Source organism: Budorcas taxicolor, chromosome 6, assembly GCF_023091745.1.
Source record: "Budorcas taxicolor isolate Tak-1 chromosome 6, Takin1.1, whole genome shotgun sequence".
Classification (NCBI taxonomy): Eukaryota; Metazoa; Chordata; class Mammalia; order Artiodactyla; family Bovidae; genus Budorcas; species Budorcas taxicolor.
The window spans coordinates 111,200,372-111,344,550 of record NC_068915.1 but is presented as its reverse complement, the minus strand read 5'-3'; the positions used below and the strand labels follow the sequence as shown (position 1 = coordinate 111,344,550).

Here is a 144,179-nt window from a genome sequence, read left to right as displayed (position 1 = left end):
GACTTAGCGACTAAACAGCAACAACAAAAGAGATTAATTTAGGGCTTGAGTAGGAGGAAACTGAGACACTGGAAGATACCAGCCTGGCCTCCCTCCTCCTGAAGATAGGGACAAAGTCTCCAATTCACCATTCTGGCTCTAGTACCCAGGACATTTTGGCTCTCATCTAATGTTGCTGTTGCTCTGCAGTCCCTACGTCTTGTCCAGCTTTGTGATCCCATGGACTGCAGCATGCCAGTCTCCTCTGTCCTTCACTATCTCCCAAAATTTGCTCAAATTCATGTCCATTGAGTCGGTGATGCCATCCAACCATCTCATCCCCTGTCGTCCCCTTCTCCTCCTGCCCTCAATCTTTCCCAGCATCAGGGTCTTTTCCAATGAGTCGGCTCTTCACATCAGGTGGCCAAAGTATTAGAGCTTCAGCTTCAGCATCAGTCCTTCTGATGAACATTCAGGGCTGATTTCCTTTAGTATGGACTGGTTGGATGTCCCTGCTGACAAAGTGACTCATCCAATAGGAGCTGGATAAATACTTGTTCAGGAAGAGTTCTAAAAATGTCTTCAGTGGGAGACTACAGGAGATAGACGTTTTTCCTTCAGTCACACTCTGTCTACTTGTAAGTTGGAACACAGCCACAATCATGATCCTCCTTCCCTCTTATTTTCCTTCCATAATTTTTTTCTAATCTATTCACAGAGTTAATGTGTATAGTTAAAAATGAACCAAAATAGAAAAAGATTAGATGTTTAGTGACCTCCACTCAAAAGAAACCTTGTCAAGTTTAGAATTAAGCAGCAACATGTGGCCACAGTGATCTTTTATCTACCCTCAGGGTATCTAATCTAAAAAGGCCCATGTCCAACAAGACTCATTCCAAGCTTTTCCGTATGCCTGCTTATCCCCAGAGTAAAATCTGTCCCTATCTGAATCACCAAATCCCCAGTGCAGGGGATACAGGTTCGATCCCTGGTCTGCAAGGAGCCCGCATGCCACAGAGCAACCAGCGGAGCTCACAAGCTTAGAGCTGTGCAGTGTCGGACATGACTGAGCGACTGAACTGAACTGAACTGAAGCTTTCTCACCATTAGCAGAAATATACCCGTTTCTCCTTAAAATTCTTTCCGTGTTTTAGAATGTATTTTGCAAACCATGCTGTTAGGTGTAGATGAGTTCAGAACTGTTCAAGTTTCCTGGAGGGTTGTTTATGGTTACGATCGTCTTTATCTCTACCACTGATTTTACTGCTATGAAAAAGCTAGTACTAATTATTAACACAGCAAGTTATAATTAGATAGTTTTTGTTGCTGTTCAGTCACTCAGCCAAGTCCAACTCTTTTTGACCCCATGGACTGCAGCATGCCAGGCTCCTCTGTCTTCCACCATCTCCCAGAGTTTGCTCAGATTCATGTTCATTGAGTCGGTGACGCCATCCAACCACCTCATCCTCTGTCGCCCCCTTCTCCCCCTGCTCTTAATCTTGCCCAGCATCAGGGTCTTTTCCAATGAGTTGGCTCTTTGCCTCAGGTGGCCAAAGGACTGGAGGTTCAGCTTCAGCATCAGTCCTTCCAGTGAATGCTCAGCGTTGATCTCTTTCAGGATTGACTAGCTTGATCTCCTTGCAGTCCAAGGGACTCTCAAGAGTCTTCTTCCACGTCACAATTTGAAAGCATCAATTCTTCGGCGCTCAGCCCTCTTTATGGTCCAACTCTCAAATCTGTACATGACTATTGGGAAAACCATACTATACTAGTATACTAAATATTAACATGGAATTAAACTAATATAGGCAATTAACAATTACTAGTAATAATAAGTAGCTATATAATTTTTATAATTAATTGTGTGATATTAATAACTGATAACTAATGACTAGTAATAATATAAGGATATGGCTATAGCAGTTTTTCTTTTTCTTGGCTTATATAGAAAAAGGTGTTTGGAGAGTCAAAGAGGATGGTGCAGGCTCAACCCCATCAAGCCAGCTGCCAACTGTAGCTCAGCATCTCTCAGCTCCAGCCAGCACCTCTGAATAGGAAGGGTAGCTGCTGCTGCTGCTGCTAAGGCGCTTCAGTCATGTCTGACTCAGTGTGACCCCATAGACGGCAGCCCACCAGGCTCCTCTGTCCCTGGGATTCTTCAGGCAAGAATACTGGAGTGGGCAGCCATTTCCTTCTCCAATGCACGCATGCACGCTAAGTTGCTTCAGTCATGTCCGACTCTATGAGACCCTATGGACAGCAGCCCACCAGGCTCCTCTGTCCACAAGATTCTCTAGGCAAGAACGCTGGAATGGGTTGCCATTTTCTCCAAGGAAGGGCAGACGCACACCTTTTCCTTGCCCTGCATGACCTGAACAGATGCAGGGTGAGTCCCCACAGGCTGGGTGAAGAAGAGTTTGCTGATAAACACTTCGTCCTTGGCTGCAGACCACCCTAGTGCTCCAGAGCTGAGGTTCCCTCTCCTGACCAGGGTCCTCCTGCCCCTCTGATGGAGTGGCATCTCCTCCCCAGCCCAGCTTAGCCCCAGCAAGCTCTCTTATCAGGGCAAGGAGCACGTCCTGGTGTCCCGATGGCCATCAAGACACTTCAGCCTCATCCCAGCATTACTGTAAAGACGCCCTGAGATCAGAGAAAGCCACAGGGCCCATGTAGGTGATGCTTCTTCTCTAAAGAGAGAAAAGTACATGTTTTTAAAGTCTGAGGTCATTTCTAGCAGAGGAGATGCCATGAATCTATGAATGATTGCAATAGGTGACCTGCTTGTCACATATTGGAAACTTCAGATATAAAGTCCTCTGCTGAGAAATTAAAGTCCCAGAACTGGACACAAAATGGTGGGGAGACTGAGAATGGTGGGGGGAAGCAGGAACATAAGAATTTACTTACTAGGGTGCAGTCTGGTGCAGCAGGAACACTTTGCTTTAAAGAAACATTCAAAAGAATGATGACCTGTTTTCCCAGGAAATTTCTCCATTTTTGTGAACCTCCACATCTCTAAAAAATGAAACACAACAATTTTGAAAACAAAGCAAGCTATATGTAAGGCTAAAACATTACAAAGATACAATATGCCTTTGAATTTTTTTCAAGCTTTTGCTTTTTTTTTGTATTGGGGTAAAACTGATTAAGGATGAGGTAGTGTCAGGTAAATAGCCAAGGGACACAGCAATACATACACATGTATCCACTCTCCCCCAAGCTCCCCTCCCATCCAGGCTGCCACATAACACTGAGCAGAGTTCCCTGTGCTATGCGGTAGGTCCTTGTTCATTAGCTATTTTAAATATAGCAATGGGTACCTGACCTTCCCAGCCTCCCTAACTATCCCGTCCCCCTGGAAACCGTAAGTTCATTCTCTAAGTCTGTGAGTCTCTTTCTGTTTTCTAAGTAAGTTCATTTGCATCATTCCACCTATTCCACCTTAAATTCCACTTAGGTTCCACCTTAAATTCCACTTAGATTCCACCTATGAGGGATGTCATATGATATTTTTCCTTCTCTGACTTATTTCACTCAGTATGACACTCTATATCCATCCATGTTGCTGCAAATAACCTGCTTTTGAATTTTATTTTAGACCTCCAAGAATCTAACAAAGTAACTGCTGCTGCTGCTGCTAAGTCGCTTCAGTCATGTCCGACTCTGTGCGACCCTATAGACTGCAGCCCACCAGGCTCCTCCGACCCTGGGATTCTCCAGGCAAGAACACTGGAGTGGGATGCCATTTCCTTCTCCAGTGCTTTTTTAAAAAACTAAAAGCATTCATATTATATAGACCCTTCATTTTCTAGGGAATCTAGCCTATACCAATACTTTCACTCTAAGTGTGAAAGTGAAAGTCTCTCAGTCGAATCCAGCTCTGCGACACCATGGCCTGTAGTCCTCCAGACTCCTCTGTCCATGGGATTCTCCAGGCAAGAATACTGGAATGGGCAGACAGTCCCTTCTCCAGGGGACCTTCCTATCTCAGGGATTGAACCCCAGTCTCCAAGAATACTGGAGTGGGTTGCCATGCCCTCCTCCAGGGTATCTTCCCAACTAAGGATCAAACCCACGTCTTTTATGTCTCTTGCATTGCTAGGCAGGCTCTTTACCACAAGCGCCACTACATAATTTGGGAGAATCTCAATACTCACCAAAATTTAGATACAAAAAGCACAAAATTTGAACTCACCTGCACAGCCCTTCTGCTATTTCACTAGGTGGCAGCATGGAATAACAAATAATGATATCACACAGAAGTAAGTAATGAAACTGTGAAAAGCTACTCTAAGAACAATGTCAGCTTCTCAAAGATTTCTAAAACAACAGAAAGAACTTCAGTGCTTTTTCAGCTTAACTTGAAACTGGATTTATTAGAGGCATTATTGGAGCCCACACATTCACACATTCCATTTCAGGTAAAAATTCTTGAGACTGAAGTATGATGGAGAAAAAGGGTGGATTCTACGAGGTATCTTTTTTCTTCATTAATATTTAACCAAAGGAAATAACAATTCATCTCTAAGCAAAGAATCCGCCTGCAATACAGGAGACCTGGGTTCAATCTCTGGGTTGGGAAGATATCCTGGAGAAGTGAAAGGCTACCCACTCCAGTATTCTGGCCTAGAGAATTCCATGGAGTATACAGTCCACGGGGTCACAAAGAGTCAGACACAACTGAGAGACTTTCACTTTCACTTTCTAAGCAAAGAGAGCTGTTGATAGATACCAACACCAGTTATAACGAAATTTTCTCAAAGTCAGATCTTGGATTTTACTTGGCAATGAACGACCTACAAATGAAAATTGGAATTTTAACTCTAAGAAAACATACCAGCACAAATTAGAAATTTAAGACTGTTGGTAGCAAACTGTCATTCTAGAGTCAGGGCATGAAGGCGGTTTCTTGACTTCATGTGTGTATGTGTCTCTGTGTGTGTGTAGAATTTCCATGTTAAAATTCAAGCCATTTCATACAAAAATCCAGATTCTTGGCTTCTCTAGAGCCCACAGATCTGCAAACACTGAATCCATATTTTCTCTTTTTTATTTTTTAATTGCAGTATAATCGCTTTGTTTCTGCTGTACCACAACGTGAATCAGCTATAAGTATACTTATATCCCCTCCATATTTTCACATACAGCAGAAGGCTGGCATCAAGTGGCAGCCACCCCCTTTAACCAACTAGGAGCCCTCCAGAATCTTCCATCTGCTCTGACCCTGGTGTCTACTTCCTAGCTGTGTTAGTTTTCTATTGTTTTGTAACAATGACCACACAAACTTAGAGGCTTAAAACAGCACTCATGGGGCAGCTGACACCTCTGTGGTCAAAAGCCCTGTGGTCAGAAGCCCAGGAACAGCATGACTGCATTTCCTGCTCACAGTCTTATAAAGCTACCGTCTGTGTGCCAGCCAGCCTGCTTTCTCATCCCCTCCCAGACCATGTGGTGCAGGCAGGGACTGAGTCCTGTGTGGTCATATGCCTGTACTCCCCACTTGTCTCTTGGTTCTGAGCAGGAAGTCTCAAGTCCTGCTGGCTGCCAGCATTCCTTACTACGTGGCCTGCATATTCAAAGGCAGCAAGGGAGCACCCCACTCATGCTCCAGCTCTCCCTCCAGAAGGAGCTCAGTCCCCTTTGAGGCCTCACCTGAACAGGGCTGGCGCACCCAAGTTCCTCTCCTATCCTTAAAGCCAAGCTGTGTGACACAAGCTACTCCTGGGGGTGACGTCACATCACAGTGACAGTCCCATGGCTTTTGCAGGCCATGCACACAAACACGAGGCAGGACTCTTAGAATCCTGTCTGCCACATTTGGCTAAATAAGTTTATCATTCATTATCAAACTTGCACTGGTGTTTTTGTTGTTGTTCGTGTCTTAGAATCGTGTTCACACTGAGCTATTTCCATGACACATTTCCAGCAAAAATTGAGAAGATGAAAAAGTGAAGTCCATATAGTTTGAGAACAACAAGACAAATGTTCGTACATGTTTCATATCAAAATGACACGGACTTTTTTTAGACTCGGGCCCCATGACTCATCTTTGCTGCCCACCTGGGAGTTTCAGTCTGTGGCCCCTGGCTTCAACCGTACTCAACATCTGTCTCCACTGAAGACATTTGAAGAACCTCTCCAACGCCCCTCATATGACGTCTGGCTCCCTGATTCCACTGCCTCTCTGCTCTTGAGTTTAGGAGCTTCAATCTTCAGGGTTCCCCGAGATGAGAGACTGTGCGTTTTTTCTAGTGCTTCTCAAATTCTCTGTGATGAAGAAACTTCCTTCCCCAACCCATCACACATAGCTCATGACTCAATGGACATGAGTTAGCAAATTTCAGGGGATAGTGAAGGATAAAGAAGCCTGGTGTGTTGCAGTCCGTGTGGTCGAAAGGAGTCGGACACAACTACTTAGCGACTAAAAAACAACAACCCATCGCAGACTGATATTTTTTTTAAAAATACTATAGAAATAAAATGAGTTCACTGACGATGTTCTCAGATATTGGAGCAATGTAAAAAGTCGCTATGAAAAACTGTGCAAGTTCACTGCTCAGTCGCATCTGACTCTTTGTGACCCCATGTATTGTAGCCAGACAGGCTCCTCTGTCCATGGAATGCTTCAGGCAAGAATATTGGAATGGGTAGCCATTCCCTTCTCCAAGGGATCTTGCCAACCCAGGGATCAAACCTGGGTCTCCTGCATTGCAGGCAGATTCTTTAGTCTGTGCCACCAAAGAAGCAAAACAAAAAAATTGCTATAAAAGTTTCCAAATTTTACCTTGTTAGAGACTGTTAGCAGATTACTCACAGAGAGCTACTACCCTTGTTACCATAGAAGCTAATAATGACCATTCATGAAGCATGTTTTCAGTGTCAATGGAATTACATATCAGTTGAGTTCAGTCGCTCAGTCATGTCCGACTCTTTGCGACCCCATGAATCGCAGAACGCCAGGCCTCCCTGTCCATCACCAACTCCCGGAGTTCACTCAGACACACGTCCATCAAGTCAGTGATGCCATCCAGCCATCTCATCCTCTGTCGTCCCCTTCCCCTCCTGCCCCCAATCCCTCCCAGCATCACAGTCTTTTCCAATGAGTCAACTCTTCGCATGAGGTGGCCAAAGTACTGGAGTTTCAGCTTTAGCATCATTCCTTCCAAAGAAATCCCAGGGTTGATCTTCAGAATGGACTGGTTGGATCTCCCTGCAGTCCAAGGGACTCTCAAGAGTCTTCTCCAACACCACAGTTCAAACCCATCAATTCTTTGGGGCTCAGCCTTCTTTACAGTCTCTCACATCCATACATGACTACTGGAAAAACCATAGCCTTGACTAGATGGACCTTTGTTGGCAAAGTAATGTCTCTGCTTTTCAATATGCTATCTAGGTTGGTCATAACTTTCCTTCCAAGGAGTAAGCGTCTTTTAATTTCATGGCTGCAATCACCATCTGCAGTGATTTTGGAGCCCAAAAAATAAAGTCTGACACTGTTTCCACTGTTTCCCCATCTATTTCCCATGAAGTGATGGGACTGGATGCCATGATCTTCGTTTTCTGAATGTTGAGCTTTAAGCCAACTTTTTCACTCTCCTCTTTCACTTTCATCAAGAGGCTTTTTAGCTCCTCTTCACTTTCTGCCATAAGGGTGGTGTCGTCTGCATATCTGAGGTGATTGATATTTCTCCTGGCAATCTTGATTCCAGCTTGTGCTTCTTCCAGTCCAGCGTTTCTCATCATGTACTCTGCACAGAAGTTAAATAAGCAGGGTGACAATATACAGCCTTGATGTACTCCTTTTCCTATTTGGAACCAGTCTGTTGTTCCATGTCCAGTTCGAACTGTTGCTTCCTGACCTGCATATAGGTTTCTCAAGAGGCAGGTCAGGTGGTCTGGTATTCCCATCTCTTTCAGAATTTTCCACAGTTTCTTGTGATCCACACAGTCAAAAGCTTTGGCATAGTCAATAAAGCAGAAATCGATTTTTTTCTGGAACTCTCTTGCTTTTTCCATGATCCAGAGGATGCTGGCAATTTGATCTCTGTTTCCTCTACCTTTTCTAAAACCAGCTTGAACACCTGGAAGTTTGCAGTTCACGTATTGCTGAAGCCTGGCTTGGAGAATCAAATTACACATAGTGCGATAGTTGTGATAGCTAGATTTTCTGATGGAATTTTTGTGTCAATTATTGACTTGGTCAAAAAATTCATTCAGGTTTTTCTGCAATGTAACGGAAAACCCAAATGAACTTTTTGGCCGACTCAGCATTTTTCTAGTTCTTTACTTAAATTATCTCCTCTAGTCCTCAAAATCTACCTGTGAAATAGATTCTACTATTATTTCATAGGTATGAAAACCAGCCCCAGATCATGTAAATAAGTTTCCCCTTTCACACAGATAGTCCATGTTCTCAGACACCACACTCGGTGGTCATTTATGGGACCGACATTCATGTGGCCACAAGGAGAGCTGGGAATTGTATGTGATTTTGTGTCGGAGACCAGGGCTCAAACCACAGTCCCTCCATCTCCCAGGTACATGACACAGGTTAAATTATTTAGCCTGTCTGAGACTCATTGTCTTCATTGAATTTCAACATTGTAATATGCAACTCACTGGGACAAAGGGAGAGAGAGGGTTACATGATGTAATTTGTGTTAGTACTTTATAAATCATAAACTTCTCCTCAAGCATTAATTACACATACACTCAATTTTTAAACCAAGATATCCGTGCTCGGGCTTAGTTGTGTCTGACTCTTTGAGGCCTTTTGGAGAGTAGCATACTAGGCTTCTCTGTCCATGGGATTTTCCAGGCAAGAAGACTGGAGTGGGTTGCCATTTCCTTCTTCAGAGGATCTTCCTGGCCCAGGAATCAAACCCCCATCTCCTGTGCCTTCTGTATTGTTGGTAGATTCTTTACCCACTGAGCTGTGTAATATTGTTACAGGTGTACTAACAGTGATTCTCAATTTTCAAAGGTTATACTCCATTTATAGTTATTGAAAATATTGGCTATATTCCCTGTGTTGTACAATATGTCTTTGCAACTTAGTTATTTTATATGCAACAGTTTGTACCTCTTAAGTCCCTATCCCTGTATTGTCCTCCCCCCTTCCCTCTCCCCACTGGGAACCGCTAGTTTTTTCTCTATATCTGTGAGTCTGTATCCTTTTTGTTGTATTTATTTGTTTTGTTATTTTAAATTCCACATATAAATGATACCCCATAGCATTTGTCTTTTCCTGTCTGACTTATCTCACTTAGTTTAATACCCCTCAAATTCACCCATGTTGTTATAACTGGCATTATTTCATTCTTTTTATAGCTGAGTAATATTCCACCGTATGTATGTATATATATATATATACCACATCTTTTTTATCCATTCATCTGTTGATGAATGCTTACGTCCATTCTATATCTTGGCTATTATAAATAACGCTGCTATGAACACTGGAAAGTACGTATCTTTTCAAATTAGCATTTTCATTTTTTTTTTTTTTAGATTTATACCCAGGAATGGAATTATTGGGTCATATACTAATTCTGTTGTTGTTGTTGTTGTTTGAGAAACCACCCTACTATTTTTCCACAGTGGCTGCACCAATTTACATGCCCACCAACAATGCATAGGGGTTCCCTTTTCTCCACATTCTTGCCACCATTTGTAATCTGTGTTGTTTTGGATGATAGCCATTCTGACAGGTATGAGGTGATGTATTATTGTGGTTTTAATTTGCATTTCACTGATGTAGTGATGCTGAGCAACTTGTCATGCACCTGTTGGCCCTCTGTATGTCTTCTTTGGGAAACTGTCTATTCAGGTCTTCTTCCCATTTTTAAATTGAGTTGTTTGTTTTACTGGTATTGAGTTGTGTGAGCTCTATATATTTTGGAAATTAACCCCTTATCAGTCAAGTCATTAGCAAATATTTTCTCCTATTCAGAAGGCTGTCTGTTTTGTAGATGGTTTCCTTGGCTGTGCAAAAGCTTTTAAGCCTAATTAGGTACCATTTGTTTATTTTTCCTTTTATTTATCTTGCTTTAATAGACAAGATCCAAAAAATAATGCTACAATTTACATCAGAGAGTGCTCTACTTATATTTCCTTTCAGGAGTTATATGGTTTCTGGTCTTACATTTATATCTTTAATGAATTTATATTTGTGTAGGGTGTGATAAAACGTTCCATTTTTATTCTTTTCCTTGTAGCTGGCCAGTTTTCCCGGCACCACTTATTGAAGAGGCTGTCTTTTCTCCACTGTGTGTACATGCCTCCTTTGTCATTGATAAATTGATCACAATCACGTGGGTTTATTTCTGGGCTCTCTATGCTGTTCCACTGATCTATAACACACATGAATTTTTAAGGTAATGTTGGCATAGTCTGTAAACAATGTCCTTTGAAAAGTTTCTTTAAAATATACTGTGCCAGTGAGGGCTCACAGAGTAGAGAGATAACCTGGAGAGGACCTGCATCACTCAGGGCTCTGCCAGAGAAACAGAGCCAGCATATTAGACAGACAGATAGGTGGATAGATAGATATTACATACGTTACACATTGTGAGAGACTAGCTCAGGTCATTGGTGACTAGGCATCAGCTAGGCTGAAGCCATCAGCTAGGCTGCCAAAAAGCATTCCCTCGGGATGCTTGGGCAGATGGTGATGCTGCAATCCACAGGGCCACAGGCAAAATGTCTTCTTTCTCAAGGAAACCTCAGTTCTGCTCTAAAGACCTTTCAACTGAAGGACCTTGGATCAGGTGTACCCACATTATTGGTCATCATCTCCTGAAAATAAACTGATTGTAGCTGTTAATCACATCTATAAAATACCTTCACAGCAACACCTAGATCAGAGTATGATGGATAACTGGGTGCTGTAGTTGATACAGAAGACCGACCATCACTACTGATGGCGAGAATGCATACCAGCACTACAGCTGGGGGAACAGTGGGATGCTGAGGCATCCTGGAGTCCAGACGCTGGGGAAGCATGGTGGGAGCTGCCGGGTAAGAGCTGGAACCACAGAAGACACATCACAGGTGGCAGAGCTGCCAGGACCGGTGGGCGGAGCCAAAGAAAAGGGAGAGAAATGCCCATTCTCCCCTTCCCACCCATGTTTCTCGCTGGCCAAACTTTCAGGAAACCAGAAGGCAAAGGGGCCTGGGAAATGTAATTTTCTGTGATGCAAAACAGTCTGGAGGAGTGAAGGGCAATGGGATTGTTGACATTATGTACCTAAACAAGAAAAGAAAAAAAAAAAAAAGATAATGTGTCCCATCCTAGGGAAGGTTAAAATTCAGAAAACACTCATTGGCTTAAGATAACTTGAAAGACTGCCTCTTCAGAAAACAAAGACTAGCCGTGTCATTCTTACCTTTCATTCGTTTGGTAAATATCAGTTTTATGTGGTTGGAGATAAGGCCTCAGAAGAGGGACTTGGGTGCAATGCTTAAGAGCCTGGACTTTTTCCCTGTGGTCTACGTGCCTCCAAGTGTGATCCAAGTACCACTTGCATCCGGATGACCTGCGCACTTGTAAAATAAAGATTTCTGAGCCCCATCCCAAACTACTGAATCAGAACGTATGGAATGGAATACAGAACTATGCATGTTTATCAAGCTTCCCAGGTGATCCTGAGACAAACTGAAGTTTGAGAATTAGAGTTTTAGGCAAGATGGGGAGCCACAGAGGAGTGTCATGATAAGATTTAAGTTTCAGAAAATAAGAATACAAATAACCAACGCTTATTGACCAAAAGACCAAACAGTGTCTTATGTACTTCACATGTGGATTTATATAACTACTCCAGTGTCTCTGTGAATGACAGCTGGTTTTTTGGTTCTGGGTACCAAAATGGTGAGTAACAGCCAATGAGTGTTTTCCAATTTCAGATAATTAAAACAACATCTGAAGGGGCTAAATCAGAACTTCATTAAACAAACGCTATTTGCTCCTGATTTGGGGAAGACAGCTGAACATGCACTATCAATTGCAAATTTCATGTGGTTTATCTAACCACAAATTTGAGCATATTCAAATACATCTACAGATAATACCCAGTGGGTGTGTGTTCAGTCGTTCAGTCATATCTGACTCTCTGCAATCACATGGACTGCAGCTCACCAGGCTCCTCTGTCCATGGAATCTCCCATGCAAATATACTGGAGTGGGTTTCCATTTCCTCCTCCAGGAATCTTCGCAACAAAGGGACTAAACCCAAGTCTCCTGCATCTCCTGTGTTGGCAGGAGGGTTCTTTACTATTGAGCCCTCTGGGAAACCCAATACCTAGAGAGTTTCTGGCAGGGTAGTAGAGTCCTTTGGTCCCATTATTAACACCTTGCTGCACGCACACTCTCTGCCATGTGACTCCAAAGTGAGCAGGGTGCTCTGTTGTACCCCTTGGCCTTGAGCTTAATCATGTCACTTCACCAGCAGAAGTTAGCAGCCGTGACACAAGCAGAGGCTTGAGATGGGGTGCACGCCGGGCTTACTCACTCTTGCGCTGCTGCCATCACATGAGTGTGTGCCCTGCTTAGCCAGCTGGAAGATGAGAAGCACGTGGAGGGAGCTACACCCCACCAGCTGCACCAGCCATGGCCAGCTGAGGCCTGCCAGTTTACCTTAGACGCGTGGAAAACATATTCTTTAGTGTAGATTGCACTAAGGTTTTATAATTGCTTGTTACATAGTATAATTGGACCATACATGACTCTATCGGCACTACATTTCAATTCTACTTCATTGCACCATGGACCAGGAATGACGTCTGCAGCATCAGGGAACGAAGGATGTTGTAGCCATCAAGCTACCTCAGGGTGGAAACTGGATGCCCGCCGTCAAGCCCACAACTGCTGTAGGTACCCACCCCCAAGGATGCCCCCTTGGAAACTCAGGAATGTGAAAACAGGATACTGGCCCCAGAGAGCTGAGGTCCACGTCAAAGGAATAATTTCAATGAGTCCAGACTCTTGCATCTTCCCATGTACAGAAAAGCACTAAATTCATTAACTTGAGATATCTCATTTTCTTTGATTAACAGTCATCTTTTGATGTTCCAGCCACCTGGTTTTTGTTACAAAACTCCTATATATCCTGGCTCCTCCCTTATCTCTTCTGAGCGGTTTTCTCAGAGCCATCTGAGAGTCCTGTCTCCTGGGCCTGAAATCTGCCAAATAAAACACAACTCACAACTTTGATGTTGTGCATTTTTCTTTTCAGTCAATGCTATGCTGGTAAAATTCCTTGTAAATTGTGCTTGGTGAACAGTGCATGTCTCTCTAAAGTGATTGCTTTTTTCTTTAATTTTTCCAATTCTGTATCACCCTAAAACTTTACCCCATATTTCTACAGGTCATGATCCTAAGGAATGTGGAATGGCCTTCCATTCCAGACACATCTAGGAAGGAACTTAGGGTTCTTGAGGTTAGTGCTAGAGCTGGAGGCATTCCCACCAAGACAACAACAGGCTCCAAGACTGGAGTTGCTGGTGAGGTTAGAGTCTAAAACAAAAAGAGTGAAAGTCCAGACACAGAGGATGGGGAGAAACCATAGATTAGAAGAAATGATTCTAGTCCAGCTCTCCCAGGAAAACATTCAGGGATATGGAGCTGATTTTAAAGGGAATACATACATAGAGAACCCTAAGGAATCTAAAAAAATAACAAAACTGATAGAACTAATTAAATGGAGTTAGCAAGGTTTTAGATACAAGGTCAGAAACCAATTATATTAATATATATCAGCAACAGACATGAATACCAAAATTCCCAAAATAAGCCATTTTTAATAGCATCAAAAAACACAAACCAGTTAATAGCAAATTGAAATATATGTATATATAGGCTCTGTACCTTGAAAAATGCAAAATACTGATGGGAGAAAGTAAAGGAGCGCTAAATTAATGGAGAGCCATATGGAGTCAACAGACATGAGTTTGCGCGAACTCCAAGAGATCCTGAAGGACAGGGAGGCTGGCGCGCTGCAGTCCATGGGGTCACAGAGTGTCGGGCATGACTCAGCAGCTGAAAAACAGCAACAAAATTCACAGATTAGAAGACTCAATACTGTTAAGATGCCAACTCTACACAATCAGAATAGCAGCAGGCAGTGTTTTTTTTTAAAGACTTACATTCTAGTTTTTTGTAAATCTAAATGACTTAGAATTGCCAAAACTATTTTGAAACAGAAGAGTAAAGTTGGAGAACTTACATCACCTAATTTCAAAACTTACTGTAAAGCATCAGAAACCAAGACATGTGAGACTCATACAAAGAGAGACACATAAATAAATGGATCAGAAAAAAGGGTTGAGAAATAGATGCCAACAAACCCGGCCCATTGATTTTTGCTGAAAACGCCAAGATAAATCAATAGCAATAGTCTTTTCCATAAATGATGTTGAACAACTGACTATCCATTCACAAAAAATTAACCTCAACTCTTAGCTCACTGCACACATAAAAACTAGTTCAAAATAGATGAGAGGCAAACATAAAAGGGCAAACTATTAAACGTCTATTTAAAAAAAAAAAACATGAAAATCTTCCCAACATTGGGGGTTTCTTAGGTAGAATGCAGAAGCTTGCATTATGAAAGAAAAATAATAAATTTGAGTTTTATAAAATTAAAAACTTTTCTTCAAAAGATGCTGTTAAGAAAATGTAAGAACAAGCCACAGATGGGGAGAAAATATTTGCGATGAATGTATCTGACAAAGTACTTGAATTCAGAATATACCAAGAATTTACAATTGAATAATAGGAGGATAAACACCCAATAAAAATAAGCAAAGGCTTAAACAGATGCTTCACAGAAGAAGATGATATCTGAATACCCAAAAGACAAACAACATCATTAGTCATTAGGTAATGCAGAAAATTAAAAGCCAAAAATAAAATACAGCTATCCATCTATTAGAATGGATAAATTTTAAAATATTGCCAGGAAGAAATGAAGCAATATTGCTGGTAGAAAACAGTTTGGCACTTTCCTATAAAGCCAAACATACACTTACTTTCTTACTGCTGAGCATGTACCCCCTACCAAATATTCAAATTTATGTCCACACACACAAACATTTACAGTAGTTTTATTCATAAGAGCCAAACATAGGAAACAACTCAAATGTGTGATTTTGTTGGATAAACAGATTATGGTATATTTATACAATAAGACGGAGCCTCCCTTGTGGCTCAGTGGTGAAGAATCCACCTGCAATGCAGAAGAGGTGGGTTCAATCCCTGGGTCAAGAAGATCCCCTGGAGAAGGAAACGACAACCCACTCCAGTATTCTTGTCTGGAGAATCCCATGGACAGAGGAGCCTGGCGGGCTACAGTCCATGGGGTTGTAAAGAGTCGGATACAACTTAGGGATTACACCACCACCACCATATACAATAAAATAGCACTGAGGAATAAAAAGGAACAAACTACTGATACATATAATAACTTAGATGAATCTCAAACATATGATATTGAGGAAAAGAAATCAAGCATAAACAAGCTATATTGTCTGCCACCATTTATCTACACAGTCAAAACTAATATGTAATTCCACTCTAGAAAAGGCAACACTAGTCAATACTAAGTGTCTTAGTCAGCTCAAGTTGCTATAACAAAAGTACCATAGACTAGGTGGTTTAAATAACAAACATTTCTCATAGTTCTTGTGGTCGGATAATCCAGGATCAAGGTGCAGACAGATCTGGTGTCTGGTGAGAGCCTTCTTGCTGGTTTACAGAAGCACATCTTCTTCTTGTGTCTTCACATGGTAGAGACAGCAGACAGCTTGATAATAAGGGCACTAACCCCATGGACGGAGGAGCCTGGTGGGCTGCAGTCCATGGGGTCGCTAAGGGTCGGACACGACTGAGCGACTTCACTTTCACTTTTCACTTTCATGCATTGGAGAAGGAAATGGCAACCCACTCCAGTGTTCTTGCCTCGAGAATCCCAGGGACAGCAGAGCCTGGTGGGCTGCCGTCTCTGGGATCACACAGAGTCGGACATGACTGAAGTGACTTAGCAGCAGCAGCAGCAGCATGATTTGGGCCTAATTATTCATGACCTAACTATCTCCCAGAGGCCCCACCTATTGGGGATTAGACTTCCAACACATCCATCTTGGGGGGATACAAACATGCAGTTCAGGACACCAAGAGAAACCAGATCAGTGGTTTCCTAAAATTGTGAGTGGGGGGACATTTGAACGCAAAGGGACATGAGGGGACTTTGGGGGAATGATGGGATTGAAACTACGTCTTGATTGTGCTGGTGATTACATAACTGTATACATCTTTCAAAACTCATCCAACTGTGCACATAAATGGTGGAATTATTTTATGTCAATTATATACTAAGATAAACAAGACAGTGGGTGCAGCAGCGGGGATAGGGACACACGGAAGGGAGGGAGCCTAGTCACCGCATTCATGTTGCTACTGTCTGCAACTTGTCCTTCATGCACGGTAAGTGGGTGACTCTGGTCGCCATGCCCCACGCTTTCTCTGCTGCTGCTGCTGCTGCTAAGTCGCTTCAGTTGTGTCCGACTCTGTGCGACCCCATGGACTGTAGGCCACCAGGCTCCTCCATCCATGGGATTCTCCAGGCTTTCTCTGCTGGCATGTATTAAAACTCAGTACAAATAGCAAAGAACTCCCAGTCTCTCTGCCCATAAACACCTCACGCTTCATGGTTCTGTTTTTGTATGCCTGCTTTTCTTTTTGTTATCCTGACTCCCTACTTCCCTGGCTTTCCTCAGGAGGTGAAGTCTGCCTGCAGTGCAGGAGACCCACGTTCAATCCCTGGGTTGGGAAGATCCCCTGGAGAAGGAAATAACAACCTGCTTCAGCATTTTTGCCTGGAAAATCCCATGGATGGAGGACCCTGGCAGGCTACAGTCCATGGGGTTGCAAAGAGTTGGACACGACTGAACAACTTCACCTCACTTCACTTACCCCCACACTAGTCCAAACATACCCAGACAGATAGAAGCCAGATAGGTGAGAGATGGATAGATAGATAAATGTGTTACTCATCTGGTTTACATATAAATCCTGTCAGCCATAAGCTTAGCATAGCAGACAATGAGATGAAAAAGCTAACTGCTACAAAATATTAAGTGCAAAGAACACCTCATATTTGTTTCTAAAAAACTGTAGGTTCACCGAATGAGCAAGGACCTGGAGAAGGTGGAAAAGAGTGAGCCAAGCAAAGAAGCAAGTAACCTGGTCTTGGGGAAAATCCAGGAAATCTATCCATTCAGATAGAAAGAAAGAAGCTCTGAAAATAGAGGTGTTTAGGAAGGATGCTACAGAATTGGTGGCCTTTTGTCTCTGCGTTGAGGGAAATAAAGTGAATGGGAGGGGAGGGACTTGAGGGAAAGGGGGAAACTTTGCAACAGTCACTGCAAGCAATGGGCGATGAGGTCACCACAGCAGGGCAGGAGTGGCGCTGTGTAGGATCAGCTGTGGTCCGAAGTCATCATTGATTGATGGTTCCAACTCATCTTGAGTCAAAATCCATCTCCTCTGAAAGTCCTGGTTCTCCTCCTTGCCTTTCATATGCAAAGGCATTTGTGCATTTTGCAAATGCAGAAGATATGTAAGATAGATACATAAAATACATATATTCAAGATATATATATATCTATAAGATAGTATAAGACACAGAGAGATACAAGATAGTAACACCTTGATGTTCGCTCGGCCTAGCGATATACAGTGTGTGTGTGAGATATATACCTGGGTTGTGAGAACAGCAAGGTGTTCCTGTCTTTGCATTACGATAAGCCCCTAAGTTGTCTTCTTCGCAGTTGATTATCTCAACCTGCAGCTGTTCCTCAAAGAGCTGCTGTTTGGCCATTTTGGCAGCTCTCTCTTACAGACAGATAAATAACCGTAAAAATATTAGTCATACTTCATAGCAAATTCTGTTCAGTTCAGTTCAGTCACTCAGTCGTGTTGGACTCTTTGCGACCCCATGAATCGCAGCACGCCAGGCCTCCCTGTCCATCACCATCTCCCGGAGTTCACTCAGACTCACGTCCATCGAGTCAATGATGCCATCCAGCCATCTCATCCTCTGTCGTCCCCTTCCCCTCCTGCCCCCAATCCCTCCCAGCATCAAAGTCTTTTCCAATGAGTCAACTCTTCGCATGAGGTGGCCAAAGTACTGGAGCTTCAGCTTTAGCTTTAGAAATCCCAGGGTTGATCTCCTTCAGAATGGACTGGTTGGATCTCCTTGCAGTCCAAGGGACTCTCAAGAGTCTTCTCCAACATCACAGTTCAAAAGCATCAATTCTTCAGCGCTCAGCCTTCTTCACAGTCCAACTCTCACATCCATACATGACCACAGGAAGTGTGGTGGCTAATTTTATTTGTCAGCTTGGCTGGGCCATAATTCCCAGACAGTCGGTCAAGCATCGCTTCTGATGTTTCTCCAAAGGTATTTTTTGGAGGACAGTAACACTGAAGCTGGTAGACTTGGGGTCAAGCAGATTATCCTCCAGAATGTGGGTGGGCCTCATCCAATCAGTTGAAGGTCCTAATAGAAAAAGACTGACCTCACCCATGAAAGAAGGAATTCTACCAGCTGACTGCCTTTGGACTCAAACTACAATTCTTCCCAGGGTCTCCAGCCTGCTGGCCTACCCCATCAGAATTCGGACTCCCCAAGCCTCCACAACTGCATAAGCCAATTCCTTAAAATAAGTCTCATAGATTGATAGATAGATAGAAATAGAAAGAAAGAAAAATAAATATAAAGATTAGACATACAGCCAATTCCTTAAAATAAATCTCACAGATCAATAGATAGAAAAATAGATATTAGAAAGATTAGAAACAGAGATTAAGATAGAGGTAGAGACAAATTTTTGGTTCTATTTCCCTGGAGAATCCTGGCTAATACACTTTACAAAAAGTACTTTCACATAAGCTCTCCAGTAGGTGAATTATGGAAGTCATTTGTGCTAATCAGCTTACACAGCCTTTCCAAACATCTTTCACTTGGAAAAGAACATAAAGATTTGTGATCTCACTTCCAGCTCTCCTAACTATAATTTCCAGACTTCAAACCCCACAGAAGCCACTGACTTGTCAGGATATCTAGTATATCAATATAGATCTTAAATGATTTATACAGAGGAATATTAAATATCAATTCCTTAATAGCATTTTTATAATATAGTGACTAGAAGTTTGCTTATTCACCAACTTTCCCTCTGATCATCAAATAAGTTGCTGTTTTTCAAATAATGCAGGATTTCTAACATTCCAGTTATACATACTGTTACTCAAGTGGATTTGAAATTCAGCATCAAATCTACAGTTCATGATGAGGAATTTGTCAGAATAAAGATGACTAATAATGTATTATCAAGAGCAGCGAACAGCTATGGATGATGCAATTGGCAACTCACCCACGTGTTACCAAAAACAGACTGTATTTCACAGATCCCTAAAGGAACACTCACACGCTTCTCCTGATGCTGAGTTCTTGGGGGTCTTTTCTTTGACCTAGTTCTTTGACAGAACATTACTTAGAAGCAAGCAAAGCCTAGTTTAGGATGGAAAGTGAATGGGAGCACAGTATATATGGGATACATTCTCTCTTCTTTCAGCTCCAGTCCCCATAGGTTATAGTTCAGAGCTGCATCAGACATAGGCAGGCTCTCCGGGTTTTGCCAGTGGTAGAGAAGTTGCCTGCTGATGTAGAAGATGTAAGACACTCAGGTTCAGCCCCAGGGTTGGGAAGATCCCCTGGAGAAGGGCATGGCAACCCACTCCAGTCCTCTTGCCTAGAGAATCCCGTGGACAGAAGAGCCTGGAGGCTACAGTTCACAGGATTGAGAAGAATTGGACGCGACTAAATGACTGAGCAGGCACACACACGGAACACAGGCTCCAACACAGCTGACCCAGATGCTAAACCAGCAAAATGGCTTCCTATAGAGAAAGACAATTTGTTTACAATACTGTTTTCCGCTGTGCAGCACAGTGATTCAGTATTTTTATAGATCACGCTCCCTCTAAAGTTAATGCAAAACAATGGCTGTATTTCCCTATGCTGTACAATATAGCCTTGTTGCTCATCTATTTTATACACAGCAATTTGTGCCTCTTAATCCCCTACTCCTACCTTGCCCTGCCTCTTTCCCTCTTCCCCAGTGGTATCCAGGGGTTTATTCTCGATACCTGTGAGTCTGTTTCTGTTTGTCTTATTTTTGGATTCCACATATAAGTGACAAATACAGTATTTGCATTTCTCTGTTCAACTTATTTCACTAAGGATAATGCCCTCTAGGTCCATAGCAAAATTGGTTTGTATGTGTTAGAAAATGACTTCTATGCTCCACGAATGTCTCTACCCCAGACCTCTCTTCTTTTTCTCTGGTTCCTCCTTAGGGCTCCTCCAAGGCTTGCTCACAATCTTTAGCTAAAGGGATAATGCTGGGAAGGGTGGGAGGTCTTGGAACCCTACTCTCTGTAGCTCCTGCTGGCAGCCATTCTGACTGATCTACACACATGCCCTACCGATTGCTAAGTATTCTAAATATCATTCCTGGTTGGTTGGGAAAGTTTTGAGCATCTTTCTCTTTTTTTTTTGTCACACAAAGGCTTTTGATTCCTGGACCTATTTTTATTGAGACAATAAATAATAAAAAGCAGGAGCATTTTTATAACAATCTACACCTTGTAGATTTTCCAATACATTAGCTTATACAACCATTATTTATTGTCTTACCATGTTCTGCACTGTAATAGGTATTAAACACAGGTGCGTGCACACACACACAGCCACATACACACATCATTTACTCCTCATGACAACCCTGTGACTTGGGTGCTGCTATAATAATTTCCGCAAAAAATCCTGTTAATATTACCTAACATTTTCCCCTGTGCTAGGTGACTAGCTCTATACTAAGCACTGTGCATGTGTTTGCTCATTTAATCTACAACGATATCACAAGATGTGTGCTTTTTCTCATCCTCAATACATAGATGAGTCATCTGGGACCAGAAAAGATGAAGTAAATTCTTAAGGTACATGAGCTGGCAGGAACAAAGCAGCCACTCTCGTCCAGTTTCTCAGTTTCAACTTTTCCACTGCCTTCTCCACTGTTCCCTGTTCCCTTGCATTAAGAGTGGATATTGGCAGAAGTCTTGAATAACGGGGCTGGTGTAATTTCTAAATGGCTCAAAGTATCTTGAGCTCGAAGTTTCAGCTTTCGGATTGCCAACTTACAGCTTCCGCATCAGAGAAGGGCCGTGTTCACACCAACTGATCTCACTGATCTCTAGATGAAGTCCTGCTTCAGCTGCTCAGTGGTTCTTGTCTTTCAGGAGCGGGCATTTTGCTAGCCGGTGGAGACTCTTACTGTGTTTTTTCTTTTACATTGTATTTAAGATTCCCTGGCGGCTCAGAGAATAAAGAATCCACCCACAATGCAGGAGACCAGGGTTTGATCCCTGGGTCGGGAAGATTCTCTGGAGGAGGGCAAGACAACCCAATCCAGTATTCTTGCCTGGAGAATCCCATGGACAGAGGAGCCTGGAGGGCTACAGTCCATGGGGTCGCGAAGAGTCAGACCTGACTGAGCAATTAACACAAGGTTAAAATCCTGAGAGTGCCACTTCCTGCAGACATTAGAGACTTGCTCCATTACTGCCCCCTCCCCACTCTCCCCTGCTCTTTTCTGGTGGAGGATGCTGCACCAGAAGTGGGCAGGGACTGTGCCTGTCGTTTTATCCTTGGCCACTAACCCAGTGCTTCGGACATGAGAACACGATAAGCACTGTTTGAACACAGGATTAAGTATGAGTGAGCGGTGGTGCTTTTTCAGTGTCTCTAGAAGAGACAATTGTCCTAATCATGACGACCACGTGCTTTTGCTCCCCCAGCAAACCTCCACTCCCATCAGGTCAAAACTTGACCATGTCCAGTATATGGCCTCTGATACATGGTGCTCGCTCTTAAAAAAAAAAAAAAAGAAAGTTTTTGGCTGTGCTGGGTCTTTGTTGCTCTGGGTGGGCTTTCTCTAGTTGCAGTGTGCAGGCTGCTCGTTGTGGTGGCCTCTCTTGTGTGGAGTGCAGTCTCTAGGGCACATGCGCTTCAGCAGTTGTGATGTGTGGGCCCAGCAGTTGTGGCTGGAGGGATTCAGAGGACAGGCTCATGAGTTGTGGCTCACAGGCTCAGCTGCCCCGAGGTCTGTGGGATCTTCCCAGACCTGGAATGGAACCAATGTTCCTTGCATTGCAAGGCAAATTCTCAACCACTGGACCACCAGGGAAGCCCATATGGTGCTCTTTATACAACAAATGTTTAGTGAAATTTCCATTCACTTACTTTACTGGTGTTTGTGCACACATGTTCCACACAAAGTAATACACTAGATTCTGGGAATACAGTGATGAAGAAGAAGGTAAGCAAGGCCCCGTCTTCAGGGTGCTCACCTTCTTGTTGAGGGGAGGAGATTGAAATGAATACTTCCAAAAACTAACACACAAAAAAAGAAGGCAGAGGATAATTACCAATTGTATGAAGGGCTATGAAAAAAATAAACAGGAAAGAGAGATGGAGTCACCAGGAATAGCAATGAGAAGGTGACCTATGAGCTGAAATGACCTAAAGATGAAAAGGATCTTGTTGTTTAGTCGCTCAGTGGTGTCCGACTCTTTGCCACCCCCTGGACTGCAGCACGCCAGGCTTCCTTGTCCTTCACCATCTCCTGGAGCTTGCTCAAACTCACGTCCACCGAAGATGACCTATCCATGCAAAATGATGGGATGAGAGCCTCCCAGGCAGAGAGGAGACACGGGCAAGTGCCCAGGCTCCCGGGGAACAGAGCAGAGTGGGTGCTGCTGGTCCAGTGGGAAATGGGAGAGCAGGAGAAGCCAGCCTCCCCGGGCTCCAGAGCACACAGTGGGGCTTTTGTTTGGAGAGAAATGCAAGACCAGTGAAGGGAGTGTCTTCTGCAGTCTGAAGAGGAAAAAGTAAAGACAGGAGGTGATGGGGCTTGGACTAAAAAGAGAACAGTAGACAGGGAAAGAAGTGGATGGATTTTAGTTCTACATGAACAAAGTATATTTGACAAGAGAGGGGAACAAAAAAGGACTGGCTTAAGCAACTGAGATGGGGAAAAGTGAGACCGGAACAGGGTTTCCATCAAGAGTTTTCATTTTGTATATATTATTTTTCCATTGCCTATTAAATACACAAATGGGGCTATCATGTAAGGAGGTGGATATACAAGCCTTGAGTTCAGGGAGAGAGAAAAGTGCAGGAGAGAGAGAGGAGCTGGGAATATTCGAGTATCAAGAACAGATGGCAGTGGCCGTTTAGCCGCAAAGTCGTATCCAACTCTTGTGATCCCATGGGCTGTAACCTTCCAGGCTCCTCTGTCCATGGGATTCTCCAGGCAAGAATACTGGAGTGGGTATACTCCTCCAGGGGATCTTCCTGACCCAGGAATCGAACCCAGGTGTCCTGCATTGCAGGCAGATTCTTTACCGACTGAGCTATGAGGGAACTCTGAGAACAGGTAGAAGGTATCAAAATCAAGCCAAGGATCTGCTCTTCAACACTGGTCAGCTCCAGGCTAATTCTATGACCCTGAGTAAATAACTTCTTCGTGTCTCTATTTTCTCATCTATAAAATGAGAACAAAAGTACCACTCCCTAGGTTTGCATTGAGGATTAATAAAATAATCCATACCTTGTCAACGCCCTCTTTGCAGTCACTCAGACATGCACCTTTGTCACACTCCTGAAGCCCTGGACGGTCGTTCCTGCCCTCAGTGCTCAGCTGCCCTCTCAGACAGCTCCAATTAGCCTCCCACCCTCAGGACCCCAGGCAATGGAAAGGCCCCAGTCTCATGGTTGGGGGATGTCAATGTCCTCTCCTGGCAGACTTTCCTCTTTTCTAGCTTTGCTTGAGGACCACTCTAACTTGGCTTAAAGGGACAACTCTCCTTTCTCACCCCAGAGAGAAGACCAGAAAAATACTGTGATGCTCTTATACCTAAGAAGCCCACCTAAAGCATCGTCCAGCTTTCTCTTATATAGTTGAAGGTGGTTGATGGAGTTGATGGAGCTGACAAAGAACTGGTTTCTTCACCTCTCAGTAAATCCTGCAGAAATGTGTCTAGCACTGATCTTTATAACACAGGGAATTTGTCATACATCTTAAGTAGCTTTGAATTTCAGCCAGAATTTCTACAGGAAACTTCCCATTACTCATCATACGTATTTTATTTGTAATTTTGTTTCTTAGTGTCAGCTTTACTTGCCTATTACGACCTCCATGACAAGAAATCCTGGCCCATGAACCTGAAGTCTAAAGAGATTCAGGAAGAATAACAGTATAAAACACTGCCTCTCTTTTCTATATGCCTCTGATCTTAGGTTACAAATCCTGAATAAGATACTATAAATTCTGTGCTATAGGAGAGTACATTAAAAAAGATCATCTGGATGATGTTTGAGTTTAAAGGAGGGTGATAGTTAATTGCTCTTCCTCCTCAGAGTCCAGAAACAGTTAAGAAATAGAGCCCAATGCATGGAGGCCAAAGCATTAAATTTACAATTCAGGAAGGCTAGGTTGGAGCATGGAGCTCATCTTGTAGCAAAAGTAGGCTCCTCCTACTCAGAAAAGCAGGCCACTACACCCAGCAAAATGAAAACCCGTCTTCAAAGTCTATCATAGAGAGGTGGGAGCCATGAATGCAAGCTGGTTGTCTAAAGGCAGATCCCAGAGAGACAGTTACACGGCCTGTTCGGAAGATGGGGAGAAGCAATCAGAGAAGCTTGGACAAAAGGATGTCCAACTTTCTCTACCCCCTCAATCAAGATGGAGAGAGAAGAGAGAGATGCAAAAATTATTCCTTGCCTCCTTTTCCTACCTTCCTCCTTTAAGGAAAGGCTGGATGGGAGATAAGTGCTCCCTCAAAAGGAAGAACTAAATGCCATTAACATTCACCTGGAAGTGGAAAATCCTGGGAGGATAGCATTGTCGTGAGGTCATTTGCTCTGAACCTACTAGGTGTGAATTTTTCAGGCAAGGGGTGCAGGAAGCGTTCCTGCCAGAGAGAGACCATGAGTGAAGGGGAGGGCGAAAGGCAGCTGTCCTCAGGGACAACTGAGTGGTCTAGATGGACTTGAACATCAAGAGCTTCAGTGGGTAACAGAGGGAGACCCTGGAAAGGCCATCTGAACTTGGGTTGGGGAAAATCTTGGTTACAAGCCAAGGATTTGTATATATTCTTTGGTCGGAAATTGGAAGACAGGCAAAGTTTTTGAGTAGGAGAGGAACATAATTATAGTAATGCTTTAAGAAAATTAAGTCAGCCGCAGAATTTGGAATATATTATCTGGGGAGAGTTTGGAAGCAGGAAGGTAAGTGATAGGCTCAAGTGGAAGCAATGTTAATTAGTATCATCTAGGGGTGGGTGGGGGTGCTGGAAGGCAAATGATGTGTGTGCGGTGCTTTAGAGTTTACAAAGTTCTTACCCCATCACTTATTTCTGTTGATACAGCAATTGTGAGAAGTAAATTGCTCAACGGTAGACACACTGCAAGTTAATCAATTTGCATCAGTAAATCTTAATTGAATTAACACCAGGAAAACGCTAAAGGACTTGGTGACTCGACACAGGAAGGAAGACGAGTGAAGAGGCAAAAATGATTCACAGCCTTCAAGCGAGAAGAAGTCATTCATCTGTCAAATATTTATTGAGCTCTTACTATAATGCCAGGAACTGTTCCAGATTCTGGGCTGCAGCGAAGAATCTGGTGAACAAAGACCTTACCCTCGGGGAGCGTCTGTACCAGGGATAAGATTTCATCAGCAGATGTACAAAGAAATATAAAATGTCATGGGATTAAAGAGACAAAAGTCAGGGGGAGAGTATGGAGGGCGAGAGCATCAGGGAGGTACTTTTTAAGATGTATGATCAGAGTCCTTTCTGTGGAAGTGACAGAGATCTGGAGGCTAAAAGGGAAGTGAAAGACCAGGCTAAGGACTTCTGGTCATTTTGCAAAAGAATGATTCGTAGAGGAGCAACAGTGGAAATACAAAGACAAGCAAGAAGGTACTACAATACATGGGTCCAGGCAAGAGATGATGATAGCTTGAACTAAAGTGGTATTTTCAGAGAAGACAAAGACCAGCCAGATTCCCCCAATATATGTTTAGATAAGGTTTACAGGATCTCTTTTATTCTATGTGATGTAGTATGGAAGAAAAGGAGAGAAGTTAGGATGCTTCTGAAATTTTCACTGTGAGAGGTTGGGTAAATAGTTGTGCCCTTCTCAGATGGAGACTAGTGGGCCAAGGAATCAAGGGCTTTGCTTTGAACCTGTTACCTTTGATTAACTTGCTGAAAATTCAAGTGGACAGACTGCAAAGGAAGGACATGATTCTGGACTTGCAGGAGATGTCAGGGTTAGAGATCTAAATGTCAGATGGCTTTTCCATCACCCAGGAGGGAGACGCTGATTCTTATACTCATCCAGCATTTATTAAGTACTTACTGTATGTGAAATACTTCTCTAGGCCTTGGGAGTGCAGAGATCAAAGACATTTTCCTTCCCTTCAAAGGGCACACAGCTTGTCAGGAACACAAATGAGGAAACAGCCAATCAGACTGTAACATGATAAGTTTCATAACAGGAGTTTCCAGGGGTAATACAGGAAACCTCAGAAGGGCAGGGGATCCAGGGATACAAGGAAGCCTTCCTTGAAAAGGTGATGCTCAAGGGAAGTTGTGAGGATTGAAGAAGGGTTGTCTGGGAGAAGAGAAATCCAGGCTCAGAAAGAAGGGTTATTCAGGTGGAAGGAACACAGTTAAGAGCATTGAAGCACAAGATTGCATGGCATGGTCATGCATCTGTGTTTATTTAGACATGACTGGGAAACCGGGTGTTTCTGTGAGGGCAGCAAGAGAAGAGATTGGACAGAGGTGGGTGAGGACAGATCATGAAGACCCCGCTAGGCCATGCTGAGAAGTCTGCCAGGAGAAGAGGGCAGCCCTAGTCTTAGAAGTACTGAGCCTGAGATATACACGGGACATGTCTAGAGGGCAACGGAAAATGGAAGATCAGACCCCAGAGAAGTTTGGGGCCAGACTCTTGCTTGCATTTCTAGCTATGTCTGTAATATTTCAGCATCTCCCTCACAGAGATCATTGTGAAGACATTTTTGTTGTTTGTGTCGTTCAGTCGCTAAGTCTTGTCCAACTCTTTGTGACCCCGTGGACTGCAGCACACCAGGCTCCTATCCTTCACCATCTCCCGGAGTTCACTCAGACTCACGTCCATCGAGTCAGTGATGCCATCCAGCCATCTCATCCTCTGTCATCCCCTTTTCCTCCTGCCCTCAAGACCCAGCATCAGGGTCTTTTCCAGTGAGTTGGCTCTTCGAATCAAGTGGTCAAAGTACTGGAGCTTCAGCTTCAGCATCAGTCCTTCCAATGAATATTCAGGACTGATTTCTTTTAGGACGGACTGGTTGGATCTCCTTGCTGTCAAAGGGACTCTCAAGAGTCTTCTCCAACACCACAGTTCAAAAGCATTAATTCTTTGGTCAAGCTAAAGAAGCTCAACCTTCTTTAGGGTCCAACTGTCACATCCACACATGACTACTGGAAAAACCATAGCTTTAACTATATGGACCTTTGTCGGCAAAGTAATGTCTTTGATTTTTAATATGCCGTCTAGGTGGGTCATAACCTTTCTTTCGCAGAGCAAGCATCTTTTAATTTCATGGCTGCAACCACTGTCTGCAGTGATTTTGGAGCCCAAGAAAATAAAGCCTATCACTGTTTCCATCTTTTCCCCATCTATTTGCCATGAAGTGATGGGACAAGATACCATGATCTTCATTTTTTGAATGTTGAGTTTTAAGCCAGCTTTTCACTCTCCTCTTTCACCTTCATCAAGAGGCTCTTTAAGACACAGATGTGAATTAAATGTTCAAGAGACAGGGAATGCAGAGAAAAGAGGAGCAGGAAAGGGACCGGTTTGTAGGCAATGTCCACAGCTTGAGGGCTGGGAGAGAAACAGAGTCAGGATGGAAATCAGGGCCAGAAAGGTCAGGGATGGTCAAGAACTGAAAGGGTACATCATCAATGGCGCCAAGGACAGGGGAAGATGTGTGAGGAGGATGGTGGTTGGAAACACCGTCTACTGAGCAAGGTTAAAGAAGGTGACATTTGAGGGCATGTCATTCTGTGTGCTGACCAAATGTCCCTTTGTGACCTTTGGGAGAATAATTTAGAGCAGCCAGGCATTAGAGGGACTAGGACTGGGGTGAGAAAGTGAAGGCAGAGAAGGGAGACTTCCAAGCCTCTGATCCTGAGCTCGTCCTAGTTTCCTGCCTGGCAGCGGCCATTTGTATTCAACCTTCACTTGACCCTTTTTCCCTGGCTTCCTGTCCTGTCTCTCTGTCTGCTGTCCCAACAGCACAGCATCTCCTGCCAACAGCAATCCCAGCGTCCAGCCAACCAGCAAGCTATGAACTGAGTCATCAAGTGGACTTTATCCGATAACAAAATAGGTCAAGGATTACCTCGATAACACGCATGCCGTCCTCGATCCTGCAAAACGATTGGGATCTCTTTGCGGACGCCTTCGACCTGGAAGAGTCCACAGGAATCTGTGACGAGTGGTGACTAACTGGGTCCAGAAAGTAGGGCATTGTGGAGGGTGGAGATATTTTTTCATTCCTACTCTATACCCCATTTTATCATTTTAGGTTATTGTCGTTGTTGTTGTCATTGTTTTACAACAAAAATGTGTTAGTTTTATCATTTTAAACACTTTGGGTAAAAAAAAAAAAAAAAAAAGGAAAAACAGCTGATGTCACCCCTCTCCCCTCTCCCCATGCTTCTAAGCTGCAGAGACACCATTTGGCCAAGATCGTCTGCATCTCTTCCCTTTGTGTTCTCCTCTCATCAATCTTTGGCAGCTGGAATTAACTCAATGGAAACGTTGGCACACCCACCAGTCAGACATTTATTCCCTTTAACATCATGGCCATATCAAGATAATTGTTCTTCTGTATCGACTGATATCTAGCGTTTAATTAATCGGCTTTGCATATCCAAAAGCCACTTATGCAAATTAAAACGATGACTCTGCTTAAGAAACTGGGAATGATAACCACGGTCATTATGAAAACGAGTGAAGCTAATCAAAGCCCCATTGTCATAATTTTCTTTTTAGAGACCAACAGCTGAGACAAGTGGAATCAGGAAAAGAATAATTGGCCACTTATTCCAAATGCCCACCATTTATAATAACGAACAGCACAAATAGCAAACAAATTAAGAACTGCACCCATTGGATTCATCAGTTACCAACATGACGGCTTTTCCTCTCACTACTTGAACTTCTCCCTTCTACCTCTGGCCCCATCCCTCTCCCTGGACCACAACAACCACCTCCCAGACACCACTCTTGCTCCTCTTAGGTGTAGTCTCCACACTGGCCACTGGAATGAACTCCTTAATACCAAAATCAGGCCATTGCCTTGATGAGAACTCTTCAACCCGGAATTAAGCTCTTTGTCAACCATCCAAGATGGCTGGTCTCCTGGATCTTCCGAACTCAGGCTCGCGGTGGATCAGCGGAAGCTGCTCACCTTGACTTGGGATGTCCTGTGGCACTCAGATCACTGGCAGACTCCGCTCTGTCTTGTGGTGACCTTCCCTTTGGGGAATTCAAGTGTCCTCTTCTGTCCCAGCACCTTGGTCAGGACCACCACCATCCACTGTAGCAGTTTCCCTTAAGATTTAGGGAACTTTGCTGACAAAAGTCCATATAGTCAAAGCTATGGTGCTTCCAATATCCATGAATGGATGTGAGAGTTGGACAATAAAGAAGGCTGAGCACTGAAGAACTGATGCTTTTAAACTGTGGTGTTGAAGAAGACTCTTGAGAGTCCCTTGGACTGCAAGGAGATCCAACCAGTCAATCTTAAAGGAAATCAACCCTGAATATTCATGCTGTTCAGGACCAATGCTGAAGCTGAAGCTCCAACACTTTGGCCACCTGATATGAAGAGCTGACTCACTGGAGAAGACCGTGATACTGAGAAAAACTGAAGATAAAAGGAGAAGGAAACAACAGAGGATGAGATGGTTGGATGGCATCACTGACTCAATGGACAGGAATTTGAGCAAACTCAGGGAGATGGCTCAGACAGTAAAGCATCTGCCCGCAATGCGGGAGACCTGGGTTTGATTCCTGGGTCGGGAAGATCCCCTGGAGAAGGAAATGGCAATCCACTCCAGCACACTTGCCTGGAAAATCCCATGGACGGAGGAGCCTGGTAGGCTACAGTATATGGGGTCACAAAGAGTCGGACACAACTGAGCAACTTCAGTTCAATTCAAAATTCCGGGAGATGGTGATGGACAGGGAAGCCTGGCGTGTTGCAGTCCATGGGGTCACAAAGAGTCGGTCATGACTTAGAAACTGAACAGCAACCTGGTAGCCCAGTGGCTAAGGCTCCACACTCCCAGTGCTGGAGGCCTGGGTTTGATCCCTGGTCAGGGAACTAGAGCCCACATGCTGTATCTGAAGATCCCTCATGCTGAAATGAAGATCAAAGATACTGCATGCCACAACTAAGACCTGGCCCAGCAAAAAAAAAAAAAAAACAGTTTTGGTGGAAGGGGTACCTTACCTCTTCTCTTTTCATAAGTCTTTTGGGATCTTTAGGCAAATACATCTACTTCCTCCTCTGCAAAATGAGGAAAAGTTTGGCTAAATCACAGGATTTTTTTTTTAAAGCTACTTAGTATGCCATTTTCCAAAGTCAAGATATGCCTCAATTGTTACATTTATATAAAGGATGCCACTCCTATGTGACTTTCTATGTTCACCTTTAACTAAAAACTTCCAGCACACCAGGTACTCTTCATAGATATAAGCACACACATACATCTTAAGTCTTATTATCTCTGCTTAGAAAATGACTTTTCTGAAAACATCCTTTAATAATATCATTGCAGTTTTGTAAGTAGTCTGATACATCATTTCCTGGAGTCAATAGCACTAATATTAGAGCCTTCTTGACATTAACCAGAAACAAAATGAATGGACTGTCTCAATCAACTGTTAATTACTTATTCTGCCCTAGACTTCTGAAAGAAAGAAGGAAAGAAGCTAGCAATTGGATTTCTCAGGCCATTAATAGGTTGAAACAGCATCTGCCTCTATAGCTCTCAATCACATGTACACACAGGAAAGGGCAATAGCCACAGTTCTAGGATCAGGAGACTCTTTGGAAGGCAAAATTTTCAAACTCAGTTTTCAAACGGTTCAAGCTCTTTCACCAAGAATAACCTTGCCTCTTGGAAGACATTACTCGGGCATCTAGAAAATGGTGACTGCAGAGACAGGACTGTCCACTGAAAATTTAATGGGAAAAATTTTAGAGATATGATGCTGGACTGTCTGATATCAGTAAAAATTTCAGCAGGACCCAGAGACATACAGTCAACTAGCAAGCTGCGATCGTTTTAAAGACCCTTCAATACACAAAAATACAGAGTTGGCCATAATTATGTCTTCAAGTCCACCAGCTTTCTGAGTTCATTTATTCTTACAAGGACAAATTGAAGCAGCAAGGAAGTTATTTCAGGACACTGGGAGCGCTAGAATCTCTGGGAGTCATGTTTGGAGCCATCTGAGGTAACTAACCAGGAACAAGGCTGCCCAAGTTGGGCACACGTTCCACCCATTCAGTTTGAGATTATCGGAAGAGGTTAATAAAGCTTTGTGTCTTTCTTCATATTATAGTTTCCTTTTACTCCAAATAATACACTCTTATCCCATTTTTGTCTTAAGTCTCAGAGGTCAATTTAGAGCCTCCTGCGGTAACTCCCTAACCAAAGGTTTGGGCAGTGATTGTCAGGAGAAATATCAATAACCTCCAGATATGCACATGACTCCACTCTAATGGCAGAAAGTGAAGAGGAACTAAAGAGCCTCGTGATGAAAGGGAAAGAGGAGAGTGAAAAAGCTGGCTTAAAACTCAACAGTCAAAAAAGGAAGATCATGGCATCCGGTCCCATCACTTCATGGCAAATAGATGGGGAAACAATGGAAACAGTGACAGACTATTTTCTTGGGCTTCAGAATCACTGCAGATGGTGACTGCAGCCATGAAATTAAGAGACACTTACTCCTTGGAAGGAAACTTATGACCAACCTAGATAGCATATTCAAAAGCAGAGACATTACTTTGCCAAGAACGGTCGGTCTAGTCAAGGCTACTGTTTTTCCAGTAGTCGTGTATGGATGTGAGAGTTGGACTGTGAAGAAAGCTGAGCACCAAAGAACTGATGCTTTTGAATTGTGGTGTTGGAGAACACTCGAGAGTTCCTTGGACTGCCCTGAGAGCAAACCAGTCCATCCTAAAGAAGATCAGTCCTGAATATTCATTGGAAGGACTGATGCTAAAGTGGAGGCTCCAATACTTTGGCTACCTGATATGACGAACTGACTCATTGGAAACTGATATTTCTCCTGACAATGAGAACTGACTCATTGGAACTGATGCTGGGAAAGACTGAAGAAAGGAGGAGAAGGGGACGACAGAGGATGAAGTGGTTGGATGGCTTCACGGACTCAATGGACATGAGTTATGAAGTGTTTGGATGGCTTCACAGACTCAATGGACATGAGTTTGACTGAACTCCGGGAGTTGGTGCTGGACAGGGAGGCCTGGTGTGCTGCAGTCCATGGGGTCGCAAAGATTTGGACACAACTGAGAGACTGAACTGAATTGAACTTGTCTTTTGGAGCAGCCTCATTTATATGAGTTAAAGTCTACAAAGTCAGGTAAAATTTCTAAATAAATTAGGTAAACTAAGTAGAAAGCATAACACACTGCCATAGTCAATTGCTTCTAGACCTAGACACAGACATGGCACAGCTCTGGTCTTTTAAACAGACTCTGGATTATCAAAAAATGAATGTCTGGTATTTCCCTTATGCTAAGTTCTCTATCTTCTAAGATCATCATCCTTTCATTATCCTAATGGAACTGCCTGGGCCCCATACCACAAAGTGATGCTTTCAAATTGTGGTTGCTGGAGAAGACTCTAGAGAATCCCTTGGACAGCAAGGAAATCAAATTAGTCCATCCCAAGGGAAATCAGTCCTGAATATTCATTGCAATGACTGATGCTGCAATGAATCTGCAATACTTTGGCCACCTAATGTGAAGAGCTGACCCATTGGAAAAGACCCTGATGTTGGGAAAGATTGAGGGCAGGAGGAGAAGGGTGTGGCAGAGGATGAGATGGTTAGATAGCATTATCAACTCAATGGACGTGGGTCTGAGCAAACTCTGGGAGATGATAAAGGACAGGGGAGCCTGGTGTGTTGCAGTCCAGGAGGTCACAAAGTGTTAGACACGACTGAACAACAGCAAACATACCAGGTGCCTTGGGAAACCCCGACACTGGCATACACATGGAGGTGCCATTTGCACCCACTTTGGAGAAGGAAATGGCAACCCACTCCAGTTTCTTGCCTAGAGAATCCCAGAGATGGGGGAGCCTGGTGGGCTGCCGTCTATGGGGTCGCACAGAGTCGGACACGACTGAAGCGACTTAGCAGCAGCACATCCCATGTCAGCATCTCCAAGGTGCCTGCGAGGTTACATTTCTAGTCATCAGTATGCCCTCTTAGCTTCCTTCTTCCACTTTGTTGCTCCAGGATTGTGGGTAAAATCTGTAGGCATCCAACCAAAAAGAGCTACATCATCCAGGAGGTTCAGCTTCCACCATCCCTTCTTCAGAGAAGACAGGGACAATGACTGACCAACACAAGGGTCTGAAACACCGCCCCTTTGCCTGAAGAGGGACCCAGCTCTGTGATGCAGCGCGTGCTCTGAAGCTCCCTACGAGGTCAGGTCCAAGTCAGCCCCCAGGCCACATCCATGCGGCGTCCCCTCCTCTTTCCCCACTCTTGTCCTCTTACGCCCCTTCTGTGGGGAGCACTCCCTCAAAATATCACAGTCACAACTCCCCCTGCCTCAGGCTCTGCTTCTAAGGACCCAGCCTAACCCAGCTAGGTTTAGCAAATGTTTTCCAGAAGGGGACTGAGAACCCAACACAGACCCGCAGGGACTCAGATCTGTGTGTTCCTTGCTGTGTTGCTAAACCAAGGATCCCCAGAGAGAAGAGGCGCAGAGTAGAGAACCTTCTTCTTTCTGCAGGATGAAGAGACAAAACCATGACTACTTTCATGGCTTCAGAGATTTTTGTTTTCTCTTAACTGCCTCCAAGGAAGCAGATGAGCTCAGGAAGCAGAGGCCAGCAAAATCCTCAGTGTAGGAACCTCCCAGAATTTGACACTCATATTAAGGAGTTTCGAGGACCTCTCTGGTGGTCCAGTGATGTCTAAGACTCTGCATTCCAAAAGCCGGGGGCCCGGGTTCGGCCGCTAGTCAGGGAATCAGATGCCATATTGTCACAACTAAAGATCCTGCTTCCAGTTCAGTTCAATTCAGTTCAGTTCAGTCACTCAGTCATGTCCGACTCTTTGCGACCCCACGAATCGCAGCATGCCAGTCCTCCCTGACCATCACCAACTCCCGGAGTTCACTCAGACTCACATCCATCGAGTCAGTGATGCCATCCAGCCATCTCATCCTCAGTCATCCCCTTCTCCTCCTGCCCCCAATCCCTCCCAGCATCAGAGTCTTTTCCAATAAGTCAATTCTTCGCATGAGGTGGCCAAAGTACTGGAGTTTCAGCTTTAGCATCATTCCTTCCAAAGAAATCCCAGGGCTGATCTCCTTCAGAATGGACCGGTTGGATCTCCTTGCAGTCTAAGGGACTCTCAAGAGACTTCTCCAACACCACAGTTCAAAAGCATCAATTCTTCGGCACTCAGCTTTCTTCACAGTCCAACTCTCACATCCATACATGACCACTAGAAAAACCATAGCCATGACTAGATGGATCTTTGCTGGCAAAGTAATATCTCTGCTTTTGAATATACTATCTAGGTTGATCATAGCTTTTCTTCCAAGGAGTAAGCGTCTTTTAATTTCATGGCTGCAATCACCATCTGCAGTGATTTTGGAGCCCAGAAAAATAAAGTCAGCCACTGTTTCCACTGTGTCCCCATCTATTTCCCATGAAGTGATGGAACCAGATGCCATGATCTTAGTTTTCTGAGTGTTGAGCTTTAAGCCAACTTTTTCACTCTCCTCTTTCACTTTCATCAAGGGGCTTTTTAGTTCTTCTTCACTTTCTGCCATAAGGGTGGTGTCGTCTGCATATCTGAGGTTATTGATATTTCTTCCAGCAATCTTGATTCCAGCTTGTGCTTCTTCCAGTCCAGTGTTTCTCATGATGTACTCTGCATAGAAGTTAAATAAGCAGGGTGACAATATACAGCCTTGATGTACTTCTTTTCCTATTTGGAACCAGTCTGTTGTTCCATGTCCAGTTCTAACTGTTGCTTCCTGACCTGCGTACAGATTTCTCAAGAGGCAGGTCAGGTGGTCTGGAATTCCCATCTCTTTCAGAATTGTCCACAGTTTATTGTGATCCACACAGTCAAAGGCTTTGGCATAGTCAATAAAGCAGAAACAGATGTTTTTCTGGAACTCTCTTGCTTTTTCCATGATCCAGCAGATGTTGGCAATTTGACCTCTGGTTCCTCTGCCTTTTCTAAAACCAGCTTGAACATCAGGAAGTTCACGGTTCATGTATTGCTGAAGCCTGGCTTGGAGAATTTTGAGCATTACTTTACTAGCGTGTGAGATGAGTGCAATTGTGTGGTAGTTTGAGCATTCTTTGGCATTGCCTTTCTTTGGGATTGGAATGAAAACTGACCTTTTCCAGTCCTGTGGCCACTGCTGAGTTTTCCAAATTTGCTGGCATATTGACTGCAGCACTTTCACAGCATCATCTTTCAGGATTTGAAACTGCTTAACTGGAATTCCATCACCTCCACTAGCTTTGTTCGTAGTGATGCTTTCTAAGGCCCACTTGATTTCACATTCCAGGATGTCTGGCTCTAGGTGAGTGATCACACCATCATGATTATCTGGGTCATGAAGATCTTTTTTGTACAGTTCTTCTGTGTATTCTTGCCACCTCTTCTTAATATCTTCTGCTTCTATTAGGTCCAGACCATTTCTGTCCTTTATCAAGCCCATGTTTGCATGAAATGTTCCCTTGGTATCTCTAATTTTCTTGAAGAGATCTCTAGTCTTTCCCATTCTCTTCTTTCCCTCTATTTCTTTGCATGGATCGCTGAAGAAGGCTTTCTTATCTCTTCTTGCTATTCTCTGGGACTCTGCATTCAGGTGCTTATATTTTTCCATTTCTCCTTTGCTTTTCGCCTCTCTCCTTTTCACAGCTATTTGTAAGGCCTCCCCAGACAGCCATTTTGCTTTTTTGCATTTCTTTTCCATGGGCATGGTCTTCATCCCTGTCTCCTGTACAATGTCACGAACCTCATTCCATAGTTCATCAGGCACTCTATCTATCAGATCTAGGCCCTTAAATCTATTTCTCACTTCCACTGTATAATCAAAAGGGATTTGATTTAGGTCATACCTGAATGGTCCTGCGGTTTTCCTTACTTTCTTCAATTTGAGTCTGAATTTGGCAATAAGGAGTTCATGATCTGAGCCACAGTCAGCTCCTGGTCTTGTTTTTGTTGCCAGTATAGAGCTTCTCCATCTTTGGCTGCAAAGAATATAATCAATCTGATTTCAGTGTTGACCATCTGGTGATGTCCATGTGTAGAGTCTTCTCTTGTGTTGTTGGAAGAGGGTGTTTGCTATGACCAGTGCATTTTCTTGGCAAAACTCTATTAGTCTTTGCCCTGCTTCATTCTGCACTCCAAGGCCAAATTTGCCTGGTACTCCAGGTGTTTCTTGACTTCCTACTTTTGCATTCCAGCCCCCTATAATGAAAAGGACATTGTTCGGGGTGTTAGTTCTAAAAGGTCTTCTAGGTCTTCATAAAACCGTTCAACTTCAGCTTCTTCAGCATTACCGGTTGGGGCATAGACTTGGATAACTGTGATATTGAATGGTTTGCCTTGGAAATGAACAGAGATCATTCTGTCATTTTTGAGATTGCATCCAAGTACTGCATTTCGGACTCTTTTGTTGACCATGATGGCTACTCCATTTCTTCTGAGGGATTCCTGGCCGCAGTAGTAGATATAATGGTCATCTGAGTTAAATTCACCCATTCCAGTCCATTTTAGTTTGCTGATTCCTAGAATGTCAACGTTCACTCTTGCCATCGCTTGTTTGACCACTTCCAATTTGCCTTGATTCATGGACCTGACATTCCAGGTTCCTATGCAATAGTGCTCTTTACAGCATTGGACCTTGCTTCTATCACCAGTCACATCCACAGCTGGGTATTGTTTTTGCTTTGGCTCCATCCCTTTATTTTTTCTGGAGTTATTTCTCCACTGAACTCCAGTAGCATATTGGGCATCTACTGACCTGGGGAGTTCCTCTTTCAGTATCCTATCATTTTCCCTTTTCATACTGTTCATGGGGTTCTCAAGGCAAGAATACTGAAGTGGTTTGCCATTCCCTTGTCCAGTGGACCACATTCTGTCAGACCGCTCCACCATGACCTGCCCGGCTTGGCTTGCCCTGCGGGCATGGCTTGGTTTCACTGAGTTAGACAAGGCTGTGGTCCTAGTGTGATTTTGACTAGTTTTCTGTGAGTATGGTTTCAGTGTGTCCGCCCTCTGATGCCCTCTTGCAACACCTACCATCTTACTTGGGTTTCTCTTACCTTGGGCGTGGGGTATCTTTTCACGGCTGCTCCAGCAAAGCACAGCTGCTGCTCCTTACCTTGGACGAGGGGTATCTCCTTACCGCTGCCTTTCCTGACCTTCAATGTGGGATAGCTCCTCTAGGCCCTCCTGTGCCTGCACAGTCACCACTTCTCCCAGCCGCCACCTCTGGCCTCGGACACAAGGTAGCCCCTCTCGGCCGTTCCTGCGCGTCACAGCCTGGCACTCTCGGCCGCTGCCCCTGACCTCTGGATATGGGGTAACTCCTCTCGGCCGCACTCAGTGCGCCGGGACGCAGCCGCCCGCGCTCAGTGCGCCCCACGTGTCACAACAAAGATCGAAGATCCAGCGTGTGGCAACCAAGACCCAGCACAGCCAAATTAACAGATAAACACATCCTTGAAAAAGAAAAGTGCTGGAGAAGCATAAAGATGGTGTGGCCGCCATATTATTTAGCTCCTATAAATCTGCCCTTCACCAGGCTCATTCTTCTCGTTGTCTTTGGCAACCAGTTTTTTGCACAGAATAAAGCACACTCACCTCCATTCCGGTAGGGACTGTGACTACTGCTGGGAAGAGGAATGCGGGATGGTGTGAGTGAAGGTGGAAGGTGGTCTGATCCCAGGAAATCCTGTGGGCACCGAGATGCACAGGAAGGGCACGGCTTTCTCCTCCATTGGGTCAGGTAACCTGGAGTGCACACGTATTCTCCCTGCCGCAGCCACATCAGAGGGACTGACAAATTGCCAGGAGACTGCAGGAAAGACAGCAGTCCACGTGATACAGTGATGAGGAGGGATAAGTCGGCAAAGGGTTCACGGAGCTCAGGACATCTGATCTGTGCCTGAAGGTTGAGGCGCGGATATTAACTAAGGGACGAAAGGTGAAAGAAGGCAAGCGCAGCTGAGAGCCCCGGGGGGCAGAGAGGTGACTGCAGGTTGCAGGGGAAGGTCCAGAGAGTCCTGCAGGGCTGCGGCAGGAGATGAGGCCGGGAAGAGGCCTTGGAAGCCGCTTGAGAAGGTCCACAGGATTGTGCAAGCAGTTGCCACAGGAAGCAGTCTGCCCAGCCTGAGGGGAATGGATTAGAGAGAAACAGAGAAGGCAGAGAAACCTGTCAGGAGGCTCTTGAAGTGATCTCTAGTGCTCACTGTGTACTTAAGACATGCCAGGTGCTGGCCAAGCATTTTCCACATTTTATTTCACTTAATCCGCACAAGGGTTGAATGTGACAAACCCTGTTGTGCATCTCAAACGGCAGGAGGAAACTGGGACGTGAACGCCTAGGTAAGTGGTCCAGGGAGTCAAGGCTGCTAAGCACGGAGCAGTGCCGTCAGCCTGCAAGTCAGGACCTCCCTGGTGTCCAGTGGTCAAGACTCCGAGCTTCCCATGCAGGGGGCGTGGGTTTGATCCCTGCTTAGGGAACTAAAATACCACATGATGCTCTGCAGAGCCAAAGCAAACAGAAAACCTGGGATTCCGGCTCCAGAGTCAGCAGGCTTTTCTGCTCGATTCTGGGGGAGAAACGTTGAGGTTCTGTCCAGGGAAGTAAGAACTGGAAGAGAGAAGTGTGGAAGTGTTAGTTGCTCAGTCGTGTCCAGCTCTTTGCAACCCCAAGGACTGTAGCCCACCAGGCTCCCCTGTCCATGGGATTCTCCAGGCAAGAATACTGCAGGGGGTTGCCATTCCCTTCTGCAGGGGATCTTCCCAATCCAAGCATCAAACCCAGGTCTCCTGTACTGCAGGCAGATTTTTTACCATCTAAGCCACCAGGGAACAGAGAAGGGACAAAGCAAATGACATTTGCAGGGTGAAGAAGTGAGACAGAGATCAGCACAGATTACTGAGGTTTCCAGTGAACCAAGGCAAGGGTATTCAAATTAATAAGATGGGAAATAGCAGCGTGAGGGGTTAAAGTCTACCTGTGTGTGAGATGTGAAGGTTGCAGGGACTGTGGGTCTTGAGATGTGAAGGTTGCAGGGACTATGGGTCTTACCCCTCTCCCCAACTCCCATCTTCCCACCTGGCACAGTCACGCTTGCTTTGACCTTTGCTCTATTGAAACGTCTTGTCAAGGAAGTGCCTGGGACACTGGGACAGATGCCATCAACACACTGAGGCCAGTAAGTGCTCTCTGGCTGGACAGCTCTGATCGTAAATGTCAGGCTTATTCCTGTAGAAGGAGTCAGGAAAAATCAGGGAATGTGCTGGAGAGGAGGTTTCCCAGCACCACGGAAACCCTGACCTGCTTAAGTAGATGACTGTCAGTCCACTCTCAAGGACAAATTCAAACTTCAAACAGCAGTTGTTCTTGTTGTTGTTGTTCAGCGACTAAGTCAAGTCCAGCTCTTGGCCACCCCATGGACTGCCAGGCCCTTCCGTCCTTCACTATCTCCTAGAGCTTGCTCAAATTCATGTCCACTGAGTCGGTGATAACATCCACCCATCTCATCCTCTGTCATCCCCTTCTCCTCCTGTCTTCAATCCTTCCCAGCATCAGGGTCTTTTCCAATGAGTTAGTTCTTCGTATCAGGTGACCAAATTATTGGAGCTTCAACTTCAGCATCAGTCCTTCCAATGAATATTCGGGATTGACTTCCTTTAGGATGGACTGGTTGGATCTCCTTGCTGTCCAAGGAACATATTGGACCCCTTCAGACCTGGTGGGGCTCATCTTCCAGTGTCCTATCTTTTTGCCTTTTCATACTGTTCATGGGGTTCTCCCGGCAAGAATCCTGGAGTGGTTTGCCATTCCCTCCTCCAGTGGAACACATTTTGTCAGAACTCCACCATGACCCTTCCGTCGCGGGTGGCCCTGCACGGAATGGCTCCTAGCTTCATTGAGTTACACAAGCCCTCTGATCCCAACAAGGCTGTGATCCATGAAGGGGAAACAAATCGGGGTCCCCCATTAATTCGTTGCCTATGGACAGATTGGGGTAGTTCTCAGGGTTCTCTCACAAGACACAAAAGCCACTGGGAAGAGAAAATGCTTTGGAATGCCAGGTGATTCCCAAGGGCATATGGGGCTTCTTGCAAAAGTGTTCTAGTTCTAAGCACCATCTTTTAAAACAATCAAGCATCTCTCTCTCTACCTCTCCATCTATTCCTCCCTCCTGCCCTACTATCCACACTCCTAGTGGTTTTACCTAAAGGAAGTCACTGACAAAGGGAGAAGGCTATTTATCCGTTGTGTCATAATTTATACCAGCAGAGCACTGGACACAATGCAAACCTCCATCCATAGAGGACTTAGAAACTACGACGCTGTTACTGCTGCTGTTGTTCAGTCGCTCAGCTGTGTCTGACTCTTTGTGACTCTAAAGACTATAGCCTGCCAGGCTCCTCTGTCCATGAGATTTCCCAGGCAAGAGTACTGGAGTGGTTTGCCATTTCCTCCTCCAGGGGATCTTCCCATCCCAGGGACGGAACTCACGTGTCCTCTGTCTCCTGCATTGCAGGAGCCCTCTGTTTACCACTGAGCCACCTGGGAAGCCCATAAACTATGATACAGTCTCGTAATCCTGTATATTCAGCCTTGAAGAAAAACAAGGTTCAACGGCATATGTACCAATATGGAAGCTGAGATAAATGATGTGCAAAAAAGCAAGGTGCAACCCAGCAAGTCATATGCCGTGTTTCCTATATATATTCTTATATTCGCAGAAACAGTAGAAGGCTATTTGCAGTCACAGCCTGAGTTACCTGCAGACTGCAGAGGCAAGAGGGGTACAGAGCACAGGAGGGAGGCAATGGGGCCCTGAGGATGACTCTCTCCTCTTGACTTTGGAATCACACAAATTGTGTGTTCCAAGAGTAAAACTTAATTAAAAGAAAAAAATCTCCTGCAGAAATTAAAAGGAGATATTTTACGAAAGTAAACCCTAAGGAGAAGTCAAAACGTGGCATATGGCCTGCTAGACAAACCCCCCCAAAGTGGGGGTCTGACTGAGGTCCGCCGGTCCTCTCCAAAGGGCTTTCCGAGGATGTCTATAGGACGGGGGGAGGACACAGACGAGGAAAGACGGGGCTGTATGGAGCACGGGGCCACGGGGCTCAGGAGGAGGGGGCCCAGAGGAAGTGGCAGGAGAGCCGGAAGAGCAGAGCAGCATGGCGAGACAGCACCCCCACCCCGCCCCTCCGCCGGCCGCAGGGACGTCCCCCTCTGTCACGCCAGGAGTCTGTCATTCCCCCAGATTGTTTTTACATCAGAAACAGTTTTTTTCTAAATATTTAGGAGAGAACCTCTTTGCCGTGAGCGTTTGGGGCTTGAGGGACAGGATCTTAATTGAAGACAGTAAACTGTGCCCATGAGTGTCCCACCCTTTGTCTCTGCTCCCCTGTCCCCGTGGAGCAGGGAGGTGGTGCCCGTGGGTTTCACTGCCTTGGGGAGCAGATGGGGAGGGTAGACCTCAAATGCTTGTCTGTCTAACACTCACTGCCCCACCACTGCACCAGGAAAGAGGGAAGACGAGTCAGAAAATGATGTCTAGGGTCCCGAGAATGAGAGGATCCTGCTAATATGCCAGGAATGGACTGAACACAAGGCCAGGACTCTCCAGGCAGAGCCCAGCCTGAGACCTGCACTCCAAGAAAGGCAGGGAGACGATGAGGGGGAGGGCAGTGGGGGAGGAGACCCACGCCATATGAAAAGGCTGTGCAGAGCCCGACCTATAAAGACGGGCGGTGAACACCACCCAGCCCCAGCCCCACCGGTTCTCTGGCAGGGGACAAGGTCAGGAACTGAGACACACGTCAGGAAGAGAGCCCGCTCTGGGATGGGGTGAGGGTTTCCTCTTCCCAGCAACCTACCGTGGGTCTGAAAGTGAAAGTGAAGTCGCTCAGTCGTGTCAGACTCTTTGCAACCCCATGGACTGTAGCCTACCAGGCTCCTCCATCCATGGAATTTTCCAGGCAAGAGTACTGGATTGGGTTGCCATTTCCTTTTCCGGGGGATCTCCCTGACCCAGGGATTGAACCCTGGTCTCCCGCACTGCAGGCAGATGCTTTACCTTCCGAGCCACCAGGGAAGCCCATGGGTCTGAAGTTAGTATTAAATTGGTCTACAGATCACTTGCATGCAGGATTGATCGCACAGTTCAATTTGGAGGATGAAAGATATGCCCAGTATCTCTGATTCTTCCCAAGCTCATTAGACACACGCACTCTACAAGCGGAACTCTGGCTTGGTGCGGGGAAACAAAAGTAGGGCGTGTCTGATTTTCCTTGAGCTCCCCTAGCCCTGTCCTGACCCACCAGAGGGTCACCCCACACCGGGTGTCTGTGCTAAGACCCAGAGGCAGCAGCAACTCTGTGGGGTTGGGAGGGCAACACGAAGCAAAGGCAGAAGCTGAGAGAACTAGTCAGGGAGGACTCATGATTGCTCGGTCCACCTTTCTTTAATTCAGAACAAAATTCCAAGGAGGTCACACAAACACAGTCGACTCAAAACAGCCAAGAGAAGTGCCCTGTACTTTGCCCTAAAGGCAAAACAACAGCAGAAAAACAAACCAAAAAAGGGTCAGAACGGGGACAGGGTGGGAGGGATGCTATTTAGAAATACAAAGGAAGCAAGGAGAATCAGGGTTCTTCGAAGTCCTGGAGGTGGGAGCTGTGTCAGCTGCTACAGGAGACAAGCTTTCGTGAAGGTAATCACAGTCCTGAAACCTGTTCGACTTCCTAATACAAACTTAACCTTCGGGTCTGTGTGAACTGGCAGGTGAAATGACAACATGAGGGAAAGAGTGCATTTCATATGTATCAACAGTGATACCAATGAGCTCACTTGCAAAACAGAAAGAGGCTCACAGACTTAGAAAAGGAACTTACGGTTGCAGGGCTGGGTGGGGGAAGGGATAGTTAAGGAGTCTGGGAAGTCATGTACACATGGCTATATTTAAAATGGATAACCAACAAGGACCTATTGTATAGCATGTGGAACTCTATCCAATGTCATGTGGCAGCCTGGATGGGAGGGAGGTTGGTGGGGGGGTGGTGGAGAATGAATACACGTATATGAAAGGCTGAATCCCTTTGCTGTTTACTTGAAACTATCAAAACATTGTTAATCAGCTATACCCCAATACAAAATTAAAAGTTTAAAGTTTGAAAAAAAAGTGTGTTTCATATGGTCAACTGCTCTCCTAAGATTGCTATTTGTTGTTATTGCTTAGTTGCTCAGTCTTAGTCTGACTCTTTTGCGACCCCACGAACTGTAGCCCACCAGGCTCCTCTGCCCAGGGGATTCTCCAGGCAAGAATACTGGGGTGGGTTGCCATTTCCTTCTCCAGGGGATCTTCCTGACCCAGGGATTGAACCCAGGTCTCCTGCACTGGCAGGAGGATTCTTTATCACTGAGCCACCAGGAAAGCCCAAGATTGATACAGATTCTACAATAATAAGAATAATTAAGGCCATGTACTGGTCTCTGCTTCCCAGGGGGCTCAGTGATAAAGAATCCATCTGCCATTGCAGGAGGTGAGGGTTTGATCCCTGCGTCGGGAAGATTCCCAGGAGAAGGAAATGGCAACCCCCTCCAGTGTTCTTGCCTGGAGAATCCCATGGTCAGAGGAGCCTGGCGGGCTGCAGCCCATAGAGTGGTGAAGAGTCAGACACGACTGGGCGACTGAGCATGAATGTGTGTGCGTGTCTCTGCTGGCTTTTTACCCCGTCCACTTTCACACATTATTGCAACTCACTCACTCATTACTGCAAACTAACTCACCTGCTGGACCGTGAGCTCTGAGAGGGCTAGAACAGTGTGTTTTCATATTTTAACCCCACTGTTCACCACAGTGCTCGGTGCAAGTAAGCACCTACCAAGCAGGAAGCAAAGAGATGTCTAGGGGACTGGGGAGAGCTCGGAGGATGCATAGCGGATATGCGTTGCCTCCAGTCTTCTTTTTTGTGAGGCAATCCAAGTACTGTGCAGTCTGAGAACAAATGGGAGAAGCAGGGATGGGCAAGGTCATAGCACCATGCCCTGTGAGCAGCAATTCTAGGTCGATGTGCTAAACGCGTGCTCACAAACTAGAAAGCAAGGGTGTCAAAACATGCGTGTGTGCGTGCTAAGCAGCTTCAGTCGTGTCCGAATCTTTGTGACCCTACGGGATGATAGTAGCCCGCCAGGCTCCTCTGTTCATGGGATTCTCCAGACAAGAATACTGGAGTGGGTTGCCATTTCCTCCCCCAGGGGATCGTTCCGATTCAGGGATCAAACCCATGTCTTTTATGTCTCCTGCATGGGCAGGCGGGTTCTTTACCACTAGCACCATCTGGAAAGCCACACGGCAACTGAACATTCACTACAGCAGGTCAAGGCGTATGGTAGCATCGTGGGTTTAGAGACAAGAGATAAAACCCCGACTAAGGATTTTAAGTGTGAATCAAACAGCGATAGTTCAAGGCAGAGCTCCAGGCCCAGTAAGGCATCGCAACATTAACTGGGACACCACACTGGACAGGCCAATTGATTTATGATGGTTACTTCTCTGGGGGCACTGGGTTGCTACTGGATACAGAGCTTTAGGCAGCAAGACTGATGTTAGATCACACCCCCTGGAAAGGACTGGGGTCTTAACTGTCCTTGGAGATCCCCTTCCAATTCTCCTGCATGTTCAATCTCTCGCTCCAACCCACCGGCCGTTAACCACGCTCAAGCCTCTTTTCTTTGTTGCTGGTTTAATCACTAAGTCGTGTCCGACTCTTTTGTGACTTCAAGGGCTTTCCCAGGCAAGGATACTGGAGTGAGTGCCGTTTCCTTCTCCAGGGAATCTTCCCGACCAACTGATCAAACTCAAGTCTCCTGGTTGGCAGAGAGATTCTTTACCACTGGGCCACAAGGGAAGCCCATCTCTCTTCTGGTAAAGGAAATAAATAAACCAGTCAACAGAGAAGCAAACAGGCGTGCCTTCCTGCAGCCGCGGCTGGCTGGACAACGGAAGCCGCGTCTTCTCTTCCCTCTCACTCCTCTTGTGAGTCCCCCGCGCTGTGTTTCTCTCCTGCTCGTGACGCTGGTGTCACTGTTGCTCACGCTACAGGACAGGTTCATGTGGCTCCTGCACGCCCTCTGCCGCGCCCTCGTCACTGACCACTGCTCTTCCTCGACACGCCTTCCACGGTGACGCCCTCCGCCCAGCTTCCTTCTGCCTCTCCTCCATGGACTTCTCCTCCGGCTCCTCCAACTTTCTGGAATGCTGGTGCTCCTCCTGCGTTTCCTGGGTGCTCGCCTATCATACTGCCTGCCCTCCTTGGGTCACCCATTCTCTTGTCCTCAACACCGATGCAAATGATACCCAAATCTACATTTGGCCCCAATTTCTATCCAACTGTCATACCTAAGTACCTATGCTATTTCCTGAACACCCCTCCTTGGCTATTAGTGGGCTGAAATAGGCCACTTTTATTCTGTCATTAGAAGGCAGTTTGATTTGAAGGACCAAAATGAAGCTGACAAGGGCCAAAATGACACAGGTTTCCCAGGAAGCTCAATGGTAGAGTCTGCCTGCAACGCAGGAGATGCAGGAGTCTTGAGTTTGATCTCTGGGTCAGGAAGGTCCTAGGGATGGGTGACATGACAACCCACTCCAGCATTCTTGCCTAGAAGATTTCATGGACAGAAGAGCCTGGTGGGCTACAATCCATGGGGTCACGAAGAGTCAGACATGACGAGTGACTGAGCACTGAAAATGAGATGCAGAAAAATGCATGACAGGTGAAAAGATGACTTGACGATCATATCATTGCTAAATTTAAAAACCACAAAAATTTTTTCAGAAAATATTGGGTTAGGTTAAAAAAGAAAAGCAAACTACTGTGGACAATAGCTAAATCAGCAAATGGTAAAATAAATAAATAAATATATATATAGTTTACAAATTAATGAAAAATCAAAAAGACTTGATTAAAGTCTGTGTATACTTGTAAAAGAATGAAACTAGATCACTTTCTAACACCGCACACAAAAATAAACTCAAAATGGATTAAACATCTAAATGTAAGACCAGAAACTATAAAACTCCTAGAGGAGAACGTAGGCAAAACACTCTCCGACATAAATCACAGCAGGATCCTCTATGATCCACCTCCCAGAATTCTGGAAATAGAAGCAAAAATAAACAAATGGGATCTAATTAAAATTAAAAGCTTCTGCACAACAAAGGAAAATATCAGCAAGGTGAAAAGACAGCCTTCTGAATGGGAGAAAATAATAGCAAATGAAGCAACTGACAAACAACTAATCTCAAAAATATACAAGCAACTTATGCAGCTCAATTCCAGAAAAATAAACGACCCAATCAAAAAATGGGCCAAAGAACTAAATAGACATTTCTCCAAAGAAGACATACGGATGGCTAACAAACACATGAAAAGATGCTCAACATCACTCATTATCAGAGAAATGCAAATCAAAACCACAATGAGGTACCACTTCACACCAGTCAGAATGGCTGCGATCCAAAAATCTGCAAGCAATCAATGCTGGAGAGGGTGTGGAGAAAAGGGAACCCTCCTACACTGTTGGTGGGAATGCAAACTAGTACAGCCACTATGGAGAACAGTGTGGAGATTCCTTAAAAAATTGCAAATAGAACTGCCATATGACCCAGCAATCCCACTGCTGGGCATAGACACCAAGGAAACCAGAATTGAAAGAGACACATGTACCCCAATGTTCATCGCAGCACTGTTTATAATAGCCAGGACATGGAAACAACCTAGATGTCCATCAGCAGATGAATGGATAAGAAAGCTGTGGTACATATACACAATGCAGTATTACTCAGCCATTAAAAAGAATTCATTTGAATCAGTTCTGATGAGATGGATGAAACTGGAGCCGATCATACAGAGTGAAGTAAGCCAGAAAGGAAAACACCAATACAGTATGCTAACACATATATACGGAATTTAGAAAGATGGCAATGATGACCCTGTATGCAAGACAACAAAAAAGACACAGATGTGTATAGCGGGCTTTTGGACTCAGAGGGAGAGGGAGAGGGTGGGATGATTTGGGAGAATGGCATTGAAACATGTATACTATCATGTAAGAATCGAATCACCAGTCTATGTCTGATGCAGGATACAGCATGCTTGGGGCTGGTGCATGGGGATGACCCAGAAGGATGTTGTGGGGAGGGAGGTGGGAGGGGGGTTCATGTTGGGATCGCATGTACACCCGTGGTGGATTCAGGTCAATGTATGTCGAAACCAATACAGTATTGTAAAGTAAAATAAAGTTTAAAAAAAAAAAATAAAGTCTGTGTATATAAAAATTTGGCATGGTAAAAAAAAAAAAAAAAGAAAGTGGACCTAAAAGGAATCTTGCCATAGAAAAAACTATGATTTATAAAAATTTGACAGTGATGAAGAAAAAGAGGTTGAAAAATCATATCTTCCTTATGAAAGGTACATGAGAAAGATTTTATCCTGATGCAAATAATATTGGTAAGATGAAAATGAAAGTAGAAACCAGTGGAAACAGTTGTAATACGCTACAGAGAAAGTGGATCAAGGAATTAAATCGCCTCCACAGCATTTACAGAATTCATCAGTGTTGATATCATCGCAACAGAAGTGTTTACATTTCAGAACAAACCCCATCAGGGTCTAAATATACAAGAGCTGAAAACGATGAAGTCAAAATGTCCCACGCTCCCTCGTGGGTTCTTCAAACCCTACAGTTTCCAAACAGGACTCTCTTTTCCTCCCCCACTTACATCCCTCATCCTTTCTTCTCCCTCACTCCCCTCCCCGCCCTCTCACCATATCTGATCACATCCTGCCTTTTCTGGCTCCTAAAGGAAAAGGAAAGGAAAGTGAAGTCGCTTAGTCGTGTCTGACTCTTTGCGACCCCATGGACTGTAGCCGACTAGGCTCCTCGGTCCATGGGATTCTCCAGGCAAGGGTACTGGAATAGGTTGCCATTTCCTTCTCCAGGGCATCTTTCTAACCCAGGGAACAAACCTGGGTCTCCTGCATTGCAGACGGATGCTTTACCATCTGAGCCACCAGGGAAGCTTTCTGGCTCCTAAATGTCCCTCGATGTGTTCCCATCTCTCCATCCCCACTATGATAGCTGCTCTGGAAGCCACAGCACTTCAGCGCGGCAGCCTCTTAACTGGTCCTCTTGGTTTCCGAGACTATGGTAAACCACTCCCACTCAGTGGACTGTGGGAGAGCTTTCTGAATGTCTCATCTGATCACACATTCATCACAGGTTCCCTCTGCCTCATGCCTGGCATGCAGGGGCCCTCGTGGGTTTCTACATCTCCATCCTCAACCCCACATCCACTGGTCAACAACGGCTCTCTCTGCGTCCTGACCTGCCATCTTCTCTCTGATGCAAGTGCAGTTCATGTTATCCCCTTAGACCTCAAATCCTGCTGCCCTCACCCAAACCCAAGAATCCCTGTGCTAGGGAATTCCTACATGTCCTTCAAGAATGACATTGCAGTTGCTTGTTTTCTTGTCCAATAAATCATAAAGTTCTCAGGGGAGAATCATGCCTCATTCACCACTGTATTCTTAGTACAGAGTATAGTGGCCTATGTGTAATAGGAGCCCTCTCTATGTGATGGTCAAACAGAAGGACGGATCATATTTAATTTTCGCAACAATCCTGTACAGCAGGCATTACTGCCTTTATTGCAGGAAGCACAAAGAAGTCAGCTAACTTGCCCAAGTTTCCACAGAAAGTAAACAGCAGTTAAGGTTAAACCTATTACAGTTTAACCATAAAGTGCATCTTCTTTTTAGTCCATCATGTAGTGTCTGTTCCAAATTGGGTCTAGTTCCAAATTGGGAAAGGAGTAGGTCAAGGCTATATATTGTCACCCTGCTTATTTAACTTATATGCAGAGTACATCATGAGAAATGCCGGGCTGGATGAAGCACAAGCTGGAATCAAGATTGCTGGGAGAAATATCAGTAACCTCAGATATGCAGAAGACACCACCCTATGGCAGAAAGTGAAGAAGAACTAGAGTCTCTTGTGAAAGTGAAAGAGGAGAGTGAAAAAGCTGGCTTAAAATTCAACATTCAAAAAACGAAGATCATGGCATATGGTCCCATCACTATTTGCCATACGGCAAATAGATGGAGAAACAATGGAAACAGCGAGAGAATTTTTCTTCGGCTCCAAAATCACTGCAGATGATACTGCAGCCATGAAATCAAAAGATGCATGCTCCTTGGAAGAAAAGCTATGACCAACCTAGACAGCATATTAAAAAACAGAGACATTACTTTGCCGACAAAGGTCTAAGTCAAAGCTACAGTTTTTCTAATAGTCATGTATGGATGTGAGAGTTGGACTCTAAAGAAAGCTGAGTGCCAAAGAATTGATGCTTTTGAACTGTGGTGTTGGAGAAGACTCTTGACAGTCCCTTGGACTGCAAGGAGATCCAACCAGTCCATCCTAAAGGAAACCAGTCCTGACTATTCATTTGAAGGACTGATGCTGAAGCTGAAGCTCCAATACTTTGGCTACCTGATGCAAAGAATTGACTCACTGGAAAATATCCTGATGCTGGGAAAGATTGAAGGCTGGAGGAGAATGGGATGACAGAGGATGAGATGGCTGGATGGCATCACTGACATCATAGACATGAATTTGAGCAAGCTCCTGGAGTTGGTGATGGACAGGGAAGCCTGGAGTGCTGCAGTCTACCGGGTCACAAAGAGTCAGAGACGACTGAGCGACTGAACTGACTGACTGTCTTCGAATTAGATGCAAACAAAATACAGATAAGGAGACACAATTCCTACATATATGGTATTGAGAGTCGACAGGAGAGCAACGCATTAAAAAATGACAGGGCAGGGCTTCCCTGGTGGCCCAGTGGTAAAGAATCCAGTTGCCAGTGTAGGAGACACGAGTTCGATCCCTGATCCGGGAAGATTCCACATACCACGGAACCCGCGTGCCACAACTACTGAGCCTGTGCTTTAGAGCCTGTGCTCCACAACAAGAGAAGCCACTGCAACGCGAAGCCCACGAACGACAACTAGAGAGAGCCATCACTGAGCCCCAGCTCTCTGAACCTTGAGATAGGCCCGCGCAGCAACAAAGAGCCAGCACAGCCAAGTAAGCAAGTAACATTACTAAAAACGAAGAACAATGCAGTTGCAGGTGCATGGATAATAGGTACATACAGAAAACAGACTGGGCACGGGGAAAGGGGAGGTTCGGAAAGACTGGGAGGAGGGATACTCCAACTAGGGTTTAAAGGATGACTAAGAGCTTGACTGGCAAAGTTGGGAAGCAAATCCTTGGGCAGATGTAGAAAACGAGTTTAGTTTTCTCATATACTGGTTGCTGCATCATAATAAGCTTAAGAAATTAATATTCCCTCCGAGTGTCATTTAGATGACAAAGCACCCAATGCCAGCATTTTGACATTTCAAAACACTGAAGTGATTAAACGTGCAAGAGGGTACGTGCCAGCGGAGGTGATTTCTCGGAAGTGTCAGGCACAACGCTGGAAGCCGCTTTGCTGGACACTGCCAGGGTCCTCGGGCAGGCCATCATGAACACATTTCCTCGTGTCGTGTACCTCGTCAACCTATTCTGCTGTGTTCCAAGTGCTAATTAAAATTGTACACTGCCTGCCAAAGGAAAAGTGCTTATATTAAAACAATAAGTGTCTAAATTAAATGGCTCCAAACAGCCTGATTCCAAGTTGACGTACAGTTCTTACCCCACCCCAGAACTGTCGGGGGGAGAGGGGTAAGACTCAGACATAACATTTAATAGTGTTCTTTCTGATATTTATAATTACTCAAAATAATCTAGAGCTTTAATGTTCCAAAGAGCAACCTCCAAGCTGTCATCCCACTTTATTCTTTCAATACACTGAAAGATTTGGGGCTTGGAGGTGAAATGTGATATTCTCTATGTAAAGAATACATTGCTTATCATTAAATTGCCCCTGTGATTCCCTGTCAAATACCTAATCCTTTGTCTTCTAGCCAAACAAAACAAAACACATCTTTAAGAAATGTTTGTTCTGTAAACATACTGTGATAAATCTTCAGAAAAAAAAGATGTCAGTAAAAGTTAACCAGGTATGAGACTTGGACTTTGAGAATAAGACCTGTTGTTGTTGTTCAGGGGCTAAGTCAAGTCCCACTCTTTGCGATCCCATGGACTGTAGCACACCAGGCTCCTCTGTCCTCCACTATTTCCCGGAATAAAACTTAATACATAGTAAACAGGGGCTGCCCCAATGGGTCAGCGGTAAAGAATCCACCTGGAACACAGGAGACTTGGGTTCGATCCCTGAGTCGGGAGGACCCCTTGAAAGAGGAAATGGCAACCCACGCCATTACTCTTGCCTGGAGAATCCCATGGACAAGGGAGCCTGGTTTAGCCCTGGAAACAAACTCAGTCTTGAACCTCTACTCAAACACTGCATTTTCCTGCCTTGCTCCCTCCGCCCATGCTGTTCCATCTGCCCATTAAGGCCTTTTTAGCCACCTCCCTCTGCCCCATTTTCCACCTGACAAACACATCTTCCAGGTGAAGTTGCTCAGTCATGTCCAACTCTTTGCAACCACTTGGACTGTAGCCCACCAGGTTCCTCCATCCATGGAATTTGCCACGCAAGAATACTGGAGTGGGTTGCCATTTCCTTCTCCAGGAGATCTTCCTGACCCAGGGATCCAACTAGGGTCTCCCTCATTGCAGGTGGACTCTTTACCAGCTGAGCCACCAGGGCATCGTCCAAGACCTGTTCAAAAGCCACTTGCTTCTAAACTGTCCTGCCCGCCCCGGCCTACCCCTGCAGCCCTCGCAGAATTATTCCATCTCCCCTCTGAACTACCACAGCACTTCATTCATTCCTCTACAGTGATACTTACCATGTGTGTGTGTGCGTGCTTAGTTGCTTCAGCCTTTTCTCTTTGCAACACTATGGACTGTAGCGCACCAGGCTCCTCTGTCCATGAGAGTCACCAGACAAGAATACTGGAGGGGGTTGTCATGCCCTCCTCTAAGGGATCCTCCTGACCCAGGGATCGAACCAGTGTTCCCTGCATTGCAGATGATTCTTTACTCACTGAGCCACGGTGGCTCAGCCATCAGGGAAGCCCTGATACTTATCATACTGCACTTACTTGCAGACAGGAAACACATGTCGTTTGTCATTGTTACTCTTGGGTTCTGTATAGTAACCGACATCAAAAACACTCAACGAACATTTGCTGAATAGGAAATACTGAAGTCTGTGGATTAAAGGTAAGCAATTTAAGATAAGCATTATAATTTAGAATAGGGAACTTGACTTCATCAGAAGAAAAATAACATTACAAGCTTTATGCTAAGTCGACATTTGAATTCAACCTAAAATACCCTCAAGAGGTATTCATACTTAAAACCTCCTAAATCTAAAACTGAAAGGAAACTTCAAGAAAATATAGCCCGTCCCCTGCTATCAGGGAATTAAGACCCAGAGCTCATCCCAAGGGTGACTAGTAATGTCTTCATACACAGTGAAGATCTTTTCTAGCCTACTGCCATCACTTGATGTTAGACTGTATTAGTCCTATCCGTGCACTAAGTTGCTTCAGTCACGTCTGACTCTTTGCAACGCTATGGACTGCAGCCTGCCAGGCTCCTCTGTCCATAGGATTCTCCAGAAAAAATTGCTGGAGTGGGTTGTTAAGCCCTCCTCCAGAGGATCTTCCCAACCCAGGGATCGAACCTGTGTCTCCTACGTCTCCTGCATTTGCAGGCAGGTTCTTTACCTGAGAAGCCAGTGGGAAAGCCAGATTGTAAAATCTGTGGTGTGCTCAGTCACTCAGTCATGTCCAACTCTTTGTGAGCCTGTGGACTGTAGCCCACCAGGCTCCTCTGTCCAGGGGATTCCCTAGGCAAGAATACTGGAGTGGGTTGCCATGCCCTCCTCCAAGGGATCTTCCCAACCCAGGGATTGAACCCAGGTCTCCCACACTGCAGGCGGGTTCTTTACCATCTGAGCCACCAGGAAAGCCTTTGTAAGGTCTAGTCCCGAATAAAGATGCCACCCACTCTGGTACAGAAGCAAAACAGATTGTTTTGAGAAAGCCATTAGCTAGCTAGAAACAAATGCTTGCATGGATGCATCCACCTGTGTGTTTATACAAGTCCCTTAAAAATCAACGGACACTGCCTATCTGAAAGTTTAAAAATTACAGATTCTGAAAAAACAAAACACTGCTAATATATTGTTTTTAAAAATACAACTTAACAATCCCCACAAACACACAGAAAATGATTTGCTTTCAAGAGAAAAGCCAATTATACTACTCTCCATAAAACAGAACATTGTCTATAAAATACCAGTGAAGGGACCATATTGTACCAATTAGGCTTCTCTATGGAACGTTATTACAATATTAGAAGCAAAGGAAACAAATGGCTGGAGATTTAGAATGAATATTAAGTTGCCCAGACTCACCAGAATCAACTTATTTTTGAACCTGTAATTACTTAGTACAAGAATGATTCTATTGTCTGCACTAAGATAAACTGGAAACTGTGAAAGAGAATAATAAGCTTGTAAAAACAAACTCAGATTGCATGAAACTTAACAATATCTAGAAAAAGGATATCTAGTTAACCATGTCAGATCTTAAATTCCAGAGTGATACATATTAAAACTGAATAAAATAATAAAAATAGCTTGCAGGACTAGAAATGAATTTTTATTTGTATATTGTGTTACCACAGAGCTAAGAATATGGACAAAAGGTCACAGGTAAAGTCAAAAGATGAAAAACAATGACCAGCCTCTGATTTAGCTTGTTTCCGTAGCAATCAGATATTTATGTGTGAATTCTCCATGCCACATTTGTAACCCCAGCATATATCTGTCATCGGGCATATGCACAAGGCAATGTGAATTAATACTAGTATCACCTTGGGCAAAGCATAATTAGGAGGATAAAACTGTCCCAAGAAAGTAATGCTCAATGCCCAAGAAAGTAAAGCCACAAGATGTTTTCTTTTTATTGCTGTTTTGAAGAACTATTAATAATAATGTTTTTCTCCATGAAACTGTACACCTAAGTTATTTATTAAGCATTCATATGGAAGATAAGGAGGTAAAAGTTGTGCAGTATTTGAAATTGATACTAAATTAGCAAAATATCAGAAACAACAAAAGGATTTTACATATAAACGTAAATTTAGAATATTGAAAAGGATATTACGATAGATGTTTATAAAGAAGCAATTTGAAAATTCAAGGCGTTAAACTCATACAGACATATTTCTAAAGCTTGGATAGCAAAAACTCTTTTAAAAGGATTATTTTGAGGCTCTATTATTTTGGTATCAAAGACCAAAAAGAGATAAATACTTGGGTTTGCATAAGAAGAGGCAAAATTTAAATAATCGATGTTAATAAGACCCAAGGGGTACATTCACTTCTAACTATATCAGAAACAAAGAGGAGAAATGGAAAAAAAATATTAGAATGGAAATGCTGATCCATGAGCAGAAGGGAAGTTAACTACAAGGGTAGGACTGCATGATCACAGCCGAAAAGAACTTGAAAGGGCGTGGAAGTAAAGAGAAACTGTACTCAGTTCTTTTGATCCAAGACAGCTCAACCAGAGACACTAAAAGAAAGAAAAATTGTCCTAAATAGCATGTGAGGTCTTCTGACTACCAACTACGACTCGGTAACTGGCCAGAAGAAGCAATAAATAACTCACCACCAGGGAATAATGGAAACAGGACAATAAAAACAAAAAAATTCTGAAAGGCAAAATCCAAAAGGGCTAGCAACATGGACCAAGTGATACATAAAACCTTCTCTGCTGCATGATTCCTAAAATTAAAACCTTTGGTAGCTAGAATCCTAATGAAGGATTTAGACAGTTATCAACAGTTCAGTCTGCAAATGGATTCTTGTTAATTAACTAAATGATTAAAACCACACTAAACATGTCTGTTTTTTTAATCAGGAAAATGAAAAATGAACAATGTTTTTCTCCTCAAAGAGAGAACTCTGGACTGCAGTTTGCTAAGCCATCACCATGGTCTCTCCCATCAGTATTTCAGAATTTTCCAGAAATTTAAAATTTAATATGAAACCTTATAACTGATCATGAATAAAAGGTCTCATTAGCCAATAAAATATGGATTTATGTTCATACACTTTTATTACATAAACAGAACCTACTTTTAGGTCTTCAGAACAGAGTGTCTTTTATAAAGCATCTCTTGTAACAAAATAGTAGATCCTGTTTAAAATGGTTTGAGTCCTATATTCTTGTGCCAGAAAAAAGCTTTTAGAAATAAGATTTTGCTCATGACCATTTTAGTTAAGTTGTAACAGGTACATTAGAATCAAAGGCACATTATTCAATTTGTGCTACATCTTCCAGAAACAAACTGAGTTGATGTTCTTTAGAAATTCATGGAATAAAGCCCAGCCGGGATAAAACACAATGAGTATCAGTCCAAAAATGATTACTGAAGATAGGAAATATTATTACTGAAACTCAGAGATTCAATAAACTCACATAAATTTACTGCAAAGCCTCGCTCTGGGGCCCATCGTATATTTTATTTCTTTAGAACATCAGTTGCAAAACTGCTCAGATTTTTTAAAAAAATCAATTCATACTTTTTTCTCAGAAAGAAAATGGCAGATGAATTAACTTCAGTACTACATTTTGTGAATTAGATCTATGGTATTTATGGTTGAAAGAATAGAAGTCATGTATTGCTGAAATGAACTTCAACTGGGAAATGCAGAATTCTTTTCAACTGTACTCTATTCAGTGGTTGAATCTATACTATCAAAACGAATGTTACAGCAGTAATCATCTCAAATACTGGGTTGGGCCAAAAAGTTCATTTGGGTTTTTTGTAAGATGTTATTAATAAAAACCCAAACGAACTTTTTGGCCAACCCAATACCTTTTCAGTTGCTGTTCAATGCCACCTTCAAGCAGTATTCTTAGACTTACGTATGCACGGGTCCAGTAAGGGAAATTTATAAATGTACAAAAGTAATGGGGTTAGGTGGAGAAGGCAATGGCACCCCACTCCAGTACTCTTGCCTGGAAAATCCCATGGACGGAGGAGCCTGGTAGGCTGCAGTCCATGGGGTCGCTAAGAGTTGGATACGACTGAGCGACTTCCCTTTCACTTTTCACTTTCATGCATTGGAAAAGGAAATGGCAACCCACTCCAGTGTTCTTGCCTGGAGAATCCCAGGGAAGGTGGAGCCTGGTGGGCTGCCATCTACAGGGTCCCACAGAGTCGGACACGACTGAAGCGACTTAGCAGCAGCAATGGGATTAGGACTGGAAAGGTCAGGGGAACCATCCGTTCTCACACACAGGGATGAAGAAGTGATGCTTAGATCATGAAGAAGGGACATTAAAGATAACACACCTTTGATGTGCTATCAACAAAGTTGTGTGCCTGCATGCTCAATCTCTAAGTCACGTCCGACTCTTTGTGACCCCATGGACTGCAACCTGCCACACTCCTCTGTCCATGGGATTTCCCAGGCAAGAATACTGGAGTGGGTAGCCGTTTCCTTCTACAGTGGATCTTTCCTGACCCAGGGATGGAACCCACATCTCCTGTATTGGCAGGTGGGTTCTTTACCCACTGAGCCACCAGGGAAGCCTCTACCAATAAAGTTACTGCATTTGAAATCCCTGCATTCAACTTTTAGGGCTGATTACAAAGTAATTCTATAATAAGGATTTCATACTTTTCTACAAATCTTGAGAGTGTAGGCAAATATCTAGCTTTTTATAATCCAGGGGTCCAAGAATCTGCAAAGGGTTAGGAAGGATTTTATCACAAAATTCTACAAGAGGACACACGGGTAATCTAACACAAGGGTAATCTAGTGTAATGCTTTACAGGGGAGAAAATGAAACACAGAGATGTCACATGTGTCATCGTAGGTCAAAAGACTCTGATGGGAGAGCTAAAGTCCCGGCTTCTCCAGATTCAGGGTCCTTTCCAATTAGCAAAGCACATGGTGTTTTTGTTACTCGGGAAAAGTATATGGAGCTAATTTCAAACATATTTTAGGGGCAATATACCAGAAATATTATCAAGAGGTAAGTTGCTTTGACCTACTCAGTCTAAACAAAAAGAAGCATTCAAAGTTAGCACTAAGGAGGAACAAAAAGGAAAAATTTTTTTGTTTTTTTAGCTCCTACTATTGTGTAGGTGTTGCCCCATTTACCAGTGAAAAATACTGAGAACCAGAGTTTACAGACCTCATAAGAAAATTTTCTGGAGCTTGAACCCATGGTTTCATATACAATGTGTTCAATGTATTTTCTATAGTCATAAAATCAGTTATTAAACATTTATTAAAAATGAAGTCGTGATTTATTTTCTAAACTATATACACTATTCACCCAATTTTCATTCTTTTAAAAACATTTTGTGTTTTGCTCTTTTCAAAATACAGCAGCTACATGGTAGATATTACCACCATTAGGTAAAGGTTACGCAGTTAAGAATATGTGTAGCAATTTACAAGCTCTTGATTGAATTTACATAATCAGTTATGTGTACATATTAAAATATAATATGAATGTATAAATCCCTTAAGAAGTTTCTCCACTCCTTCAATCGTTTCCTTTCTGTACTGTTTACATGTAACGACTATTCTCAGCTTCTCATTCTTGCCCATTACTTTCCTCTATTGAAACCATTACCCACCAATGAATTCTTTCTTTCACTAGTAGTTAATACAGTGACATGTTAACAGCATACCATCTAATTGTGTGTTGAATTAATGTTTTAAGTTCAATTCCTGTAGCTTATTGTCAACCAGATCCTGCTTTTAACTTATGCCTTAACTCAAAATGCCTTTTGATGTGTCTTTAACGGTGAGGGTTATCATGTCTTTTTTGAACTACTCCTATTATTTCCTAACAGTAGCATTATAAATCTAAGCGTATACCTTTTGTTCTGCAACTGATAAAGAAAACATATTTTAACTTCTATTTATTGTTCACAGAGAACTGTTGGTTTTCTATGCTCTATAACTATTTAAGATGATGTGTAACTTGCCTTTTTGATGATACAGAATACCTATTTGACAATACCTTTTTCCTGGATTCCGAAATTCTGACAATGGGTTTAATGAACGCAAACTTTTCATGTATAATAAGATATTTGACTAATTATCAATACCTAGACAAGGAAAGAATAGTGTTAACTGAAGAAGTTATTTAATGTTCATTTCAAAATGCTTTTTATTTTCTTTTCGGCCATGCCGAGTAGCATGTGGGATCTTATTTCCCGGATCAGGGATTGAATACAAGCCCCTTGCATTGGAAGCACAGAGTGTAACCACTGGACCACCATAGAAGTCCCTCAATAATGCTTTTTATCATATTCCACTTCAAGATGGGTTTGTTTGAAATGGTGCAATTTCACAAAACATCAGAGAAAATAATGTATCGCCAGTAAAAAGATCCACTTGGTGAAAAGTTATCAGAGTTTCAGCTTTCCTGTTTCTGGTTAGGTCATCTGCTGAAACACCTTCACCTGGCCTGGACACAAGACTCCCTCCCTTTGCTGACTACTTTAAAGGACAAAGATGGCCTTTAGAACACCCGGTCTTCTTCAGGCCCTTACAGAACAAGAGAGATCCATTCCTACAACTGCTGCCTTAGGAAACAGGCCTTACAATTCCTTCCCTTCCAGCTCCTGTGGAGTTAAAAGCAGGGCCCATCAGCCAGTAAACGTGGTGAGACAGGAATTGGGAACTCACAGCCACAAGCAGTAAAAGCTTCCTTCCTCCTGGACAATCGGTAAATAATAGAACAGGATGGTTTTACTCTATCAAAGATCAGAGAATAACAGAATTCGAGCCTTAAGGAATCTCAGAGGCCACAGTTTTCAGTACCTTTTGATTTTCAAAATAATTCTAAAGATTTGATCAGAGCACTTGTTTTTGACTGATTTCTTAACTCAGTTTTGACAGATGTAACCAAAACAAGAGAATTGCGTGGTCACAGGGATGTTTAGAAATGTAATCTTCCCAACGGTTCCGTTTTCTGAAGAAGGATAAGGATGTTCCTAAGACATCAGCTCCTCCTTTCACTGGCGCCCGAGGGCCAGTTCCCATCTACTCGGCCTCCCTGGTCCAGCTGGGTCCCTCGCCCCCTACCCCTCCACCTGCTCTTAAATCTGTGAGGCGGCTGTCCTCTCTGCATGGAGCCCAGAACAGCCCACTCTTGAGTTCGCAACCAGGTGGGTACCCGCTGGCGACAACAGAACCCTCAAGGTCTCTGATGAACCACCACGAGGTCGATTTTTACTCTGTTCACATCCGCTTGTATCTATCAGGGCTTCCCCTGGTTGTTCAGACGGTAAAGCGTGTGGCCGTAATGCGGGATTCCCGGGTTCCATCCCTGGGTTGGGAAGATCCCCTGGAGAAGGAATAGCAACCCACTCCAGTCTTCTGGCCTGAATCCCATGGACAGAGGAGCCTGGTGGGCTACAGTAGTCCGTGGGGTCAGAGTCGGACACGTCTAAAGTGACTTCACTTTTCTAGCTCTCCAGTTGAGGTCTAGGGAACTTCCAGACAACTTAACCTTAAGCGAAGAATTCCAGTTTTCCTTAATCCAAAGGGAACCCCCAGAGGCACAGGTTTTAGTTGGCAGACAAGAAACTGACCGGCCACAAATCCCCCACCCCCTTAAACGGAGCGACCGGCCCCTTCCCGGAGTCCGGAGCATCCTGACTCCCAGCGGCGGCGGACACCGCGCTCGGTGCGGAGTCACACGCCCGAGCTGCCCAGGGCGGTCACCCCAAGTAAAGAGGGGGCGCCCCGGGTGATGAGCGAGGGCGGCCGAGAGCCGCATCCTAACCCTAACGCCGACAACCGGCCGTAGGAGGCCCGCGGGCGCGGAAAAAAAACAAACAAACAAACGCAGAAAGCACCCGGCTCCTCGGGCGGAGTCCCCGGACCCGTGCCCTCCCCGCTCCGCGCCCCCACCTGTTGGGCAGCATCTCCGGGGCACCTTCTGGCCCAAGGGCTTTGGAAACTGTCAACACCACCACCACCACCACCCCCAGAAGCCCGGGATGCTGACGGGCGAGCCTAACAATGCACAAGAGCGGGAGCCCGAGGAGCCGACCCGCGGGGCCGGCGATCATCTGGAGGCCGGCCCGCAGCGCCGCGGCCGCGCCAGCGGTGCCAAGACCGGGCGGGCGGCGGCGCCGGCGCACTCCGGGCGCCGAGCCTGCAAAAGGGGCCCCGGGCGAGCGGCCGGCCACCTCGCAGACGGCGGGCAGCGGGCGCAGCAGCAGCAGCGGCCGCCGCCGCCGCCCCGGGGCTCCTCGGCCGACCCTCCGGCCGCCGCCGCCGCCGCCGCCGCCGCCGCGCTCGGCTTGCCCCCGCCGGGGCCGCGACCCGAGCCCCGGAGGCGCTCGCTCTCCGCGGCCGCGCGGCCCGGCGGCATGGAGCCCGGCGCGGCGCGGGAGGGCAGCGCGCGTCACGGCGACGGCAGGAAGAAGATGGCGGCGGCCGTGGCGGCGGCGGCGGCGGCCGCCTCCTCTCACGCGCCGCTGACGCCAGTGGCGCGCGCCGGCCGGCGGGCCGCGGATGGCGGCGGCGGCGGCGCGGGCTCCGCTGAGGGGCGGGGCGAGGCGGGAAGGGGGCCGGCCGGGGGCGGAGGCCGGGCCGGCGCCTGGAGGGAGGCGGCGGGGACGGCTTGCTGTGCGCGGAACATGGCGGGCGTCGGCGGCGCGGCCGCCCCGAGAGAAGGCGGCGCGGACGGCGCCGAGCGGGACGGCCGCGCGGAGGCGGAGCAGCCGGGCGGCGGCGGCGGTCTCGGGCCCCCGCCGGCGCCTCAGCACACGGAGACGCTGGGCTTCTACGAGAGCGACCGGCGGCGGGAGCGGCGCCGCAGCCGCGCAGGTGAGAAGGGCGGGCGGGGAGGCGGGCGGCGCTAGGCCGCGGCCGCGGCGGCGACGGGCGGCGAGAGGCGCCGCGCGGGACTGCGGCCGCGAGCTCCGGGGGCGGCTGGGCTTGGACGGGCGCGCGCGGAGCCGCCGCGGCTCCCGAGGCGGCGCCGCGGCCGCCGACAGGCTCCTCGGGCGGGGCCGCCGGGCGATACAGCGCCCGCCCGGCCAGGTGCGTCCGAGAGACCGAGAGGGGCAGCGGCCGGGGGCGTTCGTCCCCGCTCCCTTTTCCTGCTGCTTCTGAAAGGTCTTTATTTAAGACAAACCAACGAAACGGAGCGCCTGGGGTCTCCTCCTGCCTCGATAACGTGGGCGAGCATCTCACCCCCACCCCCGGCTCGAGCTCAAAACTGAGCAGCGCGAGGCTGGATTTCATTATCTGTGTGCCAAGGTGACTTCTGTTGTGTTTCCAGCGAACTTGAGTCATCCGAACCTGTTAACTTGCTCTCTACATAATGTGTTCTTCTGCCGCAGATAACGCGGTGGTAATGGCAGTGAAGTTTCAGCCCTTCTGCCCAGGGTATAAATATTTAGCACTCCTGCACATGTTAACCTGTGAACTTTTCCTAAACGGAAACTTAAGCCACTTTTAAAAAGAAAAGAAAAGGCATCTCTTGTGAATCCTCCTTTCAGTGACCGGTTTTTAAGGCTGTTGTTTTAGTGTTGTTTCTTTCAGCTGTAGGATTTTATTCTTGTGCTCAGAAAGTTTTAAAAAGTTGCCTTTGTATTCATACTGCAGTTCTGTATGAGGCTCGAAAGAAGGGAAGACATTGAGGTGTATCATTGAATGTAGAGTGACCATAGCATTTTAATTCTTGGCGTAATTCTGAGTTTTGAAGATCAGTGGAGCCATAACTCCCTTTGAATTTCTTCCAACTACAGATTGTTTCAGCTCCACAGTAGGAGCTGCATTGGTCGTTATTTCCTGCAGTTCGTGCCAATAAATGTTTAAGTCGTCAGGCTTACTGTATCATTGGCTGTCCTTGTGTATGGAAGACTTGGAAGTCCTTTAGTGCTAACTTGGTCTGATCAAGTGAGATCGTGATTGATTTGCTAATTTTCAGAACTAATATAGGTTAGCTTTTGTAGAGATCTTTATCTTTGAAAAATTAAATTGTCTGGTTAAGTTGCCAATTTAAACTTTTGCTTGGGAGAGTGTTTACTTTCTGAATTGGTCAGATCTGAGTAAGACAGGATTAAATCTCTCAGCTGTCTGTTTACTTACTTGGACTTGAAAATTAAAAGCACTCTGGTGCAAATAGAGAGCAATGTGGCCAGGTTTCACTGTAATTTTTTGAAATATTTATGAGTTTCAGGAAATTCAGCATTATAAATGTTGCTTGCACACACAAAAAACGAAGTTGTCAGGAGCCTTTTGATAAGCACAGATGCTGGGACCCTTAGCCCCGTTTCCGTGGCCCTGCCCACCATCCCTCTGGATACCTGTAACCGTGAACTTCCACAGACTTCATGCCGCCCATGCATTCTTCCTCATCATGGGTTACTGAGGGTGGTTTACTTAACATGTTTGAAGCTGGACTTTCAACTCAGAGTTGCGGAAAGTCGTTATCAGGGACACACTTGCGCCTCTGGTTGTTTGGGTAGTTAAGTGTTTCCCCAGTTCCAGCCGTTCAGTGGAGGTGAGATACGTGTGGCAGCTCTTGAGGATCAGGACTTAGGTGAGGGTCCCAGGAGGTCTCAGCTGGAGTCACCAGCCAGCGTTGTTCTGTCTTGGCCTCCGCGTGGGCCCCTTGTCCTCTCTCCCGGGTGTCTGTCCCTCTCTGCTAGGCACACAGCTCTCGCCACTGCCAAAACCCACTCCCTAACTCTGATGCTGCTCTGGTCAAACTCTCCTCACTGGAGATTTGAAGTCTTGCAGTCATTCTGAAAGGCCCTGGGCTGCTCAAGTGCCTAGCACATTCACCCTGACCCTCCAGCATTGCTCCCTTCCGCTGCTCGGCATCCTTTCCTTCCTCTCCTGTCCAGAATTTAGAAAATTCTTCCCTAGGGGCTGCCCTGGGCCAGAGGGCCTTGGACTGGCACCACCTAGGGTCCTGTGAGCAGCATTTCTTCCTGAGTCAGATGTCTCCCAAGACTGGATGCTTGCACTAAAGGTGTTACTTTGTCCATTCTTTATATTCAGAGAAGCCTCTGCTTCTCTGGTCTTCCCTCCTTTCCTGCCAATTCAGGGCAGCCTTTGTCTTGCCTTTTGAAAGTTGGAATTTTAGTGTCTTTGTGGCCTGAAGCATCAGTTAGTTCCAAAGTCCCCTTTATCATTTCTCCCAAGGAATGTAGGCCTTTTATAAATTAGAAGTTTGTTGGCCTGTCCTAACCATCCGAGATCCTGTAAATGAACTTACAGATTAGGGGATTAGCCAGACCCTCTCAGTCCACGTAAAATAATTCAGAACATAGTGTTTGAGGTCCCTGGTTTTATTTTGTACTTGTCTGTGTTTATGTGTGTGTGCGTAGAAGGTATATGTACGTTGGTTGGTATAGATACAGCTACATCAAGGGTAACGTTTGTTTTTCTCCCTTAAACTCTTGTAATCATTTCATTCACTGAACTTCCTGAGTCGTGAGTAGCCTGGTGGTGGGCTGAGACTTTTCTCAGGTGCTGGTACTTAAATCCTAACATGGTTAGAAATGGCTAGTTCACTCCTCACTCCCAATTTTGTTCTCTTTCTCATGACGGCCGCTGTGTATTTCTTCCACCGTTGCCTCATATGGTCCTCTGTCTTGAACTCTGGTGGATATATTTATTAGTCATCACGAACTGCAGATTCATCTCTTCTTTTTTTCTTCTTAAAAAATATGTATTAACGTGTACACTTAAGAATAGTTAATGGTAACATTTATGTATATTTTACTGCAATAAAAATAAATTTAAAAATTAAAACAAAATATGACCAACATCTATTGTCGTTTTTGCTATAAGACCAGATAATAAGTACACATTGCTGGGGCTTCCCTAGTGATCCAGTGGTTTCAGGACTCCACGCCTTCACTGCCAAAGGCATGGGTTTGATCCCTGAACAGGGAACCAAGATCCTGCCAGCCAGGAGGTTCCCACCCGCCTCACCACCACTCCCCCAACCCCGCCACCCCACCAAAAAAAAGTACATGTTGCTATGTTTCCCTGCTTGTTCCCCACCTCACTGCTCTGCAGAAGTTCTAAGTGGTAGAGTTTCTGTATAATCCTGTTCCTATTTAGGAATCTAGGTCCAGCAAGTCAACTTTGGACTAAGCGTTGGGCAATCCGTTCTTGGCTTATTCGGTGGCTGAATTGCTTTGTAGACTCTGTGCTTGCCTAATCTACTTGGCTCTGTTTCATAACTCCACCACTCAGTGGCTTCGTATCCGCAGTATCTAAGTTGGCTCTAATGACTGGAGACTTAACAATGGAAGCCCTGGTGTAGAATAAACGCAGCTTCTACTGGTGAAGACGAAGCAGTGACTGTGTAATGCAGGTACTGGAGTATGTATAGGAGCAGGTGTTGCTTATAGAGCAAAAGAGCTTGGAGTAGGGTATGGGTGAACATCCAGGTTTCTGACTGTAAATGGCCCCAGTGCCGTGGGGCCCATTTCGTTCCTTTCTCAGTGGTGACTCTTCACTTCTGGAGCTTAAACTCGTTACCACCCCTTTTGCTTCTCTTCACTTTCCCTGCATTTTAGACCTCTTGCATACCTCCACGAGAGAGTGAACAGAGGAAAGAAAACTAAAGCCCAGAAAAACCAACTGACGCCTTTTTAGCAGCTCCCACGAAAGATTTCGTCTGGGACTGAGGTTCAGATTCACCATGTCTGTCCTGTTTGTAACTGAAAATTTAATATGTTAAAATACATTTTCATTTAACCAGTCCTGATCCTCTATAAAATATGTTACATGGTTATGCTTGTGGCCCGAGACTTATCCTGATGGATGATTAAAGGCCGTGATTTGGAAAATTATGCCCTAGAGTAAATCAATTTCTCATCTACAAAGGAAATTAAGAATAGTTGTAAAACTGCCTAAGAAATTACCTGGAGTGTCCACAACCCTGATACAGATAATGTAAAATTAGCTTCTTTTCTTGTGACAGATGATTGCTTTTCTTTTAAAATTCTCACCTGCTTTATTTAACTAGTACTTGCAAACTAAAAAGCAATGATACGATCTTTGACCAGGTCAATATCTTGACCTTTTTTAAGATGTTAAGCTTCCATCTGGTTCGCCCTCCAAAATTCAGTCCTAGAAGCTCATTTGGAGCCCACTTTGGGGAATGCTTGCATGAAAGAGGTCTTTGAAAAGACTGTATATCATTGACTATCAAGTTAATGATACTCTGTTCCCATTTTTAGTTCTTTGTAACCTTGTAACCTTGGAAAAAGTCACCACTCTTTTTGTATCTGTTTTCCAGCTATAAATTTATGAGTATCTTTTCTGTTATTTACTTCCCTAAATGAGGTTATTTATAAGCAGTTTGATAGCTTTAACAGCTTAAGAGGTACCTGTACTATATTTGAGTTAGGAAAGCAAGATTGCTATCATTGATTCCTAGTTGCCCTTGTACAAGGGTGTGCCTTTGTATTTGTGTAATAAACTTGTAACTAATATTTTAGTGTAACTTTAGTAAAGCCTATTAAGGAACACATTATTTAAGATCATGGAGATATGCATGTTTCATAGTATTGTCCTAGCAGTTAACCAGTATTACTTTCCAGTTTTTTTAATGGTCAATGCTATTTTAAGAAAGATATATTTAGACATATTACTGAACATGTAAATATATTTAGGATTACTCATTACTTCAAATTAATACTTTTTTATCCTGAGTTCTAATTTCTAAAACAAGCTCTCTCAGAAGATAATTAATCATAATATTTCTTTGTTCAGGTATGAGGAAGAAGCCATTTATACTATACTTTTTCTCAATTTGGATCACCAAGCAATTCTGTAGTAGATGTGTACTAATTAAAAATAATCTGGAGAAATTGATTCAGATTTATGATTGATATTATTTTCCTAGTGTTAAATGTTTATAACTGGCAAGGCTTACTTATTCAAATGTAGAAGCTCCTATTTCTATTAAACAATGAAATACTTCTATTTTTAAAAGACTTACTGAATAATAGTTCTTGTTGGTGAGAACTGGATAAATGAACTAAAATTGGTTGACATCTGAAAAGCTCAAGTGATACTGAGAAAACAAACAATTGGATTATTTTATTTCGGAAAATAATTTGCACTTACCCTATAAAGACAGATGCTCAGGTCCCCTGTGTGTGTGCTCAGTTCCTGAGCCGTGTCCAGCTCTTTGCGACCCTGTGGACTGTCGCCCGCCAGCTCCTCTGTCCGTGGGAGCTCTGGTCCACGGAACCAGCTGAGTTCTTGAAGAATGGCAGCCACAGGTCAAAGAACAGTAGTCATCTTCCCGAATAATTAGCCAGGCAGCCTGCCAGTATCGCAGGACAGGTGAGTTCAGGTCCATCCGTATGATGGAGAAAACAGTGTTTAAATCAATAGCAACAACAAACAGAAGCACTGAAACACAGCTGTGCTCCAGAGCGGACGGCTCCAGAACAGAAGTAGAAGATCTATTCAAGAATGTATCCGTGACCAGGCAAAGGCTGGGGGGCGGCCGGGCGGGGACCAGACAGCAGCAGGACTGCCGCGCCACCCCTGAGGAGCTCGGGCCACAGGCAGCAGAAGCCCCTTCTGCAGTGGGGGTCAGAGGCTCCTCCTGGGAGATGGGAGCCAGGCAGGGCTCAGCCATCTTCTCTAGAATGATCGGCAGAGAGACGGATGGCAATTACGGTCCAGGGGAGAGTGTGTGTGCAGTCGCTCAGCCGTGTCCAGCTGTTTGCAGCTCCAGGGGCTGCAGCACGCCATGCTTCCCTGTCTTTCACCATCTCCTGGAGTTTGCTCAAATTCATGTCCATCGAGTCGGTGATACTGTCTGACTGTCTCATCCTCTCCTGTCTGCTTCTCCTTTTGCCTTCAGTCTTTGCAGCATCAGGGTCTTTGCCAGTGAATCAGCTTGTCGAATCAGTTGGCCAAAGTATTGGAGCTTCGGCGTCAGTCCTTCCAATGAATATTCAGGGTGGATTTCCTTTAGGATTGACTAGTTTGATCTCCTCGCAGTCCAAAGAACTCTCTAGAGTCTTCTCCAGCACCACAGTTTGCATCAATTCTTCGGTGCTGGGTCCTATTCCCAACTTGCCTCTTAGCTTTTCAGTGACTTTGGACAAGTCTCTGAAGCGCTATGAGCCTCAGATTCTTGATTTGAAAAACGTGAACACTGTCAACTGCGCCTGTAGCTCTGACTTGTGGTGAGGGTTTTTTGAAGTAATGTGTGCAGCACCTTTGTAAGCCACCTCAGTCAGGTGCTTCATTTGTGTTAGTCCCTCAGTCGTGTCTTGACTCTTTGCCAGGCTCCCCTATACATGGAATTCTCTAGGCAAGAATACTGGAGTGTGTGGCCATTCCTTTCTCCAGGGGATCGTCCTACTCCAGGGATCGAGCGCAGGTCTCCTGGCGTTACAGGCAGTTCTGAGCCACCAGAGAAACAGAGGACCCCAATTCCTTAAGCAGGGCCAGTCCTTCAGGAGTGTGTGTGTGGGGGGGGGGGGGTGGACAGGGAGGAGTGTGGGGAGGAGGAGGGAGGAAAGCTTTCCAATCTGTCTCACCCCATGAAACTTGGTTCCTTTGTTAGTATTGCTTTAATGTTTCTTTTAAAACTTCTCCAACCCGCTGCTGCTGCTGCTAAGTCACTTCAGTCGTGTCCAACTCTGTGCGACCCCATAGAGAGCAGCCCACCAGGCTCCCCTATCCCTGGGATTCTCCAGGCAAGAACACTGGAGTGGGATGCCACTGCCTTTTCCACTCCAACCCACTAGTATGGTGTTAATGATAGGTAAACCCTACCCTTACACTCAGCTCACTCGGGGCTGGACTTGGGGAAGGAAGATCCGGATACATGGTGCTTGGTTTCAGAAAGTTTGAGGGCTGGCAAGGGAGCTGCTTAGTAAACAGTGTAACATCACAGAAGTAAACCCAGGGTGCTGGGAACATGGAGATAGGGTCGGGGGGTGGTTCCCAGTTTTCCAGAACACGGTGGCCTGTTTACAAAAGCACTGAAGATGATAGACAGAATAATCTAGTGCCAGAAAGCACAGGCTTTAGGGATGGACTGCTTGATTTGAATGCTGGCTGTACTGTTCACTTCTTCTGTGACCTGGGAGGCCTCCTTCACTTCTCTGTGCCTCAGTTTCTTCATCTATAAAATGGGCATGATGATAGAGCCTGTCTCGTGGTTATGAGAACTGTGTACTCAAAACATGTTTTATCCTTTAATGCTTGTGTTTACTGTTAACTTTTCCATTGGAGAATCAAAATTGGTGTTTAAAACTGAAATTCTTGCATTTCTAGAGGTAGAATCCTGATACAGTACTTCTTCACATTTATAATAGAGTTAAAACACCCTCATAGGTTTATATTTTACAGTTCTTTAAAACTCGTTTAAGGAAAGTTCCTTAGGTTATACAGTTTGTTAAGTGTGCTTGTTAGACGTGTTCGCTTTTATCCTTGGAAGCAGGATTGCAGACGTAGCAATAAACACTAGGTGCCCACCAAACTCGGATTGGCTAGTGCTCTGGACCACAGGAGGTGGCTAGTGAGTGGTCCAGACAGCGTGTCACGCTCTGCGGCCTTCACGACCTTTCATACCCGGTCGCTCGAACGTCCTTTGTGAATGACGAGCTGGTAACAGGTGTAAAACCGCTCCAAGCCTCGGTTTCCCTCTTCTGTGACCGTTGAGATCTGTGGGCGGAGCGGGGTCCCAGGACCAGTGGAGACAGAACCGGTGCGGATCCGCCCTCATCTGACTGCTCTCCCTGCGTCCTCCTCTGGACCAGGACAAAACCCTCACTGTGGAGGAAGTTCCGTCGTCTGCAGGCCCAGGGAGGACACCGGCCCAGAGGATAACTTTTTAAATAAACAAGGGTGCAGGGTCGGGCTGCAGCCCGTGGGCCCACCCAGCCTGAGCTTGCCCAGGTTCAGGACCAAAGGAAGAGCCGGGACTCGGCAACAGAGAGACCTCAGTGGTTTGAAATGGATGGGGTGGGGGGCTCCCAGGGAGAAGGGGGCTCTTTGGTTACCAGGGAAACCAGCCGAAGGCCGCGCCCCTCCCCACCCTTTGACCAGCACAGGCTAGGGCTGGGGGCGCCTCTGCAGGAAGGTCAGCCCTGCGCCAGGGACACAGGTGAAGTAGGCCCTGGTCGGTCAGCAGATGGACAGAGAGCAAGAGGACAGCCATCTTGAGTGGCCTGACCACACGGACAGCTCATCCCAGCCTTTCGGTTTAACTCATGTAACAGCCTGTTTATCTAATCCTTCACACACCGAGATACTAGCTCTTGCCCCTCAGCTCCCTTCCCTGCCGTTACTGTGTGTGGACAATGAGCCGGGGCTCTTATTGGCTGTGCCCCTGGGGCGGAGTGCAGGTGCCTGTCAGGGACCGTCCTTTGGATGCTCACTGACCGGATGCTCCAGAGCTCTTCCCTGCTGAGAGTGCCTACATCTCAGAACACACCTGCCCCAGTCCCGGGCTCTGTGCTCAAGAAGCTGCCGCGCTCTGCTTCTGCTGCCTCTCATTTCCAGTTCTTGCTCTCCGCCACACCTTCCTCTGAGACTGCCTTCCTCTCCTCTGAGCCACTCATTCGTTGAGGGAGCATCGGCTGAGCCCTCTTCAGCGCTGTGTCCTGAGGGTGCAGAGGGAAAGAACACCGGATGAGAGTGTGTGTGTACCCGGGCTCCAGAGGAAACCCGGGGAGTCTTCCTGGAGCAGATGACTCCGCGTGTTACTCGTCCTCGGAGGCTCACCTGTGTGCTCACACGAGTGGACAGAGGGAGCCGACATACAGCGTTTGCCCGCGGTGAGACGTGTTGTACCTAGAGAACAGTGACCTTAACGTTCAGGGGAGGCAGGCGTGCTGCGCGGCGGGAAAGAAAGTTAACCTGGGCCCAAGTTGGCAGGGCTCTGCTGTCGCCCCTGCCAGGGTGTTGACCTCGCCTGGAGGTGCCACGAGCCCGGAAGGGTTTCTGCCGCCGGCCTGTGTGTGTGCCGACCCGGGCCAGGCCAGGTGGGGCCCAGGGGAGCAAGGAGCAGAAGGCAGGCGCTGGTCAGCCTCTGTGGTAACCTGGAGAGGGGGGGAGGACCACACACAGGCGGAGTCCGGAAGAAGAGGGTAAGTTTGTAAACGTTTTGAGGAGTCATCAGGGCTTGGAAAGGGGCCGGAGGAGATGGTCAGAATCGGCCCCCAGCTGCCGGCCTGGAGCTGTGTCACTGGTGAGCCCTGGACTAACGGTGGGGCTGCAGTAGTGGGGGTTAACGGGGAAAGGGTGGATTGCAGTTTGCCGGCTAAAGGTGCCTTTGGAAATTTAGGTGGAGTTGCCCACAAGGCAGTGGGAAGTAGGAGTCCAGGCTCAGAAGTCAAAAGCGGAAGCTATGGCAACGTCAGGATTGAGGTGATGGTTTTGACCTTAGATCACCCCAGGAGAGTATGTGTAAGGAAGAAAGATAAGAAGAATGAAGAAAAGGTACCTGGTGGCACATGAAACAATATGGCCTAAAGGGTGGCCGGGAGTTCACTGGAGCCCTGCCCTGGTGCATGCGTGTGTGCGTGTGAAGCCGCTCCGTCATATCCGACTCTTTGCGGCCCCACGGGCTGTGGCCCGCCAGGCTCGTCTGTCCGTGGGATTCTCCAGGCAAGAGGACAGGAGCGGGTTGCCATGCCCTCCTCCAGGGGCTCTTCCCCACCCAGGGATCGAACCCTTGTCTCTGGCATCTACCTGCATTAGCAGGCAGGTTCCTGACCCCTGGCGCCACCTGGGAAGCACATAAGAAGCAAGAGCACCCAACCAAACCCGCAAGCCCTTCAGGATCAGGTGGAGGAAGACCAGGGAATCTGGTGACGCGACCCTCAGGGCTCGTGACCCCGCTCGCTGGCGTCAGTGCCAGTTTGTGCCAGCGCAGTTTCTTCTGCTTCCTGAATGTCCCGTTGCTTCCCAGCATTCATTCACTTGAAAGAATTGATATTCTTCTGACTCTCTTCTGTCCAGTTGGAAAACCGAACTGCGTTCAAGTCTTAACTGTTTGGTCTTTCTCTTCCGTTTTAGCTGTCCTTGTTTATAGCACAAAACACTCTTTTTTCCTCTCTCCTTCAGGCAGTAGAGCTTGTGCTGGATCTGGCCAGCCACCAACGTGTTAGAAGGTTCCGAGCCAGAGGCTTCACTCTGCACGGATGCGGTTGCCTTGAGGCACGCATGGTGTGGTTCACACCTGTGTCTGTGGCTTCTGCCGTAGTGTCCTGAGAGCGCCACGATCGTGGGCACTGTGCGGTCTGACCTGCCTCTCTGCCCGGCTGCAGTAGGCACAGGTCGGGTTCTCTCTCCACCCCTTTCAGTCTCCAGGTGGCTTTCATGGTACCGCTGACTCTCCAAGTCAATTATGAATCTTGAGTTTAAAGAAATCTGTAATTTGGGGGTGGGTGGGACTCTCACTTCTGCACATAAGCGAGCCGCTTCACCTCATGTTCAAGGAACTTGCTGTCCCAGTGCTGGAGGAAGTCAGCTGTTTTAGGCCCACTGAGAGGTAGTAAGTCCGCTTCTGAGTCTTCCTAGGGCTCTTCCAGAGTGTTTAGGACTGTACGCTCTTCCCCACCCCTGCAGCCTTTAAATCCTGGCGTCACATAAGACGGAACTCCGCAGGTGGACGCTCGTGGGTGAAATTGACCTCCCTGCCTTGTCATCTGTGGGTGGGAACAGCAACGTGGGGTTTGAGGAAGGAGCAAGAGGCCAGCTTGGAGCAGAGAGGACGCTTTGCAGCCCTTGGTGTCCTGAGTCTGGGAAGAGAGGGCGGCCTCCCAGGGAGTGAAGGAGGGAGGGGGCTGAGAGGTCGCCCAGGTGGTGGGCTGCCGGGAAGCATGGCCCACATAGTGGAAACGTTGGGATCAGGTAACAGCCTTACTTGCCATCCCAGGTCTGCCAGATACAGCCCAGTGGAAAGTGTTCAGCCTCCTCCGGCCTTTGTTTCCTCAGCTGAGATGAGAGAATGGAGGGTGAATTTGCATCAGAGGAATGGAAAACAGGGGACAGGTCCACGGGGAGTGCGGTCTTCAGATGGGGTTGAGGTTCTGTTGGGAAGCCTTCACCTGGGGAAATGGTGTTATTTAGACTCTGGCATGCATTGGAGAAGGAAATGGCAACCCACTCCAGTGTTCTTGCCTGGAGAATCCCAGGGACGGGGGAGCCTGGTGGGCTGCCATCTCTGGGGTCACACAGAGTCGGACACGACTGAAGCGACTTAGCAGCATCTCTGAGGCTGAAGAAGAAGGAAGAAATTGTAGCAGTGTCCAGCGTGTTCTTCGGCCCAGCTCACCCTGGACTGGAGCAGTGCCTCTCGGGAGACCCGGCTCGTGTGTGTGTGTCTCCGTTTTGTATCTACTTGGTACCTGCTCTGTGTGGGGGGTGTTTGTGCGTGTGTGTGTGTCTCCATTTTGTGTGCACTTGGTACCCACTCTGTGTGTGTAGGTGTGTATGTGTGTGTGTCCCCTGTTTTGTGTGCACTTGGTACCCACTCTGTGTGTGTGTCTCCATTTTGTGTGTACTTGGTACTCTGTGCATGTAGGAGTGTGTGTGTGTGTGTGTCTCGGTTTTGTATGTACTTGGCTCCTGCTCTGTGTGGGGGGTGTTTGTGCCTGTGTCTGTGTCTTCTGTTTTGTGTGCACTTGGTACCCATTCTGTGTGTATGTGTGCGTGTGTGTGTGTGTATGTCTCCGTTTTGTGTGTACTTGGTACCCACTCTGTGTGTATGTGTGCGTGTGTGTGTGTCTGTGTCTCTGTTTTGTGTGCACTTGGTACCCGCTCTGTGTGGGTAGGTGTGTGTGTGTTTGCGTCTCCATTTTGTGTGCACTTGGTACCCACTCTGTGTGTGTGCGTGTGTGTGTGTCTCCGTTTTGTATGCACTCAGTACCCACTCTGTGTGTGTGTGTGTGTCTCCGTTTTGTGTGTACTTGGTACCCACTCTGTGTGGGTGTGTGTGTGTGTCTCCGTTTTGTATGCACTCAGTACCCACTCTGTGCGTGTGTGTGTGTCTCCGTTTTGTGTGTACTTGGTACCCACTCTGTGTGTGTGTGTCTCCGTTTTGTGTGTACTTGGTACCCACTCTGTGTGTGTGTGTGTGTGTGTCTGTCTCCGTTTTGTATGTACTTGGTACCCACTCTGTGTGTGTGTGTGTCTGTCTCCGTTTTGTGTGTACTTGGTACCCACTCTGTGTTTGTGTGTGTGTGTGTGTCTGTGTCTCCATTTTGTGTGTACTTGGTACCCGCTCTGTGTGGGTGGGTGTGTGTGTTTGCGTCTCCATTTTGTGTGTACTCGGTACCCACTCTGTGTGTGTGTGTGTCTCCATTTTGTGTGTACTTGGTACCTGCTCTGTGTGTGTGTGTGTGTGTGTGTCTCCATTTTGTGTGTACTTGGTGCCTGCTCTGTGTCTGTTTGTGTGTGTGTGTCTCCGTTTTGTGTGCACTCAGTACCCACTCTGTGTGTTTGTGCGTGTATCTCCATGAGTATCTTTTGCCCTGCCTTCTGCTCTGCGTCAGCCCAGGCCCTCTATCACCTAAGACTCCTCACTAGACTCTCACAGAGAACTTCTGACTTATATTCTGGCTTATAGCAATGGCCCCTGGTATATTCCCCTGACATTGGCAGTTTATATCACACAAGAACAGCAGTTTTCTCACTGTCTGCTGATGGCTTATGTGCAGTTCAGCTCTGGGCACCGAAACGGAGATTGCTTTGTTTTACGTATGTGTCACCTGGGGCGCCAGCTAGCCATGGAAGGCGCCTGGTAAACGCTGTTCTTTTTTTCTGTCTTTTTTCCTTGTAGAGCTGTCACTGTTCAGGTTCCTCAGCGCTGAACTAACCAGAGGGTACTTCCTTGAACATAACGAGGCCAAGTATACAGAAAGAAGAGAAAGAGTGTACACGTGCATGCGGATACCAAGGGAACTGGAAAAGGTACTGTCATCTGCGTCTTTTTTAATTGCTTGCCATCATTTTGAAAATTATGTCAGCATGTTAATTCTATTAAGAACAATTTGAACTGCTTGAGTGGAATTTTTAAAATATTGGGAATAATGTGATCATGAATAATTAGGTGGGATAGGAGTTCCCAGATAGGAAGAGTCTTTCACAAGTGCATTTTTCGGTGTCAGATCCAGTGATCTGTAACTTCGCTATTTATTAAACTTGCTGAATCCCATTTGACTCTTCCCTGCTGGCTCAGTGGTAAAGAATCTGCCTCCAATGCAGGAGTCGGGGGTGTGATCCCTGGGTCAGGAAGATCCCCTGGAGGAGGAAATGGGAACGCACCCTGAGTCTTCTTGCCCGGAGAATCCTGCGGAGCGAGGAGCCCTCGCCCACCAGGCTCCCCGTCCATGGGACCACAGACGAGCTGGACGCGCCTGGCGACTAAAGAACACGAACAGCAGTTCCCATTTCTGTCCCATCCAGATAACTTTCTTCAAGGAATTACTGTCCTATTATATCCTTCTAGTTCTCTTCAGTTTGTTTTTCCTAGAAGCAGGTTTTTTTTTTCCCCATTCAGCACGACATAAATTATTTAATTTCACCCTTTGTTAAGGTATCAGTTTCTCAGAAAGCCCTCATTTTTAAAAATGTAAAGGACAGTTTCTTCAAAGAAAATTAGATGGTCTGTTTCACCTTCAACACAGAAAGCATCCCAGTCGGGAATAAACACGTAGCAACAGCACTGATCCTTCCATGTGGTGCTCCCTTGACGTGCCCTAGGCCACCAGGACTGATCAGATGCGAAGCCAAGGCTACCCTTTTCCTCTGCATTCACAGAGTTGATGAGTCTGAACCATCTGGAAATGTCTTATAAGAAGGAAAGAGTTAAGTGATAATTCAGCTTTCAGTTCAGTTCAGTCGCTCAGTCGTGTCTGACTCTTAGCAACCCCAGGGGCTGCAGCACACTAGGCTTCCCTGTCCATCACCAATTCCCAGAGCTTGCTCAAACTCATGTCCATTGAGTCGGTGATGCCATCCAACCATCTCATCCTTTGTCATCCCCTTCTCCTGCCTTCAGTCTTTCCCAGTATCAGGATCTTTTCTAAGGAGTTAGTTCTTCGCATCAGGTGGCCAAAGTATTGGAGCTTCAGCATTAGTCCTTCCAGTGAATATTCAGTGCTGATTTCCTTTAGGATTGCCTGGTTTGATCTCTTTGAAGTCCAAGGGACTCTCAAGCCTTCTCCAACAGTACAGTTCAAAAATACCAATTCTTCAGCGCTCCGCTTTCTTTATGGTCCAGCTCGTACACCCATGGAAGTTTCTTACAAGGAAAGAGTTAAGCAATAATTCAGCTTTAGCTATGCTACAACTTGTCTTCATACATTTTTAGAAACAGAACTTTTGCTGTTTGAGTCATTTCCCTGGAGTCAGTTTCTCTTAGGTTGGCATGGAAGGGTTTAGTTGGTGCGCTTTCTCCGTGGGCTCTGACAACAGGAGGGGCGGTAGACAGCGAGAAGGGAAGGCACAGGCCTTTCTAACCATCCGTCCGTTTGGTAGAAGGAGGAGGGGCACGTGTGAAGGGGCAGCTTGACAGACCTTGTTTCTGTGGGTTTTTGGTGGCGGGTGTCACTCGAGAGCTTTGGGGGGTTCTGTATTGGGGTGAGGGTAGAGAGTGGGGGAGCCAGCAGACGTTTGAGACGATGAAGCAGTTTGGTGCCTTTGGCCAGGATCCTCAAACACGCGTGGCTGTTACCGAGTCACTGCTTTTCTCTGGGGCTCTGTGCCAGAGCCGAGGCCTGGAGGTGAGAGAGGTGTTTGGGGCGGGGGGAGGGGTGCAGCCCTCCTCCCCAGGGCGGCAGCTCCTTTGTTTTGTGTATTAGAGTAGCTTTAAGGTTTTGTCCAGGAGGAACCTGGTGGGTGATGTTTCTTCTGCTTGAAAAAAGAATTTTTTGTTTAAAGTAATTCTTGTGTCTTTCTAAAACACCTTAACCTGCTTTTCAGAGCTCACTTTTTTCTGCCAGTGATCAGCCATGGGCTGGAAGTGGGAGGCTGCTGCAGGAGGCCCTGCCGGGGGTCTGCCTTCCCTCTGCAGCCTGGATGCTCATCCACCTGTCTGTCTGAGCTGCTGGCCTCCCGCTTTGCTCTGGGCAAGCCCAGAGGGTCATGTCCACTGTCCACAGGCAGACTTTATGGACTTCAACTAAGGAGGTGTCCTTCTGACCCCTTGTACCACTCCACCTGTGGTAGAAATAACTCACAGTGACCGCAGCCCCTGTAACCGTCAGCTCATCAGAGCCAGGCTCAGTACACCCATCCCTTCTTTTTCCTCGTCTGTTGTTCAGTCACTAAGTTGTGTCCAACTCTGCGACCCCATGAACTGCAACACGCCAGGCTCCTCTGTCCTCCTCTCTCTCCCGGAGTTTGCTCAGATTTACGTCCATTGTGTCAGTGATGCCATCCAACTATCTCACTTTCTGCCGCCCCCTTTTGCCTCAGTCTTCCCCAGTATCAGGGTCTTTTCCAGTGAGTCGTCTCTTCATATTAGTGGCCAAAGTTTTGGAACTTCAACTTTAGCATCAGTCCTTCCAGTGAATATTCAGAGATAATTTCTGTTAGGATTGACTGGTTTGATCTCCTTGTAGTAGGGGACTCTTGAGAGTCCTCCAGCACCACAGTTCTTTTCCTCATTATCAGCATTGAAATTACAAGCAAGTTTCTGGGTGGATTTCTCACAGAAACTTGTAAGCATTTCATATTTGTCATTGTGAGTATTAAGTTGTCTTCTGGGAAAATCTCTGCAGGTCTTGATGGGGCTTCAGTATAAACCAGTGTTTTTCAACCTGTGGTCTGCTATAGGGCCACTAGTAGGTGGAATAACCCATGCAGTAGGTTGTAATTGCTGAGGATTTATTCTGTTTAATTGAAGAATAGAAAAAGTATCACATTGCATTCGTTGCCTGTACTCAGGGTAAGTGGGTTTTTTTTTTTTTTTTTTTTTTTGAAACTTTGGTTTCACTTGTATGTGTGTGAAACATTATTAACGTGAGAAAAGTTTAGTGGACACCGCTCACACACAGTTGCCATTATGTTCTAATCCTATTGCCCGCGAGAAAGGCTTTTGGTTTTAGGCCTATTTAAGACATGTTGATTTAGTCTCTGAGAACAATACTTCAGGTGTTTTACTGCTTAAAATATACAGAAGAATATCATCTTTTTCAGTTTAGAGAAGTTTCTTCTGTTAGGTTGGTGCAAAAGTAATTGCACGTTGGCCCTTTGATATTGGAGTACATTCTTATATAAATGTAGTTATGTTATACCCCATTTTAAGGCTCATTTCTCACTTTATGTTTTTTTTGCTAGTGACTTGCTACTTGCTGTTTGTTTTACATTTAAGACTATAAAAATGATATTAGACAAAAAGCAAATTTGAGTAATTTTTTAATTCAAATTCAAAGTGGGTCGTAAAGCAGCAGAGACAGTTCACAACATCAGCAATGCATTTGGCCAAGGAACTGCTAATGAACATATAATGCAGTGGTAATTCAAGAAGTTTTAGAAAGGAGGTGAGAGCCTTGAAGATGACGGGCTTAGTGGCTGCCCATTGGAAGTTAGCAACAACCAATTGAGAGCAATTATCAAGGCAGATCTTACAACTACATAAGAAGTTGCCAAAGAACTCATCGTCAGCCATTCTACATTCATTCAGCATTTGAAGCAAATTGGGAAGGTAAAAAAGCTCGATAAGTGACTGCTTCATGAGCTGACTGAAAAATCAAAATAAAATCATTGTTTTGAAGTGTCCTCTCTGATTCTCTTCAACAACAACGAACCATTTCTTGATCGGATTGTGATGTGTGACGAAAAGTGGGTTTTATACAACCAGTGATGACCAGCTCAGTGGCTAGACCAAGAAGAAGCTCCAAAGCACTTCCCCAAACCAAACTTGCACCAAAAAACAAATGACCTTGGACACTAGTGCTCTCCTGCCAGTCTGATCCACTCCAGCTTTCCAAATCATGGCAAAACCACTATATCTGAGAAGTGTGCTCAGCAAATCGATGAGATGCACTGAAAACTGCTACGCCTGCAGTCAGCACTGGTCAACAAAGCAGGCCCAATTCTTCTGCACAACAACACCCAGCCACATATTGCAAAACCAAGGCTTCAAACGTTGAACAAATTGGGCTACAGAGTTCTGCCTCGTTCACCATAGTCACCTGACCTCTTGCCGACCAACTACCACTTCTTCAAGCATTTTGACAGCTTTTTGTAGGGAAAACACTGCCATAACCAGCAGGAGGCAGAAGATGGTTTCCAGGAGTCCACTGAATCCTAAAGCATGGATTTGTATACTACAGGAATAAAAAAACTTATTTCTGTTGGCAAAAATGTGTGGATTGTAATGGTTCCTATTTTGATTAATAAAGATGTGTTTGAGCCTAGTTATAATCTAAAATTCACAGTCCAAAACCACAATTTCTTTTGTATCAACAAAATCACTGTAGGTGGTGATTGCAGCCATGAAATTAAAAGACGCTTACTCCTTGGAAGGAAAGCTATGACCAACCTAGATAGCATATTCAAAAGCAGAGACATTACTTTGCTGACTAACGTCCGTCTAGTCAAGGCTATGGTTTTTCCAGTGGTCATGTATGGATGTGAGAGTTGGACTGTGAAGAAGGCTGAGCGCCAAAGAATTGATGCTTTTGAACTGTGGTGTTGGAGAAGACTCTTGAGAGTCCCTTGAACTGCAAGGAGATCCAACCAGTCCATTCTAAAGGAGATCAGTCCTGGGATTTCTTTGGAAGGAATGATGCTAAAGCTGAAACTGCAGTACTTTGACCACCTCATGTGAAGAGTTGACTCACTGGAAAAGACTCTGATGCTGGGAGGGATTGGGGGCAAGAGGAGAAGGGGACGACAGAGGATGAGATGGCTGGATGGCGTCACCAACTCGATGGAAGTGAGTTTGAGTGAACTCCGGGAGTTGGTGATGGACAGGGAGGTCTGGCGTGCTGCGATTCATGGGGTTGCAAAGAGTCGGACACGACTGAGTGACTGAACTGAACTGAATAAGACTAAGTGGAGCATAGAGGAAAACAGACTTAGATTTCAGTTTAATTCCAGGCTTAAATATCTCATAACAGCATGAATTCACTCTGCTGTCTCTAAGGCCTTTATTAGACGTGGGGAGGGGGTCCCACTTCAGGCGTTTATCGTGAGAGTTGAGAGGCAGTCGAGACATTTGTGGTAATATAACTTAATTTTATTGGTTATCTTTGGGTTTATTTATCCAATATATAATGCCATACTAATCTTCTTTTAAATGTTCTTGTTTTTGAGGGGGATACACGCTACTGTATTTCCACCTAACCTTTGCAAAAAGAGAAACTTGATAATTAAAGAGCACTTTGTGTCTTCAGGAGTTGCAGATACTATAAAGCATGTAATTAATGCTTATTATTTTAAAGTCAAGAGAAAGGTCAACTCAGTATCTCCAACTGAACCTGTTTAGTGATTGTTAAAAAGAAAAAAAAGACAGGTTTTTTGTGTAATATTGTTAGTAGATAAACATGTTATACTTGACATTTAATAAAGATGAATTGCTTATATATTTAAAGTAGTTTTCCTAGTTATTAGCACATTTTTATGCTTGAACTTCTCAATGTGATGTAAGGATATGACATTTTGGAGCATTTGTTGACTTGGGGGCAGCACTTCTTCTTTTCCTCCGCAGTCCTTTCCCCATGCTCCCACCTGCTCCAGGGGTTCTTGTCTAGATCTGCTACTAACTGCTCATATGCTCCACCTTGGGAGCTGTATTTTCTTCTTCCACACAAAGAGGAAGCTAAACTGCAGGATCTCTGCATCCTGAACTGAGAGCCAGGATAGCAAAGTGGTTAAAGGGCATGAACTCGAAGCCCAGCCTGCCTGAATTTGGATCTTGGCTCCACAGTTTATCAAGTGTGAGGCTGTGACCAGTTCACTTCTGTCTCCGTGTGCCTCAGTTTTCTCATCCGAATGCTAACTACGTGGCAGGCCTTCTGTGGGCTTCCTAGATGGCTCAATGGTAAAAATCCAGGTTGGATCCCTGGGCGGGGAAGATCCCCTGGAGAAGGAAATGGCAACCCACCCAGTACTCCTGTTTGGATAATCCCATAGACGGAGGAGCCTGGCAGGCTTCAGTCCATGGGTTCACAGGAGTCGGACATGACTTAGCAACTAAACAGCAAAAGCCTTCTGTAAGTGTTTTAAGATCTTTACAAATCTCACTTCAGTTCACTCGCTCAGAGATAATGCTTGCTCAGTCGTGTCCGACTCTTTGCGACCCCATGAATTGCAGCACGCCAGACCTCCCTGTCCATCACCAACTCCCGGAGTTCACTCAGACTCACGTCCATCGAGTCGGTGATGCCATCCAGCCATCTCATCCTCTGTCGTCCCCTTCTCCTCTTGCCCCCAGTCCCTCCCAGCATCAGAGTCTTTTCCAGTGAGTCAACTCTTTGCATGAGGTGGCCAAAGTACTGGAGTTTCAGCTTTAGCATCATTCCTTCCAAAGAAATCCCAGGACTGATCTCCTTTAGAATGGACTGGTTGGATCTCCTTGCAGTCCAAGGGACTCTCAAGAGTCTTCTCCAACACCACAGTTCAAAAGCATCAATTCTTTGGCGCTCAGCCTTCTTCACAGTCCAACTCTCACATCCATACATGACCACTGGAAAAACCATAGCCTTGACTAGACGGACCTTAGTCGGCAAAGTAATGTCTCTGCTTTTGAATATGCTATCTAGGTTGGTCATAGCTTTCCTTCCAAGGAGTAAGCGTCTTTTAATTTCATGGCTGCAATCACCATCTGCAGTGATTTTGGAGCCCAAAAAATAAAGTCTGACACTGTTTCCACTGTTTCCCCATCTATTTCCCATGAAGTCATGGGACCAGATGTCATGATCTTCGTTTTCTGAATGTTGAGCTTTAAGCCAACTTTTTCACTCTCATCTTTCACTTTCATCAAGAGGCTTTTGAGGTCCTCTTCACTTTCTGCCATAAGGCTGGTGTCATCTGCATATCTGAGGTGATTGATATTTCTCCCGGCCATCTTGATTCCAGCTTGTGTTTCTTCCAGTCCAGCATTTCTCATGATGTACTCTGCACAGAAGTTAAATAAGCGGGGTGACAATATACAGCCTTGATGCACTCCTTTTCCTATTTGGAACCAGTCTGTTGTTCCATGTCCAGTTCGAACTGTTGCTTCCTGACCTGCATACAGATTTCTCAAGAGGCAGGTCAGGTGTTCTTATATTCCATCTCTTTCAGAATTTTCCACAGTTTATTGTGATCCACACAGTCAAAGGCTTTGGCCTAGTCAACAAAGCAGAAATACATGTTTTTCTGGAACTCTCTTGCTTTTTCCATGATCCAGCGGATGTTGGCAATTTGATCTCTGGTTCCTCTGCCTTTTCTAAAACCAGCTTGAACATCAGGAAGTTCACGGTTCACATATTGTTGAAGCCTGGCTTGGAGAATTTTGAGCATTACTTCACCAGCGTGTGAGATGAGTGCAATTGTGCGGTAGTTTGAGCATTCTTTGGCATTGCCTTTCTTTGGAATTGGAATGAAAACTGACCTTTTCCAGTCCTGTGGCCACTGCTGAGTTTTCTAAATTTGCTGGCATATTGAGTGCAGCACTTTCACAGCATCATCTTTCAGGATTTGAAATAGCTCCACTGGAATTCCATCACCTCCACTTAGCAAATTGCAATGCCCTGCCCTGGGAGAACAGGAAGAGGTTTGAAAGGTTTCTTGTCCCCTGGTTGTACTGCAGTGGCCGTTTGATTTGCGGTGGGGATGGCAGTCTCCCTGGGCTGAGTCCAGCAGGGAGTGGTTGGGAGGGGACTGGTTTTCAAGGTTCTCTGTGTCCCTCCTTGATCTCCGGCTCTACTACTCACCATCCTGCTTCACTTGCTAATAAAGGGCTCTTCTAACTCTGGAAGGGTCATGATTTCTGACCCCCAGCCTCTTGGGTTGCTGATCTCAGGCAGAAAGAACCTTTAGGAAAAATATTTTCTTCCCTTTCTCCTTGCAGTCAAGCTATCTGAGAGTGAAGCTTATCTTTCATTGGGGTTTAGCTGATGGCTACAGAGATCATGCTTGCTCTTTGGAAGAAAAGCTATGACAAACCTAAACATTGTTTTAAAAAGCAAAGACATCACTTTGTGGACAAAGGTCCATATAGTCAAAGCTGTGGATTTTCCAGTAGTCATATATGTATGTGAGCACTGAACCATTAAGAAGACTGAATATCGAAGAACTGACACTTTTGAACTGTGGTGTTAGAGAAAACTCTTAAGAGTCCCTTGAACAGCAGGATCAAACCAGTCAATCCTAAAGGAAATCACCCCTTCATTGGAAGGACTGATACTGAAGCTCCAATACTTGGGCCACCTGATTTGAAGAGCTGGCTCATTGGAAAAGACCCTGATGCTGGGAAAGATTGAAGGCAGGAGGAGAAGGGGGCGACAGAGGATGAGATGGTTGGATGGCATCACAGACTCAATGGACATGAGTTTGAGCAAGCTCCGGGTGTTGGTGATGGACAGGGAGGCCTGGCGTGCTGCAGTCCAGAGGGTCAGAAAGAGTCAGACACAACTTAGTGACGGAACAACCACCCACCCACCCTCATGCAGTTACTTATCTTCTCAGTTTTTGATTTGAGTGCTATGTTCCAGGCACTTTTACCGTGGGGAAGTACAGAGATAAACATGGGACCCATGAAGGGAATGGCAAGGTGATGAGGACACAGAGGTCACTTCTGTACAGTTTAGGGCGAACGTGGAGGTGCTGGTTAGTGTTAGTTGCTCCATATTTTCCGACTCTTTGTGACCCCATGGACTGTAGCCCACCAGGCTCCTTTGTCCGTGGGATTCTCCAGGCAAGAATACTGGAGTGAGTTGCCATTCCCTTCTCCAGGGGATCTTCCTGACCCAGGGATTGAACCTGGGTCTCCCATAGTGCAGGCAGATTCTTTACCATCTGAGCCACGGGGAAGTCCATGTAGAGGTGAGGGGGTGAGATATACTAGGGAGACCCAGAGCTGGGAGATTGTCAGGAACAGAAAAGAAAGGACAGGTGCACTGAAAGGACGGGTTGGAACCAGGTGACTCTGAAGGTTAGACTAAGGGGTTTAGGCTGGCATCGGAAGGAAATTAAAACTTTTTCCTCGAGAATACTTTTAGCTGTGTGTATTGTATTACAGAATGGGCTTCCCAGTGGCACAATGGTAAAGAACCCACCTACTGATGCAGGAGACACAGAGAAGAGGCATGGGTTCTATCTCTGGGTCAAGAAGATCCCCTCGAGAAGGAAATGGCAACCCACTCCAGTATGCTTGCCTGGGGAATCCCTGGTGGGCTACAGTCCATTGGGGTTGGAAAGAGTCGGATACGAGTGAGTGACTGAGCATGAATACCTAAAAGTGACTTAAACGAAAAGGTTTTTAAAAACTTTTAACAAGCCTAGAGGAAGGCGATCTGTTTCCAGCTGATTCATGAGGCCAGCATGGACTCAAGTCCTTTTTCTCTTTCTCTTTTACCATCACTGGCAAATCGGCTCTTGGTCCCCTTGCTGCCTTTCACTAGAAAGATGTCAGCTGCACCTCCGACCTTATATCTGCATTACAGTCAGAGACGACGAGATGGACAGCGCCGCCTTCTCCACCGACCCTTTCATAATAAATTAAAAGCTTCCCCAGAGGTGCCCAGTGTGCCTTCTTCCGCCGGTGCCTTGTTGGCCAGACTGAGCTGCACAGCCACCCTGCTGCACGGGGGCTGGGCCAGGGTAGATGAGGCTTTTCCAGCAAAGGGAAAAGGAGATTGAGGGTGGTGAGGGGTCATCTGCCCCCTCCAGAGCTCTGCTTCTGAAGCATAGCGATGTTCAGCGTGGACTGGAAATGAAGGAAACAGAGAGAAGTCAAGACCACTCCAGGTGTGCGCTCTTCAGGTTCAAACCAGTCGATTAATTTAGCTCTTTAAGAAACATATCCCTCAAGTTAAACACATGTCAGATGTAGGGGTGATTATTATGAAGACTTTTATTGAAATTACTTTTCTATGATAGCATACATTTATATAGCTTTGCCTATCCTAAGATGTAGAACTAAGGTGAAATCATAATTTTGACTTTTCTTTGCCTTATAACTGTGCGTTTTGACAGTCTTTTTCATTGTTACCATGCTTTGTACGTTAGTTTTTTATAGAAAATTGAATTCAACTGCTTAGTCTTAAATAGTAACTACATAGGTCACATCAGGTTGAAGAGATAAGTATGACAGTAGGTATAGAACGTTGTGTTTGGGGCATAGACTCTGTTCCTGTTGCAAAGGAGAGGTTAGAGTCGCACAGGGGGTCTTGGGGTGGAGATGAACAACCTCGCCTTCGCATCTCAGGTCCACCGATTAAGTCGTTGCTTTGGCTGTCTTTGTCTGAGATTAGGAGGCTGGACTGGGTCATCTCAGGAGGGCCGGCAGTCCATGACCCTGTGAATGAGTTTGCCGACAAGGAGAGGATGTGGCAGCAAGGGAAAGAGTCACAGAAGGCAGATTTGATCTCTCTAGTGGAGGAACTCAGTTCTGCTCTTTTGACAGTCAGACAGGTGATAAACATTTAGGAAAAATAAATCAAAAACTTCCTTTCAAAATAAGGAACTGAATGAAAATGTCATGTAAAGCCTTTTAGTTGCTTTGTAGTGTGAGGGTATGTTAAGAAGAGGTAGTTGCAGCCGCTGTTTCGCTTTTATGTCAGTGAGCCAGTCCGGAGATGGCATTGTGAAGCTAGCAGAGAGCACTCAGGCGCTCTTGGCAAGGGGCTTCCTCCTTTCTGTGCCTGGCAGCAGCTCGTGCCCATCTTTCTCCTCGTGGGGGAGCTTTGCTGACCGTTCCTGCCTCCCCGGGGTGCCCATTCCCCAGCCCCCGTCCCCACCCCAGCTGGTGCACAGCCCTTAGCTTGTCCCCAGCGCACCCAGAGCACATCCTTCATCCAGCCCTTACCATGCTGTCCTCCTTGCTAACTTTGAATTCCCTAGGGAAGGGGTCCCTCCCCAGTGACCTTGTATCCCATGTATAGGACTGAGCAAGACGCAGGAGTGGACCCAGAGCCTCACACACTGAGAGCCGGGGCGGAAAGAAAGCCCTCCTCCTGCCTAACCCCTGCTTCCCGGCTCCTACCCCATAGCAGCGCCCTCTGCTCCAGGCACTGCTTGGGGCTGTGGGGGAATGGATACAGGATTGCCAGAGGTGGTTTCTGCAGCTCAAAGAGGCATCTTCCAAATCCCTGTGCTGCTTTTAATTGAGCCATAACATTTTATTTATTTTGAAATTCCAGGTGGCATTAAAAGGAAGGCAGGAGGTTTTGGTCAAAAAAGGAAACATTTTTAAAAGGTGAAGAAACCCTGCTCTGCTCTCCATGGAGAGGGGCCGGCATTTTATTTGTTTTTATTTGTTTTGAGGCTAGTATCTTTCAGATGATCAAGAGCAGTAGCAGTAGGTTCAAAATGAGTGTGGTAAGAGCTGGTTGTGGAACTTTTCACTAGCAGGTGATGTTGACCAGTGTTACAGAATCGTTGTGGTTTTCACATTGAGGTTCAGATGTTAAAAACTTAGTGGTAAATGCTTTTTTTTTTTAAACATACAAATCCAGTGGCAAGGTTGAGGCTGAGTGGCAGGTGTCGTTAGTAGAAATAGTGCTTCAGTCTCAAAGCCACGTCTTCTGCAGACCTGTGGGGGGCTGGCCCTGCCTCTGCTGCTCAGGCACCAGGTGAGCCCCCGAACCTCGCTGCAGAGTTGGGGGCATGGTGATGAGGTCCAGGTGGAGATGAGGCTGGATGGAGGCCAGCGCCTGGCCCTATTGCCCAGTACCTGCGAAAGGCTTTGAAACCCTTCCACACAAGATCTCCTGCGAGACAGAAAGGCAATGAATGCTCAGTTAAGAGAGAGAAGGAGGAAGAAATCAAAGCCTAAGTCAGCCCTGGGAAGTTTCCACACAAAACCTCGGGTAGCATTTTGTCATCCAACCCCGGGAAAATCCACCAGCTGGAAAAGAGGTAAAAGCCGGCAACTGCAGTGTAGGATTTCTTCTTGAAGCATGTTCATTATGCTTTGGTATCTTTGCATTTTGTTATATTTCATATAACTGGGCTTCCCTGGTGGCTCAGCTGGTAGAGAATCTGCCTGCAAGGCAGAAGACCTGGGTTCGATCCCTGGGTTGGGAAGATCCCCTGGAGAAGGAAATGGCAACCCACTCCAGTACTCTTGCCTGGAAAATCCCATGGACGGAGGAGCCTGGTAGGCTACAAGTCCATGGGGTCGCAAAGAGTTGGACATGACTGAGTGACTTCACTTTTTTTCTTAAATTCATATAATTGCTGGTTCAGAGAGATGACATGTTTATAAGGCTTCCCCTTCCACCACCCCGTAAAGCTCAGACACAGCTAAGGCAAGAGATAGTTATAACTTAGACATACATAATTTATCACCTTCTACAAGATGGGTAAAGTGGTGCGGGGGTGGGTGCATGGAACTGGAGTAGGAGAGAAATGGGGACGGGGCGAGCTAGAGATGGACCCAGGCGCACGGTGACGTGACTACCATCTGGTTAGACGGGTGTGCACCCACGGTCGAGATGGATTCCAGCAGCATCGTGCTGCTTTGATTTTAGCCACACCACTGTATTCATTTTGACCTTTCCAGTGACATTTAAAGGAGATTTTTGTTTCTCAGAAGGGAGACAGAGGGTGGCATATGACACCAGTCTCTGGTTTGTAGTTAACACCTTGCACATTTTAGGGACAATTTCATCAGCCATTGCTTCAGACTCCGTGACTGCCTTATGGTTATTTGATGCCAGTGAAAAGTAAATCATCATCCTTGTCTGTTTTATCAAGGTGGGCTTCCGTGGTGACTCAAGGGTAAAGAATTCAGATTCAGTCCCTGGGTCGGGGAGATCCGCTGGAGAAGGAAATGGCAATCCACTCCAGTACTGTTGCCTGTGAAATCCCACGGACAGAGGAGCCTGGCAGGCTACCGCCCATAGGGTCGCGAAGAGTCAGATACGACTGAGTGACTAAGCAACCACGACAGTCTACAACGTTTTATCAAAATGCCAAAGCACACTGCCTTCCATACCTAGCAAAAGCTGGGCCTGAGATCTTTCGCTGCGCTCACACGGCTTCAAACCTGCGGGGCTTGAGGGTAGACAGCCGCAGCGTGCAGGCCAGCTCCTGCACTCCAACGTGCAGCCCTAGGCCGGGGTCCAGCCACCAAAACTGTGGCTTCCTGGTGTGCCGAGCAGGGCTGAAACTCAGCAGCTCAGGAGCTGACAGGGATGAAGCAATCCGCACTCAATGCCGCACACCCTGAGGCCCAAGGACACGGGAGTCCCTCTTGGCACAGCCACCCAGACACCTGGGTCACCAGGCAGATTAAACCAGACGCCCTGGAGCGCCCATCAGGGCGCCCAGGGATTCCTCTCCCTCCCTCAAGGGTAACTGTTCTCAGGATTACATCTTGTTTATTGTCTTTTAAGGACATTTTCTCATTATCGTTTGCAAAGGATTTAAAAGAATGTTGTGCTTTGTGAACAAACATAACACCTGAGCAGTAGGTACAGGAATGGAGTCACTTGGTTACATTTCTGAACCCTGAAAGGCATAGCTGGGTGCTTTCCTGGCACCCAGTTGAAGTGTCTTTGATCACAGCTGCTTGCTTCCTTCCATTTTCACATTGTGATCTGTTGTCGCGATAGCTCCGGTGGTCCCTAGATGCTGAGCGTGCAGGGGTGGGGGGATTTTTGCTTCCTGGGCTGATTTAAAATGCGATGGGAAGGCCCTTAGACGTTTGTTACTGTTGCTTGCCATAGATGAGAAGCAATGCTAAAACAAGTTTCTCTAAGCCTAAGAAGGATGACTGTTCTCTGACAGAAAGTCTGATTCTTTAAGAGATGATTTCAGTCTGGTCAGAAGACCCAGGATGGAAGGGTTGTCACGGTTGGTGTCTTCTGAGGCCTCTCCCCTCGCTTGTGTACTCCGTCTGATCCGTGTCGTATCATCTATCTTCCCTGTGTGTGTCTGCCTCCTAACAGCTCCTACAGGGATGCACAGTCATGCTGGATAAGGGCCATCCTCACGACCTCATTTTAACTTGATTCCCTCTTTTAAGAGCCCCCGCTCCAAATACAGTCACATTCTGAGGTGTGGGGAGGGAGGGCTGTGGTCAGGCCCTCAGCATATGAATTGCGGGGAACGCATGCAGTTCTTCCAGTAACAGTGTGCGTGTTAGCTACTTAGTACATTTCTGGAGGTCAGTTTATTGACTAAGAATACATGGAGTGTTGTGTGTGAGGGTGTGTACATCATACCATGTCTGTGTGTCAAATGTACAGAAAGTCACCCCTCTTGAAATAGTACAGGTTAGCAGCCTGGGTGTGGCTATTTGCTAAGGCATCACAAGATTCTACCCTCCATCTGTGAAATATTGTCGTTCAGTTGCTAACTTATGTCCAACTCTTTGCGACCCAGTGGACTGCAACACTCCAGGCTTCTCTGTTCTCTACTGTCTCCCGCAGTTTGCTCAGATTCATGTCCATTGAGTCGGTGATGCTGTCTAAACATCTCATCCTCTGCCACTCCCTTCTCCTTTTGCCTCAGCATCAGGGTCTTTTCTAGTGAGTCCACTTTTCTCATCAGGTGGCCAAAGTATTGGAGCTTCAGCTTCAGTCCTTCTAATGAATATTCAGGGTTGATTTTGTTTAGGTTTGACTGGTTTGGTCTCTTTGCAGGCCAAGGGACTCTCAAGAGTCTTCTCCAGCACCACAATTCGAAAGCATAAGTTCTTTAACAGTCAGGCTTCTTTATGGTCCAACTCTCACATCCATACATAACTACTGGAAAAACCACAGCTTTGACTATATGGACCTTTATCAGCAGAGTCTCTGCTTTTTAATACACTGTCTTAAGTTTGTCATAGTTTTTCTTCCAAGGAGCAAGCGTCTTTTGATTTCATGCCTGTAGTCACAATCTGCAGTGATTTTGCAGCCCAAGAAAATAGAATCTGCCGCTGCTTCCACTTTTTCCCTTCTGTTTGCCATGAAGTGTGGAGAACAAGAAATATAGCCCTAAATGTAACAGATGAAAGTGTACAGTATCACCCGAAACAGGAAGGATGTGACAAGCACACGAGAAAGGAGAAGAGGTGCAGACATTAACAGCTACTCCTCCAGGGAGAAATAATAACTTCTTTGCACAGCAAGTTCAAGTGTACCTAAAATTGTATTAAAATAAGTAATCTCTTTACTTTAAAGTTAGAGTTTAAGTTTCATCTGAAAGGTTTTCTATAACATCTCTGCAGCTTGAGGAAGTACCCAGAGAGCTGCGTCAGATGTCGCATAGTTGTGGTTGAGGGTGACTTGTCTTTTGAACAATTGACTTGTGTAGATGATAAGCCAAAGGCTCCAGAAGAACTACAAGCTTGCATTTTGAAAAGAAATCTTTTATTAGAATATGGCTCATTTTCGACAAGGAGAACTGTTAACTTGTTATTCCCATAGCTAAGTTATGAGAAATGAATTTGCTACCAAGTTTAGAAATTCCTTGACTGTTTGAAATTTTCATCTACAATATTTTAAAGAACAATTTGTTTTGCATTTTGTCTTTTACATTCCTCTCTCCTTTTAAAATCCAGCTCATGGTTTTTGGAATCTTTCTGTGCCTGGACGCGTTTCTCTATGTGTTCACCCTGCTTCCCGTCAGAGTCTTCCTGGCCCTATTCAGGCTCTTCACTCTGCCTTGCTATGGCCTAAGGTAAGTTTAAGATGATGAACTATTGTAAAGGTTTAAATTATTTTTGCCACTTGTGCTTAATAATCAACTTGGATAGATTTTTTTAGAATAGGAATAATTCATTAAGTTTCTTTCATACTTTGGCCCTTAACGCATCAACTAATGCTGTTTATCTTTGTAGTGAATATTATATACTATGCTTATATAATATTTCTACTTTTTATTTGTACTTTTTTTTTTTCCCAAATGGTTCTGAACCAGAACTTTGTTTTGGCTAGGCGACAAATGTTAATAATGCAGATTTTGTGTGTGTGTGTGTGTGTGTGTGTGTGTGTCTGTGTGTGTGTCTGTGTGTGTGTGTCTGTGTGTGTGTGTCTGTGTGTGTCTGTGTGTGTGTCTGTGTGTGTGTCTGTGTGTGTGTGTGTCTGTGTGTGTGTCTGTGTCTGTGTGTCTGTGTCTGTGTGTGTGTGTCTGTGTGTCTGTGTCTGTGTGTGTGTGTGTCTGTGTGTGTGTGTGTGTGTCTGTGTGTGTCTGTGTGTGTGTGTGTGTGTCTGTGTGTGTGTGTGTGTCTGTGTTTGTGAGTGTGTGTTTAGTTGCTCGGTCATCTCCAACTCTTGGCAGTCCTATGAACTGCCAGGCTCTTCTGTCCATGGAATTCTCCAGGCCAGAATACTGGAGTGGCTACCCTTTCCCTTCTCCAGGGGATCTCTGACCAGGGGTTGAACCCAGGTCTCCGGCACTGCAGGCAGATTCTTTGCCATCTGAGCCACCGGGGGGTATAGGAAGGGCCCAGCGCTGAGGGCCGGGCCCGGCCAGGCGGCCACTGCTGCTCAGCCTGTGCTTTTATTTTCTTCGCGTCCCTAGCCTCTTGGGCATCGTCTGTATAAAGCGAGGAGCAGGTTCTAGGCTGGGGCCTGGGGGGGCGGGTAGCATCAGTAGCTCCTACGGAACTCCCCCTGCAGGCCCCTCCTCCATCTCATTTGAGAGCCACTGTCTTCGTGGTCTGGCAAGCCTTACCTGCGTACGGGTGAGACACCCTCTGATTTGTGAGAGGGGAAAACCCTGAAGGACATTGTCCTGGTGGGAAGAATCAGACAGCCTGGCCCAGCGTTGAGGAACTGATGACTCAGGAGCCATTACTTGACTTCTCTCAGCCTGTGTCCCCATCCTCAGAAAGGGGATATTTAGTGCCGGCATCTTTTACTGCAAAGATTGAGAGATGTAAAGAGAATACCCAGCGTAGTGACAGGAACAGATACTAGTTTCCTTCCTTCCTTCTCTTCCGAAACTAGGAACAGGAAGATGAAAACGTAAAGCTTACATGAATCTTGATGGTTTATTGGTCTTGAGGTTACAGATTGGATTTTACGGTTTTTTCCTCCGTACTTGTATCTCCATGCCTCTACTCTATGTAGTCCCTCTCTGTAACATTATTACAGTTCTTAGCACAGTTGCCCAAGTTGCATTTCTAACACTGCATCACTTTTTTAAATACATTTCATTCCAAAAAGTTTCAGAATACTGAAGTGGATAATAATATGTGAAACTTAGCTATGAAGTAGGTGACTCTTCCATGGGTATATTAAATGTATAGTTAATAACATTATTATCAATAACCACAGAAACTAAGTTTAATATACAATATATCCAGAATTATATGTTGCTTGCTTTTCAAAGACTAAAGTCCTAGAAGTTTCTCTTTTAGTAAATGAGTGTGTACTTGGTATTTAGTAAGTACCCAATGACATTCAGCCTTTTTCAAAATGAGCCTTAATCAGTTTTCAGTTCAGTTCAGTTCAGTTGCTCAGTTGTGTCTGACTCCTTGCGACCCCATGAATTGCAGCACACCAGGCCTCCCTGTCCATCACCAACTCCCGGAGTTCACTCAGACTCACTTCCATCGAGTTGGTGATGCCATCCAGCCATCTCATCCTGGGTCGTCCCCTTCTCCTCCTGCCCCCAATCCCTCCCAGCATCAGAGTCTTTTCCAGTGAATCAACTCTTCGCATGAGGTGGCCAAAGTACTGGAGTTTCAGCTTTAGCATCATTCCTTCCAAAGAACACCAGGGCTGATCTCCTTTAGAATGGACTGGTTGGATCTCCTTGCAGTCCAAGGGACTCTCAAGAGTCTTCTCCAATACCACAGTTTAAAAGTATCAATTCTTTGGCGCTCAGCTTTCTTCACAGTCCAACTCTCACATCCATACATGACCACTGGGAAAACCATAGCCTTGCCTAGACGGACCTTTGTTGGCAAAGTAATGTCTCTGCTTTTGAATATGCTATCTAGGTTGGTCATGACTTTCCTTCCAAGGAGTAAGCGTCTTTTAATTTCATGGCTGCAGTGATTTTGGAGCCCCCAAAAATAAAGTCTGACACTGTTTCCACTAATCCCTCCAATATAAATTAGAAGAATTTATTTATCATGATATTATGATAAGAGTAAAAACTCCTTTGCAAGATTGCATGGAATAAAACAATTACAAGGGTTAAGATCACATCGTTGTTATATGTAATGCTTTATACTCTTGTCTTCTTACTCTGCTTCGAGAATGAAAGAATTATGTTTTATATTTTATTAAGTACAATTAATCAAATGGGGAAATCTTTTTTAGGAATTTACCATCAACTTTAAGTTATTCAAGTACTTGCTTTATGCCTTTGGAAGAATTTTTAAGAAGGCCTATTCATACCAGGAAACCTTTTTGGAAGATATCTGTAACATTCACAAAGCCTCACCTTCTATACTATCCCTATTTCTTTATCACCTTTGGGAGCTCAATAAAGTCATGGTTATTTCAGTTACCTTTTCAGAACACCAGGAAAAAAAAAATCTGGTAAGACATTACTAAACAGAAGTCTTCATGTGTGATTGCGTAACAAGGATGAACACATGGAAAGTTGGGTAAGGCCAGGTGAGGCTGCCTAACACAGAATAACTCACGCCATATGTAGCTTTGATGGCTGCTCCGTGAGCTGGGTTCCCTCTAAGTTATTCTCGGCTCAGCAGTGTGAGGCAAGTTCCTGCTCTAGCTGTCTTTAAGCGTGTTCTGTGTGGCTGTTGGCATGATGAGGTAAAGGGTCAAAAGGCTGTGTAACCTAAAGACCCCGTCCTTCTGTAGGGGCTCCTGGGGTCTCTCAAGCCCTCAGTGGATGTTCACGGGGTGAGTGACGAAGGGGATTTGCCGTGTTCCCAAGGGCCCCTGTTTCGCGGCTCTTACTTGAAGAGCCGAGTTCTTGCTGTGGCAGAGGCATCTAAACTGTGTCTGTGTCCCCTGGGGGAGCAAGGCACCAAGGTCGCCTAGGGCAGCCCTTTGGTGTTTGTTCTGGAAACCGGGAGAGCTGTTGGAGAGAGCCAGGATGCCTTCAGCCCTCTGCTCCTGGTGGCTTCAGTGGGTCGATGGTCCCTGGAGCCAACCTTTTCTAGACCTTTTCAGATTTTTTTTTAGCCTGTAAAATAAAGATGATAACTTTCATATATTTCTCTAAAATGCTTTTTAATCTAAATTAATCTGAGTGACATTTTAAAGCAGCATTCAAGTCTGTTCTGTTTTCACGCTCTTGCAGCCAGGCCGACACTAGAGGGCAGCCCGTCACCCTGCTGCAAGGCGCCGTTCAGTTTTCCTGGGCAGAGGATTCTTGCTGTTCCTGCAGTTTGGCTCCTCTGAAAAATTACATTTTATGCCGTCAGTTATATATGTGTATATAACGTGAAGCGCAGTTAACATGGTATAACAGAACGTCAGCACTTCTAAGCACTCCGTGAGCATAGGCAGATCATACAGATACGAAGACCCTGCCTCCCTGTCTCAGCGCCTGAAGTGTGCTTTATCAGAATGGAGTACTTTGCTGACGGTAACATGGGCTGCAGTCCTTATTTTCTTTGAGCAATTTAGAAAGCAAAGTCTTCTGAGCATTAGTTTTTTAAAGCACCTAACTTGAAATATTTGAAACTTAAAATATAATGTAAAAAATGGTATTACTAAAACTATTGTTAATACTAAGTCTAAAACCTTTCAGATATTTTAGGAGTATATGAATATGTTTTCTCTTTTACAAAATTATTGATCAGACAAGTTTTGCCTTCTTTTTCTTCGAACATTCTATTCTGTTCAGGATTATTTGACTTTTCTTTCCTGTGGCTGTATCATGTTCCATCTTTTTCAGCAAGCAAAAAGTGCTCTTTTCTTCAGTGTGACTTAATTTTTTCGAAGAGATAAGAAGAAATGAAAAAGATCAGCAAAGAGGTCAATTGTATTTTTTTGTATTTCCTTTTTCTCACACTCCTGTGTTTTAGTTTCCTTTCTGTTAAAAAAACAAGTTAGGGACTTCCTGGTAGTCCAGTGGGTAAGACCCCATGCTTCCAGCACAGGGGCACAGGTTTGGTCCCCGGTCAGGGAACTAAAATTCCACCTGCCTCTAGCTGCAGCCCAAAACAAAGTTATTGTCTTCTTAGTCTCTTGTTCTTAGAAATTATACCCAGAAAGTTGGGGAGCGAGGAGAAAGGATATTTGTCAAAGTGGTTAAGGTGCTGGCATGGACGCAGCAGCAGTTTGCAGGCCCTGGTGCTGTGTTGTTGGCGTCCGACAGTGGCCGAGGGCTGGCACAGCCCTCCTTTCAGAAGTGGGGTCGGCGCTCTCACCTCCTGTACGTTCAGTCACGTCTGGCACGGTGTTTGTGGGGCCTGTGGAAGCTGACAGTCTCCCAGGTTTTCTGCTTTAGAATGGACTCTTTGAACCCACTTGTGAATCTTCCGTAAACTGGCCACAGGATTTGGCTTGGGGGTTTAATCGACCCTGACACAAAGCCGACTCGCTGCTTTTCCTTCAGGCTGAGGCCACTCAGCAGCCCTTAAGGAGGCCGGCCTGTATTGTGGCTGCTCCACTGATGGGCACTTTGCCAGCCTCTGACCCTGTGAAAATATTTTTTTATTTTGAGATGTTGGCAGGGTAATTTTTCTTGACTCTGTAGTTGTATGCATGTTATCTGCAAAGGGTGCACTGCTTCCATAAAACGTTTGCACCCACCCTTAGCAATTTCAGGAATAACTAGGTGAAAATTATTGCTAACGAATTAACAATCTTGAAAAATCTTTGCCCTTACATACTTTGTTGTAGGTTATAATAAACGCATGCAGGTTCTCTAAAAGCCTACTGATTTATGTATTTCTTCCCTCTTTCTCAGATAGGGTAGTATAATTTTGGGAAAACATTTGAGAAAATTCTTGAATTAAGGTAATTCTTTAAATGATGAGATGAAAATGGGAGTTAAGTTTTGGTTTATTATATGAGACATCTTTGTTTCTTGAAAGAATGAAAGCATTTTGTTTTTAGAGAAGTAGACACTGTACAGTAGCTACGTTTGCTAAATGTAGCATAATGCGCTTTATGCTAAAGAGGTGCCCAGTGTTATTTTTCTGAACTTAAAGAATAAATAAATAATAACAGTTGTATGTGTATTTCTAATTTACCTGGCATTTTTATGTATCCTTTTTCCTCCTCCAAGCTGTGACTTCATTTTGTGTTTTAGAATCCTCAGTCTTACTTGAGTTAGAAGGTGAGCGAAGTTGTAGAGAAAAATGATACTATCTGATGCCAAGAACTGATGGTTTTGAAAACTTTGCTGTGATATTTTAGACCGCAATAAGTGTAGGTGAGGTTTAAGTAGTAAATGCTAGAGTATTTTTCTTTTACTATTAGAGCAAATAAAATACATGCAAGTAAATTTTACTGATTTCTCGCCCTGGCTTTAAGCATATCTCTTAGGAAGCTTCAAGTACCTTTCTGTTTTTAAGGCAGTGGTAACTTACCCCATAAAAATCTCCCTCATCTCCTGAAGAATTAAGAATTTCAGATGCTCGAGCGTTTCTTAACCCGTTGGGTTTCCTCCCCCTGCCTTACCTCCTCCAAGGTAGTTCTCCCTGAAATGAACTTCACACACGAACACACACACACATGAGATTTTCCCTCTTTTCAGACATAAGCCTTAATTCCGACCTGAGTGATTTGTGCTGCCCCTGGCATGCTCGCGCCACTTCTCCGGGAGTCACGGCCGGCCGTCATTCCCCTCCCAGGCCGGGCCTCCATGCTCGTTTGTAGAGAGCAGGGTCTCGTTAGAGGGTCTTCCCACCGCAGGTCTCGTCGTCCCCTCCTCCTCCTCACCTTGGCGCTCTCAGTAGCGTAGCGACATTACAACGTTCTCTCTCTCTTTCTCTCTCGTAAATCAGACCGAAGGGAGGAGCACTCTCACTTCCTTTGTAGAGTGGAATGTGGTGTCACAGGGACTCCTCGTGGTGAGTAAACCCTGATTTTTCTTCTATTCTCTTGTCCAAATTGACATCAGTACAAACGAGATATTGATTATAATGGGAAACAGACATGACTGGAGATGGACACTTCAGAAGGAAACAAGCTTCCTTATCCTAACTTGGTGATAGTTTTGTCCACATTTGTGCAGGATTTGAGCAGAATCTCACCTAACCTAGGAAGATCACTTGATAAAATGCATTTCAATTACACATGTTGTCTGGGTTTGACATCAAGTCCTTCACTCCCCACGCCCCATCAGTTCCTTCACGTGAGCTTCAGTTCCTTCGATGTGAGTGGTTTTTATTTTGCATCATCCAAGCACCAAACATAGCTTTATCAAGCCAGTGCTTTTTTCCCTAGTATAGTTCGGAATCATTTTAAAGTCCAAGAAACACTTTAGTCATTCAGTTTAAGCATTTGTGGTTAATTTTTCTACTGTCTGTTGCAAAACCTTAAGGTGCTCAATTTTCAGTCTTCTAAGTAAGGAAAACCTCTTAATCTCAATAGTTAATTGCAGTTTACTTTAAAATTAGAAAATGACTTCTCTTTCAAAAATGGACACCATTTTTTACTTTGCACATTTTTCCAATAGTCCTTTGTATTTCTTCATTCTTTCAGTCATACCATGAGCAGCTAGAAGCGTTAAGAGAGAAAGATAGCTCCAGCCTGTGTGTTTTGTGATGAAGTGCCTCGCACTGGTGCCTTGGCATGTTCGAACAGCGATTTGAACATGAAGTAGGCACGGATTACCACGGTCTCGTGGTCACGGACGCTGCCGCCTCTTCCCTGGTCTTTCTGTTCACTTGTCAGCTCACACTTCATTCTTGGTCAGCTGAGCACTTCCTGCTGCACAGGGTGAGGAAAACCCTGCAACTGACCATCTTTGTCTGCTCCGTCATTCTGTTCCCCAAGATGCTCTTGAAGCAGCGGGGTCCTTTCCCGGGTAAATGTGCAAACCCAGGGAAAGTATTTGAATGACCGAAAGATAAAATTTAGAAATGTAGCAAGTTTAATTTTCGCAAGTGTGGCTTAACCTGAAGTTTTAAATGATTTTAAGTTCTGTTGAATTTCTTGGTTAATAGTACTTGTCTTGTGATAACTGATAGCCAAGCTATAAATTAGATTAGCGGGGTTTTCACTTTGTCCAGCAGCTTCCTCCACTTGTTTATATGTTTGTGTGGGATTTTCAGCATTTGCAAAATGAATTGGGAGTAACTGCTGTTTCATAGGCATTTATAAGGAAGCGCTTCACCCTGAAATCATTACTCAGGAACCAGTTCAAAGCTGATTGGCAGGGCTGGTGGATAAGCTTCCTTTGGAGTTGGAAATGCGTATCACACAGTCATCCACAAGTGTCCTGGCAGAGCAGGAAACAAACATTGGAGCTGGCTTGGGTTGTTTCCACCAGGTAAACTTACTCAGGTTCAGTCTTACTTCAGAGAGGTTGTGATGCCACCTTAGAATTTTTTTTTCTTCAGTTTTTGCAGCTTTCCTTTTTCATTTGCAGGGACATTTATATGATAGCAAGATCCTTTGTTTCTGAACAGTTCTGCTTCTTTTATTTTTTATTTGAATAAATCTCTCTAATTTTTAAAATCAGTCATCTCCATAGCAACCAGTTATGATGTAAGCAGTGGAACATTTCCACCAAAGCAGAGAGTGCACTGAAAGCAGCAGGCCCAGTGGAAACAGCCCTTTTCCCCTCTCTTTCTAGAGACAAAGAGCAAAAATTGTAGCTTTACTTGGTATTTAGCCCAATCATTTTTCCAAATGAGATGACAGTACAGTGATCAATTATACAGTATTAAATTAGGCTGAAAGATCAAACGTGCTGAGTTGCTGATTCCTGTGAGTTTAAAAAGTTCTTTTAAAGAAACGTCTAGAATAGTAGGCGGGAGTGAGAAATTGCCTTCTAGAGCCAGAGGCCAAGAGTCGGATCCTGGCTCCGCCACTTGTTATTTCCGAACTGCAGCTGCAGTCACGTTCCTGATACCCTTTGGGAAATTAGGATGGTGGTGGTCCCTTCCTCATAGGATCTCATAAGGTTACTGTGGAAACTGAACGAGAGAACGTACGAAGTGCCTGGAGAGGGGCCTGCCACACAGGGCCTGGGGATTGTAGCGTGTTTCTACAGTGCTTCTGCATTTTCCCAACCTGGTTTAATCCTAGGCAACATAAAGCTAAGTTAAAGTTATTTATGCGAGATTTTGGACTTAGTATCATCTTTGTTTAAACAGTGTGATATTATGTTATTTGAGATTATAGCTTTTCAATGTTTGGTTCAGTTCAGTCACGTCCAACTCTTTGCAACCCCGTGGACTGTAGCCTGCTAGGCTCCTCCATTCATGGAATTCTCCAGGCAAGAATACTGCAGTGGGTTGCCATGCCCTCCTACAGGGGATCTGCCTGACCCAGGGATCAAACCCAGGTTTCCCATATTGCAGGCAGACTCTTTCCATCTGAGCCACCAGGGAAGCCTGTTCCTTCTTAGAGAATATACTATCTCATTGTTCCATTGTTGTAAATGTTTATAAAGAGACACAATTGAACATATATGTGTTAAAAGTCCCTTCCTCTCTTAAAGAGCTTTGGCTGAGACCAGTTAACTGAGTAGATGCCATTCTAGTCCTAAAAGCTCTACAGATTTCTGCTGTAATTAGTTACCTAAAGCATTTGGGTAATTAATGCAGATTCACTAATGCCATCCTGCATTTCATTCCTGTCCTTTTCTTTCATTCATAAAGCATGGCCTCCAGCGCTTAAACGGAAGGCCGCGGCCGCGGGTGATGTGTGCATTTCAGTGTGTGCCCATCTGTGCCCGCACGTCTGTGGGGACGTGGGCGGGCGCTCGTGGCTGATGCTGCCGTCTGTGCCCCGGCCGTCTCGGGGCTACAGACAGTCCAGGAGCCCAAGAGTGTCCGCACGTCTCCTTTTCTCATTGTTTGCATTAGAAATGTTTACCTCCGGCTCTTGACAAATACTCATCTCGGCGTGGGGGGAGGGGGCAGCGAATTCCCTTGAGAGTTGCACAGCCCTTGGCAGAGTTCTGTACTCTGGGCTCAGTGTCTGAACTAAGACATAACTCACTCCTGATTTCATAGGGAAAAACAGGGCCTTGTCTGTGGGGAGGGAGAAGAGCACTGGAGACAGAAAGGGACAGAGAAGTGATAGTGGAGGTATATCAGCCTTGTCCTGGAGGCAGTTTTCCCCAAGATTTGAACTTTCACTGCTGAGAAGAACTCCCCTCGCTCTCTTGCGCCCGTCTCAAGGCCCAGGGTGTGACCTGGACTGTCCTGACCCGTCTGTGCATCTAAGCTCATTGGTTCAGCCCAGGGTCATCCACTGCCGGCCCTCCCTGGACGCAGTATTCGCAGAGTCTGCCTCTTTTGGGGGCATCTGTCGGGCTCCATGTTCTGTCTGTGATGAGACTGAAAGCCATGCCCAGGACACGTCGCTGAGGTCCTGCATGCCTCACCGTCACCCTTACAGCACTCTGGCAGCGGTTTCCCGTCCTTGCTAAACCCAACAGGGATCTTTGCAAGAAAAGCGACCCTGATCTGAATGTGTCCGAGGGCTCGGCAGGAGCTCAGGAAGTAGGTAGCCAGGGTGCAGCCAGTAAGTGAAAGCTCAGGATGCCGGCAGCCCCTGGAAAGGGAGCTCACCCCTTAGTAGGAGCCGCAGTGCCATCACGGCAGCAAAGTGAAGAGGCTCTGCGTCTCCTGATGCAGGTCTTCAGGCTTTCTGCTGGTCGCACGGTATGAAGAAGCTGCCAAGGCAGGGCCTGCGCGTTTTCCATCTTGAGGAGTCACCTGCAGTGGACTGAGAGAAAACACCTTTCCATCCCAGTCCCAGGCACTTTACGTGTCGTGATAGACATCTTACTTCCTTCTTTTGTAATGTATTTTTTCCCTGTATCTTAGGAATACATTTCCATTCACAATTTAGGTTTAGCTCTTTTGACTCTGTCTGACCTTGGAAGTAAGGAATGATTCTGCTTATATTAATTAGGGGGAAAAACCATCGTCAGCACTTGAGCCCCTGAGGGTTGGGGTACCAGCCCCACGCGCACTGTAGAGCCTGCCATATCCATGGTCCCTCTGTATCCAGGACTCCTCTCTGTCTGTGTTTCCTCATCCATGGACTCAACCAACCGTAGGTCCCGTAGTGCTGAAGTAACGTATTTATTGAAAAAAATCCACGTATAAGTGGACCCGTACAGTTCAAACCCATGTTATTCAAGGGGCAGCTGTATTTCCAACTCATGTTGCAGAGGGCTAATGTTTGTAATATAACAACCATCCTACAAACTAGTAAGAAGAAGATACGAGGAGAGAATTCACAGAAAGTATAGATAAATATATGAAGAATATGTCAGTGTTCTAGTGAGGGGAATCAACAGTGAAACTGCTGAATTGGATTCTCACCAGTGGCATTAGCCAGCATCCCTGCATGGATGCACGTGAGCTTCCAGGCGTCTGGTGCAAGTGTAAATTGGTACAACTCCTGCAGAGGGCAGCACAAGTATTACCAGAAGGACAAGTGAACGTAAAGAACGTGAGATTCCAGTTTTAAGACTTTATCCTATGAATGTGTTTTCACTTACGAGGTATGACATGTACCTTACTTACATCATGGTTTATAGTTGCAAAAGGCTGGAAATCTGTCGGTGTTGTTAAATTATGATGCATCCACACAGTGGAACACCGTGCTGTCTGTAAGAACTGATAATGGAAAGTAGCATAGAACGCTATCCCTGTGTCAGAAGCGCCGCGCCCGTGGGTCCCGGGATCCTGATGAGCTGGGAGGCCTGTGTCCTCATTGTGGAAACTCCTTGCTTCCAGGTGCTCGGCCAGCAGCCACCTGCCCTCTGCGGTCACTCGCTGAGGTTCCCACTTCCTCTCATTGCAGTTCTGGTCTAGTATCTTCATATTCTCGGCCTGGGCAGGAAATGTGCTACTGTTGAGCAGTCAGCATAGCTTTCCTCGTTAACGTGAAGTTTCTGTTGGCTGTTCCCTTTGTTTGCCGCTGCCTCTCCCGTAAAGATGATTTATTCAAGAGCACAGAAGGTGAAACTCACCGTCTGTTACTTCTCATCTGTTTCAGGGACAGACGTGTGCTTCAGCCCGCCCAAGTGTGTGACATCCTGAAGGGGGTCATCTTGGTCATCTGCTATTTCATGATGCACTACGTGGACTATTCCATGATGTATCACCTGATCCGGGGGCAGTCGGTCATCAAGCTGTACATCATCTACAACATGCTCGAGGTGAGCCCGGCAGGCCCGGCCCACGGCGCCCGGCTGCCTGCACGGGACAGCTTCCCGCCGGCTCTGCCAGCCGCGCCTCCAGCCTCGGCTTCGTACCATCACGGGTGGCCTTGTGAGAACGCACGTTCTGATTTAGAATGCCTCTAACAAGATGGTGCCTGTGCGTCCCAGGACACACTGGGGGCAGCCGGTCCGCAGGGCATTATGTGTCCTCCGGTGGGGAGGAGGGCGACCGGCTGTCTAGACCTTTTGGAGTCAGTGCCCCCTTGAGAGTGTAAACTGTCAGATGACAGGGGAGTATTTTCTCGATTCATTGGAAACCTGTGTGTGCTTTCTGTTAGAACTTTAAATCTTATGAAGAGATTTTTAGGATTATGTGTTTATTGGCTATAGTAGATTTATATTTTAAATTGCTTTTAAATTTTCACACAGAACAAGTAAACGATTTCCCAGTTTCTCTAAGTATTTAGCACTTTTAATACAATATGTCTTCAAAGTGAACTACACTTTAAAGTAGTCGTCCTGTGAAAATCGGCATTTATGTAAGAAATAAACAGTTACACAAAGTGCACAATAGAAAACCACTTTCCTTTTAGGCAGAATCTTAAGTTTTTTTTAAATAGTAAACTAACCTGGGTTATGTCATTAACCTTTAAGATTCAGTTTGTACTTTTCTGTACTGCTTTTCGGGGATACCAGTAAGTCTCCCTGTCTCTTAGACTCAGTTCAGTTCAGTCGCTCAGTCGCGTCCGACTCTTTGCGACCCCATGGACTGCAGCATGTCAGGCTTCCCTGTCCATCACCAACTCCAGCACCTACTCAAACTCAAGTCCATCAAGTTGGTGATGCCATCCAACCATCTCATCCTCTGTCGTCCCCTTCTCCTGCTTTCAATCTTTCCCAGCATCAGGGTCTTTTCCAATGAGTCAGTTCTTCACATCAGGTGGCCAGAGTATTGGAGTTTCGGCTTTAGCATCAGTCCTTCCAATGAACACCTAGGACTGATCTCCTTTAGAAGGGGCTGGTTGGATCTCCTTGCAGTCCAAGGGGCTCTCAGGAGTCTTCTCCAACACCACAGCTCAGAAGCATCAATTCTTTGGCATCCAGCTTTCCTAGTAGTCCGACTCTCACATCTGTATGTGACTACTGGAAAAACCATAGCCTTGACTAAATGGACCTTTGTGGGTGAAGTCATGTCTGCAGTGGGTTTTCCTGACGTGTGGTGGACACGTGGGGTGATGTGGGACTGCTGGCCCCTCTGCTATGCCACTGCCTGGGTGTGATAGGTGGGGACTTCCTGTCTCTTCACAAAACCACACACTCTAGCCATCCAGGTTGCTCCTAAATTCAACGACTGAGATGTGTTGGAACCACACCCCAGCTTCCGGGTACAGGCTTGTTGCCGCACGCCTGCTTTGCCAGGTCAGGTGAGATGTGACAGTGGGTTTGGCTGGGTTTGTGAAGCAGAGTAGCTGTCCGTGCGCTCCCCTCCCTCCCATCAAAGAAAAGCCCAGGCCTCCTGTCCCCTCTGGCCATGTGGGTAGCTCTCCTTATCAAGTCCCACTGCCTCCTCCCTGGGGGGATTGCAGCTGACCAGGCTTCTCCCTCCCCCCAGAACTTAAGATAGGCGCCTCCTGTTGTACAGCGCTGCCCACAAGGTGCTGCTGTTGCTGTTATCAGGAAGTAGGCCAAGCAGGAGGATCCATGAATTGCTGATCCCGGTGGTTTAAATACTCACTCTGTAGACTACAGTTGATGGTGTAGTTTAAGCGCAGTGGAGCAGAGTCCAAGCTCTAGTCTAGAGATAACTCCCTCCAATCCTGGTTATCCTGCACATGCGTCCAGCTGCTGAGTGACTCTGCTCTTCAGCTTGTCGTCTGTGAGATGGAGATATTAGGAGAATTGCAAGGTTTCCATGAGACAGCAAATAGAAGGAGCTTAGCACAGGCCAGGCGTGTGGTGGGAGCGCCCTCAATGGTAGCTATCATTTCTTCATTTGGCAAATGTTTAATCAACACTTCCTGGATGCTGAGATCCCGAAGAGCCTGAGGTGGACAAGCCTAGTCCCCTGGCTAATATTCCACAGGTGGGAGAGAGGCAGTGATAAATACCATGATGAAGAGGAACAGGGTGATGCTTTGGAGACCACAGGAGCCACCAAAGGTTGGATAGGCCAGGAACGTCCTGTCTCAGAATGTGACATTCCAACTGAATCCTGAATGATAGCCCTCCTTTTTTTCTTTTTTATGTGCTTCTCTTTATCTGTTGGACTACATTCATGGAGATGAGTACTTGAAAATGTCTTCCAGGAATAAATTTGCTTATTATATTCTTATACGGTAAACTTCAAACAAATCACAGCTATTCTTACTTACCAATATTAGGTATGAGGAGAATGGGTCAAGTGATATATTTGTCCTTAAAAGTTTGAGTCCTGAATTTAAATTCAAAGAGTTAAAGCCAGAAGAACTATGATTTTGATGTGTCGTTTGCCTTTTATTTTTATGACTAAGATTTTCCTTGTTACAAACATGGCTAGTTAGACAAATTCTAATTCAGTTAGTACAACACTTGGGCGCTCCGCGTGTGTCAGAGAATAAGAAAATGTGAAGGATTAAGTAAACAAAGATCCTGTCTCTTCTGGAGCTTATCTCCTCTGGTGTCTGCGTTACCTCTGAAGTTTAATAAGATGTACCGATGGCAGAGTAAGAAACGCGCTTCCTTAATTTTTCTCTTTAGGTAGCAGACCGCCTGTTTTCCTCCTTTGGGCAGGATATATTAGATGCTCTGTACTGGACAGCCACAGAGCCCAAGGAGCGGAGGAGGGCCCACATCGGGGTGGCCCCCCACTTCTTCATGGCAGTCCTCTATGTCTGTATCCTTTCAGGCTGCTCGGGGATGCGCATTTTACATTATCCTGTTCGCTTAGCTGTTTCTCAGACTTAGAGAGGGGTGCGGGGGTGTGTGTGTGTGTATCCTAAAGATTAATGTGAAATGTCTACTTTCTTTTGAGAGATTGGTTATAACAATCTACTTAGTCCTTGAACACAGGGACTAATCCAAGTATGGGGCTTCATCTGGTTGCTCAATGGTAAAGAATCCACCCACCAGAAGACAAAGAAGATGCAGGTCTGATCCATGAGTCAGGAAGATCCCCTGGAGAAGGAAATGGCACCCCACTCCAGTACTGCTACCTGGGAAATCCCATGGACAGTGGAGCCTGGTGGGCTACAGTCCATAGGGTTGCAAAGAGTCAGACACAACTTAGCAGCTAAATAGCAGCAGCAGCAATCCGGGTATCAGTTATAACCAGTCTCTGTATCCGAGGGTTCAGCCAATAACAGCCCGTTTAATACTGTAGTATTTTACTATTGAAAATTACATGTGTGTAAGTGGACCCATGCAGTTCAAACCCATGTTGCTCAGGGGTCAGCTCTAACTGTAAATTAAAGAGTCATGTATGCATGCCCCTTTAAACTGCTAGAAACTGGTTCTAAGGAAGGATTTTAGAATAAAGGGGTAGTTATATTTATACATACTTCAGATTTATATAGATCTATATAGCTTTTTCATACTTAAGTTAGAATTTTATAAAGTTTCCCTTAAACCTATGAATTCTTTGTTATAACCTTCAGCTGAGAATGTATGCAGTTCTTCAATAAAAAAATAAATGAAAAATAACATGTATACAGTTCATCTAGAAGTAAAATTTGAAATTAGCTGGGAAGGAATTCTAGAGGTTTTCTTTCCCCCTCCCTCACCTCCATCTAAAAGCTTTTCTTTTGGAGAATAAATGTTTTACTATGTAACACAGTGTGCACACGTGTGTATACTGTGCATGCCTGTGTGTTTACATACATGCGCGTACTCACACTCGCTTCCTATGGGAGCAGGGCGGGTTCACAGGAATGTGTCGTGGGGTTTTGTTTTGTCCTGTCTTTGAAAGAACAGTGCTTAAAAGAATTGGGTTAACATCTGGGAATTTAAGGGACTATTTGGGGAAAATGTCTGTGGCGAGTAAAAGATTGTTTCAGACACAGTGGAGTAAAAACGGTTCTAATTTAAGCTCTTCCATGGAATTTAAGCTCTTCCACAGGCGATATGATTCTGCAGCTCATGAATGTCTTCAGAACTGGCATCTGAAGAGGAACCCTAATTACCAGACATTTCTGACTCCTGCGTTCCCCATCCCCCGATGAAAACCAGAGAGGAAAATCAGTTCCAGACTGACTCTCACTTTATGTTCTTTTCTGTTTTAGGATGTAAATTATCTGAATTCACAATGTATATATCTAAGTCTCTTCTTTCAGGATTTACCATAATGTATTCCATTATTTAATAAACTTTTCTGAGATCCCGTTTCCCAAGCATCGTGCCCAATGCCAAAGCTCCAGAAAGAACAAGACGGCTGTCCTCCAGAACTCATCGTCTAAGCGGTTGGATCATTTCTGCTTTTGTTTGTTCCGTAGTTTGTTTCATAGGTTTCTTATCCCATCAAATGTGTATCAACTATAGCTAACAGGGAAATTACAAAGATAATAAAGTACTTAGGTAAGGCATGATCTAGAAAGCATAGTCATATTTTTCCCATTTGAAACTTCTGAGATTTTAATAACATATCTGTTAATATAAACTGGAACCAGAATTCAGTTTTTCCCTTGACGTCACTTAACTGCTAGTTTTGCACGCCATCCTTATAATGGTTCAAGCAACAACTCTCAACGTGGCTTTTAACTCACACAACAAGTCCCTGCTTACTATCATGATGTCTAATAATGTAAGTATGAGATTTTATTTTACATTTTTGAGGTTGTATGGGTACATTAACAGCAGTATTCTAGATGGGAGAAAATTGTTTTTTTTTTCTTAATTGTTATTTATTCTCTGGGAAGTTTAATATATAGCACGTCACTTTTTTAAACTGTGGTAATAATAAAGATGACTTTTGTGTTTTCTCTTTCAGTTTGTCGAAATTAAAGGAAGTGTTTTCAAGAAGTTCGAAAAGAACAATCTTTTTCAAATGTCAAATAGCGGTAGGTGCAATCAGATTCTACTTGAAGCTTTATGCAGTTACTGTGTAATTCATTCTGAAACTCTTAATGTCACATTTCCAACAGACTTAAAGCTGTGTTTTCTCTTAACTCTCTCAACATCTTTACCATGTTTTTTGTATTTTGGTTATTGTGATCTTGAGGATGTTTAATATAATAAATAATTACAGGCATTTGTATAGTACTTTACCATACTTTCATACAATGGTATAGTATGGTGCTACACTTTACCATACTATAGCACAAAGTGCTATACAAATGCCCATAATTATTTATTATCTTATCTTTCTAACTCATAAATTTCTTGGAAGCTGCTGATATGACTCCATTTTACAGATGTGTAAACTGAAATACAGAGAAAATGATCTGACTCGCTCAAGGTCACCCACTTAGCTGCTGAGAGCAGAATCGTAGTGACACACCTCAGATAGGTCTCAGCTTTCTCAGTTATGACTTACTGCCTCCTTCCTGATTCTATAGAGTGTGAGGGCACAAAATTTATCCCAGAAACATTATCTTAACATAGTTGTCATAATCAGAACAGCAGTGTCTTGGTTCTCAAGGTGTGGCCCACAGATCCCTGGACAAGATTCTGTGAAGTCAAGACTGTTCTTGTGAAGATGTTATTTCTCTCATTCACCATGTTGCTGTCTGCACCATGGTGGCAAATCGGGGTGAGAAAGCCAAGGAGAGACCACCAGGCGCCCACCGGAATGTCCGGTCCAGTGGCTGCCGGCGCGCGTCAGTGACGCTGAGGCGCGCCCGGCACCGAGGGCCAGTGTGTGAGGCTGCAGCTGCTCCAGGAACCCTTAGGGGCTTCCTCCAGCCTTAGACGGTCACCTGCCCTGTTGCCCAGCAGCAGGAACATGGTTTCACAAGAGGACTTGTACGAGAATGGTTATGGCAGCCTTAAACACAGCCCCAAATTAGAAACAACCCAGACCCTCCTGTTCAGAGGAAAGCAGATATATAAATGCCAGTATACCTACACTGCGAACACTGCTCAGCCGTTAGAACCACTGTATTTTCGACTGTATGGAGGAATCTCGAAAGCTCTATGCTGAGTGAGAAGAGGCCAGACATAAATAAGTACATGCTGTGTGATTTCATATTTATGAGGTTTGTGATCAGACAAAATTAATTTATGATAATGGAAATCAAACTGATTGCTTATGGGGGTGGGGATTGGCTAGGAGGGTGTGAGGAAACTTACTGCAGTGATGGAACTCTTCATGTTTTAGCTGCGGGAGTGGTGGCAGAGCTTATGGGGTCATCAGAACTCATCAAATTCTACATTTAAAACTTCCACATGTGTAAATTTTGCCTCTGTGTTAGGCAAGGAAAGTAATGGCATGTGAATATATTGAAGCAGAGGAACGTTTGGAATTACAGGAGATTTGATAACTAGGCAGCGAACAAAAAGAACTCATGAGAAACGTTAGGCCGTTCTGTGGAGCAGTGATAAAACCTTGGACCTCAGAGCTGTGAGAGGCAGTATGCGCTTGTGTCTTTCTGTGCAGTGATGCTCTTTCGAATGTGTGCTGCCAGTCTGTGAATTTGAAATGGGAGAGGAAGGGGAGAGACAGGAGGGAAGCTGAGATAGGATTTCTTCTATGGAGGCAACTATGAGACTTTCACTTGTAGCAGAAATCATGCTCTTTTTACTTAAGAGCCTGATTTCAGTAGGCGCTCTTCATAGAGCTGTAAACTAGGCATGCAGGTCTTTTTAAAGTTTTAACAGTTTTTAATCTTTATTGTGTGGAGGAGACTGTGAACCATTTTCAACCTTATCACCAATATGTTGAGATAACTCATGTCCCCTTTCCTTTCTTTTAGAAACAAGTCCCCAGAATTATAACCTCTTAGCTTAGAAAAATTAGGAATTTAGTATTTCCGTTTTAAGAAAGCTCTGAAAATAATGGCATATTGATCAAGCAATGCATGTGAGTTTACAAGAAATTCAAGAGTATATTATGGCTTAAAATGGTTAGTAATCAACGTGAAAAGTCTTGCTTTTTGTTTGAGATAGAATAGCTTATGTTACAGTGCAGTGTGGTCTGCCTCGTACCGCCTTCTATCTCCCTTCAAGTTTTACAAGAAATTAATTTTACCTTCTGCTAAGTCACTTCAGTCATGTCTGACTCTGTGCGACCCCATAGACAGCAGCCCACCAGGCTCCTCCGTCCATGGGATTTTCCAGGCAAGAGAACTGGAGTGGGGTACCATTGCCTTCTCCGAATTTTACCTAAAGTAGCCTTAAAACCCATTCCCACATAAGAAAAAGAAAAATCTCTCCTAGAGAGAGATGCCATGTAGGTGGCATCAAATTCAGTACGTTGTGCAAGTTTAATGTTGAAAACCTGATTTGGAAACTTTAGAGCAACTTTATCCCTTTCATTTTATTGCCTGACTGTATTTTTCTTTTGGGGAATTGTCCGAGGACACATGAAATAGAGTTTAGTTAATAAAACACAACTTTTTAACTTTTGGTCCTTTCTTGCACTTCATGTCAGTGTAAGCCCAAGCCTAGGCCTCTCTGACTTGGGTTCTTAAAATGAAGAGTTTTACATAGTTTGTAACCCACTGACACTATGAACTATACATTCAGAAAGATCCTGCAGGCGTTACATTGGTGTGAAGTAAGGTTCCAGCTCAGGGTAATTCTGTTTAAGTCTCTTAACATAAGCCTGAAAACTTGCATTCATTTGAATAACTGTTGGAAACAAAATAGTCACTTCACATTTAAAATGTGATTGTAAATATGTTAAAGTATATCCCTGTTAGTGGTAACTTAGAAAAAGGAGATTAATAATTTGAATATCAAAAATACTTTTAAAGTATTTATCACCAGTGTTTTTAAGAGTTGACTCATTGGAAAAGACTGATGCTGGGAGGGATTGGGGGCAGGAGGAGAAGGGGACGACAGAGGATGAGATGGCTCGATGGCATCACTGACTCGATGGATGTGAGTCTGAGTGAACTCCGGGAGTTGGTGATGGACAGGGAGGCCTGGCGTGCTGCAATTCATGGAGTCGAAAAGAGTCGGACACAACTGAGCGAGTGAACTGAACTGAACTGAATAACGATTAAGAGAAAACATTCCCATTTTGGTAGAAGTTTCACCTTTTAACTAACGTAAGAGTTCACCCCAAGTCAGACAGAAATTTATTTCATTCCATTTCCTGATTACATAGTATCTTAGATGCTGATAAGAAGATAACAGCTTAAAAAGTGAAATGTATTAACTAGCCCTTAGCAGGAATTTAGTTCTTTGCTTTTATTAAATTCATTCAGACTAAGCTCAGAATACTTAGTAATTAAGGTGAATATCATCATGAAACCTAATTTTTGGCTTATCTTATTCCCCTAAGTTCCCTTAGTAATGCTGTTGGCTTTGTTAGCTAGCTAAAGGAGTCATCCGGTTGGTTCTTGTATTCCAGACCTGAAATACTTACCAGATCAGAAGCAGTCTGGGAAGCAGGGGTTTTATGTTACCCAAAGTCTTGTATTTTACTCTCTGCTTCTAATTTTTTCTTCTTTTGTAAAATAAAAACAGTTTCCTTATGTCCCCAAAGACCGTTGGAGGAATTTGACTGAGTCTGACCAGACTGATGCTTTGACCATTTTTTGAGGTTTGTAGAGAACTGGCATTTCTGTACTAGGATTATGTTGGTGAAAGAAGTAAATGGCTTGCCAGTGTAGCACCACCCTATAAATAAAATATTTATCTCACAGACATTTACACTGTAATATAATTTCATCATACTCTGACTTAAAAGAAAATTATTTTGGATACATACTATAGTATTATTATTTTATTTATATACACTCTACTATTTTTTTATGTTAAACTTTTTTTCAGATATTAAGGAACGATTCACAAATTATGTGCTTTTGCTAATAGTATGTCTGAGAAACATGGAGCAGTTTTCTTGGAATCCAGGTAAGGAAGTCTTAACAATTATGGTGCCTTTCAATTTTACTCTTGAGCGAAAAATCATTCTCTTCCATGGGATAAAATGAGTACACAGAAAAGTGCAGAAAACTCCAGAAGCCTTTAGCTGGTCCACTCTTCACATGGAGGATGGGTTGCCTCTGCTCGCTATGGGGTGGTGGGAGCTAGACCCCCCGCCGTAGTCTTTGGCCCAGCATGGCGCCAGTGGTAAAGAACCTGCCTGCCAATTCAGGAGACGCAGGTTCGATTCCTGTTGGGGGGAAGATCCCCTGGAGTAGGAAATGGCAGCCCACTCCAGTGTTCTTGCCTGGAGAATCCCATGGACAGAGGAGCCTGGCGGGCCACAGTCCGTGGGGTCGCAAAGTTGGACACGGCTGAGTGCGCACACACGGTTCCCACGGGCCACGCAGCGTCGCTGGAGCCGCACACCCAGTGGCCCTGCTGAGCATTGCAGCGTAGACATTTTTCTCTCTCGCAGAGGAGGAAACTGGAACTTATTAACAGACCATTTCCAGCGTCAGGTAGCCAGTCAGTGGCGGAGCTAAGTGTTGAAAGAGGTCAAGGTGCCCTGGCTAAAGCTGAGCACCATGTGAGACCCGCCAAGACCTCCTTCCTGGTCAGCAGGCAGAGCCCCAGCCCTGTGCCCTCCACCTGCCCCGCCAGCTGCCTCAGGGTGGGATTGCCCCAGGTCCCTGCCAGCATTTCTGATCTTCTTCCTGTTCTGTCCCCCTCGTATATCCTCCTTCAGGGCCTAAGCAGGTTATCCTGTTGTTTGCATTTGTTAATCAGGCACTTGGTACTGAGTTGATGTTTTAATAAATATGGTAAAGGTGAGCAAATTTGGCAGGTTACCTCTGTATGATGGTGAAATAAAGGATGGCTCAGTATCGTTGAACCTTAGTGATCAAAGAGAAAAAAACGGTCCAGTTGACTTTAGCACCGTGTCCTCCTGGTTACCCACTGTCACACCAAGGCAGCCCCAGAGACTTAGACGGAGCCTCCTCACTCACCATCCCACAGCGTCCTGTGCCTTTCCCCAGGGAGAAGCCGGGCTCCGCTGACCCCGGCGCCCCTCAAGGCTTCCTCTGTACCAAGCTCGGAGTAAGCACTTGTTGAATGACGTAGCCTTTATCCTGATAAGATATGACTCTTCCTGAGAATTAATTCTATGCCGGTTCTCTCTCCATGATCGCTTGTTGGAAATGTTCTAGCTTTGCCCTGTGGAGACTGTACATTTCTCTGGTAGCCTGTGATGGGGTGTTATGGATTCTGCTCATATTACGAGATGTAATTGTCTCTCTTCTCCCCTACTTTATAGATCATCTCTGGGTGTTATTTCCAGATGTCTGTATGGTGGTCGCATCAGAAATTGCTGTGGATATTGTAAAACATGCTTTTATCACAAAGTTCAATGACATCACGGCAGATGTATGTATTTTAATAGGCAATTGAATGTTTGGTGTTGACTTCTGATTAAGTATCATAAGGTTGTAGGATAGCAAGTTAAATTTACTGAATTTATGAATAGGATAGAAAACAACTACATTTTTAAAGTTAGAATTATAATTTTAAATTTCTAAAAATGATTTTGCTGCCAAAAGTACATTATTTCAGTATTAAACAGTTCTGCTTCTGTACATTTGTGTAGAGGTATAGACTGAAATGGCAACCCACTCCAATATTCTTGCCTGGGGAATCCCATGGGCGGAGGAGCCTGGTGGGCTACAGTCCACGGGGTCGCAGAGAGTCGGACACGACTGAGCGACTTCACTCACCCACTCATAGACTGATCAGTAGTTGAGATCAGGGTGTCACTAAAACCATTATAAACTGTTAATACCATCATAACCTGTCTTGTTAAACTTTTAAAAGTCACATTGTTCCTATTTAAAATATTAGACCCCAAACTTCTCTCTGGCTAGATTGTTTAGTATTTTATATTTTAAAGTTGATTTTCCTTTCTCCTGTGATTATTAATAGGTTTTTGGTAAGTCCTAGAAGACAAACACCTTATATTTTTCTACTGAAAACATTTGTTGGAACTTTGAGCGATGTTACAACAGGTATTTTGTAGCATTTCCAAAAATAGAAATGTGGCTGTAGGCTTGATATAAACAAAATGAAGCCTACTCACTGAACCGTTCCACCAGTCGAGTTTTCAAGAGCAACGCTCATCCCTCCCCCAGGCCCCAAATGAACGGTAATTTAGCAGCATCTCAATCTGGTTTGGGTTGTGCATGCTTATTGTCATATTTTAAAAGGCAAGGACTTAAAATGCAGTGCAGTTGCAGCTGCTACAGTCGATGGTGGGACTATGGCATTTCTGAGTGTATTAATGTCCTTGAATAACAGCTGATCGTGCAGTTTCTGGCAAAGGCCGGATACAACAGTTTCACCCTTTACTCTCTCGGCTTCCTCAAAACAGGAATCCCTTTTCATGGGACATTTTCTCAGCAACCCAAGTCAAAACTAATAGCCTTGACTCAGATATTTAGTGTGTTTTGCAGTGGAAATGACGGTTTGCAAGTGCCTTCAGGACAACTGTATTCTCCAACTCAGCTTAATATCAGACTCAGCATTCGCTCTTCTGAGAAGACGTCATTATCATTAGATGTACAGTAGTAATTTTTAAAACTGTTCATTTAAATTTTCAGAATTATTTTCCGTGCTTTGCACTACTTAAAATAGCCACTCTTCCTAAAAGTCTAAACTCTCAACGACCATAATCATTGAATATTTATCCCTCTTTAAAGGAAACCTTTAAAAGGCCTTGAACCTATCAAGGGGAATCGAGGCTCTTTTTCACTCTTATTGTAGGTGAACAAATAGGGAAAAACTACCCAGAGGTCACTTGGTTATTAGCACCTCCTTCCTGGCTAGATATTGAACATTTTATCTACAAAGTAAATCTTTCCATGTTCTGTATTTGCACTGTATTACTTAATACCTCATTATTTGTCTTTAGGTCTACAGTGAATATAGAGCCAGCCTTGCTTTTGACCTTGTTAGCAGTCGACAGAAAAATGTAAGCATTATATATATATAAAAGGCATAATCTGAAGTTAACTGAACAATGGTTTAATTAATTAATAATTAATTTTTGAATAATAGTTTAATGTAGCATGGGATATTAATTACGGGGAAGCTAGATAAACTGCCTTATTTCTGTTCTTGACACTAAATGTTTACAAAATAATAAAAATAATGCTAATACTTATTACATAGTGTATGATTTCTACAGCATTGTAACAGTTATACAACTTTGTATTTTAAACTTCTTATGAACATTTAGATCACTCCATTGTTTTACTAAATTTCAATATAGGTACTAGGGTCTCTTCTTACTCACAGTCTCACCTGTTCAGAATATTTGCTGGTGATGAGTGAATTGTACATTTTTTTTTTAAGTTTGAAACATTTCTTATTTTAATTAAGATAACAATAAGAAACATTACATGTGAGCACAGACAACATTCCTGTACCTGACTTTTCTGATGAATTCTGCTTTTTAAGTGCTTATTAAATCCCATAAATCCCTTTCTCCTCTCTCTGTCCAGGCGTATACTGATTATAGTGACTCCGTGGCCCGGAGGATGGGGTTCATTCCTCTCCCACTAGCTGTTTTAGTAAGTCCATACGCTTTTTATGATGAGACGACCGTCATTAAAGAATATGAATAAATGGGTTAACAATCAATTTGTTCTAAAATGACTTGATAGTAAAATTAAAGGTCCATGACTTAGAAGGAAATTTTGTTTTAAATTAAAATATTTCCCTTTTGGATTTTAAGCCATTTAATGGATAAAAGATGTTAAGGCATATTTTACATGATAGCTTTCCTAACAATGAGAATATTCATTTTTGCTTATTCATTTGGCAGTGATTTTTCTTTTTGAATGGAAATACCTAGTGATAGGCATTGAGTGGCCACTGTAACACACATTGGTGGAAGTATAAGTTGATCCAACATTTCTAAAGAGCCCTGTGACAGTATTATGCTTTGATGAAGTAATTCCAGTTCTAGGAATTTCTCCTAAGAAAACAGTCATGAAAGTCAAATGGTGATTTATAGGAAAGGTTATGCACTGCAGTAGCATTTGCAGTAGTGAAAATTTGGCAACAGATGAAATAGATTAAATAAATACAGTATGCTCAAATGAAAAACTATTCTGTATTCATTATAAGTACTACTTCTTAAGTTTTTTTCCAAAGTTTTTACAAGGGAATTTTCTGCTGTTATACACAGGAAATATCATATATATTTTTAAATAATGGCACTGAAACTTAATCAAAAACATTAGTCATCAACTTCTGATATTTTCATGAAGTGCTCAGAACAGCCTTGCAAATAGTTACTGTAATATTTAATTAGGGCTCTAATAATTAAGAAGATTTTGCTGGCTGCACTTAATATTTGATTGCATTCCTTTTTGGCTAACTGTTCTCACATCAAAACAAATGCACTGTCTTTTCATTGAAGGACATCTGAAGTTTCCCAAAGACGCAAAGTCTCATGGAAATTAAGAGATGTGTAAAGAAGTGTTGGTCATACTGACTGTATTTTTTACCAGCTTGCCTAACTTTTTTTTAGAGGATGAATGATATGTTATTTTAAGCTTCAGCAGGACTCCCCAGATAAGCACATCCTAAATGTTTTCAGTTGTGTTAGTAGCTTGTTTTTATTATATACAAATATGGCTTTCTTTTGCTTAGTGAAAGGAACTCCTAGAATTTTGGAAAAACAGAAAATTCTGAAGAGTGAAATTATTTGTTAATGGTTTAAGAGATTGATAAAATAGAATTTTAAGATTTTTTCTATGTTTTCTGCAACTGGAAAAAGGATACGTACAGTGTGAGAATAAACCTAGGCTGCCTTTTTTTTTTTTTAAGGATTAGTTAAGTGGTTGGATTAAAGTATGGCCCTGCTTTGCCAAATAATAATTTGTCTAGTAATTTATTCACCAAAAAATTCTGATCATAATTAGTATGAATTTTTAAAATTAATATCTTTAGATTTTTCATTAATCTTTATTTTATTTTTTAAGTGAGTCTTTATGGTTGTTATACCAGAAGATTTAAGTTTAGTTAATACTTGATTAGCAGAACACTTCTGGGGAATCTCCTGTAGTTTTAACGGGGATTATGGAGCTACGTGCAGACCCAGGGGATTTTCTTCTGCAGTGTTTTTCTCAGTGAACTCCAGAGTGACAGCAGAGCTTTGGCAGAAATCTCGGGCCCCTGAGGAATAAACTGAGGCCTCGGTAACCAAGCCAATTCTTGCATTAAGGCCAAGAGTAGCAGTGTTTCCTTGTAAATGTTACTCTAAGTCCTAGAATGAGTTCGTATCCAAGAAAAGTAAATCATATTAAGGTCTCAAGGAAATTAGACTTGGGACATATGTATCTTAAAGTTACCTAATAATATACTGGGTAAAAATGAAGTCATTGAAACCTCCATTTGCTTTTCATATTTTTGAACAAAATTCTAGAACCATATTACTTTCCATCACAAATGTTTGATGACAGGTCACTTCCCCATTGGAGACTGAGCCAGGTGTTTTATTAAATATGTGTGGCAGCTCATTCTGTCTAGCTCCTCCCAATTGCTCTTTTACTTAAAGCATTTTTAAACGTCACTTGAAATGTTCTTGTGTTATTTATTTAATTGAGACTCTTCAATTTGAGGATGGCATTACTGGATGAGGTTGGGTATTTTCCCTGATTCTCTGTTTTCGTGTAGTGGTCCCCGCATACCATAATATATGGGTGCATTAAGCTGACCCTATAACATGTGTAAATGCTTTTCAGTGACGGATCCCATCAGATTTATTCAGCAGATGTCCAGAGGTAGTGCTGTTACTCTTATGTTTCTCTGAGATAAGTAAGAAAATATAAGATCTCCTGGAGGAGGACGTGGCAGCCCACTCCAGTATTCTTGCCTGGAGAGTCCCATGAACAGAGGAGCCGGGCAGGCTACAGTCCATAGGCTGCAAAGAGTCAGACAGGACTGAAGCAACTTAGCAACTGTAACTCTCCAAAAGAGAAATTTTCTGGCCTTTAAGTAATTAGTTTCATAATAGTATTTAGTTTTGTTAAACAGTACACGCCTCTTAAGGGTTCCCTTTTCTCTCTCACTCAGCAAGTCCTTGGGGTTCTTAGAGTGCCAAAGAACAAAGGACAGAAAAAGCAGAAATGAGGGAAATGCCCACCAAATGCTTCCAGCCCTGGTGGGGAGGCATGCAGCAAGATGAATCCGTTTATATTTTCCAGAATAATTTTTAATTTTAAAGTTATCTAATTTGCATCTCTGTAAAGTACAGGTAAACATGTTAGTCACGAGCTGGGAGCAGTGTCTGACTTTAGAGTCCAGTGGTTGAATTTGGCATTAGCGGGCATTTTAGATTTGCCCAAAGAGTCTAAATCTACCATAAAAGGTTCCACAAGCAGCCAGGTTCTGATGTGAATCGACACGTCCTAGAGCTGCTTTCTTGGGTTCTGACGGAGGCCACGGGAAGGTGCCCAAGGTGTTGGAGTTGGCATGGAGAAACCGTCTTTTAAATACTAACTGGTAACTCTGGTTGTGTGCTTTGTTTTTGTAATTTGTTGTTTCGGTTTGTCTCTGGCTAGCTCATCAGAGTGGTAACAAGTTCAATTAAGGTGCAAGGAATCCTGTCTTATGCCTGCGTCATCCTCTTCTATTTGGGGTAAGATTAACTGTTCTTTAATATGTTTTTGGTTGTATAGTAAAGTGTGAATGCAAAGGGCTTCCCAGTGCAGGAGACGTAAGGTGATGCGGGTTTGACCCCTGAGTGGGGAAGATTTCCCTGGAGGAGGGCAGGATCCGCTGCAGTGTTCTTGCCTGGAGAATCCCATGGACAGAGGAACCTGGCGGGCCACAGTCCTTAGGGTCACACAGAGTCGGACACGACTGAAGTGACTTCACACACACACACACACACACACACACACACAAATGCACAATGTAGTGGAAGTTAACAGCAACCAGGTCACAGCTGTCCTGGGATCGCCCTTGACAGCATGTATCCCCAGATGTATTTGTGACTTAGTTAAATTCTGGCTAAATTAAATATGCTGTTGGGCAAAAGTATTGATGGCACTTTAGATTGTGTCTTAATCTTTTAATGAAATCACTTACTTATAGTCCTCCTTGTTTAAGGCTTAAGTTTCACCCATGTTTTCTTTTATGATAAAATTTGCCATTACAATCAGATGTTGTTCTGTGTTTTAAAAAATGTTTTTTTCTACTATGTTTGCCACACTAATTATTAAGCACACTCTAGGCCTTGTCAGACAGTAAAGAATCTGCCTGCAGTACACGAGATAATAATGGGTTCGATCCCTGGGTTGGGAAGATACCCTGAAGAGGGAAATGGTAACCCACTCCAGTATTCTTGCCTGGGAAATCCCATGGGCAGAGAAGCTACAGTCCATGGGATCACAAAGAGTCGGACACCACTGAGCACACGCGCACGCGCGCGCGTGCACACACACACATATCAGTGTGAAGAGTTTTGTTCTGTTTTTGTTTTTTCAGAATTTTTGCCAGATTTATTTCAAATGCCTAAAAATATTATGTACCTTTTGGCCCAGAAATCCCACTTCTGTAACAATAGAAGCAGCATGTTAGAAGTACCCTAAGTAACCCGAAATTGAAGGCTTTGGGGGGTTCTATTATATGACGGCCAGCACAGTGAAGCTTTGCGAGCCCATCACGGTCATCTCACTGAGGACCACCGCCGGGTCGGGGGAATGTTCCGGACGTATTGTCATTTACAACAGTGGTGGGCATACAGCAGAACTGGTTGGCATTTCTGTGTGCCCAGCACTGTCTGAGCATCTTACCGAAATCACCCCTTTGTGGATTAACTCGTTAGGAAGTTCACTGAGATCCACACAGTCCTGAGCAGTGGAGTCAGGACTTGAACCCACATGCTCAGCCCCCAGAGTCTCTCCTCTGGCTGTGAGCTCCAGTCCCCTACTGCCTTCTTAAAGACACCCCGTTTCTGGAGAGCGAGAGGCACAAGTAGATGTCCACTCAGAGCACAGGTGACTGCAGGTTCACATGCCAGATGTCACAGTGGTCTGCACTGCAGTGTGGCGCTATAAGCTTTTGTTGGTTTTCATCTACGATTGCTAAATGTCTTTGTTTTGTAGTAAGAGAATACATGTTAGACAGTTTAGCACCAGGTAAGACTTCTAAGTATAATTTGTTCTTATAATGAAAACCAAGGAGTTTTCTCAAAAATGCTTCCCTGGGGTAAAGAAGCCTCCAAAAACTCAGGGTTTGCATGAGGGACTGGTCCTGTGGCGCCCGGGTGGTCCCCCGTCCCTGCAGCTCCCCTCTTCACTGGCCGAGCTGGGGGCGGCTGGCCCCCATGTGCAAAGACGGACCCCAGCAGCACGTGGTGGTTTCTTCCCGGTTTTAGGTTGATCTCCCTGAAAGTCCTGAACAGCATTGTCCTGCTGGGGAAATCCTGCCAGTACGTGAAGGAGGCCAAAATGGAAGAGAAGTTGTTTAACCCTCCCCCAGCCAGCGCTCCCGGCAAACCGTCCAGTAAATCACAAAACAAGTGTAAACCCTCCCAAGGTGGGTTTGGCTCTCTGTTCATCACCTCTGTGAATCGTTACCTAAAGAATCAGTTGTCTGAACTCTCCATGATAAAAAAATCACTGTTGAGCAGCGCTTTCAAGACCAGATTTTGCTTTGCTCAGCTGTGGATTTTTAGTGTTTATGCTGAGATCTCATCGCAGGCACCCCTGGGGAAACCTTTTTCTGTTTGTCCCTTGTTCAGTAGATGGTCATTGTGCGCCTGGTACCTGGCGGGTCGAGGGACAGCTGGGCCGCAGACGAGATGGTCGGGGGGAGAGCGGGTGGACGTGCACCAAGTCATCAGGGAGAGCGAAGTGGGCTGGCAGGAGGACACGTGGGGTGGGGGCTCCCCAGTTGTGAGGGGCTGGGGTGTGGGCTGCACCTGCAGAAGCCTTGGGCAACGGCAGCAAGAGCCAAGGAGGCGGAGGGCCCCAATCCCGGGGGAGAGGGACCGGGGGTGGGGGCTGCCGAGAGCTCCAACCCCGGGGGAGAGGGACGAGGGCGGCCCGAGAGCCCCGACCCCGGGGGAGAGGGACCGGAGGTGGGGGTCGCCGAGAGCTCCAACCCCGGGGGAGAGGGACGAGGGGGCCCCAAGGGCCCCATCCCGGGGGAGAGGGATGAGAGGGGCCCGAGAGCTCCGACCCTGGGGGAGAGGGACCGGGGGTGGGGGTTCCCGAGAGCTCTGACCCTGGGGGAGAGGGACCGGGGGTGGGGGTTCCCGAGAGCTCTGACCCCGGGGGAGAGGGACGAGGGGGGGCCCAAGAGCCCCACCCCGGGGGAGAGGGACGAGGGGGGCCCGAGAGCCCCGACCCCGGGGGAGAGGGACTGGGTGGGAGAGGGGCGGGTGGCGAGAGGCCGCCCAGGGCTCCCGCCGCTCTCGTGAGCACCTTGGCTTCTGCCACGTGGGAAGGGGCCATTGGAGAGAGGGGCGCCAGGATGCAGGGTCACTCTCAGTCTCTGTGGGAAATAGACTCGGGAAGGTGAGCCCAGGAGTGGAGGCCGGCGGGGAAATGCCCGGCTCGGCACACAGGTCACCGTGGGAGCGGCGGGAGACCAGATTCCAGGCGCATCCCCAGGAGCACAGTGCTTGCTGGCGAGGTCGTGCCCTGGAGAGAGCAGTTAAGGATGGTCCCAGGATTTCTGGCCTGGAAGATTTCCAGGAAGGACTGGGGCTTAATTGTTGTCAGTGGACGGCAGTTCCACGTCAACATGAGTATTTATCCAGATGACTTTTAGTTTAAATAGTTTACTCTTCTTTGCCTGTGTCAAGCAGTATGTGAGACACTGGAGCTACAGAGGTAAATAAATCCAGCTTTGGGACCTCACAGACTGACAGAGGAGACAGCAAAAGCGGCTGATCCAGATCGGGGACAGTGGGGCTCTAGAGGGGACGGGAGAGGGGTCCTTCCTGGAGCTGGTGAGGCCTGAACTGAATCCCAAAGTGGCTGATCCAGATCAGAGAGCAGTAGGGCTCTAGAGGGGACAGGAGAGGGGTCCTTCCTGGAGCTGGTGAGGCCTGAACTGAATCCCAAAGCGCAAGAAGGAGTAGGACCTGGTGCAGGTGGGGCTCATCAGGAAGGGGACCTGCGGGGGTCCACAGTGAGGTGGCAGAGCAGAGACCCGGGGTCAGTGCCCGAGCGCAGCGTGTGCCTGCGAAGGGGCAGGGGGTGAGCCCGCGGGTGAGGCTGAGACAGGGCAGAGGGGTGCCGAGCGGGGCGCCGTGCTCCTCTCTCCGTCGCGGCCCTGTGTGTGTCAGCGCCCGTCTGACCCTCCGTCTTAACCAGGCACCGTTTGGGGGGGTGTCATTCTTACCCCAATGATGATGCTGCTCAGGTAAGGGCTGCGTGTATGATTCAGAGATTGGTGGGTCCGGGCCCCCAGACTGGATCCCCATGGCCCTTTGGGGTTTCGTTCATTGGTGTGTTGTTAATCTCCGATCTGAACTTCCCGGAGGTAAAAGGCCGACTCTAACTACCGTGACCACACATGAGAGGCGGAGTGGTCTCCAGTCCGCTCAGCCCTGCTGTCCTGGGTGGGAGTCAGTGCTAGTGTTGCTGGTCCGCAGCGGTCTTCCTGGGGCCTGCTTGTGCAGGAAGGTGGCTGTGACACAGGAGCTCTGATTTTCCCCACATCCACTAACAGTGATGGTCCACAGTACGCTGTCATGTACGATTTGGGATGAGAAAATGGAAATAGTATAGCCTCTTGAGTTTCATTAGAAGCTATAGGGTTTATACAGCGTGCTGTTAATATTAGGCTATGATTTGCTTTATCCGAAAGCACGGACAGTCGACACTCTTTTTCAGTCCCCCTGTATTGGAAAGCTTGTGGTTGTAGTAGGCTGGCGCGACACCCTTTTCTAATTTAACAGATCTGTTTTTCCACAGAAGAAACCCTGTCTGCCTCGGTCACCAGCCAGCCCTCTCATCAGAAGGAAAATGCGATCCCGCTGCTCGTCACGAGCAGCTCTGATCAGCTTCTGACCACCCCGGATGGCGACGAGAAGGACATAACACAGGAGAACTCGGAACTGAAACACAGGTCCTCAAAGAAAGATCTGTTAGAGATAGACAGGTTCACAATTTGTGGAAATCGAATTGACTGAATTCCAGAGCTCCGGGTGCCAAAGACGCAGTCCCGGGGCCCCAGAGGTGGTGCCCCCCGGACGGACAGATGCTGAAGACGGCACTTAAATATTTATTTAAGAACTTAACTTATTGACAGAAAGCAGATCTTAGTGTCCTTCTTCCGGTGACGTGGTCTGGCTAAAAGTCAGGTCACACGGGGCAGCCAGCAGCAACCTGCAGCCTCGAGCCCTTGGACAGATGGATGGCTCAGGAAGGGTCCCTCCTGCTTGGGGAAGCCACAGAGTCACCCTGGGCCCCGCGGGAGCGACCCCACCACCCCCTCCGCTCGTCACTCTGTGCTTCCATAGGGTGGGATTCCACCTCGAGTCCTCCTCGGCGTCGGGATGCGCTGGAGACGGTGGAGCTCTCACACGATGCTCCGTTTCCAGCCTCATTCTGTTCCCACAGTTTTCAAACTTCATCTGCCAAAGCATTAAAAAAAAAAAAGATAACGATAATTAAACTTAAGATAAATGTTCTTACCACCAGAATACTCTTCGAAGATGTATCTGAGTTAATCAGAATAAAAAGCTACCTTAAATGAGACATGATGGATAGTAGCATTTTATAGAGGGAAAGTAAAAAACCCTTAAGCCAGTTTATTTAAAAAATACGAATGAATGAAGGTTTGCATCACTGAGAAAATATTTCCTAATTTTTCAGTTTTACTCTTCACAGCCAAATGTGAGCTGTGTATTGTGTAATTGCAGTGGATAAAATAGGAATTCCCTGACAGAAAGGCACTTTTTATACTGAAAAAAGCAGAGCAGTGTTCATTTTCAGGTAGAGTTAACTGGTTTCCCTTTCAAATTGATTGCTTCCTAAGTTGTTACCGTTAAAAGGGTTTGGTGTTAAACAGGCTGAGGAATCATCAGAGGACAAAATTCAAATGTATCAACTTCAACTGGGTTTTTCAAGTCCCAGTTTTAAAGTCAGTCTTGTGTGGGTGGGGCATCGTTTTGCTCGGGCTCCTAGAAAGAGCTGGTCTGCCCGTCTGTCTGTCTGTACGCCTGCTCGTGGCCCGGGTCTGTGCTCTGGGGAGATGGGCCCTCGGGTGCACTGGTCTGCCTGTCGGTCTGTCTGTCTGTGTGCCCACACCTGGTCCGGGTCTGTGCCCTGGGGGGAGGTGGGTGCTCGGGTGCATATGTGCCAGGGTGGGCAGGCTGTGTGGGGAGAAGGAAAGGAGACGTTTGGGGCGTGTGTGTGGCCGTCAGGGCGTGGACAGGGGCTTGTGTGGGGAGCAGCCAAACAGTGCTTCTTGGCTTTGTTTGAGATCAAGATTCTATTTCTGCTTAATTACCAGTCCATGGCCCACATCACAGGACAAGTTCTTTTCCACCACATTTTATCTTGAGGAGCCTTTCTGCATTTTTATAAAGATTTTCCAGGGTCTGATTTCAGAATGTCCAGATGTTGCCGTTAGCTGTTAACTTCCTTTGAGGTTTTCATCTGAAGCTCAGCCCTTTTGCTGATATTCCCTGCATGTGATACCGCAGAAGGTAAATTTTAGCTGATTTGTCTTATCTCCTGGGTGAAACATAAAGTAGGCTTTAATGCTTTGACTCGTTGCTCTGAAAAATAAAAGCAAATTTTAATGTGTTGCATTAAAGCTAAAGAAGTCTGAAGATGGTTGTTCACATAAGAACGAGAAAGGAAATAGTACAGAAATGCTTGTGGGAAACCAGGAAGTACTTTAAGTTAAAAATGAAAGACTTGAAATTGCTTTGTGTATGTTTCAGTGAAGGCCCATATTAGAATTATTATTGTGTTATTATTGTTTTCCCACCTTCTCTTCACCACCATAAGGAACAGTGTCCACGAGGAATGGGAATAGCGTGGAGAAACCTTTGCCAAATAAAGACCTGATCAGAGCAAAAATATGATGTGGGTATATCTTTCAGTTCAGCTTGAATGACTCTGTAACTATACTGTCATTTTTGGAAGTTTTTGTTTTGTTTTTGCAGAATATATTGGGAGTTTGGACTGATGTTCATTTCTTCTGTTAAAATGGCATTCAGTACTAATTTTATAAGTGCATCTTGTGTGAAACTCAATAAATTCAATTTTATAATCTTTTTTTAAAACGGCCACTGAATTTATTTTAATTATATTGACTGCTATATTTGGAGTGAATTTCCCACTCTGTTAGAATTCCCTTCTAATTCACAAGTGACAGGACTGTCTAATTTGAATTATTCTTTTGGTTTTAATGGGAGAAAAATGTTTGATTTTTTACCTTTGGAGAAAGATATTGGCTGGATTTTGATCACAGACCATTTAATATCTCAGCAAATTAAGGTACTTCACTTTGCAGTTGTTTTGAAAGGCACACCATGTGCTTTTCACATCTGGGAGTCAGGTTTAACACAGAGCTTTGGTTTAAAAAAAAAAAATTCCAAGGCACAACACGAGTCAGGCTCATGGCTTTTTGTTTAAGATAGAAGTATAAACACGAGGAGTCGTTCAGAGCCTGTTGAAATTTTCTTTGTACTTTCGTACTTTGTACATTTAGACTTCATATTCTATAGGTATACATGGAAGAATCTTGTTATAATTAGAAGGTGTTCCGTCAGAAATGTTCCTACCATCCCTGGTAACTCAACAGTGTTGTGTGCTCAGCTGCTAAGTCATGTCTGACTCCTCGCGACCCCATGGACTGTAGCCCACCAGGCTCCTCTGTCCATGGGATTTCCCAGGCAACAATACTGGAGTGGGCTGCCATTTCCTTCTCCAGGGGATCTTCCTAATCCAGGGATTGAACCCACATCTCCTGCGTCTCGGGCACTGGCAGGCAGATTCTTTACCACTGAGCCCAGCTCAGCGGAGAAAGATATAAAGGCCCCAAATAATTTAAAATCCCTACATGTTGCTCTGTTTCAGTTCCGTCTACCTATTTATTCTTTTAACCAGGACGTATTAACAGTTCCTGGAGAAGGGAATGGAAACCCACTCCATTTTGCCTGGAGGGTCCCATGGACAGAGGAGCCTGGCATGGTGTCACGGGGAGTCGGCCACAACTGAGCGACTCCAGGCTCACTCACTAACACTTCCTGTGTGTCAGGAACTGCTCTTGCTGCTGGGACCAGCAATGAACAAAGTCCCTGCCCTCCTATGGGGACTGACGCTAAACAGGTCAGTGAAACAGCAGCTGCTGGGGGCAAGTCGTCTGATAACCAAATGATCTCTCGTGTTTATTTCAGTCTTAAATAAATACAGTTCTGTACCATTTTGATGGAAATCTGAACTTTTTTCCCATTGGAGTTCTTAAAATAACTTTATAATAAAGTTTCACCCTGCTTCTATAATAGAAGGAAGAAAAGACTGTTTTGCTCAGTACTGCTCATTGTCCACCAGCATCTTCTATGGCTAAGCAGAGTTGTAGCTGGGCACCTGCCTGCCTCTAGGGGGTGCTGCGTTCCTGGACCCTTCTTGCTGTTATGAATACATGGGGTCAAATGACTAATTCTCACCAAGAGCTGGAAGCTGAAGGGTATGTGCCATCATGGGTCTCCTTCAGCTCTCCCCTTCCCACTACCTGGAACCCGGAGGCGTACCATCGCCCTAGCCAGGCAGGTGAATGCACAGGGCTCACTGGATAGCAGAGCCTGGGGTGGGGAAGAGACCCAGGTCTCTGAATGCCAGAAAGCAGAGTTGCCTGTCAACTTGGATCAGTCAGCACAGACCGCACATGCCTCGGTTCTGAGCCACTGAACCAAGGGGGTCTGCCTTGCAGCCCCCTGTGTTGTGTGAAGTCGCATCATTCATGTCCGACTCTCTGCAAACCCATGGACTGTAGCCTTTCAGGCTGCTCTGTCCATGGGATTCTCCAGGCAAGGATTCTGCAGTGGGTTGCCATGCCCTCCTCCAGGGCATCTTTCCCACCCAGGGATCAAACCTGCCTCTCCTAAGTCTCCTGCATGGGCAGGCCAGTTCTTTACCACTAGCATCACCTGGGAAGCCCATTAGAACTCACATTCACATGGAAATCTGAAAGGGCCAGGATAGAGATCCTCACATCAAAGCAGTGGATGTTAGACCTCACTTCCCAAACGTGCTTCTGAAAATACACTGGGTATTTGCTATTGGTTTGTCGGGAAAAGATAAAAACTACAGCCCACTTACTCAGCGGTCAGACTCCCAGCTCATCTCAGTCTGGGTGAGAAAACCTTAAGTGTGTATTTCACACACTTTAAACATTAAGTGGCGAAGTCCTCTTTGTTCATATACTCTAGGGAAGATGGGACTTCCCTGGTGGCTCAGCGGTAAAGAATCCGCCTGCAATGCAGGAGACAGGTTCAATCCTGGGGTCAGGAAGAGCCCCTGGAGAAGGAAATGGCAACCCACTCCAGTGTTTTTGCCTGAGAAGTCCCGTGGGCAGAGGAGCCTGATGGACTACAGTCCATGGGGTGTCAAAGAGTCAGACTGAACAGCTACGGGGAAGATGTGCCTTGCCCCGTCTCTCAGGCCACCGACAGGAAGAGTAGATCATGAGAACAGCCTACCAGTACAGAGGATTGGAAAGAAAGGGAGTTGATGTATCACGAGTCGCAGAGCTGTGATCATCTGGCAAACGGTGCCGGGCAGGTGATGGCTGCAAATACCCCAGTGTTAGGGAGGGAGCAGACACCTCTGATGCTTTAGATTAGGCTTAATCTGATTAAGGAGGAACGTGTACTGTGGAGACCGGAAGTGGTTAAAAAGAAATTGCCTTTCTAAGGCAGTTTGTTTTATCAGAGGAGTTTCCTTAAGAACAGCTGGTGCTCAGCAGGTGGTCTGCAAGTTTGGACTTGCTGTGGTGAATTTCAGTGAGAAAAGAAAGACTTCATACACCAGCAACTGAGTAAAAAACACGTTTTGACTTAGCACAGTAAACTTGCCTTTGAAGTCGTTTGATATATAAAGTGAACAAGAAGGAAGGATGTCTGCACAATTTATTTTGCTTTTCCCTTACAACTTTGGCAGGTGAGGAAGCTGAGGGTCTTGAGAATACAGTTGTCGCCTTTTTGAGGGAATTAGGTCAGGTATTACTGACTGTTTAAGCACTTGAGGGGTGAATCACCTGCAAAGTGGGTGTTTTTGAAACTGCAGTTATTTCCAAGAGGCAAATTTTCATTTCCTCGTACATATGTCTACATAAAGATGTAAATACTGGGGAAAGTCAGAGATCGCTATCTTGTCAGGGTTAACCAGATAAAGTGAAACCCAACAAAAATGCATAAATAGCTTGTCAGACTTGATGTAAAATAGGCATGGCTCAGCCCCTGCGCACACACAGAACTGAAGAAGCTGTACTCTCAGCTCAGTTTATCAGCAGTCTGGCAGGGACTGCTTGCCAAGGTTAAGGGCTACCATAAACATAGCTGCTGCTCCCGGCAGAACATCTAATTCTGATGGGCTCCACTGTGCCCATTGGACCCCTGGCATCTTGTACAATTACTGGCACATGGAGGCAGCCAATACATGTTCATTGGATGAATAAACCTGGGAGTCACTCAGGAGGTTCATTTAGGCTGCTTTGAAAATAGAAGAAATTAAATGGATAAAAAAAAAAGAAAGGGCGATTCAGAAATGAACAAAGGAAGGAAAAGCACAGCGTGTTTGCAACACAGAGCTTTGTTCACGGAGACTTGCACACCTGAGTGCCTAGAGGGTGCCAGCAGTCCTGCTGAAAACACCAGGAAAAACAGCTTTATGCTGGGAGGGATTTGGAGAAGGGGACAGGCTAGGTCTTAACAGAGCTTTTAATGCCTTACCAAGAATCTCAGATTCCAACCTGTAGGCAATGAGAGGCAATTAAGGGAGTTTGTGTTTTTTTAATTGTTTTAAACCACTGTGTGCTAAGGAGCTTCAAGTTGTGTCCAACTCTTTGCAACCCCTTGGACCTTCCTAGTTCCACTGTCCATGGGATTCTCCAGGCAAGAATACTAGAACGAGTTGCCATGCCCTACTCCAGGGGATCCTCCCAACCCAGGGATCAAGCCAGCGTCTCTTATGTCTCTTGCATTGGCAGGTGGGTTCTTTACCACTAGCGCCACCTAAAAAGCCCTTAAAACACTATGGTTTATTATAATTAGTTAGTTAGTTATATATTTCAGGAGTACACCATTATAGTTCAACACCTATATATACCAGAGTGATCACCGCCTATCAAAAGAGAAGATAAATGAAAAAGAAAAAGCTGCAAGCATACCTCGTATTTCATTTCACAGATACTGCATTTTTTACAGTGAAAGTTTGTGCCCCGCAACAAACAAGTCTATAAGCACAATTTTTTCCAGCAGCATTTTCTCTATTTGTGTCTCTGTATCACATTTTGGTCATTCTTAAAATATTCTAAACCCTCCATCAGGAAAAAGACGCAAATGAAGGTTAGCATTTTTTAGCAGTAAAATATTTTTTAAATTAAATTGAGGCATATACTTTGGGCTTCGCAGGTGGCGCTGGTGATAAAGAATCCGCCAGCCAGTGCAGGAGATGCAAGAGATGCTAGTTCGATCCCTGGGTTGGGAAGAGCCCCTGGAGGAAGGCATGGCTACCCACTCCAGTATTCTTGCCTGGAGAATCCCATGGACAGAGGAGCCTGGCGGGCCACAATCCACAGGGTCGCACGCAGTCAGACACGACTGAAGCAACTGAGCACCCACACCCACACACAGACATTACCTTTTTTCTTAAGACCATGCTATTGCACACTTAATAGATTATAAGATAAGCATAATTTTATATGCACTGGGAAACCTGAACTATTCGAGTCCCTTTATTGCGATGGCCTTCTCGGGTGGCTTAGTGGTAAGAAAATCGCCTGCCGATGTAGGAGACATGGGTTCCATCAGGAAGATCCCCTCCTGGAAAAGGAAATGGCAACCCACTCTGGTATTCTTGCCTGGAAAATCCATGGACCGAGGAGCCTGGCGGGCCACAGATAGGATTCACAAGAACTGGACACGACTTAGTGGCTGAACAGCAGCAACTTTATTGTGATATTGGATGTGGCGGTGATCCAGCACCCAACCTGCAGTATCTTCTCAAAGGTGTCCCCATGCCTTGTAAACTACGGAGTGTCCCGAAACTTGTCCCAGATCCCACAGGTTGCACCATCAGACCACAGGGTTAAAACCCTCTGCTAACTAGAAAGCTGTTCTCTCCACCCCGGTGCTCTGCTGCTTTGGGAAGAGGGCAAAGCAGAGGCAGAGACCCCTTAAGGAGGTGACTGGTTCATTCACGCCAGAGCAGCAGGACCTAAGGGGAGCAGGGTTGGTGACCTGGCGGACGTTGGAATCTAGGATGTTTACCCAGCCAGGAAGCCCAGGGAGGGCTGGCTGGCTGTGTGGTGGTGTTGGGGGCTTCCTCTGTGTGACACTGCGAACGTCCGTCTACTCCGCTGTCGACTGGGCTTGATGATGTTGTCAGGGCTGTTGGGAGGAATGAACAAGGTACTGCATCTAAAACTCGGTTTGCAAATGACAGGACACTGCACAAGACCAAGTTGTGCTGACCCGATGCCTCGCGGCCCAGCTGAGTGGGCCAGAGCAGCAGCATCTCGCCACCTGGCAACACGGGAATGCAGATTCCTGGGCCCTGCCCAGCCCCGTTGAATCCAAAACTCTGGAATCTGTTTTCACAGCCCTCCACATGATCGTCGTGCATGATCAAGTACGAGAACCCTTGGCCTAGAGCATCACGGTGTAGGATGTGGACCTTAAATTATGGGGCCAAAAACAACTCCAGCTGCTCTTCCCAAGCTAAAGGTTGAAGAGACTAAAATAGAATTGGGGGTGGGGGAAAAGAGGGTTCTTTTGTGGTGGTTGTTTAGTCTCGAAGTCGTGTCCAACTCTTTCGAGACTCCATGGACGGTAGACCACCAGGCTCCTCTGTCTATGGGGTTTCCCAGGCAAGAAAACTGGAGTGGGTTGCCATCTCCTTCTCCAGGGGATCTTCCCGACCCAGGGATTGAACCCATGACTATTATATCTTCTGCACTGCCAGGTGGGTCCTTTACCACTGAGCCACCAGGGAAGCCCACGGTTCTTTAGCATATGCTTACATCTTATTTAAAATCTGCACTTGATTGATGCTTGCTCAAGGGGCAGCTGGACTAGGCAAAGCAGGGCTGAACCAGGGGTTTCCAGGTCTTCAGGCCCCAGCGCTCCGCCGACTGCTCCCTCGAGGCTCTGCCGCCAACCTTTGGCAGTAGAACTTTTCAGATGAGTCACCCAGAAATCACAGAGCACGGGCTCGAGATGCCACTCCCAAGTCTTAATCGCCAAAGCTGAGGAAGAGAGAAAGGGCATACAATCCATTACGTTGTGCAAGTGCGTGCATGTGTGCTAAGTGGCTTCGGTCCTGTCTGACTCTGCGACCCCATGGACTGTAGCCCACCAGGCTCCTCTGTCCATGGGATTCTCCAGTCAAGAATACTGGAGTGGGTTGCCAGGCCCTCCTCCAAGGGATCTTCCTAACCCATGTCTCTTACACCTTCTGCACTGGCAGGTGGGTTCTTTAACACTAGCATCACCTGGGAAGCCCTAACTTGTGCAACTGGGCACAAAAACCCTTTGTGGAGAAATGTCTATATCAGTTCTTCTGCCCATTTTTTGTTTTTGTTTTTTATTGAGTTGCATGAGTTGTTTATATGTTTTGGAAATTAATCCTTTGTCAGTTGCTTCAGTTAACAAATATTTTCTTCCATTCTGAGGGTTGTTTTGTCTTCTTATTTATTGTTTCCTTTGCTGTACAAAAGCTTTTAATTAGGTCCCATTTGTTCATTTTTGACATGTATATACTAATATGTATAATACAGATAACTAATGAAAACCTATTATATGGCACAGGTAACTCTACTCAGTGCTCTGCGGTGACCTAAAGTGAAAGTGAAAGTGAAGTTGCTCAGTCATGTCCGACTCTTTGCAACCCGGTGGACTGCAGCCCACCAGGCTTCTCCATCCATGGGATTCTCCAGGCAAGAGTACTGGAATGGGTTGCGATTTCCTTCTCCAGGGGATCTTCCCGACCCAGGGATCGAACCCAGGTCTCCCACATTGCAGGCAGATGCTTTAACCTCTGAGCCACCAGGGAAGCCGTGGTGACCTAAATGGGAAGGAAATCCATAAAAAGAGGGGATATAGGTATACGCATAGCTGATTCACGCATGCTGAAGTTGAAGCTCCAATACTTTGGCCACCTGATGAGAAGAGACAGCTCATTGATAAAGACCCTGCTCCTGGGAAAGATGGAAGACAAAACAGAAGGGAGTGGCAGAAGATGAGATGGTTAGCATCACTGACTCAATGGGAGTCTGTGAACCCCTGGGAGATAGTGAAGGACAGGGAAACCTGGCGTGCTGCAGTCCACGGGGTCACGCAGAGTCGGACACGACTGAGCGCCTGAACAACAGCAATTGCTGATTCACTTTGCTGTGCAGCACAAACTAACACAATGTTGTAAAGCCACTATCGGTTCAGTTCAGTTTCTCAGTCACGTCCAACTCTTTGCGACCCCATGGACTGCAGCACGCCAGGCTTCACTGTCCGTCACCAACTCCCGGAGCTTGCTCGAACTCATTTCCATTGAATCAGTGTTGCCATCCAACCATCTCATCCTCTGTCGTCCCCTTCTCGTCCTGCCTTCGATCTTTCCCAGCATCAGGGTCTTTTCCAATGAGTCAGTTCTTCAGATCAGGTGGCCAAAGTATTGGAGTTTCAGGTTCAGCATCAGTCCTTCCAATGAATATTCAGGATTGATTTCCTTTAGGATGGACTGGTTGGATCTCCTTGCAGTCTAAGGGATTCTCAAGAGTCTTCTCCAACACCACAGTCCAAAAGCATCAATTCTTCAATGCTCAGCTTTCTTTGTGGTCCAACTCTCACATCCATACATGACTACTGGAAAAACCACAGCTTTGACTAGATGGACCTTTGTTGGCAAAGTAAAGCTATTATACACCAATAAAAATTTTTTTTTAATCCTTTGCAGGAGATCAGTCCCCTCTGGGAGCAGCCCTGCTGTTCTGGGAGCCTCAACACAGCAGGGCAGGTAACAGCTTACTCTCCAGTGGAGAAACCGGACAGTGATCTTGAGAACAGCGGAGTAGTTCGGTGGCTGCGGGGTGATGGTGTCATAGAGAAAATCAGGTAATGGGACAGGGATGGGATGCTTTCATGAAGCTGGATGGTCAGGAACATCCTCTAAAAGGGGACACGTGTGATGTGACCTCAGCTGGTAGGAACCTCGTTCGGGCAGAGACCAGCAAGTTCAGAGCTGCAGAGGAGAGGGCGAGCAGGGTATAGGGTACCCTCAGAAAGAAGATGGCAGGGCTTCGGGGTGGGGGTGACGCTGGGGACGGGTTGCAGCTTGGAATGCAGTAAGAGGTGGGATGGGGGGCAGGGATCCCACTCAGCCCAGGCCAGGAACAGGAGGAGCTAGGATGTTCCTGGTTTCAGGACCAGGCAAGTGGTTAGGATGTTGCATTTTCCTGCTGAAGGATGGGTTGCAGGCAGCTAGTGTGGAATCAGGGACATCAGCAAGGGGGGTGGTTTTTATGGAATAAACCACACTGGGGTAGCCCTAGAGTCAGGCCAAGGCAGGGCCAGGAGCCCCCCAGGCTGACCTCGCTCTGTTTCCACCTCGGAAGGACAAAGGGGCACCCCCGTACCCCCTGCAGGAACCTTTAAAGCTCCATTGGCCATACTGACACGGAGCAGAGAGTTCAGTCGAGGCTTCCTCCTGCTTTGTCAATGTCGGCACTGCGGAGGAGGTAAAATCGATCTGTGTCTGATTTTCTGTTTCTCAACGGATGATGATGTGATGAGTGGCCTCTGGGTCTGTTAACCAGGCTGGGACCCGGTCACCAGCCCAGGGTGGAAAGCACATTTGCATTACAGGAAATGGAAGGCAACAGCCCTAGAGCCCCCAGCTGAGTAACAGGAACCCGGGCTCAGCTCCCCTGCTGTTGGGACTGCACTGAGAACTGGGAAAAAAGAAGCTGGTGGCGGGGTGATATCAAGCCATGCGGTTTCAGATTCAACCCATATTTAACTGGAAATCACAGCAACAAAGAATATGACTTTCCCTTGCAAATATGGATGTTCATTTCTCCTTCAAAGGTAATGCTTTTAAAAGATGGTATAGGTCCTAGAAGATGGGATTTTGTCTCAAAGAGGCTCTATCAGGCACCCAACCTCTGCCCCAGGGCAAGTTGCTTTCCTCCTGTACCCTGATGTCATACAGCAAGAGCTGTAGTAGTCATAAAAATGATTTTTTTTTAGAGCAGTGTTTAGGGCTTCCCAGATGACTCAGTGGTTGTTAAGAATCTGCCTGCCAATGCAGGAGACACAGGACACAAATTTTCGATCTCTGGGTTGGGAAGAGCCCCTGGAGGAGGGCATGGCGACACAACTCCAGTACTCTTGCTAGAGAATCCCATGGGCAGAGGAGCCTGGTGGGCTACACAGTCCACAGGGTGGCAAAGAGTTGGACACGACTGAGCAACTGAGCAGACACACAAGCCGCCATACAAGGCTCTTGTGATTTATAGCTCATCTAATCTGCTCAATATGCCTGTACAGTCCCCATTTTGCAGATGTGGAAACTGAGGCTAAGAGGGTTTTTCTCAACAGTCACATACCTCGGGAAAAACAGGACCAAGATTTTAAAGGCTGGTGCCTCTGATGGCAGAGCACCGGTCCTTCACAACTGCTCGGTGTTCAGACCCCAGGACAGCCCTGCATGAGAGCTCTTCCCAACAGGCGCAAGGCTTTTTTCTTAAATCAAGGAGTTTTCTGGGACTTCTCTGGCAGTCCAAGGGAATACTTTGCCTTCTAACCCAGGGGGTGCCGGTTGAATCCCTGGTGGAAGAGCTAAGATCCCACATGCCTCAGCCAGCATAAAACAGAAGCAACATTGTAACAAATTCAGTAAAGACTTTCAAAATGGTCCACGTTTTGTTTTTAATCTTAAAAAAAAAAAAAAAATAGTCTGCTAACAAAAGCATGAGCAGTGAAACAGACTTTCCATTCCTCCAGACATCTTTTCGGTTCACATTTTCCGGTTCACACTCTCTCATATGATTCTAATTCTCCGAAGACTGGCTTGGCTGAGTGCTATTTTTTTAATTTGGATTAGAAGTGTATTGTTCCAGTTCTGCTTCTTGTTGTTGAATCACCGTTTTTTTCCTCCCCAAGGAACCAAGACAGCGTGAGGCGTGATGGTGTGGCTCTCTGTGATGGTGGGCACTTTTCCAGGAGTCTCTCCTTGGTCTTTCGTCCAGCCCTCCACGGTGGGTCGTGATGTTCACGTACCAACTGGGAAACCACGGCCTTAGTTTTCCAAGAGTTTGGATGCACGTGCCAGGACCAAGGAGCAAGGCTCGCCACCACTGGTTAGTCACATGCTTGCTAAACACGTGGAAACAGCAGGCCCTGCACCACTCTCTCTGCTCAGGAAGGAGGGTAGGGGTCCCCGTCATGTCTTGAACAGTGGTAAGTATTTTAAACCCTTATGTTAGTTTCAATCTTCAGGTAATAGACAACATTCATTGTAGAAAAAATAGAAGATTATTTAGAAAAAGGTGGAATGACTTCCCTGGTGGTCCAGGGGCTAAGGCTTCAAGTTGCCAAGGCAAGGGTCCAGGTTTCAATCCCTGGTCAAGGAACTAGATCCCACAGGCCACAGCTAAGAGTTCTCATGCCACAGCTAAAGATCCCACATGCTGCAACGAAGACCCAGGGCAGCCAAATAAATGAATGAGTAAAATAAACATTAAAAAATAAAAAGGGGGAGAGGAATGTCCATCATTTCACCGTCTGATTTGGTGCATATTCTTTCAAATTGCTTCTGATCATATATACACAGGTGTCGGTTTCTACATGTGAAAATATTTCCATGAGGCTCTACATTACTGGTTTACAACATGCTTCATTTCCTTCACATGGGGTGGACATTTCTCCATGTCAACAATTTAAGATATTTTCAATGGCTGCATAGAATTCCATATATAAGCCATATCGTGATTTGCCTGATCTCTTCCTTGGGCTGGACATTTGATTATCTCCTTAACATAAATTCCAAGAACTGGAATTCCTTAGACAAAAGTTCCAAATGAATTTTGTTATAGTTATGAAGCTGGATTCCAGAGGCACATGTGAGCACATCAGAAGCCCACCCTCCCTCCAGCCATGGGCTGGATGACTGTTCTAATCCTTGCCAGCCTTACCCATGGATTGTAGCCCACCAGACTCCTCTGTCCTCAGTTCATGGGATTTCCAAGAGTACTGGAGTGGGCTTCCATTTCCTTCTCCATAAAAAAGGGTACCTACTGTTAAGAGTGTGATTAAATATTTGAAATATATTTATTAGGTGTTTCATCTTAGTGACATGTTTTCATATCTTTATTGATTGATTGATATTTAGTTACAAGTGGATCTGGGAGATGGAAACTTGAGAGTCTCCTGCTTGGCCTCCACCAGTGATTTGGGAAGTTTTTGATGGAGGCCCATAATGGGAAGTACAGCTGACCCTTGAACAATGTGGGGGTTAGGGGCGCCCACGTCCTTGCAGTCAAAAATCTGTGTATAATTTTATAGCAGGCCCTCTGAATCCGCCCTTCCACACCCTTGGATTCAACCATCCATGGACTGTGTTGGACTATAATAGTATAGAAATATTTGAAGCTTTCCCAATGGCTCCGTAGGTAAAGGCTCTGCCTGCAATGCCAGAGACAAAGGAGACGTGGGTTTGATCCCTGGGTCAGAATGATCCCCTGGAGAAGGAAACGGCAACCACTCCAGGATTCTTACATGAAAAAATTCCATGGACAGAGGAGCCTGGTGGGCTACAGTCCAGTGGGTTACAAAGCCTCAGACACGTCTGAGTGGCTAAGCACAGCACAGTCGTCATATTTATTGGAAAAAAAAAAAGAAAAGTGAAGTGTTAGTCACTCAGTCAAGTTTGATGCTTTGCAACCCCATGGACTGTAGCCTGCCAGGCTCCTCTGTGCACAGAATTCTCCAGGCAAGAATACTAGGGTGGGTAGCCATTCCCTTCTCCAGGGGATCTTTCCAACCCAAGGATCGAACCTGGGTCTCCTGTGTTGCAGACAGATTCTTTACTATCTGAGCCACCAGGGAAGCCCTGGAGTGTTGGTTGCTCAGTCGTGTCTGACTTTGTGACCACATGGACTCCATGTATAGATGGACCCAACAGCTCAAGCCCATGTTGTTCAAGGGTCAACTATACATGGCACACTGAAACCAATGGAGCACATCAGTTCAGTTCAGTCGCTCAGTCGTGTCCGACTCTTTGCGACCCCATGAATCGCAGCACGCCAGGCCTCCCTGTCCATCACCAACTCCCGGAGTTCACTCAGACTCACGTCCATCGAGTCAGTGATGCCATCCACAGATGTAAACTAAAAAGTAAAATTTCCCCAAATAATACTTTCCTTCACTCACTCTGATTCACTCAAAAATTTTCTGTCTATAGTTTCTAGATGCTAGTAATACTAGTAAGCTGATTTCATAATCTTGTGATAGATTGTGTCCATACTTTGAAAAACACCAGCTTATACCCAGCATAATCAACTGCCTGGAGCATATTGGCTCTGAACAAAATCAAGGTTTCAGTAGCACAGAAGAGAAGGTGAGGAGGGACTTCCCTGGGGGGCCAGTGATTAAGGTTTACCCTTCCAATGTAGTTGGTGCAGGTTCGACCCCTGGTCAGGGACTTAAGATCCCACATGCCTAAAAACTAAAATATCAAATGGAAGCAATATTGTAACCAATTCAATAAAGACTTTTAAAAAATGGCCCATATCCTGCACCCCCCCCAAAAAAATCTTTTAAGAAAAAGAGTGGGGAGAGACGTCCCTGGTCATCCAGTAGTTAAGAATCCAACTGCCAATGCAGGGGACACGGGTGTGATCCCTGGTCTGGGATGATTCCACATGCCATGGGGCAACTAAGCGCCTGTACCACAAGTACTGAGCCCAGCTGCGCTAGAGCCTGTGACCCGTAACAAGAGAAGCCGCTGCAACGAGAAGCCCGAACACTGCAGTCAGAGTCGCCCCCAATCGCTGCAGCTAGAGGAAGACCACGCAGCAGCCAAGACCCAGTGCAGCCAAAACCAAACTTTTTAAATTGTGTTACTTATTTTAAAACAGGGGAGGAGACCTCAGGTAGACATCGGAGCCAACATCAGTCCTTGAAGGCTAGACAGGTGTGCACACGTGAACGGGTGTAAACACGTGAGCCCCAGGAGAGCAACAGGCTGAGTGAAGAGAAGGACGCAGCAAGGCGAGTGTCCAGCGCCGGGGGCTGGGTTCTGGGACGGCCGGAAGGAGGCCGGCTGGGGAAGCCGTTTGAACCGCCGCCTGCCCCGCAGGCCGTGATGGGCAGGCTTCAGGAGAGCCTCCTCCGGGCTGTCTTAGCCAGTCAAGCAGCTATAACAAATTATCGAAGATGGAGTGGCTTAAAGGACGAATCTTCCTCAGTACTGGAGGCTGCAAGGCCAAGGCCGGGGTGCCAGCAGATCTGGTCCGATGAGGAGCCTCTTCCGGGCGGGCAGGCAACCATCTTCAGGAAGCAGAAAGAGGAGAGAACACTTTCTATCCTGTCTCTCCTGATATGGGCGCCACGATGGCTAATTTAACGTGTCAGCTTGACTTGGGCTAAAGGCACACAGACAGCTGAGACAATGTCGTTTCTTGGTGTGTCTGTGGAGTGACGCGGGATTGGGGTGGGGATAGTGTTTCCAGAAGAGGTTAGTGATCCACCCTCAACAAGTGTGGCAACATCATCTAATCCATTGAGGGTCTGAAAAGAACAAAAGGGGGGAAAGAAGGTGAATTCTCTCTCTCCTTGATCTGGGGCACACCATCTTCCCCTGCCCTCGGACGTCAGCATTCCTGGTCCCCAGGCCTGCAGACAGAGGGGCTTAAAACCAGCAACTGCCCTCCCCACCCAGTTCTCAGGCCTGCAGCCTTGAACTGAATTTGACCCTCAGTTCCTGATTCTCCAGCTTGCAGAGGGCAGACTTTGTGACTTCTTGGCCTCCCTAACCGTATGAGCCAATTCCCAGAATAAATCTCCTCTTGTATATAACCGTATGTTTCCTAAGGGGTTTCCCAGATGGCCCAGTGGTAAAGAATCCACCTCCAATGCAGGAGATGTAGGTTTGATCCCTGGCTTGGGGGTTAGAAAGATCCCCGAGAGAAGGAAATGGCAACCTACTCCAGCATTCTTGCCTGATTAAATTCCATGGACAGAGGAGCCGGGTAGGCTACAGTCCATAGCGTCACAAAGAGTTGGACACAGCTGAACGACTAAACAACAACTAAACCAATGTCTCCAGTTGGTTCTGTTTCTCTGGAGAACCCTGACTCAGTTCAGTTCAGTTCAGTCGTTCAGTCGTATCCGACTCTTTGCAACCCCATGAATCGCAGCACGCCAGGCCTCCCTGTCCATCACCAACTCCCGGAGTTCACTCAGACTCATGTCCATTGAGTCAGTGATGCCATCCTAACAGGGCACTAATCCCATCCGTAAGGGCACCACCCTCATAACCTAATCACCTCCCAAAGGTCCCACCCCCTAATGGCACCACATTGAGACTAGGGTTTCAACATTTGAATCTGGGGCAAGGACAGGGGAGCGGGGTGGTGGGCAGACACTAAGATTCAGTCCAGAGTGAAGAGACGTATCCCTGGGCAGGAGTGTTCACCTCAGATACCCAGGGTTCTTTCTTCAAGTTCATTTCAGGGTAGCAGGCTCATCCTCCTGAGGTGGAGTCACCGAGTTCAGTGCCGGTTCTCCTGGTGTGTTCAAGCTTCAACTATTTCTCTGCACTCTTTATTTTTCATGAGGGATAAGCTTTCTGAGTGTCTTCTTAAGCACTCTGTCCTCACAATCCTCTGCCAAAGTTCTGTTTAAAGTCTTCATTGGATGTTTCTCCAGCGGCTGAGGACAACCACGCCAACCAGAACAGGAGTCGTACTCAACGGGGCCCATGTCATCTTGAGTCGTGGTGTACAGAGCTGATCCGGTGAACTGAGCCCTGGCTCTGGGACACAGCTCACAGCATCCTTTCATTTCCCTCCATCGTGGTTTCCCCAAAAGACTGAGGACACAGCAACTGGTCCCCATTCTATCCCGGTCAGGCTCAAGATTCCCCGTTCTCCAAAGGAGAGCTTTGCTCAGTTCTGTTGTGTTCAGAGATAAAGCATCTGTGTTTCTACCGGTGATTTCTGTCTGTGCCATCAGAGGAGTGCTTCATCAAACCTTTGATCATGTCACATCCTGGTCCTGCCTCCTGTCAACGTGGAGTGTCAGCCTCTTTGTCATCAAGCAGATGGTCAGTGATGATGGATAGAAAAATCGATCCCATTCTTATGATGCCTCTGGGACTGGATTATGCTCGTAAGGGAGAGATCACCCAACAAGTTATCACGGACTCCGCAAAAGTACGCACTCCCTGCACAAAGGAATCTTCCTAAAAGGGAATCTCGATTCGTTACCTTCCATTCATTCATTCATTCATTCAACAAACCAAGTGGGAGGTAGAATCCCAAAGAATCACTTGTACTGCACTGCATTGCTTGTGAGAAATAGCCCTCTGTGATTCACTGTAGTGTGTACCGGAATGCTGCTAGACTATGTCTGTTTCTATATGCTACTTTGATGGTTTAGTTGCCAAGTCATGTTCGACCCTTGCGACCCCATGGACTGTAGCCCACCAGGCTCCTCTGTCCATGGGATTCTCCAGGCAAGAATACTGGAGTGGGTTTCCATTTCCTTCTCCAGGAAACTTTCCCAACCCAGTAATCAAACCTGGGTCTCCTGCATTGCAGGCAGATTCTTTACCAACGGAGCTACAAGGGAAGATATATATGCTACTTTGAATCCTTGTTAAGTCATCATCAATAAAGAATTAATGAACAAAGAAACAAAAATGTCCATCCTCTGGTGAACTTGGGCTCCCTGGACATAAGCTGAGAGAAGAATCTGATGTGATCACGACATACCCTTTCATTTGCGTAGGACCTAATACTGTCTGGATTTGTTTTCCTCAATTATCTCTAACAGGTAACAGAGCCTTGGCTAAACCCACGTTTCAGGGCTTTCCAGGTGGCGCTAGTGGTAAAGAACTTGCCTGCCTGCTGCGGCCAGCGCAAGGAGGGATTGAAAGTGATCGATGCACAGTTTAGGGGAGAAAGAAACTGGAGACAGAGATAAAGTTTTAAAGATGGGACCAGGGGACTCAAGACCTCTTGGATCAAGAGCCCTGATCCTCAGAGCCCCATCATATTTATTTAGTATCTTGGCAAGTGGAAAGCATCTGTTGTTATGGTGTCCCTGGTCATGTCTCCTATTTTATTGATTGCTTTAAACTATCTTTATTTTCTTGTGCAAGGGGTATCACCTCACTGGAGATCATAGACCCATACATGCCTTGGGAAGACATCTTGGTGTGTGCACAAGTGGCGTTCTGAACTTGGGCTGACCCGGCCTTCCAAGATCCACACTGTTTTTCCTTGGCTTAGCAGGGCACGATGACCCCAACTAATCCACCCAATGTACTTTTATTTGGGTTATGCTGTATTGCTATATTTTGCTTTTATTCTTTTCCCATGGTGATTTTCTCGTGGCTTAGCCAGAGTAACAGGTGGCTGACTATTAACCCCAGCACCTGCCAGTGCAGGAGACATAAGAGACATGGGTTCTATCCCTGAATGGGGAAGATCCCTTGGAGAAAGGCACAGTAATCCACTCCAGTATTCTTGCCTGGAGAATCCCATGGACAGAGGAGGCTGGCGGGCTACACAATCCATAAGGTCGGAAAGAGTCAGACATGACTGAAGCGGCAGCACGCATACTCATGTTTCAGAGCAGCAACACCAGACCTGGGGAGGTAGACCACTTGCCCTCCAGGCGGCACACCTGGCTGCTGATGGAGCCAGGACTCTCCCAGATGCAGCTCTGTGCCCGCAGCCACAGGTTTGCCTCCCCCTCCCCCGAGCAGGACACTCCGCGGCCACTGCAAATTCAGTTCCTCTGATTTTCTAATTAAAATGGCATTAATTAGCTCTGCCATGTTAACACAGATGACTGATAAGGATCTCGTCTTTCCTTCACTTTGCAAAAGAGGACTATGCAGTCGTGCCACAAGACCACCCCCACCCCGCCCGCCCCCAGCAAGCTGCAGCCTGAGTCTGAGAAGCTGAAGCCATACCTCAGTGCAGACGAGCTACCTGAGACCTAGAACTTTCGGTCTCTGTGTTCCTGAACTTGGTCCAAACTCGCAAGACCAGCCTCCCAACCTCTTTGCTGTTTTGTGCGCTAAGTCACTTCAGTCGTGTCCAACTCTATGCTACCCCATGGACTGTAGCCCACCAGGCTCCTCTGTCCATGGGATTCTCCAGGCAAGAATGCTGGAGTAGATTGCCTTCCCTTCTCCAGGGGATCTTCCCAACCTGGGGATCAAACCCGTGTCTCTTACATCTCCTAGCACTGGCAGGCATGTTCTTAACCACTAGCACCAACTGGGAAGCCCAACTGCTGTTTCGATCAAATGATTAAAAGCCTTTATTTTCAAAAAGCGGCATACAACTCACCCAGAGCCTGCATACCGCAGTTTCATTGGATGTTCAGGGCAACTGGTGAGGTTAAAACACAGAAGACTAGTTTGTATTGACGGGGTCCTTCTTCCCAGGTCTGGACTCTGCTCACAGAGCGGGGGTGCTTAGCCCATTCCTTCTGCACGTACCTTTTCTGAGCTGGGTACTACTCACAAGCTACTCCTCTTTCTAGATAAGACTCTGACTTCAGATAAAAGCTGCAAGTTCAAAGGAACACAGGAAGGGGCGGAGGCAGCAATCAAACCCAAGCAGTCTAGCTTCAGACCCAACTGAACCACCAAGCTGTTCACTCCATCTGTAGCCTTTCTGCAGCCCTGGGGCCATGTTTACCCCTTGGATCAGGATATGTGCTGAGAGCCGGTGGAGCTGGCAGACAGTGGAGGGTCACAGAATCGTCCTCTCCTATGGGTACCCCCAGAGGGCATGGACACCCACCTGCTGGCTCAGCCCCGGAAGCTGAGGGGTGCAGAGAAAGAAACTCCCTTCTGTTGCTGGCCGGCTTGATGTCAACGAGAGGGCTGGGTCCTTCCACACACTATTTTAATTCCTCACTGCAAGAAGCACACTCTTGTATTTTTATTTAATGCTTTAATTTATTTATTTATAAGTTGACATATAGTTGATTTACAATGTTGTGTTAATCTCTGCTGTACAGCACAGTGATTTGTTTATACATTGTATACGTTCTGATTTAATAGTCTTTCCCATTCGGGTTTATCACAGGACATCGACCATAGTTCCCAGTAGAACCTTGCTGTTTATCCATTCTAGACATGTTTGCATCAAATCTCAAACTCCCACTCCCTCCCAGCCCCCTCCCCCTTGGTCACCACAGTCTGTTCTTTACCTCTGTGAGGCTATTTCTGTTCCCTAGATAGCTTCATTCGTTCTTATCTTAGATTCCACATAAAGTGGTATCATATGGTCTCTGTCTTTCTCTCTGACTTACTTCCCTTAATGTGATCATTTCTAGGTCCGTCCACATCTCTGAAGCTGGCATTCTTTCATTCTTTTTTATGGCTGAGTAATATTCCACAAGGAGGACAGTCTTATCTCAGATTTTTAACTAAGGAGCCTGAGGTCCAAGAAGACCAGGTGAACCCTCTAAGGTCACGCAGCAGGCAGTGGAGATGAGAACTGAACCCAGTTTGCTGACACCCAGGGGCCGACAGAAAGGTGAGGTCATTAATCCCATCCACCGTCAGAGAAATATTCTGGGGGTTGGCAGGGGTTGGCGGGGGTTGGGGGGGCACAGGTGTCAATCATGAAAGAGTGTGGAGCCTGTTGAGCACTGATTCACAGTATCAACCAGACTCAGGCTGGATCAGAAGCTCCTGAGCAAAACACCTTAACAACGCCAGGGCTTTTGTTTCTCTAGGATCAAGAGGCAGCCTAGGGGGACTGTGCTTGCCTTATGGGAGGCCAGAAAAACCGAGGCTTATGTTGACCTCTCTTCCGGGTGAGAAGGGTGGAACTGAGCCCATTCTCTTAGGCAGGGAGACAGAGAGGACTCAGGACACACCGATGAGACCTGAGCACCCAGCAAAGCTAGACGGGAAACACACGAAGGCGGGCACAGTTTCTAGTTGGGGTGGAGCCTTAGAAGAGGACTCAGAGCATCAGATGGAGAAGGCAATGGCACCCCACTCCAGTACTCTTGCCTGGAAAATCCCATGGACGGAGGAACCTGGTAGGCTGCAGCCCATGGGGTCGCTAGGAGTCAGGCACGAATGAGCGACTTCACTTTCACTTTTCACTTTCACACATTGGAGAAGGAAATGGCAACCCACTCCAGCGTTCTTGCCTGGAGAATCCCAGGGATGGGGGAGCCTGGTGGGCTGCCGTCTATGGGGTCACACAGAGTTGGACACAACTGAAGCAACTTAGCACCAGCAGCAGCAGCAAAGCATCAGAAGAGAGACCGGGTAAAGCAGGGAGCGCAGTGGGAGAGGCTTCCTCCAGGAGCACTGTGGTGCTGAGAGAACACAGGCTGCAGATTCCAGCCCCCACCGCTGCGCTCAGCCAGCCCCGTCCTGATGCCCGAGATCCACCTGCATTCAGAGGGTGAAGCCCCCTAGTACAGCAGGTGCTT

General features: G+C 45.6%; 1 protein-coding gene across 1 annotated transcript; it reads left to right on the top strand.

The window, feature by feature from the left end:
* Positions 1-61,302: 61,302 nt before the first annotated feature.
* TAPT1 (transmembrane anterior posterior transformation 1) lies at positions 61,303-124,504 on the top strand. The gene is made up of 14 exons (XM_052641731.1): positions 61,303-61,705; positions 74,676-74,806; positions 90,546-90,664; positions 102,055-102,217; positions 104,957-105,092; positions 106,897-106,994; positions 107,181-107,250; positions 111,131-111,211; positions 112,542-112,651; positions 114,189-114,248; positions 114,781-114,849; positions 117,850-117,926; positions 119,670-119,830; positions 122,221-124,504. The coding sequence occupies exons 1-14, from the start codon at positions 61,303-61,305 to the stop codon at positions 122,436-122,438; spliced, it is 1,896 nt and encodes a 631-aa protein (XP_052497691.1). The 3' UTR covers positions 122,439-124,504.
* The last annotated feature ends 19,675 nt before the right edge of the window (positions 124,505-144,179 follow it).

Bases quoted from the DNA above. Each gene is read 5' to 3' on its own strand.
- TAPT1 (XM_052641731.1), top strand. From the start codon at position 61,303: ATGGCGGCGGCCGTGGCGGCGGCGGCGGCGGCCGCCTCCTCTCACGCG. The intron at 102,218-104,956 runs GTGAGCCCGGCA...TTTTCTCTTTAG, and splicing joins TCATCTACAACATGCTCGAG to GTAGCAGACCGCCTGTTTTC. The intron at 114,850-117,849 runs GTAAGTCCATAC...GTCTCTGGCTAG, and splicing joins CTCTCCCACTAGCTGTTTTA to CTCATCAGAGTGGTAACAAG.